The following is a 121,862-nucleotide window of genomic DNA, read 5'->3' as shown; positions in this document are numbered from 1 at the left end:
TGCTTTAGCATGGAAGTGGAAACCACAAACTGCATGTTCTCCATAAAACAACTTTTAAAAGCAAGGAAACATAGTATTTGCTGGATAAAATAAATAGCTGGAAGAGAACTATCACTGTGGTGTTTTCTCCCTCACAGAATGGTGGTTTAGTGCAACTCTGTCAATCAACTGTGCCTCCCAGTCCCACCATATAAGATACAGTACAGATGGATTAGGGTCACGAAAAATGTGGGAGTACAATGAGTGTAATTCCTGACCAACCTGTAATGCCAGACTGCAGCTCTGCAGCACTTCCCATACTCAACGTGTAAAAAAGGTTTGACAGGAGGAAGCATGGAGGTTCCAGGAAGAGCTGAGAAATTTGGATAAAAGAATCTGTTACCCCACAAAACATCTTCAGCTGTTGTGTGTGGCAGGATAAGGAGAAAGGCCACAAGAAATGCAGCTTTTATAGTGGGCAAGAATCTCCTGTTCTGTGAAATCCAGCTGTTTTGATTGTATATTGAGCTTTTAACTTTAAAACTTACCATGATGTCATTGGGAATCACTTCATTACTGATTGATTTCAGAGATTTAATCTGCTCTAAGTAACTCTGCTTAGAGTAAATAGTCACTAGTGGAGTCCCTCAGGGCTCAGAACTGGGGCCAGTCCTCTTCAATAGCTTTATCGATGATCTGGATGAGGGGATTGAGTGCACCCTCAGTAAGTTTGCAGACGACACCAAGTTAGGTGCGTGTGTCGATCTGCTCGTGGGTAGGAAGGCTCTGCAGGAGGATCTGGATAGGCTGGAGCGATGGGCTGAGGTCAGCTGTATGAAGTTCAACAAGGCCAAGTGCCGGGTCCTGCACCTGGGGTGTAACAACCCCAAGCAGCGCTACAGGCTGGGAGATGAGAGGTTGGAAAGCTGCCTGGCGGAGAAGGACCTGGGAGTACTGGTTGATAGGCAGCTGAATATAAGCCAGCAGTGTGCCCAGGTGGCCAAGAAGGCCAACAGCATCCTGGCTTGTATCAGAAACAGCATGGCCGGCAGGGCTAGGGAAGTGATTGTCCCCCTGTACTCGGCTCTGGTGAGGCCGCACCTCGAGTAGCATGTTCAGTTTTGGGCCCCTCACTACAAGGACATGGAGGTGCTCGAGAGAGTCCAGAGAAGGGCAACGAAGCTGGTGAGGGGTCTGGAGAACAAGTCTTACGAGGAGCGGCTGAGGGAGCTGGGGTTGTTCAGCCTGGAGAAGAGGAGGCTCAGGGGTGACCTTATCGCTCTCTACAGGTACCTTAAAGGAGGCTGTAGCGAGGTGGGGGTTGGTCTATTCTCCCACGTGCCTGGTGACACGACGAGGGGGAACGGGCTAAAGTTGCGCCAGGGGAGGTTTAGGTTGGATATCAGGAAGAACTTCTTTACTGAAAGGGTTGTTAGGCATTGGAATGGGCTGCCCAGGGAAGTGGTGGAGTCACCATCCCTGGAGGTCTTTAAGAGACGTTTAGATGTAGCCCTTAGTGATATGGTTTAGTGGAGGACTTGTTAGTGTTAGGTCAGAGGTTGGACTGGGTGATCTTGGAGGTCTCTTCCAACCTAGATGATTCTGTGATTCTGTAAATCTGCTCTGAAGCAGCTAACATTTAGTTCACTGGGAAAAAATAAAGCAGTTTACAGTAATAGTGAATATTTTTTTCATAACTATAAAAGGGAGAGGAAGATGGCAAAGGATCCTTGTTATTGTTGCCCTGATCATGAACATTGAGGGCAATCGGAACTTCTCTCACAGAGAAATGGATATGGGGTGAATTTAACATGATTGCCCCTGGAGCTACTATCATGCCGAGTTCCCACCTTGCGGTCAGTGCTAAAATAAAATATGCTCTCTACTCTATAGAAGTATAAGGTGAATGTGGCTTATGTAGACCTTGCATTCAATTTGTGTTTAATCTCAGTTGTCTGTTCATTTACAGTAATCTCTGTTTTAAAGTCAATGCTTACTGCAAATTGATTCAAACCACCATAGCGTGAGGAAAAACATTGACAGCTGAGCAAAGCTTGCTCTGCTTAGTAACTGTCACATCTTGGCTTCTTCCTTTTTTCAATGCCTCTGTTACATTTCTTTCATCTTGCAAGCATTGTTCTCCATGCTCAGATTGTTGATTTTTAACTTAGATACCCCTTCTAGCGCAGCAGATGCATAAAAAGTTGTAGGGTTAGGCTATTTTTTTAAGGGGTTAAAAGCTGTCCAGATACAGATTTCTGCTGTCTACTTACAAATCTGTATATTTGCTTGCTTTGTACCATGGGATATATTTCAAATTGCTGTGTAAGCCCTCATTTGAGGTAAATCAACATTGCTGTACTGAGCTGAGTATAACTGAGGCTTAAGTTAACTTAGAATTTGACTCTGTGGATTCATTGATGTAAGTTTTTATAGGCTCTTGGAACAATAATAAATTCCTGGAAGACAAGATGTTGCGTATGAATGCATCAGCTGAGGTTCCTGTCTCTAATTTCATAGACTTCGGGAATTACTTGGCTTTCTCTGTTAGGGCACTATTTCTCTTTTAGGATTTTGTTTGAGCTATGTTTCAATTGCTATTTTAACAAGACCAGATGTTAGAATTTGAAAATATTTTTTTTTTGCATAGTTAACATTGTTTTCCTTTATAAAGAATTTATTTAATAAAAACTTGATTTCCTAAATTACAAATTTCCCTTTTTTTACACATGTAAAAGAAAAGATGCCTTGATAAAGGCTGCAGTAAAACTACTTTGAATTATTGCAGTACAAGCCTTGAGAAATCTTTTCCTTCTGAGGTTTTATGAGGGTATGTCTGCAATGCCTTGATTGCTGCCTAGAGCAAGGAAGATTATGTAGGTTTATCAATAGATGAGAACCTGTCTAAAAGCTGGGAGAGATTTACTGTTTTGTTTACTCTCATGTTTGCTATCATCTCAGCCATTGTCAAACTGAAGATGGAGCGAAGTCAAGAGATCATCCTACTTGTATTCACTGTTTGCTACTTGCACTTCAGTCCGTGAAACAAATCTTGTGAAAACAACTAGAGCCATATAATAGCTAAACAGGTTAAGGGGATGGGAAAATCAACTTTCTTAGGAATTTCAAAAGTAGTGCACCAAATTCTGAAGTCCTTTTGTAGGAGAAATATCTACTGAGAACTTTGCCTGAAAAAGAGGTAGGTCAGTTAGGGCAAGCTTGACTTTTCGGAGTTCTCTAGGTACCAAAAGGTGGTAAGCCTAGCCCATCCTTAACCTGTTCCCTTTCCTTGTTTTGGGGAGAGTAATACTTCAGCCAAAGTTGGTGGAGGGTAGAGAACTCGGTGATATTATATTCTTAACTTTGGGGAAATCAGAAACTGGAAAAGATATCCAGATGTGCTGCACTGCAAAAAAGGCTACAGTAGGAGCTCCACTGTATTTTATCTAGCCACAGAGCTTCCTAAACTGATGCTCGTGTGAATGTTTTCTTCTCTAACACTGTCCAACATAGATACCAACAGGAATTATTTTGTTTGAAATGATGGGGGGAAGGAATGAGAGGGAAGAGTACATATTGTTGAAATAAGTTTCTCGGTATTGAAGTTTGCAGTCATGTGGTCCTAGGGAAAAGAATGAGAGCAGCTCACGTGTTGCCAGCACTGTTTACTCATTATTTCCTTTTGTACTCATGCTTGCAGGATACAGCTGGTCTTCCTTCTCTCTTTCAAGTTGCATTGCTCACACTGTGGTATATTGGCACTGGTGAGGCTGGAGAGTAACTCTGGAAGAACCAAGTAAAACTTAGGTGACTACAAACAATTCTGTAGCAAGAAGTGCATTCCTGTCTCCCAGTTGCAAAGAGGAAGGCTCTGGGAATAAGAAAGTCATCCACCCAAGGTTCTTGCACCACCCTTTGCAGATGCTATCACCCAAAGCAACGTGTCATTCAGACAAACAGGGGCAGCACAAGGAGCAAGGACACCGGTCTCAGTTCCATGGCAGAGCACAGAAAATACATTTTCAATTGTGAGAGAACAGATCTGCACATTGTCTTGTAGGTGATTTTTTTTTTCCAGCATAATGACTACCTGGTCTATACATGTAATTGTGATATAACAAATAGCATCAATATCCACACAATTAGCAGCCCACATGTTTTTGAGCTGCTTGCCAGCCCTCATTCCTTGTTTTGAAAAAAACTGTTTTCTTCTTGCCCTGCTTCATTTTAGAGCAGGAAAATGAGTATGTTCTTCCCCGACCGTATGAATTATCATTCCTGTACAAAATGGGGTATTTTTTTTTCCTTTGGTCCTCCCTTGCCATGTGCATTTCTACAGCAGATTATGCAGACGGTCCCTGGCAGCTCCTGCTGCAGATGCCCTGGGAAGCCCCAGGAGCCCCAGCTCACCCTGCAGTGGCAGCAGCACAGCCTCAGAGCTCCTCAGGACATTCTGGTTTCTTTGCCATTTGCAGTCGTCTCCTCAGTGCATCTGCTTCTTATGTGAGCCATGGCCTGCTTCAGAGCTCTCAAAACCAATTTCTCTGTTTCCGTCTCAGTAGGTACTGAAAAAAATGCATTTACTTTATTCTTCTGGAAAGACTCCTTTCAATTTGCACTGGAACAGGAATTCCAGTCATAGTTCAGTTCTGAAAGAGAGAGTGAGCTGACAACACATAGTGAGAATGGAGGTCACAGAGTTGTAAAATAATTGGGAAATACAACAAAGGAACCTCAAAAACCAAACAAAAGGGAGACACAAAAATTTGTTTTAAATCACAATAAAGCTATTGCTAGAAATGTTGCGGGAGATAAAAACACCCATCTGGTGTTATTCAATGAAATATTAATGTTAGCTTCTGAACATTTTGCAAGGTTTGACTACGGCTGTGCTCCAGTTCCCTATCAATGGAACACAAACACCAGCCGGCCTGCTGCCTTGTGAGGAACTGCAGTCCTCTGCGGGTTCTTTGGAAAACGCTGTGCAAATAATTTGCTCCCACAGTTGGATAAGTGTGAAGGTGCTTGTGCACACATTGTTTCAGAGCATGTAAGAGCACTTGTGTCAACCGGGAGAAAAGCTGGGAGTTGATCAAGGATATTTCTTCGTTACAGTCACCTTTGCTCTCTACAGGCAACTTCAGTCATAGGCTCTTCCCCGTGGATCCCTTAACTCCTCTTGGTTTGCCAATTTTGTCCTACACTGTCTATGTTTTCTTTAGACATGCATTCCTTAGTTCCTCCACCCCCTGTAGCCTTAAGGTTGCCTATAAGTAACAAAATCAGTATGGACTGCACTAATTTTAGGATCATATTTTTATTGACCTGAAAATGTACCAGTAGAACAATGAGTTGAGGTATAATTTATTAAATCAATGCGTATTATGCAATCACAGTCAGCTGTACCTAGCTGCCATTCCTACTAGGTGCTGTGCAACCGTCCTTTAAATAGTGCAATGTGCTGTACAGTTGTATTTCAAAGAACCCTGCCAAAATGCTTACACTCTGTAAGGTCTATGTGCAGTGATAAAAAGATGAAGGGCTTCATTTTTTGGAGGCTCAATGACAGGTATCCTCTATTTGCAACATTTTTTAGAAGAAATTCTAATATTTTTTACTTCAATACAATTGGCCATTTGACTTTATAGGTCCTCTTCCAACTGCTCAGAAAACAAAGATGTAAAAAAAGGAAGAAAATTAAGAAACAAAGAGATAATTTTAAGATTAATTAAATTAAGGAAACATAAAATAATTTCAGATTCAAGTTCTCACGTCTTTCTTAGACTTTTCTAGTTTAATGTAGTTTAATATGCTCTTAAAAGAACTGTATTATATAGGAACTATATAAATTAGGAATATATAGGAATAAATAGGAATTATAAAGAACTGTTTATATAGGACTTACATAAAAATTTGGGGCTTTTACACAACAGTTTAATAGCCATTCCTTTTGGTTAGTTTATGACGAAGTTCTGCTGCTGAATAGCTTGAACAATACAACAGCCAGATGGTCTTTGATAAAACATTAATGAGGCCAGATGGTTCATAATAAACTATTATGGAAAAAGAATTTTGAGACACGCAAAAAATGTTATCTATCCCTATGTCTTCATTTACAATTATCATAAAAGAAACAAAGTTCTGTGGCTGCCATCTAATCTACATTTTAAAGTTAGGAGCACTTAGTTTGTGCAGCTTCATGCAAACTGCCTTCCATGTTATTGTTGGAGGCATCACTAGATGATTCCTTAGGTAACCACAATCTGTTAGACATGATCCTAGCCTAACTTTTCTAACAATTTCCTAAAATTATGGGAAAATCATCAAATGATCACAAGGTTTTCACAGGATGATCTTTACAGAGTTACAGCCGCCCTAAAATACAGTCATAGCAGAGATAAGGAGCTTTTTCAGAGACACAGGTGAGTCCTATGCCAGAAGATATTTTCTAGGAAGGTAAAACCTGGAGCACCTTCCCTATGAGGAAAGGCTGAGAGACCTGGGTCTGTTCAGCCTGGAGAAAAGAAGACTGAGAGGGGATCTTATCAATGTTTATAAATACCTGAAGTGTGGGAGACAGAGGGATTTGGCCAACCTCTTCTCAGTGGTTTGTGGGGACAGGACAAGGGGCAATGGCCACAAAATGGAGCACAGAAGTTCCGCACCAACATGTGAAGGAACTTCTTCACGGTGAGGGTGCCAGAGCACTGGAACAGGCTGCCCAGGGAGCTTGTGGAGTCTCCTTCTCTGGAGATATTCAAGGCCCGTCTAGACGCTTACCTGGGCAACCTGCTCTAGGGAACCTGCTTCGGCAGGGGGGTTGGACCCGATGATCTCTCGAGGTCCCTTCCAACCCCTACAGTTCTGTGATTCTGTGAAATGTAGTACCATTTCCCTCTATGCTGACAACAATACTCCACATACCGAGAGCTGAGTTACACTGAACATGTCTGTCTGTCTCATTCTTCTGCATGTCCCAGTGTGGCACTCTCCAGTTGCTCTTTTCATGGCACTAAAAGTGCCACTATCAAACCCCTTTTTCCTCATGCTGTTCCATAAGAGCAGCAGAGATGCACCTGACAATGAAACAGATCACCTCTAAATTGTGGCCAAACTCATCTCCTGGGCAAAATCTTCAAATGTTTAAAGATGCTACCTTCCCACTGTCTTCCTGAAGAGCTTAATGGGCAGAAGCTCACATAAAGGGGTGGAGAAATGCAGCAGAAAGGCTTTCTGGCTACTTGGAGCTCTCACAGTCCCTTCTGGCTTACTGTGCCCTCCCATTTAGGGTCTCCACTAAGCACGATTCAGTAACTTACTGTTTGTTAAGCCTGTCACTGAGTGCTGGCGCTTTGGAAGGGGCTGATGACAGACGTACCAGCGGGACAGCAAGAAGGCTGATGTTTGCAGCAAGAAATGTCTCTCAGCACCAAATAGTATAGGTGAAAAATAAAGAACATCCCACCAAAACAGCAGATGAGTTGTAATGTAAAATACAAATGAGGCTGGTTAGTTGATTTGAAACAAACAAACAAACAAACCTGTTCAGATTTTTGTTCCTGCAAAAGGAAATGAACAGGAAAAAAATGAGTTCATTCTCTTCATGGTGATTTGGCTTATGATGGTGGACACCTTTAGAAAGATTTGCGTCACCAAGTATCCTTGTTTTTTTTTGTAAATGGAACCACAAATAATTTCACACTTCCTTTTCTACATTTTCTCCATAGAACCGAAGCCAACAGGTCATTTTGCAGCCAGTACGAGGGGTTAAATAAAGCCTGGCATGCAACAACAGAGAGCTCTGGACAACTTCCTGACATTTCAATAGAGAGGCTGAATTTTAGTATGCAATCTCTCGCTGCTGCAGCCTAAAACAACTCCGTGATGGCTACAAGGACCATTAGATGGACAATATACCATTAGTATGGCTCTTAATGCCAACCCTGTGAAAGCATTTTAAAAAGTTTTTAAGATGAAGAGACAAAAAACAACCATTTAAGAAATTCCCCTTTGCAGATAATTTTGGACATATACACTGTGCTAATGTCAATGACTGCAAAATATAAGAACCGATTATGCCATTACACCAAAAAAAAGTAAATCTAATAAATAGTGCTTATAGGGTGCAAAGACTTCTGTAACTGGTAGGAATAACCATTTTGCAATGCTGACATCTGGTGGTGCTCAATGATTTCTTTTCTTAATATCATGTCTGAGGAATTTCACGGAGGTATTTAAAGAGCATGCAACTATTCTGCTTTTTTTCCTTTCAGCCTACTATCTGTTGTGTCATATCGGTGACTACTTACAGGCGATGTGTATTCATTTTTTAAAATGTGGCTGTGAAGTTCTTGTGTAATTTGTCTGTCCCACTTCACTTACTTAAAAAAGATAGCCAAATCTTGTCCATTGCCAAAGGCAGTTTGTCACACAGGCAAAATTTTGTTTTTCTCCTTCTGCACGTTTTACAAGAGGATCTTCTAAAGCAGTAGCAATGCAGAAGGATCTTCTAATGCAGAAGTGATGCACTTCATGTTGTGGCTCTAGAGATTCAGTGTGTGGCTGACAGATCCCAGCGCAGACCACACTCAACAACTTGTATTTCTCTGATACTACATTCTCCCTGCTGACTTCCCAGTTAGTCATGAAATAACTGTGTGCTGCAAGTTTTGGCTGTGCAGTATACCTGAAGAGCATTTTCATGAAGACTGAATGCTCAAGGCATGTGTTCAATTCTAAATGTGTCCCATTTGCAGCCAGTTTTGATATCAGCCTTTGAAACCTTTAGGTTAATTGCTGCATGGCCCCAAAACTGTCTGTTAATGCCCAGACCAGGTTCTGTCTCTTCTAATTAATGTGAAGCATCTTAAAATTATCTTACGCTGGCTTGTGTCTATCTTGAAAAGATGGAAATTTCCTTGGTGCAGGTGCCCCTTAATTGGTGCACACCAAACCACCAGTAACATCCTTAAACTGACTGGCAAGTTTCACTATTTTCGTCTCCTCCCTCCCCAGAGAACATTTCCATGATAATATGTTTCAGTGCCACTTCCTGGCTTGATTTCTCAAAATCTGCTTTAGCAGACACTTGCATTGGAAATGAATGACACGTTGCCACTCCACGGGTAAGCACGTGATTGCTGATGAAATGTGCTGTTACTAGCCACTGGAGGAGATTATGACTGGAGCTAGTGATTCTGCAACTCGGTGGTGATCCTAGAAAGTGACTTGTAGGTGCTTTTTCTCACGATGAGGCTCTAAGCGTGGGTTTATTTTTTTTTTCTATTACCCCATAAAAAAAATAAATTATCACATATGCAGATACTTACTTAGTAACATTCAGGTTATTTGCTCTGTGAGCAGGTGCAGCCTAAGAAGATAAATCTATTTATCATTGATTCACTGAGGGTGTCACTTAGGAGAATCAGAAAGGGATGACAGACTAATATCTGCTAAAATTAACTGGAAGTTTTGGATGATGTATGTAGTTAACAGAATGGAAGACATGGATACTACTTGCCCAATATACATTAACTGTTACCTCTCGCTCAGGACTGTTCATTTAAGGGCATCCAGCGTTCAACTTTTCTTCTAAAGGCCAGGCTTTGCTCCATTAAGATCTGGTGCTTCAACATTTGTGACCATCCCCCACAGTCCCAAATGCTCTCTCTTTGACCTAGAAGTGAAGAATCTGGCTTGTGGCATGGTTCACTTGGAAAATATTTCCTTGATGCTCAGTAAATATCTTGAAGAATTACTCCTTATGTTTCCATGGACTCATCAATTTCTCCCTGGACCAGTCCTATCGTAAGCACTGAATTTCTATTATTCTGGTGTTGCCTTGCTTTCAAAGAGGTGAGCTACAGTCACTGAGCTCACTGTATTACACTACACTTCATAAACCCGTCTACCACACTCCATTGACTGCATTCCTCATTTTCCAGTGCTGTTCAAGGCTTGAACCAGACTGAGAACCAGAAAACTTGTCTTGGGAACTCCCATTTGGACTGGGGCTTTGACTGGACTCCAGCCATGCCAACAGCACTGACCCCAACGTTGCAAATCTGCAGCCGCACACACAGCAGGGGCATTGCCTCCAGCAGATTTCATACACAAGGTGTTGATCCTCTGACCGTCAGCAATCCCAGTCAGGTTTGAGAGGATGTCTCAGGAATTTTGTATGTAATTATGTCATAAAATGCCATCATCTGGCAGTTCTCAGGGAAAAGCTGCCTGTGCTATGCGACTGGAAGCAACGTAGCAAAATGAACCGTCCCCTCCCCTGGCTGAGCTGACAGGAAAATCCAAGCCCTCCGCCTCAGCCCCCCTCAGGGCCATGCCACCACACGGGGGTCCCTGCCGCACACACAACCACCCCCGGCACCAGGGCTCAGCGGGCAGCGCCCGCCATGACCGGCAGCCCAGACCCCAGTGCAGCTGCCCTTCAACTCCTGAGGAAGGTGAGGGGCACGGGCAGCCAGGAGGAAGGCGATGGAGCCAGGGACTCCGTGGAAGCCGCCCTGGGGCTTCGCTAGCGGACAGCAACAGCTCCCCTCACCCTGCCGGGCCCAGCATCCATCTGCTGGGCGGCGGCCGCTGAGCCACAAAATGGCGGCGGCGCTCGGTCCCGCCTCACCCCGCGTCCCGGGGCGCCGGCACCCGGGCGGGGCTTTGCGCCTCGCCTCGCCCCGCCGCGGTGCTGTCCGTCCTCGCCGGCCCTCGGCGCTGGCCAGGAGCCCCCCTGCTCCCGGTGCTGCCCCGGGCTCCCCTCGGGGCATCGCCCCCTGCGCCTCGCATCGCATCGGGGCGGGGCGAGGCGCATCCCCGGGGCGCGGCGGCGGGGATCAGCGGGGCAGCCGTGAGTACCGGGGCGGGCCCGGGGAGGCGGAGGGGCCGGCAGTGCCGGCAGTGCCCCTGCTGAGCCCCCTTTTCCCCGCTGAGGGGCTGAGGGAGTGGGGCCACAGTGGGGTCCACAGCCCGCATCCGAGCCCTGCTGCCCCGTGTGCGCGGGGCCGCCCCTGTCAGGTACCGCTGCGGCGGCCTCGGGGAAAAGCCAGGCTCTGGTTTCCCTTCCGTGCCTGCCCGTATGCCACCCGGCTGCTTTAAGGAAGCAAAAAAACCCAGAACCCAAACCGCAAACCCTAGAGGTTGAATCACTGCAAATCACGCGTGGTGCAGGAGCGTCGGAGGGGAAGCGCAGCACTTGGGTGCCTGCTGCCGCTGCCTCAGTGCCGGGCTTGGTGAGGGCGGCACATGGCTGCGTGCCCACACGAAGCGCCTCATCCCTCAGGGCCGGCATCACCGTCTGCCCCGACCCCAGGTGTGCAGCTGTGGGGTGCTGCGAGGTGAGCATCCCCAAAATGGGACCTGGTGGGATGGTGGCAGCTGGCCTCGGGGTGAGGGCACCATGGCCCTTGTGGCAGGGCACGTTAAACCCGGGGGGGTTCGTGTGGCACCAAGTCATCTGAGGCACGTGCTGGAAGATCCTCAAGGCTCAGAAGAGAGAGCTTGTGAGCTTTTGTGGCTTTTTGTTTAAATATAACTTATCTAGAAAGCAGGCAAAAATAACTTTAAGGTTTCGTAATAAAATACATGTACTGCTTGCCATCTCTTGCTGACTTCAGGAGCCTTTCAGGACAAGCTCTGACTTGGTTAGAATTCAGAGGGTGACACATGGTAAAGTTAAAGTCTGGCAGCTCTTCTGACTGCATGCCTACTGCTTGGTCCTCTTCGGTCTGCAAGAGTTGTCCTTAGCATGCCTTTACGACAAAATGTGACCTATTTGGTAGTCCAGTTGTCCCTCACTTCCCAAGTTGCCTGTGGACTGTGGTGTTCTGGGTAACCTTACATTGAATGGAAAAAAGGTGTTGGTTTGGGGGGTTTTATTGGTATGTTTTGTAAAGTGCATGTGTATACAGAATGTCAGAAATATTGGGCAGCTGTTCAGAACTTCTGTGCTGACAAAGGTAAAATCTGATTATTCATTAAATGTTTTTTTCAGATCTAATGATCTACTATATTGAGTTACGGAGCTGTGGTAAATGAAAGAAGCAGGGTAAGGTTTGTTTCTTTGAATAATCGGTAAAGTTGCTGTAAATATCTTTACATGATCTCATCCTGTTCATTGAATAATCTGCCCATAGCCCAGGTTCAGGCTAATTTAAAATTTTTTGGTAGGCGAGCAAGCTACTCCTCCATCCTTTTCTGCTTTCACACCTAGCTATCAATCTGCAAGAGTGAATTCACTCTGACAAGCTTTTCCTACCAGCTTTGATATCTTCCTTTTTAATTCTGCCAAACCAAGCATGGTTCTAACAAAGCTTTTCAGAGCAAGAAACAGCAAAAGGAGAGTTTTCTTAATGCTGTGTCTGTGACCACTCTGTGATCATTTGGTCAGGATGCCCTCGATCCTGGTAGTTGTATTAACTCTCAGTAGTGTGTCATTTTGTGAATGAGTGAAACAAGATACTCGGGTGCATTTTAGGGTGAATGTTAAAGGCACTATACCCAAACAAATATAATTTGGATAGAATATTGTTACTTTGCAGGTACTGCTGCACCAGCAAATACACTCATTGCAAAGACAGTCCCAATGCAGCAAAGTGTAGGAGACGTTGATATTGTCATCCTGATGCTAAAGACAGTACCAGCTATCCTACCTGGTGAGCCTCTGCAGTTTTCATAAGCACTCTGTGGTCTTTCTCAGATGTCCGTTTTGTCCACCAAAAGCCTGGTAACTGTGAGCGAAGTGAAACCACCATGAATAAGAAAGGAGTTTTATAGAATGGTGTCATTGGTTCTTCTCATGAGATTTAGTGAGTGTGTAACAGAAAGACAAATCACAAGAACTGTGGTGGTTTTTTTTTCCTTCTCCAATATCTCTTCTCATAAGCTCCTTAGGATTGGTGGGCTTTTTTCATTTAAGACAGTATGCCCACGTGAGTCCATTGTGTCGAAATGGGATCAGAATGAATGAGCAATCAATCACATAAAGCACAGAAATCCTTGAAGAAAGGGAACAGTGGCTAATGCGGGGCAAATTGCCGTGATGGTCCCCTCCATTACAAATCAGTCATCTGGTTAGTTGTGAAATATAAAGTCATATAAAAGAAGTCCCCAAACCCTCCACCCTCGCTGTTTTTCTTTTTTTTCTTTTTTTCTCTGCTGCAGTAGAGCTACATTGCTTAGTAAAACTACATTACACTGAGATTAAAACGGGGGAAATTTATGGAGAATAAATTTAAGAATGCAAAAATCAAACTCAGTTTAGAGCCTAGGAAAAGGTAAGGGAAAAAGAAAGTCCGTGGAAATACTCCCAGTATGTATAGCTGGGACTGTGCTGCGAGTTTGTTGTAGCCTCAGTTTATTATGAAAGCCTCAGAAGACTTAAGTAAAATGTTAGGAGACTGACATTGTTCAGATCCTTTCCCTCGAAATGTTGTTGGGAAATGCCCTTTACTTGTTTACGTGGAGAACTAAGAGTGGGCAATGGGGGTTTCATAGGAACCTCAACATGAATTGGTAAATACTGTATGAAATACTATCTGAAATGGGATTTCGGGAAAGCTAAGCTTCTATGTGCAGAGAAGGGTTTTCTTCTCTCCTCCAACTGATACTAAAACATGAAGCCTGTATTCCAGCCACTAGTATCTTTACTTGGTTTTCCATTTTCCCTCAATTGTGAGTGCTCTCTGCAATATCTTTTTGCTTGGTTGTTTGAAGTTTGTCTTAGCTAATTCTGGCCTGTGTTTGTAATGGACAAACCTAACTAATCTCTTTGAAGTAGGACAGGTGATTAATTAATGGAAAACATGTGGGTAACCTATTTTAAAGAAAAGAAATGGGCAGCTAGGACATCCTAGGCTCATAGTTGAACTTTACAGTGTCAGCTGGAGGATTCAAAGGAGTGCTGCCAACTAAAAAAGTAGAAATAGCAAGTAAAACAGCTGAAGAAAAATCTGATGAGACTAAAAAAACAGTTTTTTAGATTTGCATGTTTAGCACTCCTGAATGGTAATTTTTACCATTTCTTCTGTGACTTAAGCAAACTTTCTTGTTAATACAGCGAAATGCATTGCTTGGGATAAAGGAAACCTTACGCAAGAAGAGATGCCAGTATTTTTAAATTTACGACAAATTTAAGAGCTAGAATAAGGTAATGTAAGTACCTGTTTAGCAGATATGAATAACAGTTGCAAGCAACATATGTTTTATTTAGCTGTATTTACTCTAATGGGAAACAGAAAATTGGAAAACACTGGAGGTAAAAGGTTCAGAAGGGAAAAAAATGAAACGGGACTTTCCAGGGGCAGAGTTCAGAAAGAGAACTTAGTTACAAAGCTGCCAGTATAAAAAGCAATATTTGTTGCTTTTTATAGAGGATTTTTTACTATCCCTGTATGTGTTAACACACTTAAAACAATCAAGATAATCTGTATGAATAATATCCAATTACCTTCTATGGACTAAGACAATTTAATGTTAGGTAATAAACGAAGGAATCCGTGGAGAGGCAGGAATCCTGTGCCATTGCACCTGTGTTCTTGTGATCCTCGGAAGTCTCCTCAGGGTGCTCATTACTAGACACTTTTTCTTAGAACTTCAGGTAGGTTATGTAAGGTTTTTTTGTTTCTTTTCCTCCCTAGCAAATGAATTATCCATGGGTGTTCTTTGAAGGAATTTTTCAGCTTTAGATTTTAATACTTCCTTTCGCACATATCTTGCTTTCTTCATTATCTGCGTGGTCATGAATTTCATGATTATTGTAATGTTAAAGCCTTCCATATCCTGTTTGCAGCGCATTGTTCGTATTCGTTGCTGCTTATTTAAAATTTAAACTAAAATTGTTTCATCTGTTACTGTGAAAACTTTTTTACTTTGGGGAATGTTGCTTGGACTGTCAGGATTCCCAACTCAGAGTGGAAAAGATGAGGTGAAAACAGTAACTGTTCCTGTATTAATACTGTGAAGAACTTCTTAAAGTGAAAATGTAAATATTTGTACTTTCCCACTGTAGTTTTGAAAAACAGATTCATTCTTTCAGGCTCTAAATGATTCTCCAAGATGTTTGCAAAAGCAACAAAGAATTTTGTGAGAGAAACAGACAGTGGAGGTGACTTGATCCCTGTCTCTCACTTGAACGCCTCAGACAAGCTGCAGCTTCTCAGCTTGGTTACAAAGAAGAAGACATTCTGGTGCTGGCAGAAGCCCAAGTATCATTTCTTGACAGTCTCCTTGAGTGATGTGCTTACAGAAGACAAACCTATAAAACCAGGTAAAGCCATACTCGGGCAGCACTGTTATTGTGTGTATAAAAAGCATGCGAAGCCGAATCTTTTTGTTATTCTCAGTCATGTTACTAGAGGGCTCTTTTCAGAGGAATGCTCTGAAGTATTTTCCATCCTTAGGAATGAGATGGCTAGATCTTTTTCTCACTTGACTATTCATTTAGCTAAAAATAATACTAAGAAATGTTTAAAAAAAATGTCTAGATGGACTACTGCAACTGAGTGCTGAAGGCTGTCAAGCCATACAGCGCTGCCATGCTGTTTAATAGCAGTGCTGTCTGCAGCCTCAGGAGCTCCCCTAGAGTATTTTGGGGAGTTTTCAGTGTGTCTTAGTAGCGTGAAACTGTGCAGTGCTCCAGGTGAAAAAGCACCGAACAAACTGTTCTACTGGTGATAGCAGACCAGCGAATGCTTGCAGCTGTTATCACGGCATCCTTTCTTCTTGCACAGACAGTTAAAAAAATAGTTATCCTTGTCTTTATTTCTCCATCCAGCTGCACCAGTGCTAGACAGGTAATAGGAGTAATGATCTGGAACCCTCTATTTCTGGGCATGACATAATTGTGAATGTAGGTAAACAGATAGTTACTTATGCATAGATTTTAATTGGAGCTCAGAAAAGAAGCTGAGTCTGTTCTCTGGGTTATAGACGTATGAGATTCAGAGTTTGATTTAAGCCAATTAGATGTTTCCACTGGTTTTCAGTGAGCTTTGGGACAGGCTGATAATGAGATATGTCAAGATAATGGCAAAATATTCAACCTATTATAAGCAGATCTACTTCATAGTTCTCCCTTGTTGCTGAAGTAAATTTCTGCCATGCTTTTTAAGTCTTCCTTAGCATCTGAGCTCAGCATTTCGCTCACCAGATGTTTTCCTAAAATGGCAAAATATGGAAGATAGCTGAGCAAAGGCGATAAAAATACGGAGCAAGCAGAAGTTGCAGAGCTGTGACCTTCCCTATTTACCTGTTGAGTACTCTTCTTGCCTTCATTAACGTTAACTGTTTGTGTTTTCTGTTAGTTCTTGTTTTTCTGATGACTTCAGGACTGTTTCAGCGCTTGTCTTCATGGGTAGCAATTGGTTTTATTCTTTTCCTAGTGATTGTGGAGTCTGACTTTGCAAAATACATGGGGAAATTTGAAGATTTTGTTCAAGGAAGTATTGAAACTTCGTTTGGAAAGATCAGCCTGGGAGCTGGAGGGAGGGGCTATGTGGAAAGCCAGTCCTCCTTTGGAAACCTGAGGAAGCAGGAGATTGACTTGCAGCAGCTTATGAAAGACGTCAAGGACAGGTATGCTTCAGATGTGGGCATTGCAATGGCCAAGAAAGATTTGTTCTGGGATAAATGTGTGAACCAGATCTGCAAAATTGGTATGCATCTAGTGTCAAAAAAATAACATCAGTCAAGATTTAGAATCTTGTTTCTAAGAGTAGATAGAGTGCTACAGAAGAATATACTAGAATAATTTGTATTTAGAACAGTAAGCTTTCACTTGGTTTTCTGGAGTGTTCCCCGCTCTGTTCAAATAAATAATCTTCCTGTAGCAAATCAGATTTACTTCAATGTATTTTGGGATTATAATCCTGCATGCAACTAAATACTTAGAATTATTTTCTACACTCAGAAGACTATTTAAGTGTATATGTAACTGTAAATAAGTTGCTTGTTAAAATACATTTATCTGGTGTAAGGACCTGAAAGATGCCAGTGAATTGCTCGCGTGCTAGACTTGGAAACAGGCTGAGACGCTGACATCTGATGAAGAAGATATTCATATACACAGTCCCACGGGACTGTTAAGTGGGTGTGGCAGTGACATAGTCCAGTTTAACGTGTGTGTGTGCCTTAATGCAAGGAGCTAGTTCTTGGTTCATGGAATAGATGCTCAGAGCTTATTTAAAGCTTGTGACGCAAATGGCGTAATTGATAGAGAGTGAGTCTGGCTTTTGTTGGGTCACTGAAAGTGATGAGGATAGCAGATTTTTTATTATTTTTTTTTTCTTCAGCATAATTCTGAGGCTTACTGGAAATTGTGGCAGTTCCTTACAAATAAAACTCTAGTTACTACTTCATAAATATTCTGCGATTTATGAGAGAACTTGTGCATGGGTGCTAGCTTCCGTCTCCTTCATGGAGCATCGTGTGGAACTGAGGAATTCAGCATGCAAGAATGTTGTTGCCTAGAAGTTAGTGATTTGGGATGCAAAGTGTTATGGTACTAGGAGGATGTTTACTGGTCAGTCCTTTTGGGAGGAAGGTCAGTTAAGTGCTCTTGATTTCCTCTAATTACATACGTTGCTTGTGCTTGTTATAGAAATAATAAAGCAATAATTGGTCTAAACTAAATTGCAATTGAAAGTGTTCTTGTATTAGGCTGTTTAAGTTAAAGCTAGAGATAAACAACAGAAAGCACATGCAAAAATGTCAAAGCTGGTACGTCTTCTGTACCGTCGTGTGAGTGTTCAAGGTTCAGAAAGCTGGAAGTGCTGAGTGGCAGCAAATTGGTTTCTTGTCAGTTCTCAGGTGAACCTTAAAAAGGATAATCCTGCTGATCTTTAATTAGATTCCAGATGCTGCATTGGCCCTCCTTTTCAGAAAAGGGATGACAGCTGAAGGATGTAGGATGAGATCCCTCCTGATTTGCAAAAGCAGTGTCATTTTGCATACAGAACACACTTATTAACATAATATGCAACAGAAAAATGAATGGTCCCTTTAGGTTTATGAACTTCACGTATTTTATGATGCATTATTCTTGCTTTTTGTATTACTTTGTGCTTGCTAGTTCAGAGTACTGAAAAATACTGGTTTTAGGGCAGAGTCCTATGCTTTAAACTAGTGGTTTATCTAGTGGGTAGCATCCCTGCACATGGCAGGGGGGTGGAATTCCACGATTTTTAAGGTCCCTTCCAACCCGAGCCATTCTGTGGTTCCTGTTTTCAGTGGCTTGACCATTCCTGAAGTCTCACTGTGGTGCAGATGTTTCGTTATTTATTCTTTATAACAACTTAAGCATTTCTGAGTATGATGAGACAAACGTTCATCACTTTTCTACCAACTATGCCACGTGAGCAATACAAAGTCACAGTATGTTGAGAGACAGCATTGAGTAAAATCAATTGTGTGCCTGCGATTTAAAACCTCAGGAGGATGCTGAATAGAAAATAGAGAAGCTGTGTCACTTGCACTCTCACAAGTCTTTGGTATTCTTGAGGAAGTTGTTCTATAAAGTAATTGCCAGGTTATTCTGTGGGGAAAATGGTGAAGTGCCATCAGTAAGCTGACTATAGCAGATACTTTGTTCTGGTATGACAGTAAAAAGTAGGTCAGAGAGTTTACATTTGAAACAGATTAACAACGGAAGTATGTGTCTGTGCTTGGTGTGCAGTGCCTGGGCGAGGGCTGGTAGATTTTACTCTGGCCCTGTGTTAGAGGTCTTTATTTGAGAAGGGACAAAGCTGGGTAAAGGCTGATGCCATGCAACGAGCAGCATTTGTCTGGAAGACATCAGCCTACTGCTGCATGTTACAAATGAAGTGGAGAAGACAGAACGCGCAGAGGATTTCTGGAAAGCAGTTGAGCGATGGTTTGAAGGCAGGCATGTGGATGTTGGGGAGGAAGTTGTGTTTGGAGGTTTGAGAGCACGCCACCCATGTCTGGGCAGCCGGGAGGGGAGGAGCGTTGAGCTGGCGTTGCTCTGTGCAGGACAGAAAAGGTTCTTCACTCACATGGGTAGCTTGGACTAGGAGGGTTTGAGTGTGAGGGTTGAGGGCTCTGGTGTGAATAGTCCGGCCAGAGACCTGCCCCGCAGGGGAAGACACTCAGTCTCGGCTGTGGGTTTTAGAAGTGCGAGCCTTAAGCTGTGAGAGCCTGCTGTGTGGCCAGGTGTTCTCTGTATTTCTCTTGCCTTCCGCTGGTTTCTCCCTTTCTCCTTTTTTTTCTGCTTCTGATCTGCAGCAACCTGCCTTTGTGCCTGTTTATTCTCCACTCTTTTCCTCATGCAAGAAGAAGAATGTTGAATAAAAGTAGTGGAAGCGTTTGCGTTGTAGGATAGTGGAAGTGTTAAATCCAATCAGATGTAAAGAGTGAAACCACAACTCAGATTCTTTTCTGCTCGTGTTTGACCTGTGGAGCTTCCAGCATAGTAAATCATCGACCTCAGGAAGGTTATTTAAGAAGAACAAGTTATCAAACGGAAAACCATAATCCTTATCTTTGAAACGATCTATATTTATACAGTTTTATACTGTGTGCATTGATAACAGCAAACCAACATCTCATTTTACTTGATAGTGTTTTCTTTTGTGTACTTCAGCTTCTCAAGTGGGGAAAGAGTGCAGTAACATAGCACAGGTCACACAAGGCTGCTGAGCGCTCCTGTACAATAGGTGGTGAAAGATGGGAAGAGTGAGGGTTGCAGAGCAGAAATAATAGCTTTGAAAAAACACCTGTTTAAAAAAAAAAAATCGCTTCCATGTGACCCCACGACTGTGTTCTCAGGGATTTAACTCAACCATCTTGCTCATCTTGCTGTCCTTGATATTGAGAGTTATGGTAGCAAATGAGTTTGGCCCTTGCAAAAGCGCCCTCGTAGATTCAGCAGCCATTGCCCTGCAATATTTTAAGCTTTGCTTTGACTGTCAAACTTTAACCCTGTGGCATTTTGCCCTTGATGCCTCTTTTCAACGATAGTTTAGATAAGCCAGGTGAAGGGATGCAAGACACGGACTCCTGCTGGCTCTTGAACAGGAGACCTTTATTGCCATTTTTTACCACTACATATACTTTCCCCGTAGCCCCACGTGCTGTCCGCACGCCCAAATCTGTCATACAATTGGTTAGAGACCCTCAGACACGCGCCTCGAGCCAGCCAGCAATTGGCCACTGCCCAAAGCTCATCTTTAACACTGTAGCCAATTTACTTTATCTCGACCTTGCTCAAGTTTTTGGTTCTACAGCTGTTTTCCTCATTATCTCTAACTCAGGGACGTGTGAAACTGCACAAAGCTCCCTGCGAATTCCTTTCCCACAGCCAGGTATTTGTTTTACCTCATCTTGTCTCCTGTTTGAGTCACTGTCCTGTGCTTTCCTGTGAGAAGCGCAGAGCGTTTTCTTCCGTTGGCTGTCCTGTGACACCCGTGGTGTGCCCACACACACAACACCACGGCCTAAGGCACCTCAGGGCAGAAAGCTCAGTGCCAGAAGTCTGGAGGAGAGCATTTAAAGAAGAGGCTGCTCATAAGGGTGTGTGGTTTTAAACTCCCTAAACCCAGTGGGGAGAGGCATTTCTGCTGTTCTTCAGCCGAACTTCAGAGCCAGGAGCGCAAGGGGATCTGAGCCAGTCCCACCTCGGACAGAATGTAGAAGTAAATGGAAGAGAAAGTCTCTGAATTATTTTGGTTGTTCATTTGGATAGGATTAAATCAGGCTTTGATATCCCTCATGTTAACGTTCATTCAGAAACTGCAAACCTGCTTCATCTGTGGTTTTCTGCCTTTGATTGTCTTGTTTCTTTTGCTCTTACTCACAAGTTTGTCACCCTCTAAAGCAGGCAAAAAATACGTCATATGAAAGCAACTGACAAATTGCTTTTGTACTTCTTCATTATATTTCTTCACCTGTGGCTTCTTAGGTCGTATGTTAGAACTTTGAGTTGTCTGTGCCTTGATTTATATTTTCGGGATGCTTAGCCCACCTCTTCAGAATCATAAATAAATATTGTGAAGGATATGATAGGCTTGGTGGTCTTCTACGAGATGCGCTGATAATGAATAGCTCCAGTTTGGCAGACACTTGTAAGAGCAGCAGTGTTTGCGATAGCCTGACATTTCTTCAATTTTTCTTAATCCAAAGATTCATTGCGTTCCAAGCATGAAGCATGGCTTTGCACCACAAGAAAAGAAGAGTTCTATTAATAATCTCAGGAACGTTTGGGGGTGATTTTCTAGTGGCTGCTGCATTGCTTCAGAGGTGTTTTCTTTCCCTTGTTTAAACAATCAACTTTAAGGTTTCCAGACAGTTCATTCCAACTGATTGAACTTTCCTATAAGCATGTAACTCTCCAGAGATCAAAAATTGCCTCGGGATATTTTTAATTTAATAAAGAGCCAAGCTGACTTCAGACTTATACAGATCACATAAATCCAAAACTCAAGATTCTAATAAATCTAAACCCTTTTAATTAAAAGTGGAGATATCTTGATTTAAATAAAGTAGAATCAGAACATGTGTTTCCATTGTATTTTTGGGGAATTGCCATTTAGCCCCATGAAAAGCCATTTACAGTAAAATAGAGAAGAAAAGACTTCAGCCAGGGGTAGCAATCTTTTAATCTTCCAGATGTCTTGCAAGAGTTATCCGTTCTTAGAAAATACGGCATCCCATGTGAGGACCTCTCCAGTGGGTATTTTGCAAAAGTATAACATAATTGACACATTTTAATCAGTCAAATACAGTTAAGTTGCTGTAACTTATCAGAAGGGCTGTTAACACCCCAGAAGATAGGGTAGTAAATTTTGTTTTCTGTTCTTAGAAAAGAATTTTGTCTTATAGTTTCTGGGCCATAGTTTTCTTTCTTCTGCTCATTCTGAAAAATACTCTATTGGAGAACAACTCCAGCAGCACTTAAACAAATGCTGAGTTATGTTCTGGAGTAGGGATGATTTTGTCCCTCCCAAGGTTATTTTTTCTTTTGACTGGGACAGTCCTGGTCTTTAATTTTAAATCATGAGGTCGTACAGTTAATTAACACAGGAGTTCATAGTGGGTGGTTTTTTTTAAGGAACCTTTTTCAGTCCCCACATCCATGAAATTTTTTGTCTTCCACCTCTAAGTATGTGGTCAGTGCTGATCATCTCAACCAGTTTAGGGTTTAAGTGAAGACCAGAACAGGTCTATAGCAAACTGTGAGGGTTGGCTTCAAGCTGTCACTCTCAGCGTTCATCCCTCAAGGAAAAACTGGTGACTCAGAATTTGGAGCAAGAATTTTCTTTTGTGTTATGTTCTTACATGTATTTTTGTGTGTGTGGTGAGGATTTTGATTGATTTTTTTTTTTCTGAGTAAGAGTTGCAGGTTAAAAACTTCTTCAGACAATTAAGAATATGTTTTTCTGTGTCCTATCAGTTTTTTTAATGGTGTCTCTTCTTGTTTCAGAATGATAAATATGAACAGTAGTTTACTGCAACGAGTAATAGAAAGAAAACGTGAAGTACTGTGCATCTTGAGAGAGAAGATAGTAACAACTCAAAAGTGTACGATAGCTGAACATACCCAGACAGAAGGAAAAATCAGTGGTCTGCTGGGATGCAGTACAAAAACAGTAAAGGTAAAAGATACTAAAAGATCTGTAAGGAATAGAATATTTGTCTAGTTAAACCGGCAGATTATCTGTGAAGAAACTCTGATTTCTCTTGCCAAATAGACTTCAGAGTATTTTTTGTTTTTCCTTAACATGTTAAACTCTCAATTGTAAGAAATCACCACGTTACTTGGTTGCGAAACTTCAGAAATACAAACTGCCTTTCCCGTTGCCTCACTGGCAAAAAGTGTCATCTTTTAGTGTGAGCCTGGAATGGGATTCCAATCAACACTGCAGCATTATGATTCAGTTTCTCTAGATTCCTGCCTACAGCAGACCATAAACCAACAATTCAGTGAAAGTTGAAGAGCAGAAAGCATTTGCTGAAGCAAATTCAGTTGAAAAGCCAAGTAATCATTTATCAAAAATGTTTGCAGTGTCTAGTGAGTTTTAATGCTTCTTGAGAAGCTGCTTGTTTTCTGTCATGGGAGTAGAGATTAACTGCGTAGTGAGGACATCTGAAAAATTGCTAGTGAATTGAGAGGGAATTACCAAAGTCAAAACGCATGCTCGTCCTGCGTAATTTTTTTCAAAGCTTCAGATGAATCACTTTTGCGTCCAGGGAGTCTCCAGTGGCAGACACGTGGAGTTCAACTGTCTGCGCAAGTGCCATCGTCCTGGTACCAGTCCCCAGCTGGGCAAAAGGGGTATCGGGATAGAAGAGGGTAGGGACGGATACTGAAGTGGGTGCCACTTCCATAGCGACACAGGGTTTCTGATTCACATGGCAAGAGCTGCACCTGAAGGTCAACTTTGTACTTGAACAGGGTAGCTGAGAGTTTGGGAGCTGCTCTTGGCACTTCAGTGCTTTTACCTCCCTGCTCATTTTGTGCTTCTTTCAGATGTTAGATATTGGATGTGCTTTAGTTAGACATCATAGAGTATGTTCTTTCTCTGTGTTTTTTTCCCTTACTCAATTTTGTGTTTAAGCTACACAACAGCTGAATCAAATAAACAGTGAATAAATGTCTTCTAGGTTTCAGTGAGTGACAGTGGAAGTACGGTGAAGGATTCCAGTGTGATCCTTGAGATTCCTCCTGCAACCACTATTGCCTATGGCGTGATTGAACTCTTTATAAAGTGCAATGGCCAGTTTGGTAAGTATAAAGCTCGTTTTCTGTGACACACCATACAACTGTGAAAAGAACTGTTGTGCGGAAAAGTTCTGTTGTGCAGAATGTTCTTTCATTCCCCTCCATGAACGAAGGTGTTGATGTCGTATAGTCCCTACTGCCTTGATAGTTATTTGTGTTGTGAAACGTAGCTCTTCTGATTTAGTAATGCTTTTTCATCTGTTTGCGTAAGTTATAGGCTCATAGAATAATTTAGGTTTCAGGAGTCCACGGGAGGTCATCTGACCCCAGGCAGGGCCAATTTTCAAAGTCTGATCCAAGTTCAGTGTTAGATCAGCTTGTTTGTAATCCTTGTCTGGTCAAGTTAGGAATGTCTCCAGAGATGCAGATTCCATAGCCCCTCTGGGCAGCGTGTTCTTATGTTTGACCACTATCATGACGATTTTTTTTTCTCCTTAATATTTAATGCAATTTTTCCTTTCTTTAAGTTGTCTCTCTTGCCTGTTCATCCCGTCATCATACAGAATAGCCTGGCTCTGCCTGCTGCAGGTAGCAATAAGGTGTATTTTCTTGAGGCTGAACAAACCCAGTCTCTGAGCCTCTTCTCGTACGTGACGTTCTCTAGCCCGCAGCAGTCTTGGTGGCTCTTTGCCTTCTACTGGCCATTCTCCCAAATGCCAAAATGAAGAATCACTTTCATCAATCTCCTAGCTATGTTCTTGCTAGTACAGCTCAGTACGCAACGAACCTCAAGTGGAAGGGGCACGCAGGTGATCCTCTTGAATATGTTGTCCATTTTTTTCCTGCAATTTTGCTTCTAGCTAGCTGGCCCTCGACCTGTGCTGTTCTCTTCACTTTAGATATTAGCAGGAACAGTGAACTGGATCTAAATGTACAGTCAACCAGGAATGTTTAGACAGCAGGCATGCTGAGAAAAGAATAACTTACAGAGTGTAGGACTAGAATTTAAACTTTTTTTGTCTGGCTTACACTTTCTTATATAGATTTTTCCCTGAATGGTTGCAGAAATGTCCTTACTGTGTTTTCTGGTTGTGTTTTTGCTTATTTCAGGTCAAATACTTTCAGGTGTCATTTTTAAAACTACATTGAAATTGGTTTGGGGAGGAGAAAAGGTAGTAACTCTCCTCTGCAATATCACCTGTTTTTTTCTTTCTTGCCCGTCCTCAGATAAACTCCCTAACTTAAAGAAGGTTTCAGGGGATGTTATGCAAGAATGAAGAGAAATCAGATGGGCTGTGTAGGGCTGGAAGTCAGAAAAGAGTGGCATAGAAAGAAACAAGATACAATGGAAGTGCATTTGGGATTTAAACCCAGGATGTGCTTGATTTGGCTAAGAAATACAGAAAATAATCTCCATCGTTCTCCATCAATTGACTTCTGATATTAAGGAAGCATACAGGTTCAGGAAAATACATAAATACCACATAACCTGAAAAAAAAATCTAAAATGTGGAATTGCTCTGACATCTGGTGAACACAGAGATACACTAGAGGGCATTGACTTCATGGTCATAATAGAACTGTAATTCAGGGAAATCAGGCAGAAAAGCACGGCCTCCGCGTCTCTTGCGGCCTCTCCAGCCGCGGTCCCCGACGTGGCTAGTCAGAGGGAGGGCTCGGGGAGACACACCGCCGTCCAGGTCTTGGCCTGCAGGGCGTGCCCGAGTCTTCTGTCGGTATGCAACAGCAGCAGCGAGGGGTATGCCAGTGGGAGGTGTGCCCAGGTTGAAGAGCTGCTCAAACAGGTAGCGGAGCTTTGGGAGGAGGTGAGCAGGCTCAGGAGCATCAGGGAGTCAGAGAGGGAAACTGACTGGTGGAGGTGTGCTCTACCCTCTCTGAGACAGACTCAGGAGCGTGCTGCAGCACAGGTGCCTCCTGCTACGCAGAAGACAAAAGTCCCCTCATCCCACCAGGCAGTAAGAGGGGACCTAGGCCACGGGGGGGAACGGAGGCAGGTTCCTGTTCGGGGTGGTAGGCGAGCCCCGTCCCTGCCCACCTCACCTTCCCATCTACCCTTATGTAACAGGTACGAGGCTCTAGAACACCATAGTCAGAACAATGAAGTAGACGAAAGCCCTTCTCAGTTGGAGAGGGTGCCTAAGGCAAGGCAACCTACCCCCTGCATTGCTACATTGTCTGTCAAGAAAGACAGAAGGGTTATTGTAATGAGGGACTCCCTTTTGAAAGGGACAGAGGGCCCGATATGCCGACCGGACCCAACCCAGAGGGAAGTCTGTTGTCTCCCCGGGGCTCGGGTGAGAGACTTAGCTAAGAAAGTCAAGCGCTTGGTACAGCCCACCGACTGCTGCCCGCTACTGGTCTTTCAGGCTGGTAATGACGAGGTAGCACCGAGAAGTCCGAGAGCAATCAAAAGGGACTTCAGGGCTTTGGGGCAACTACTTAAAGGATCAGGGGCACAGGTTGTGTTTGCCTCTGTCCTTCCAATAGGGGGGATCGCTGCTGACAAGTGGGCTCACCACATTAACACGTGGCTTCGGGACTGGTGCAACCGACAGAACTTTGGGTTTTTCGATCATGGGAAGGTCTACGTGACGCCGGGCCTGCTGTCACCACATGGGATGTGCCTCTCTCAGAGAGCGGTAAGGATTTTGGTTCAGGAGTTGGCAGGGCTGATAGATAGGGCTTTAAAAGAGTTTAGTTAAAGTTTAGTTTTTAAACTTTTTAAGAAAAGTTCAGTTTTAGTTAAGAAAGGTTTTTTTAGAGATGTTAACAGAAAAAGGAGAACCGAAGAAAACATAGATCCGATACGTGACGGGGACGGTCTCCTCACAGACAATGACACAGGCAAAGCAGAGGCGTTTAGTGCCTTCTTCACGTCTGTCTTCAATGCTGATGATGGGCTTCGGGACCCTGGGCGCCCTGAGCGGGAGGACCGTGACGGTAGGAATGACAAACTCCCTACCGAACCTGAACGTGTGCGGGATTTGCTGCTCGACCTGGATCCATACAAGTCCATGGGTCCGGATGGGATCCATCGCAGGGTGCTTAAAGAGCTGGCTGATGTCATCGCGGGACCTCTCTCAATTATTTTTCAACGATCTTGGGAATCTGGAGAGGTCCCAGTAGACTGGAAGCTGGCAAATGTTGTGCCAATTTTCAAGAAGGGTAAGCAAGAAGACCCTAGCAATTACAGGCCTGTCAGTCTCACGTCAGTGCCTGGTAAAATTATGGAGAAGATGATTCTTGAAGTTATTGAGGCACACCTGGTGGGGGACAATGCAGTGATTGGTCCCAGCCAACATGGGTTCATGAGGGGTAGGTCCTGCCTAACAAATTTGATTTCCTTTTACGATAAGATCACCCATCTAGTTGACCAAGGGAAACCAGCTGATATGATCTTTTTGGACTTCGGCAAGGCTTTTGACATGGTTTCCCATAGGATCCTACCGGACAAAATGTCCAGCATCCAACTTAACAAAACCATCATACAATGGGTGAGCAATTGGCTGACGGGCAGGGCTCAAAGGGTTGTGGTAAATGGGGCCACATCTGGCTGGCGGATGGTCACTAGTGGGGTCCCTCAAGGCTCCATTTTAGGGCCAGTCCTCTTCAATGTCTTCATAAAGGATTTGGATGTAGGACTAGAAGGTGTCTTGAGCAAATTTGCTGACGACACGAAACTTGGAGGAGTTGTGGACTCTGATGAGGGTGGAAAGGCCTTGCAGAGAGATCTGGACAGATTGGAGAGCTGGGCGATCACCAACCACATGAAGTTTAACAAAGGCAAGTGCCGGGTCCTGCACCTGGGACAGGGCAACCCTGGCTATACGTACAGACTGGGCGACGAGAGGCTGGAGAGCAGCCCCGCAGAGAGGGATCTGGGGGTTGTGGTTGACAGCAAGTTGAATATGAGCCAGCAGCGTGCCCTGGCAGCCAGGAGGGCCAACCGTACCCTGGGATGCATCAAGCATGGCATCGCTAGTCGGTCGAGGGAGGTGATTGTCCCGCTCTACTCTGCGCTGGTGCGGCCTCACCTCGAGTACTGTGTGCAGTTCTGGGCACCACGGTACAAAAAGGACGTGAAACTGTTGGAGAGTGTCCAGAGGAGGGCGACAAAGATGGTGAAGGGCCTAGAGGGGAAGACATGAGGAGCGGCTGAGGTCACTGGGCCTGTTCAGCCTGGAGAAGAGGAGGCTGAGGGGGGACCTCATGGCAGTCTAGAACTTCCTCGTGAGGGGGAGTGGAGAGGCAGGTGACCTATTCTCCGTTATCACCAGCGATAGGACCCACGGGAACGGTGTTAGGCTGAGGCAGGGGAGGTTTAGGCTGGACATCAGGAAGAGGTTCTTCACCAAGACGGTGGTCGCACACTGGAACAGGCTCCCCAGTGAAGTAGTCACTGCACCAACCCTGTCTGAATTTAAAAAGCGATTGGACTGTGCGCTTAGTCACATGGTCTAAACCTTTGGGCAGACCTGTGCGGTGCCAAGAGTTGGACTAGAGGATCCTTATGGGTCCCTTCCAACTCGGGATATTCTATGATTCTATTTGACTGCGTAGGCGTGTAGCTGATAGCCTACTTACATGATTTCTAGATGGAAATTTCTCTGTCTTGCTAGCTGATAATAAACACGGGGGTGTTGTTAATGTTCTGTATTTTTCTGCTCTTTTTTCATTTGTTTCTTTTTCCTCTTCTTCTTTTCACATTTCATGCCACATCTTTTAAGCTTCAGAAACAACACGACTTGTTTCATGTGTAGTCTCAAACAATGCACGTCTTGCCTCTTTTTTTCAATTTGTACCATCTTCCTTTAACTCAGTGCCATTGACAAGGTTAAGTGGAGGAGATAACATCAAAGTTAAGGACTTTCCAGCGAGAGTAAGTATGGTGGAGCCAAGCTTTCAACTTCTTAATGTCTGAGTACTGGTAGATGTCTGTTTATGGAAGTAAAAACAGCCTTTGAAGTTAAAGCTGGCGACTAATGTAGTCCTTTCTCATAGGACTGAAAGTAGCCAATAGCAGGTGTAACATAACAGGATTCTCGTCACAGATAATTATGGAATAAGGTGCATGTACATTTTCTTGTTCCTTTTTCTTTGCTGCTGACAGTCAGAGCTCGAGTTACTCAGTAAGGAAGAATGGTATGTAAACCTTCTTAAAAATGTCCTGGCTAATGTGACTGCACATTCTTGGACATAAAAATAAGTTGGATCTTATTCCAATTTCTTTACCACAAGGTTTTCCTATAATCATTCTGTGAGTATGTGATTTCTACAGGCTAATTTTCCACTAGATGTAAAAGCTGTTCCCATTATAGGCTTTGTAGTTTTACCTCTCTTCCTTTCACTGCAAATCCCCTCCTTCCTTTATAAAACTGGATGTGTATAGTAGCACTGGACTGACCTGCTTTGTTCTGTTCATTGCTATATATGTGTGACATTCTTCCTCCTAAACACCTATAAATTAAACAGCCCTAATCTTTACAGCATCTCAGTGCAAAGGAGTATCTTTGTCTCTGACGGTTTCTGATTGTTTTTATTGATCATTTCTGTATTTCTTCAATTTTTGTTAACGTTTCTGAGTAACTGACAGGATCTAACTGTGCTAGTGGAGGTTTGTCGTTGATGAATGTGAGAGAATTCAATAGAAAAAACACCACAGTAGTTTGTATACCCTTTCATTCATTTCTTTTCCCTTCTAAGAGCCTGACAAAATTAATCTTACAAGAGTAATTAACAGTCCTGTTAATGCAGAACTTTTCAGAGTCCTACATTTTCCTCTGAGCTGAGTCCTATTACGAGCTTTAACAGCAGGGTCTGTGTACTTGTCTCATGATGCTGTGTATTGATTTCCCTTATAATCGTCATTCTGCCTTTGGAGGGCAGATAGTTTATTAGCACTGTCTTCCTCCTTTGGGATTCATGCGAAAGCCTTGTCATTATCCATGGAAGTTACACGAGCATGTTGGCATAGTGGTGCCTTTGCTGCTGTCCTGAGTTGTGTTGCTTTGGGAAGTTCTTTAATTTGGGTTAATCGCTTTCTGCTCCTCTGTAGCTTGCTCTTCTCTCTGAAGGGTTATGCAGGCATAAAGGTCTCTTTCTTTCTCTGTGGCAGAGATTTCTTTGTCTGCTCTCCCTTTGCAAAAGCTTTTTGCTGATGGAGTGCTCTCCATGCTTTCTCACCTGCTTCGAATGTCCTTAATTTGGTGAAACAGACTGTACCAACTGCAGGAAGGTTATATTTAGGTTTTGTGCCTGGTACCTGTGAGCACTGTGCTTGATTAGTTACATTTTTTCCCCTTTGCTGTCAGGTACTACTTTAAAATTGGCTTTCTCTAGTTAGCCTGCCAGTGTTGTTCTGCTTAGACCTGCTGCAGAGCACCAGGGATCCAGTTTCAAGCCTTGTGTTTGAGTTGCTAACAGATGATCCAAATAATGCATAGGACTTTGATTATATTGTGCCCCAAAGATGCAGAAAATCGGACACATGAGCGCAGTACTCGATGCTCCAAATTTCTCAGCATAACTCTTAAAAGGCTTTCAGTGCGCCATATAGAGGTCCGATAGCTTCATGAAGCTGGGGGAAGGGGGAACAATTCAATGGCCGGACATGAGCAGTTCTCTTGGGGTAAGGTAGACCAGGGCTTGTGGTTCCAACAGAATGTGTTGAAGATGAACCAGAAGGGGTAATCCAGCCACGGTGTGTTATTTTCGTTATTCCTATGATTCTGTAGAGCTGAGGAACAACTTATCACCTGGGAAGGTGGAAATTTTTGCTCTCAGCTGTTTTCCCAGTTGGGCCAGCTCACCTTTGTGGCTGCTCCCATCCCCAACAGTTTCCCATTGCCCTTGGTGGTGGTATCTTCAGGCAGCCTCTGGTTCTTAGGTACCCTTAGGCTGCACTTGCAGGAGGCCAGCAGCGCCTTCCAAGGATGCTGCAGGTAGCCAGGCCCGGTTCCCCAGCTGGCGGGCATTCTCTTCTGGCAGGCTTTTAGGAGACTTTTGCTGCCAGCTTTTTTCCCAGTCGGGCCAGGAGACGTTTGTGGCTGCTCTCGCCCCCAACACTTTCCCATTCCCATGACGACTTCTCATCCCCCAAATGACTTCTCACCCCCAGGTCTCACTCGGGGACCCACCACCCGCAGCCGCTCCCCATCAGGAGCGGACATCCCCAAACCAATTGGCGGCACAGGCAGCGGCAGAGGGCTGCGTTCAGCCCCCACCCCCCCCACCCCCCCCCGCTGACCGATGCAGGAAATAAGTGCAGGCAGAGGCTTTGCAGGGTGGAACAGTTTGTAATTTATTCCCGGGGTAATTAATTGTGGCTGCCACCCCCAGCCCGTCCCCAGGTGAGGCCCGGCCGCCTGCTCAGGCGGGGGGCCCGGCCTGCCGGCCCGTGCGGTCTCCGGCCCCCGGCTCCTCCTGCCTGACCCTATGCAGCCAGGACGTGTCCCCGACGTCGTCGTCCTGCTGGGACCGTGGCAGTCTGCGCCCGGTCTGCCCTGCGTGCCAGGAGAAGCTCCTGAGGAGCTCTCCTGCCATGGAGGGGCTGCGCTCCCTGCGCCGCGGCGAGACGCTGCGGGAGCGGTAGCTGGAGGGGCTCGTCTGGCGCTGCTGCTGCTGCTGCCGCTGCCCCAGCCGTGCGTTGCGCTGGAACCTCCCGCGTGGTCGTCGGGCCAGGCGCACGATGCCAATGATGTGCCCGCGGCACAGCGGGCAGGTGTCTCTGTCGGCAGCCCAGACGTGGACACACTCCAGGCAGAAGATGTGCCTGCAGGGGTCGATGCGAGCCGCGCTGGACATCCGCTCCAAACAGATGGGGCACGTCTCCTCCTCAGGGGCCTCCTCTGGCTGCCGCCGTGGCCGCCAGCTCATGATGCCTGTGGCCGCCGCAACGTGGAGCTGGTTTTCGTCTGGGGGAGGCTGCCCTGGTGCCAGGCACTTAGCAGCAGCCTGGGGTCTTCAGCACCCCCCGGGTCGCCGGCAGGACCTCGATGCCTTGCGTGTCGCTGTCTGGATCTCGACGCTTGGCGTGACACCAGCAGGACTACTGCAGATAGGAGCAGGAAGAAAACATTGTAGCAGCAAAGAGACATCAGCTTTCTAGGTTCAACCAATTGTCTAGAGTACTGCAGCGGTAACTGTTCTGTGTATGGATTGCAGACATTGCCGTTAGAATGGCAAATCTGCTTGTGGTAGGTTATACATGGCAAGACCGCGCTTAGGACAGATGAGGCAGATAGATGTCTATAGATTTGAGAACATTACCGAAGGACCTTGATGGCTCGGGTGCAACAGCAATGGCTTTGCGTGTGCCTCTCGGCACACCTCCGCCTCTCTCTTTCCTTCCAGCCTTAGGACCTCGAGCTTTCGATACCACCAGCTGGACTGGCCGCAGGCGCGCCGCTCAGGGCATTTATAGCCAGCCACCTTTTGTGAGGCAATAGGGTGACATCACCAGGGTCTCGGGGTGCCCCTCAAGCACTGACAGATGGTCAGTCTCACGTATTTGAACGTATGCTGAAGTGAGATGGCTTTCCATTCTGACAGAAGCCTTAAGGAGAGCCACTCCTTGGCCCATCTCGGGAGACGGTCTCTTCCAAGATGGCTTTTCTTAATTAGCCTGATACCGCTCTCCTTACTTGGCTTCTGTCAGCGTGGAGCAGCCATCTCACGTCAGCATTGTCTCACAACGGTCAGGTGACCTCTGTCAGTGCTGCCATGGGGCACCCCGAGACCCTTCTGATGTCACCCTATTGCCTCACAAAAGGTGGCTGGCTATAAATGCCCTGAGCGGCGCGCCTGCGGCCAGTCCAGCTGGTGGTATCGAAAGCTCGAGGTCCTAAGGCTGGAAGGAAAGAGAGAGGCGGAGGTGTGCCGAGAGGCACACGCAAAGCCATTGCTGTTGCACCCGAGCCATCGAGGTCCTTCGGTAATGTTCTCAAATCTATAGACATCTATCTGCCTCATCTGTCCTAAGCGCGGTCTTGCCATGTATAACCTACCACAAGCAGATTTGCCATTCTAACGGCAATGTCTGCAATCCATACACAGAACAGTTACCGCTGCAGTACTCTAGACAATTGGTTGAACCTAGAAAGCTGATGTCTCTTTGCTGCTACAATGTTTTCTTCCTGCTCCTATCTGCAGTAGTCCTGCTGGTGTCACGCCAAGCGTCGAGATCCAGACAGCGACACGCAAGGCATCGAGGTCCTGCCGGCGACCCGGGGGGTGCTGAAGACCCCAGGCTGCTGCTAAGTGCCTGGCACCAGGGCAGCCTCCCCCAGACGAAAACCAGCTCCACGTTGCGGCGGCCACAGGCATCATGAGCTGGCGGCCACGGCGGCAGCCAGAGGAGGCCCCCGAGGAGGAGACGTGCCCCATCTGTTTGGAGCGGATGTCCAGCGCGGCTCGCATCGACCCCTGCAGGCACATCTTCTGCCTGGAGTGTGTCCACGTCTGGGCTGCCGACAGAGACACCTGCCCGCTGTGCCGCGGGCACATCATTGGCATCGTGCGCCTGGCCCGACGACCACGTGGGAGGTTCCAGCGCAACGCACGGCTGGGGCAGCGGCAGCAGCAGCAGCAGCGCCAGACGAGCCCCTCCAGCTACCGCTCCCGCAGCGTCTCGCCGCGGCGCAGGGAGCGCAGCCCCTCCATGGCAGGAGAGCTCCTCAGGAGCTTCTCCTGGCACGCAGGGCAGGTGGGGCGCAGACTGCCAAGGTCCCAGCAGGACGACGACGTCGGGGACACGTCCTGGCTGCATAGGGTCAGGCAGGAGGAGCCGGGGGCCGGAGACCGCACGGGCCGGCAGGCCGGGCCCCCCGCCTGAGCAGGCGGCCGGGCCTCACCTGGGGACAGGCTGGGGGTGGCAGCCACAATTAATTACCCCGGGAATAAATTACAAACTGTTCCACCCTGCAAAGCCTCTGCCTGCACTTATTTCCTGCATCGGTCAGCGGGGGGGGGTGGGGGGGGTGGGGGCTGAACGCAGCCCTCTCCCGCTGCCTGCGCCGCCAATTGGTTTGGGGATGTCCGCTCCTGATGGGGAGCGGCTGCGGGTGGTGGGTCCCCAAGTGAGACCTGGGGGTGAGAAGTCATTTGGGGGATGAGAAGTCGTCATGGGAATGGGAAAGTGTTGGGGGCGAGAGCAGCCACAAAGGTTTAAATTACTCCGTTGTTGTATTGGCCTCGCATGATAAGAAGACTCAGCTCTATCCAGAAAATCCTGGCTGATGAAGGAACGCAGTGCCCAAAGTAGAACTTAATTTAGCTGAGTTTGTAAAAGATCAAAAGTGCTGAAGCAGTTAAACAATGACTGAGCATGTGCAAAACAGAAAGGAGAGAAGTAGAAGATGAAGAAGACTATGAGCCTTCATCAGAAAGCCCCCAAAGTGCGACCACCAGAGGTTACTGCGCCTGCGACAGTAGGAGGGACAATATGATAATGAGGTCTGAGAAACCATTAGCATAAGTCCTGTCCTTTCTTGTGAACTGCATGAACACGGGTATCACCGTACCATAAGCAAGTACTCCTTGTCTTCCTTAGGTGTACGTGTTGGGTGGAATTATCCCCCCCATACCCAGAGCTGTTAATAAAGAATACCTGCTTTCTAATTCTCCATAATGAGTCTTGGAAAGTTACATTGCTTTTTGCGTTCCACCATTGATAAGGACACAACAAGAAACCGAGGAGCAACTTATCCCCTGGGAAGGTGGAAATTGGCCAGAGACGGTGAGAACGTGCATGAGAAAGCTCGGGTTGTTTAGAGAAAATCAGGAAGTCATGCTGTGGAGGGGCTGCACTCCCTGTGCCTGGGCGAGGCGCTGTGGGGCTGGTAGCTGGCAGGCTCCTCTGCTGCTGCACAACAGCCCCAACAGTGCTAGGGGCTGGGAGATAAATGGCTGGAAAGCTGCCTGGCAGAGAAAGACCTGGGAGTATTGGCTGACAGTCGGCTGAATATGAGCCAGCAGTGTGCTCAGGTGGCCAAGAAGGCCAACAACATCCTGGCTTGTATCAGAAACAGCGTGGCCGGCAGGGCTAGGGAAGTGATTGTCCCCCTGTACTCAGCTCTGGTGAGGCCGCACCTCGAGTACTGTGTTCAGTTTTGGGCCCCTCGCTACAAGAAGGACATGGACGTGCTTGAGAGAGTCCAGAGAAGGGCAACGAAGCTGGTGAGGGGTCTGGAGAACAAGTCTTACGAGGGGCAGCTGAGGGAGCTGGGGTTGTTCAGCCTGGAGAAGAGGAGGCTCAGGGGCGACCTTATCGCTCTCTACAGGTACCTTAAAGGAGGCTGTAGAGAGGTGGGGGTTGGTCTGTTCTCCTACGTGCCTCGTGACACGACGAGGGGAACGGGCTAAAGTTGCACCAGGGGAGGTTTAGGTTGGATATCAGGAAGAACTTCTTTACTGAAAGGGTTGTTAAGCATTGGAAAGGGCTGCCCAGGGAAGTGGTTGAGTCACCATCCCTGGAGGTCTTTAAAAGACAATTAGATGTAGAGCTCAGTGATATGGTTTAGTGGAGGACTTGTTAGTGTTAGGTCAGAGGTTGGACTGGGTGATCTTGGAGGTCTCTTCTAACCTAGATGATTCTGTGATTCTGTGATTTTCTCCATGAAGTCCTTGCATGCCGTAGTGAACATGGCTGCGTGAAGTCCTTTAGAGACCCTGGAAAGCCCACTATTGTTCAGTCATCTGGAGAACTTGAGATGGACCTGTGGCTTGAGTCAGAGAGAGGTGTCTGTCAATGCCATGACCAGAAGAAGCTCTGTGAGGGACACTCAAGAGTTTTTATCAGTCTCAGAAAGTGCTTTCATGTGTCTACGTTATGAGTGGATTCTGTTGCTCCTGTGACAGTGCACCTCCTAAGTGGTAGAAAATACAACAAAACAAAACAACAAGCCCATGTCTGCATCTCCTGTCTGCAGCATTCAGGTTTCCAGTGTCTGGGGGAAGTTTTCAGTTTTCGTGTTACTTGCTGGCTCTGTTACTTAAATCCGCAGAAGCTGGTGTCACATTTTGTAGCTGGCAGCTGCAGCACAGACCTGTGTTGGTGCACACCGCATCAGACACGAAGGCTGCAGTAACAGCATACAGATAGCAACCACTGGCATTATCTCCATCTGGAAGAGGTGAGGTAGGAAGAAATCACATGTGAGAACTCTGGATAATATAAGCTAGCATCTCATTCAGTAATTGCTTGCACATTTCATGATTTTTTTAAATTGTATTTCTAATTACAGAATTCTGTCTGCTGGATGAACAACAAGGAGGTTTTGAAAGAGAAAGCACAGAAGGCTCAACTTATCCCCATTCAGCACCGTTCAGAGATGCTTTGTTTCTGTATCAGCCAGATGCTGTTGATAATGGGGTGTACTCTGGGGCTAGGAACCTCATTCCCAGGGATGCTTCTTTAAGTGTATTGAAACAAGGTATTACCAGAAATGCTTTATGTGATTACATTACAGAGAGTTAAGCAACAAGATAGAAGGAAATCATCTGGTATGGTAGTACCTAAGAAATTGTTAGCTCATTTTGATAGCCCTTATCAGGAACTCCTGGGAGAATGCACTGAAAGACTAGAAAGATTTACTTCTGCAATGGGTACATGCAGAGGACTGTTCCCTAGGAACACACTGAATCCCTTTGCCATTAATATGATCTTAAAATATAACAGAGCTGACATAAAAACCTAATATTCTGGGTAAGCTGTGTAAAATTAGTGATGATTTATGCTTTCATACAGAAAGGGTCACGGAATGTTCTCAGTAAAGCTCATTAGTTAAAGGTTATTTTAAGTCTCAAAAACTACAGAGGCATACCCCACTCCTCTTCCACTTACCCTCATTATTTTCTGAGAAGCTTGAGAGAGATGTTTGGTAGCAGCTAAGGCTGATGAAATTAAAATATGATTTAAGTGGAGGTTTGCAAATCGGTATAATGGGCCAGGCGCAACTTGCTTTTGATAGGGATGCAGGAGGGGCAGGAGTATCACAAGAGAAATGAAAAAGGGGAAAACAAATCAAGGCCTCGGAACGCACTTCCCTTTTCATCACTTCTGGGTAGAGTTCTTACAGCTGTTTCTGGCGATGAACGTTACTTTTGTTATCTCTAAATTTCACCCATTTTTCATGGCTGTTCAATAGACTAACTGTGACCAAGACAGATATCCGTTGTCCTGAAATAAGTTCTCTGATTATCTAGTGTAGACTTGTCTGAGAGGAATGACTATCTCTGTGTGTAGAATTAAAAAACAAAACAAAACTTATTTTTGGTGAAAGAACAGTATGCCACTCTTTCAGTTTTTGTTTTAGCTTGACATATCTTTGTGCCTTTTTTGCTTAAAAGACCTTTAATTAAAGGTTTGCTTTAATTAAAGGTTTCTATTAATTAACGTGCACTTGCTTAGAGAAAAAAGTAAAGGATTTTTTTTCTCCTAAAGCAATTTAAAGTAGGTTTACTGTTCTGTTATTTGGGTAGACAGTCATACCATTGCATGAGATACCCCCAAAAAAACTCTGCCTGTGGGTGAACGTTTTTTTCATAAAGTGATTTGTAGATAGAAAAGGTGTCTTTAAAAGAGAACATGTCACTGAAGTGACATAAAGGGAAGTTTCTTTGCTCCTCTTAAAACAAGGTTAGGAAAGTTTGAATGCCCGTATTTTTTGCAATGTGGAAGAGCACGTTCCAACCTTCCAGTTGGCATCACTGACTTGAAAACTTACTTTCTTTTACATAAATGGCAATTTGATTTCATAAAATTCTCTGTTGTAGTATCATAACCGAATTGTGGAAAAAGAAATGCAGTGGTCTCTCATTTGCTTCTATTGTCTGTGCTGTAATGAATTCAGTGTTTGAATCGAGAAAATATTTTTGTCACGAAGTATAATAGGTATTTTTAGGTTAGGGCTGAAGGGGTGTAATTCTTTGATCCATGTGATGAAATATGAGGACCCTGACAATTTATCGTCACAACAGGACCTTCTGATTGTGTGTGTACTCACACCATTGCCTTGGTGATTCATATTAACCCTCAGATTTAAAAAGTCGGGCTATGAGCAGAACGCTTAATTCTGCCTTATAAATGAACATCCTCTGGAGATGAACATCCAAGCAACACCCTTAGCATATGGTTAATTCGGTGAACATTAACATACCGACATCTACATAGTAAAAGTACTGAACGCTGAATATTGATCCTTAGTAGCAGTATTTTTTTATCTCAGTATTTTCAATGATGTTTCAGTGATTCATTAGGGAAATGCATTCGGATGCGTTCCAGCCTTTCATTATGACTTGCACTGATGGAAATCGGGATGTCAAGATGCAGTGATACAGCCGCTTATGAAATGCATAGCAAAAATGTTAACTGTTTTTATTGGCATTTGTGTAGCACTGCTTACTCGTACTTTTTACTGCTTTCTTGGGAAAGATCTATCATGGTTGAAGGCTCAGTTCCAGCCCTTTGCGAAGCTCCCAGAAGAAAAGCAAAGAGCTTTATATAAAAGCCTGTGTGAACTCCTGCTCCGTGAAGAAATGCTAACTGCCCTGGAGGATGTGGTAAGATAAAGAAACTTTTGCTTGCTTCCTAAAAGTAATTTCTGAATAGAACTAGCACTAGCTTTTGCTCAAACTTCTCTGTTTTCAAGAAGTTTTACTTTTTCTTTTGCTTCCAGTTAGATGATATCTGCAGAGGAGACAAGCCAGATCTGAAGGAGCTAAAACCTGCACAACAGCAAGACCTGGTTGACTTCTTGCAGCTCTTAGGGTGCAGTAATGAGGTATTGTTGCAGAACTGTCAGCTTCAGGATGAGAAATTGGTCTCAGCTGCTCACCTCCTCATCAGTGCTGCCTGCGGTATGTTGTGAATGAAGAGAAAAGCCTTTTATTATGATTTTTTCCCCTTTTAAATGCTCCCTCAGTGTAAAACATATTTATGGCTCTTTTTGATGAGCAGTTGGTGAGTTTACTGAATGTAATGTGTTCTGTTCCTTTTTCTGCGATTTGTATACTCTGCTAGCCATTCCTGGCTATGAATGAAAGTCAGCCCTTGATTTCTGACAGGTTTTGCTCGTAAATACACTTTCCCCCAAGATAGCTCTACTTCAGTTTCTGCTGAATGTGGCCATTTCCAGTTTGACAAGCTAATTTCTGTTCTTGATGCATGCCAGAGTTCTTCTTGCCTAAATGCTGAGAATTACAAATTGGGTGTTGTCTTCTCTGGAGCAGCATATATTGTCGAGGTCCAAACTATATTTAGCAAAAATGAATTTAATGTAGAGACACTGCAATTAGAGGGTTGTTTTGCTGCTACTGCAAAAGGAGATAAAACACAAATGTCAAACAAATGCCATCCTCACAATCTAGTTGGCCCCACAGTGTTAATTAAAAGTCACCTGCAAAATCCAAGATAGACTCTTTCCTGGCTTTTTCTCCTCTTTCTCATACATAAAGTTTCCTGACATTAAGATAACGAAGGGAAGGCAGGTGTGGTATTAGTGAGACGTGGCACCGTGCAGCAAATGTCCCTGTGCATCCACGTGTGAGCAGTACCCAGGTAGGGAAGCTTAACTCATTTGCAGACGCACAAAAGAAGTGGAAAACAGAGGCCCACCGATGTGATAATACTTGTCAGATGCTATTAACAGCAGGGCGCAGTTAATTGAGTGTGTTGCATTATCACCTGGCTTTAGACATGATGGCTACTGCTGACGTCCATGCAGAACTGTAGCTGGATGGAGAATCAAAAGCTGTTTCCTGCCTGTTGCTTCTATTAGAAATTACAGCCTTTGAGTTACAGAGTTTAAGGGCACCGCAGGGATCATTTTGTCCATCTCCCTGCCCCACGGCAGAGCCAGCTCTGTCATTCCTCTCAAATTGTGGTTTTGCTGAAGTCAGCAACTCATACAGACTTTGAGAGCGGCGGATCTTGTTTTATTCAAGGCCTAAATCATTCAGCCAGCCTGCAGGCTCGGGCTGAAACAGTGGGGAGGTGCCTGGGGAGGAGAAGAGAACGATGGGGAGGAGATCCCCTCTCCTACCAGCTGCCTTTCTGTCCAGGGCGGGGACAGTCAGCTTGGGGTTTGCTTGTACCCATTGCCCGTTCCACTTTATTCTGCAGTCTGGGAAGCAGGCAAAGGGCTGGATCAGCCCCTTCCAAATGCCCAGCAGAGCACTTGTCACAGCTTCCCTCGCTGTAGAATCACCTTGGTCTCCAGCGTCCATTTCCACAAAGTGCTGTACCTGCGGGTGGCCTCAGAAATGCAGCTCGCCTGCTGCTGCTCATCAGGAGAGCCCCACAGCAGAGCTCACTGCTAAGAAAGTCCCATCTCCAGCAGCCAGCCTTGTGCTGCATTCACTGGAAACAATCTTTCCCTGTTAATGTCTCCTTCACAGAGCTGTCTGATTACACTCTTGTCCTGCTGCGTGCCTGCTGTGATCTACAGGTTGTTCCGGCACTGTGTTGCTTGGTGAGTAATCAGAAAGTGGCGTGTGGGCACCAGCAGCAGTAACGACCGAGTTCTCTGCCTCCTTGTGTTTCTCACCCGATAAAGAAGGTGTCAGGCTCTGGGGCAGATCTCAGCTGTAGGCACTGCTTAGGCAAGGTCAGAGCCTGACGGTGGCAAACAATGTAGGGAATTGTTTGCAGGTGGGTACCTAGCTTCTGAAGTGCTTCTGCATTTAGGAGATTCCGTGAGCAAAAGAAAATTGTAATTTTAGCTTGAATTTTAATTTACTAACAGTATCCCTAACCCATTCTTAAATCTCAGTAACAACAATCACCTGCCCTTGGGAAACAGAAATTCCCTTTGATACCAGCAGCGCTTGGGCCTTGGCAGATTTGGAGTGGCAAATCTCTGAGGCCATTCATTAAAACAGCTGAAGGAATGGGGCAGGATTGGCATTTGCTCTGAATTCCTTAAGCCCAATGACAAAAATTACAGTAAAAAGCTTCAGACATGTAGGGACAAGGTGAATGCTGCCATTGGCTCAGAATGAGAGTGAGTTAAGTGTAATCTGCAGCAAGAGAAGTTGGACTGGGGAAAAAGCAGTGGGAGAGATGTTTCTCCTCCAAGGGTGCCGCAGAGCAGGTCTGAGGGCTGGGTGTGAAGGTGGTATCCGTGCCGCGTGTGAGAGAAGCAGCGCTCCCTCCTCCTCTTTCCAGCTGTCAGCGCAGTGGCCGTCATGACGGAGCATTCTGAAACACGGCTGTGGGGAGGTGAGCTTTGGTGCTGGACGAGTACCTTGTGCTTGTCAAAGGTAATGGTAGAGGGAATCTTGCCCTTCTACCGCTCCCTTGTAAGTTCTCCAGTGGTTTTGTAGGAAAGAACCGAGCTCTGTGATGCAAAGAACAGTGCTGCTTGAAAAGCCTTTCTAATGCCTCTGTTTCTGTCTCTTTGTCTCGTAAATACAGCCTAATATCGCTTCAGCTGACGGCACCTTGGCCCTGAGCAGTCCTTTGGTGGCTACTCTGACTGACAGAGGAAGATTTGATGTCGTGCAAAGGCTTTTTGCTTCATCAAGCATTAACTTGGAAATGACAGAGTCTTCTGTAAAAGTTGTCACTGCGAGAGAACCTCGCTTCTTCCCCCTCCTTCTTTATGTTGCACTGTACGGACTTCATAGTTTAGTTGGGACTGCATAGGAGCCTTGCTGAGCAGTCACTGTCCCAGCGTGTTCTTTCTTCTGTAGCTGTGCCATAGCCCTGAGGTGTGTGAGCTGGCAATAGAGCAGCTGAGTACCGGGGGGTCCGTGGGGCGAGGCAGGCGGCAGTGAGCCCTCTGCTGCCGTAAGAAGGTGAGCTGCAGCTCCGCAATTTCACTAAGGTAATGTCTGCAGTGGAAAATACATAAATAAGTAAATAAGGAATGCAGGGGAGGAAGAAAAAAAAGAAAAGCCTGGAACAGAAATTGAACATAGCTGTTCTGATAGTTGTCAGATCTGCAGAGCGGTAGAAACCTGATTGCTCGCATTAATATGTGTGGGAGAAAACTGCAAAGTACAAACTGCCTTTTGTAAGCAGGCAAGCAGGCTGTGGAAATCCAAGGTTCTGCAGTGCAGTGTATGTTTTGCTCATTTGAGACCTGAGGTGCAGAATGCCTTCAATCTGGAGGAGGTGAAGTGGAGGGCTCTGGAAGAGGTACTTAATTAGGTTTTCATTTCTTAAGTGTAGTTTGGCATCAAGCCATGTGAACTGCACGCTGCAGGAAATAATAAACTCTTTTTTCGAAAAACTAAGACCACCTTAGGGATTTATGCCTCTGTTTTCAACTAAGTTTTTACTCAGCGTAGCAAATTTCAGCTGTTCAAATTGCATTTTGAACTTTCTCTTTGAGATATTGTGATGCCTTCTGGTATGTGTGTACGAAATGTCCCTGCAGCACTCCACCAAAGCAATCGTTTCATCGATGTGACATTTTCAGTGCGGGTGTTTTGCTTATGCCTTTGACTAATGGCAAAGAGTTAGCAAAGCACTTTGTGCTTTGAGATGTTTTGTCTTTTTTTATCATACTTTTCTGTGATCGTGTGAATGGGACAGAAGCGCAGCGGAGATCACTGTAAATACGGGCTGGGGAAGATGTTGTTCCAGATAAATGGAATATCGGTGCTTTCAGGTAAGACTGAGATGGCTGACAGGGAAGCAAGCAGGTGTCTGTAGGGAGGGCTGGTCAGTGCACAGGCCCTGCAGTTTACATAAAGGGTAGGAATCATAGCTTCAGTTTTCTGCTCTGTTCCCACATGGTCTTGAGCAGATCGCCCAAGAGGTCTTCAAAAGCTCATGTCAGTTAAGCTTTCCCTGAGAAAATGGACTTTTCAAAAAAAGCACTGTGGTACCTTTCCGTACCTGAGAGCGCAAGATACTTTTGCAGACTGAAGTGTTGGCGTTTCTGTGTCTCGTGTGTAAAATGAAGCTCACAGTGTTGCCTGAATGTGGCACTGGTGGATATGGAAATGTCCTTTTGGGGGGGTGTAGGAGTGCTTGTAGGAGTTGTGCGTTTGTAAACGGGAAGGTTTTTCTGCCAGCCACTGCTCAAAAGTTGCCTCTGTAACTAATTTATCAAATTTGTATTAAATGTCATAGCAAAACAATAGAATGACTTAAAACTTAATGTATGCGATTTCTGCTTATCCTTTTTTGATTCCCATCATACCCTTGGCTTTGAAAGTTGGTGCACACAGGCACTAAGAGGACGTGTGAATCCGTGTAGTGCTACTATTCGCTTGTCCTGGTCTTCAGAGTCTTGGTGTAAGCCTTACATGTGCTGCGTTGTGTAACTGCTTTCAGGGTGGGTGGGCTGTCTTGTGTATGTAGGAGACCGGATTTGGTTAAAGAGGAAAAAGACCCCAAGGGGTTCTGCCCCTTCTGCCTCCACTTGCTAGTCATTGTTTGCTTGGGTCTGTTGGCTTCTCACTTCCTCTACCTGCCCTGCTTTTAGGATGGATCCTCTTCCCTGCAGAAGCCGGTGGTTGTGCATGGCAGCCACCAGTCTTGGCTCTGTCCTTTATGTGCTGCCTTTCCTCTGGGATCACAGAAGCACCTCTAGATGAACAGATAGCCTAGAATGCTTTTTGAAAAGCAGAGTAGCATAGGTGGGTAAAAATGAGCTGCTAAAGCAATTTATACGTTCATGTCTCTCTGTGTAACAATTCATTTCTTGCACGTTCCTGAAAGCAGGATTCTTATGCACATAAATATTCAAAATAGCCGGGACTGGGGTTGTAAAGACCCAAGGCAGCAGCAGAGGCAGCGTGTCTTTCTCCATGTACCTTTTGTCCTGCCTTTCCCTAAGTTAAACAAGAATAGCCTCTTCATGCACCCAGCCTAAGCTGCACTGATCCAAATGAGTTCAGAGTCTCCTCGCTGCATCCTTGATGAAGCTGATTCCTTGTGACAGGCTGGCCTCACGCAGGAACTGCTTCCTCGAGGTTAGGTGGGGTTTCCCTAGAAAACAGAGGTGGTAAAAGGGCACTAGGGTCCTCCAGAGCAGGCTGGCGCTTGCCTCATGAAAGGCTTCGTTTCACTCCCAGCCCACCCTCCCTGAAGCCTTGCTTCCCTTTGATACAATTTTGCCTTCTGCAAGAGGAAGGGGGAAGAAGCTTCACCTTTGTGATTCGGAATCAGATCAGCACGAGGGAAGCTGAGGTCAGTGGTTGCTTTTTAAAGCACACGCTGCCTCCAGCAGCCTGCAGGCTCAGCCTTGTTTCGGTAACCAGCACTCAACAGGCCTGAGTCGCTTGGGCTTTTGTGCGCTTGTTAATTACAGAGACGGAGGAGTCCTGTAATGCTGGAGTACTTAGACAGTAAGGAAGGAACCCAACTTCAGCAAGGGCGTTTGTAGGATAGCTGGAGAGGCCCAAGGGACTCCACATTGAATGGGGAAGGGGTGCTGGTGCGTTCAAAAGCCAAAAAAGAAGAAAAAGTTTTATTTCTAAACTGAAGGCCCTTCCTGGCACTGCGCGTGGAACACCTCACTGCTGCGGCTGAGGCTGCACAATGGTGCATCCAGGAGCAAAATCTGTAGTGCTAGAAGAGCCAGGCAAGGAGCGTTTGAGTACAGAGCTAGGTGCTTACACCCACCTCAGACAGGAGCAGACCCCAGGCTGGCACCTTGAAGCAGATCTGCCACGTGGGCTCCAGGGTCCGTTTGTTGTCTTTGTGGCAGCTGCAGTGGTGTGTTTGAAGTCTGTGCTGAGACATGCGATTTCAAGGGCTTTCAGACAGCCCCCTTCTGGGCAGGAAGTTTCACAATTTCAGAGCAAAAGACACAGTACAGAAAAATGAAAAAGCTTTTTAGTTTTCCTTCCTCGGCCTGCCGTATCAGGAGACAACCCTAAGCACAGTAAGTGCAAAGTCAAGATCTTTGTCGTGTTTTAAAGAACAAGAGAATTTCTTACAAGTGTACGGAATTTAGCCTTTCCCACCCCCAGTGCAAAGACCAACCTTTGCAGGTGAGCTGGTCAGTGGAGGATTTTGTACTAGCACCCTAACAGTAGTGTAGCAGGAAATACTTGATGTGGAACCGGTTTGCAGCAGTGAAGGATTAGGCTAAGATAAAAGGCAGATGTGCTCAGATTGCCTCCTGAGAGCATCTTCACTTAGCTAGAATTCACTGTATGACCAAAAAAAATCAGAGAATTGCAGTTTTTCAATATTAAATCTTTATTATATACAAAAATATTTCGTTGGGAATTAACAGAATTTCACAATTTTTACATTAATATTTTTATGCTTGGCTGTGTTTATTGTGAAAATATTAGCTGTGAAACAGACAATGGGGGTTTTAAAAAACAAGTTACAATTTAAAAATGTCCTACATATTAGCTGACTTTATTAACGTCAAGTCAGAATACTAACAAGTCCCATCCAGGCCTGCTCTATAGCATTGTATTCAAACAATTAGGTACTAAATCATCTTCAGCTTCACATTAGAAATAGTTAAATTTTCTTTTGTATGATGTTTTCAGCTAATAAAATGTATTCTAATAAAATGTATTTTTTACAGGAGAGCAGTTCTTGAAGTTTTACAAGTGTCAAATCCAGTTTAGTATTCTGTAGAAGGAAAAAAAAACAGCATGCAAAGCTTCCAATAGGAAAAGAAAAACCCTTGTGAGAACAAGCAAGGTAAAGAAATGCACAGTGACAGACTTTCAGTACACATTTAAAGCAATACACTTACTTAAACAAGACTTTATAGTTCTTAGCCCAGTTTGGGGTGAGAGGGAGGCAAACTTTCTTGTATTTTAAAACCTAAGGAGGAGGTTCCCCCTTCTATCAGAATACTCAAGTGTTACAAACAGGTAATGTATAATGCAGGACTCGGGGAGGGAAAGCTCAACATGCATTTTTAGAGGGGAAGAAATCCTTTTCAGCAGTTCTCTCCCTATATAATTGTGTACAAGACCTAAACCAACAAAAATCAGTCAAAAAAAAGAAAAAAAAGCCCAATTTTGACAGCTGACAATTTTGCTGCCACTCCCAGAACTGCGCAAAGCACTATCATTAGTTTTGCTCTATAGTATGTAATGTATAAGATACCAAATAACTGAGAATTTATTTGGGTTTTTGGAAGAGATTTTACTGTATTCTAGGTAAATGTTAGCTACTTACGAAGCGATGACTTGGATCAGCTGTGAAGACAGCCAGACTTGCATGGACAAGCATTAGTGTGCAGTTGATGACATCAAAAGGAAAAGCGTAAGTGGGAGAAAGTGTCTCCAAGACTACTTTAACCATTTTAGCCTTGCAGCTTGGTCATATTCCACATCCAACCACTGCACTAGCAGCAAAAGAAAATCTATACCTAACTAGCAGGAGAAAGGGTTAAAAATATTGAAAACAAAATTCACATTACTTTAAATGCAATGTATCCTATAAAATATAAATATTACTGAAACTCTCCTTAAAGGGAAAAAAAAGAAGTTTGGATGTGAAACTGCTTAACAGCCTTTACCAAGCTGGAATTTTTGTTTGTAAGTCTGTGCAGGTCAATTCCAGCTTCAGTGCCAGTAAATGAAGTAAGAAGTCAGCAGTTCAACAAGTGACAGTTTGTGGAATAGTATCCCACTGTGGTCCAAAATGAAGAGTTCAAGTAAGTTAGCAGACACTGTTTTGAATTTTTTGCAGTATATTAACCCTAAGACTAATTTATCTATCTACATAGCTCTACATGTCTGTGTGAGTGCACTTTGAATGTATTTGGAAGCCAAAGCTGCCTCTTAATACTCGTTACAAGTGTTTTTAATGTATTAGGATCATTTCTTTAGTGTTGGGACTGCAAGCACTAAGTTACACCATTCTTAAATACCGGTGTCTCTATTGAACACTGTTACCTCTATGAGACAAGTTGGGAATCCCAAACAATTCACATCAGTAAGGTTCTTTAAAATGTGAAGACTGAAGGGTGGGGTTGGGTGTTGTTTGGGGAAGGGGGGGCAGGACTTCATTTCACCCCCTTCAGTAATGACAGTCTGCCAGAGAAAGCAAATAAAAGTACCTTAACTAAAGAAATCCCGAGATTACTGACAGCTAGAGAGAGATTTAAGGCAAGAGGTCTAGCAGACTAGAAGTCCTCACATCAACTAACCACTACCTAAACACGGATAAATTGATCTCTAACACTGTTGCAGAAGTAGTATCATTAAGTTTGGCAATAACGACACAGTGCTTTAATGCATCAGAACTTGGCTGAGGCAAGAAGCCCCGCATGAAGTAAATAATCCTTATCCGTTTGCATGATAGATGTGACAGACTTCCACCTGTACCTGGTCTTAAAGCTGTACCTGCAGGCACAACGAGCGGCTGGGAAGCTATCGCAGTAGGCACTATAGATGCTTTGAGAAGTGGCATCTGCCTCAGCCTTCAATCAGAATGAAGACGATAGATGAAGACTGGATGGAAAACCAAGGAAAAGGTAAAGGAAGTTTGAATTTGTTCTTGTTCACAGTAGCAGTTTGTGTAAAAACAGCAATAACCCAGATCTCCCAATTTCTGGAGTTGTGCTCTACTTGGTCACTCTGTACTGGTCCTTACTTAAGCAGAGCAGAGAGGCAAACTTGGCTCCAAAGGGTCCCTAGCTAGGAATTTTTTGTGTTTAAAATAGAAAAAAAATTTCCTATTTATTATCTGAATCGCCCTTTAAAAACCAACAAACCAACCACAGACAACTTCCTTAACACTGAGCTGCAGGCAACTCATACAGCAAACCACTTAGGTGTGATTTTAGAAGATGCAATGAATTAGAACAGAGGATCAGCAAAATAAAATTGTTCCGCTTTGAGCCTGTAAAAGATGTGACAGCTTATGTAAACACAAATTCCAGACTGAAGAGATGATCTGCTGTCTTGCTCCAGAAAGCTTTTTTTTGTATGACCAAGTGCACAGAGCTGCACTGACCTGAGGACTGTGCACAAATGAAGAATACTGCACTGGGTGTAAATTTATTTCCCGTGCCTGGGTCAGTATGTGATTTTACCCTCATTGTATATCTGCAGATCATTTGTAAAGCCGTTGGTAAGTAAGTCCATGCAAGGTGACATATTGTCAAACTGAACTTAATTGCCTACAGCTTGCACATGATGTGGAACCTCAAGTAGGCCTGCCAGTGTAACTTAAGAGACAGCAAGGTAATCAATCACTTGGGTATACATACACCAGAGTATTTACATTAAAGTTGAAGTTGGTGTATACTTACAGGAATTTTTGGTGCGTTTAAGGAAATAACTTAGGGGTCTTGGCGTACTGACTGTACTTTTATGTATAACTTTTCATACACAGGGCAACTACAGTGTTTCTTTTATAAGTCTCTCTATATGTACAGAATTTTACAGCACCTCATGCACTGTTTAAAACATAGAAATTACAGATAAATATAGAATTTTTAGATTGAAATATCTGTATATTTAGAAAAATATACATTAGTAAACGCAATAAACCAGGTAGAGAAGTGTACCAGTTCTAAAGTCTCACATGCAGGTACATTTCTGGATTAAGTCATGGTAGATAGTAATGTGGTAGCAGACATGAGCATTTTTTGTTTTACCATCCACATACATACATATACACAGACAACTATTTGATAATTCACTTTTCTAAACTACTTAAATAATTATCTTGTGATACATACCACATATCTTAAACATTTAGCAGCATCTTCACCTTGCTCAGACACACCTATTGTTATTAACAGTCAATGTAAAAACTTTTCCTGTATCTGGAAAATGAATGTTTCGTACAGAATGAGATACATGAAATCCTCGTTATTTGAAATCCCCCAGGAATACTTCACACAGCTGTTATATGAAAAGTTTTCACTTGCTCAAACCTAGCCTTTCGAAGCATCTTTCCCCTAACTGCACAATGTGCAGGTGCCTATCTATCTTCTGATCTGCTTTAAAGAACAGGTAGAGTCTATCACCACTGTGTATATAACTGCAATGGCACCTTTGTTCTAAGACCCTCCAAGAATGTATTGTTTTGTTTTACTAAAAGTAACTGTTATTCTAGTAATCCTACCAGGTAGTGACAAATTAACAGAATATCTGATGAAAATCTGATTTTGCTTTAAAAAAAAATCCAAAATGTTATAAACCTGCCAATCTGGACTCTCAATTTGCATAATTTAACAAACAGATGCAAGGAATGTGTGTTTTGGTTTTTGTTTTTTTTTAACACTTGCATGTAACCATCCCATTAAAACCTGCAGTCACTTTGATAATGATCCTTGAATGCAACCTAAGCAACCCATCTCTTACTGCTTCAGAATTGTACTTCTCATTAGCATCAACATTAACAGCACAGGGTCAGCCGCTAGGCTCTGCTGTGCTAACTTAAATGTGGTAGATTTTAAAACGCTATGTGGAGCTTAAGCACAAGCTGAAGTTTCAGCCTTTAGCAAATGCATGGCTATTTGGAGATTGCTTGCTAGGTAGGCTCTTCTGACAGTGTGATCTCTGAGATGGAAAGAGAAGGAGCACGGTTTTCCTTACTAAACCTTGGTGCCCATGTTTCATGTGATTCATTTGGCTAAAAGTATGAAAAAAACAGATGAAAAAGTGATATTTGCAGTAGAAACAACAACAGTGTCGGAACTGAAGAATCTTCTCATTCCATTATTTGAGGAAGAGTGAGCTCAGCCCACTTTTGGCATCACAAATAGAGCATTTTCTAACTTACAACGAAAAGGCATCGTATCTGTCCAGTTAGCACATCTTATTTACAGCATATGTAGGTCTTCTATTACACAGTATACAAACACAGTTCAGTCAATTTCAGCTTGTAGTGCCAAGAGTAAGTCATCAAAATAGTCAAGCAATGGCTCTGCTATCTTTGCTGCTACATAAAACATTTGATCCATTTCTCAAAGCAGCCTCTGAGTGACAGGATCACAGAACATGTCTCCTGGGAAAGGCAAATAAAGGTCTTGTGCTGCTGCCACGCTTAAAAGCTCTGCCAAACTTAAAACCAGAGCAAACGCATCCTGAAAACTGTAACAATAAAGCAAAGTAGCGGTACAAATTTTCCTTAGAAAATTTCAGATTCCCTCTAAAAGACTGAAATCTCAGTGTTAACAGCCACACCGATGACCTGTGCTCACACACATTTTTTGACTCATATTTTCCAAATACACTGGGATCTCACATTGCTCCCCACCCTCCCCGCTCACCAAACAACCAACTTGATAGGCTTTTTAAATATCATCCATAGTATACAGGTGGGGTGTTTTTGATTTTCTGTTTTGTTCTAGATTTACACGTTTCCTATACCACATATCAACAGTTTCCCTTGTGCACAAAGAAGTATTTAAGAGCCCCAGAAACACCACTGATTTACAGTGTAGAAGCTTCTTTTCCTTCAGAAACAGTTCTGAGGACGCTGCCTTTTTAACAGCATTCTGTGTCACGCTTTGGTGTTGAAAAAGAATTCAGAAGCCAGGTGCCTGTCACCAGGTGGAAGAGCAATGACTTGTGTTTAGACACCTAACCTGATAATTGATGGTGTATGTTACTATATACAACAGCTAAGATGGTAATATAAAATGTGAGCACAAAAAGAGCTAGTCTTAGTGGCAAGCTATATTTTCATTTTGTTCTTGTCAAGCAGAAATTTACATTAGCGTAGGTTTTGATGAATGAACTTGCAGCTAATATGAATTGCACCAATGAGCCTACTAAGGGGAGAATTGTCACTAAACCTAAACGAAAATATTGTAAAACAAAAACAGTATAAACAACATTGCTTTTTAGCAGTAAGCTTCCAATTCACAAGCTATTGGATGAAAAAATCAATTAAAAACACAATGCAACAAAAAGCACAGAAATTCCATTATATCACGCTCAAAAATACAACAGTTTATCACACAAATATTCCAAAAGATAATAGAGAACTCAGCTAAATATCACAGGAAATCAAGCCACAGATCACTATATAAATATCAAACAATGTCCTAAGAAAAGAAAATACTGTGGTTTTTTTTCCTTTTTTTTTTTTAAGCAATGTGTTTTCACAAGTGTGAAAAAACAGTGCTAAACATTAAGCTTCACTCTACAAGGCTCCACGTTATCAGGTTCTCTCTAGGCTACTTCACCATCGTACTGAAATACCTTGCATACAAGCTTTCTAACGTAGGTACTTCAACCATAACAGGCTAACAGGTTAGCTCCCAAGAACTAACCAAGCTTGCAAGGTATTGCTTTATGTTATTTTAAGAGACACATATAAGGGAACCTACAGAACAGTACAGTTGTCTAAATCAAGAGACATCAGGAATTTGTGAAACATCAAGAATGCATCAACATTAAGCAGAAAGAAGCTGGAGCAATGGAGCTGGGTGTTGGTTGTTGCTTTTAGTAGTTAGAATTCTGCTCCCATTAAATTATTAATTTTTAAGGAAAAAAAAAAAACAAAAAGAAAAGAAATTAGTGTTCTTTCCTAATAAAAGCTACAGACTTTTGACCAGTTAAACACTGACATTAACAAGTTTTACAAAAATTGTTTCAAGTATCCTCTTTTTAATCACAGTGAAAATGTAAGACCAAGATGTAAATGTTAAAGTGAATGACTGAAAGTTTCTTAGATGAAAAAGGCAAAGGTACTAAATCAAAACATATAAAATGCTTAAACGCATTTCCTTCATGTGATATGAATAGAAAGGTTATCTGTAAAAAGTTAGAAAAATTAAAATAAATTACATATTTAAGTACACTTTCCCTTCAACATTTTTCTTTTTATAAAAAGTCAGAATAGTGTACTTTTGAATATACACAGAGTAAAAACGCACAGGTGCCGCAGGTTATCGTTGGTATCTACACAACATCTTGTCACATTAGTTTACTTGCTGCAGTTGATTTTATTTGTTACTTATGCTCATCTTCAGCAAGCTCAATATACCCAGCTAATTGGGACCCACTGTGGTTCCAGCCTCAGTTTCTCTATAGCAGTCTGTAGCTTCTCAAAGGCTTTGTCTAGGTTGTCATTTACAATGGTCAGATCAAAATAGTGGTTGTACGCTCGCTGGATCCGGGCACTTTCATCAACTGTTTTTTTCAAATCAGTGTCCTGTTGAAGGCATTTTAGAAATTACTTAGAGCACAAGACTTGGCAAATCCTTATAAATTAAGTACCACTTCATGACATAGTACAACTGACTGTTTAAAGCTCTATATTGTACATATTGAAAAAATAAGAAAAGGTCTCATTTATAGCAAATCCACACAAAACTCAAGTTAAAATGCAGTGACTGGGCTGAAAATGTTGTACAGTGTTAACAACGTTAATTATGGCAACCAAGTGTTGCAAATTTTGTGATTTTTAAGAAAGCCAATAAAAACACATGAACTGGGGCCTGTATACGCAACAGGCAGCTCATCATCTTGTGTGTGCAACTGACAATTCAATCAGAATAAAATTAATGCTTTAGGAATAATTATGTCAATCAGTTATGTTAATATATTTATGCCTCCTACCCCCCTAAAAAAAAGCACCAAAAAGCCCAAGAAATAATATTACCATTAAATGAAAGACAATGGAAGATGCATTTCTAGAAAGATCCTCTGGAATACCCTATTAGTTTTAGAGACTACATTTCAGCCTTCTTGCTCACACATCATTTCCTCATTCCTGAAGTGCTACATTACTTTATTTCTGACATGAGCTGCAAAGTGTGCAGGAAATTTCTATTCCTACACTATGAAGCTGCCATGAAGGGCTGCCAATCAGCATTTTTTCATGTTTCATTAGTCCTGCGTTCTTAGAAGACTCCTCTCCACTTTCACACAAAAACAATTTTCTGTAAGCAGTTATGAGATTTGTTACCCTGCTAATATTCATCTGAATGTTTTGAAGTCCCAATACAGTTGTAAATACAAAAGTCAAAATTAAAACTTTGCAAATAGCCTTTCCTTCACAGTAAACGAAGGAGGAAAGCAAACAAACATACCATCAGAAGCCTCAGAATTTTTTGCTGTGGCCTAGGAAGCTACAAATAATGTAGACAGGCCCTCTAGACAGCAGGACATATGCAATAATTTAAATGTACATTGCTTTTTCATTTGTTCAGGAAATACAAGAAGAAGAAATGAGAAGTTATGCTCTATATACATGTCCACAGATTTGATGTAGAATCTGTACAGATACATAAAAGGATGTCCCTTAGGGAATCATATATTAGGAAGTGCAGGAAATTATTCTTATACTTGTCTGGACAGTTTTAATCTTGCCTTCCTGTATATGCAAGGCAGAAGTTAGTGTTTGTTTGGGGGAGGGAGAAAACACAAAGCACCCCCAGAGGTACTGGAATCTCTAACAACCAGAGACCAAAACTGGGACTGGACAGTCTCTTCTGTGGTTAGCAGAAAGGAATCTCACAGGTTTGAAAAAAAAAATCAGTGTAAATTGATTCACTGCCCATTTTATTGCTCTGAATGCCCCAACAGCATCATACAAGATACCGCTACTATCTAAGCTATAGCACTACAGTTGTGAGTTGTCAGCATGCCGTGGCTTTTCTCGGATAGGAAAGATGTACTGCTGTGCACAGAGAATGATTTTGTTCACTGTTCAATCTGGCTTTTTTTTTTTTCCAATTTGGTCCTGCAGCTGGGAAAGTCCATGTCCATACAGAACACTTATAATTTGCTGTGTTGAAGGACACAGGTCTCACTTGCTTCTGCGTGTCTCAGAAAAGGAGACAGGATCTAATGAATAAAATGTGCCACGTCACTTTACATGACAAATCCAAGGAACTTCAGGGAAGGAAAAGCTATTCAACACTTCTTTTTCTGGCAGCTCCCAGCCATTTTCAGTGCAGCATGTGCTGCTGCAGCAGTGGAAATGAAGCCTAGTCGAATTCAAGTTGGGTTGTTTTTGTTGTTTTGCTTTGTTGTTTTGTTTTTTGCCTTTTAAGACAGTCTGCAGTATCTTTCCTGAAGCTTACAGAGTCCATTTTTAAAGCACACCTATACTGTAAGAAGAACCTGAACAAAACTTTTTGGGGGGAGAGATGGGGAAGTGAAGGAAAGACACTTATATAAAAGAATAACTCCTACCGTCAAGTATCTAAAATTTGCTGCAAATAATCAAAGGTAGCACTTCCCAAAGAATACATTACAAGTAATTCTTGTAATCAACACTTATCTGTAAGAGGTCTATTTTTAAGAAAGAAGCAATCTGCCTTTTACATAGTATTTGATTAACTTCTTAAGTAATCAGCAAAAATCTTGCCTAACTTTTCTTGAAGACTTTAATTTCAGGAAAAAGAAGTCCATCTAAAATGAAAGTTAAAAAAAGTCTAAACATCCTGCTCAAAACAAACTAAATATAAAACAATCTGCTTACAGTGAGAAGTTTGGTTGTAATTCCAGCATCTACCACAGCCTTATGCATAGCACGCAAAGTCTCCAGCTCCGGAGCAGCAATAAACACTACATAGGGCATGAATTCTGAAGTCCTCAGTATTTTCAGGGCCTAGAAGCAATGAAAAAGAAAAAAGTATGAGAACAAATCACAAGTCCCCATTACCTAAGGGGCACTGCAAAACTAGTCTGCTACAATGAGTAGAAATACATGATAGGTGAAGATTCTTACTTCTATTTCAGAAACTCCTGCATTGCCTTTTGAAATGCTCAACATTTTTTTCCTTGGCTAAAAAGATCTGCTGCTCTGCAAGGCTCCCATTTCCATGCAGAACCTAAGTTTTTTTCCCCAACCTTTCTAACTTATTCCAACTAAGTGCCATAAATGCAGAAATCCAGTTGGCAATGCAATATTTCAACCAGCTAAGAAGCCTTCAGATTTAAAGGCATACCTCTTCTCCATTGTACTCCTACTTTTTGAGTGTCACATAAATGATATACCTGTGGATTCACATCCAAGATGCAGGTCCTTCCTGTCTGAACAACTTCAAGGATAGAATCAATTTTAGTGCCATAAAGATTTCCTTCATATTCTCCATGCTCTAGGTATCTGCCAGCTTTAATATCCATCTCCATTTCAGCTCGTGACACAAATCTGTATGCTTGCCCATCCTTTTCATCATCCCTTGGCTTTCGTGAAGTAACTAAACAAAAAATATAAAATATAAGCTGAATTATCTTTTTGTACTTGGAATACATGCAAAAGACTGGACTGCTATTAAATCAGGGAAATTATAATATGGAATAATATCTAATTATAATTGTTCCATATACAGATTCATCAATTATTCTAGTTTACATTCCAGAACTGAGCACAGCCTTTCTCATTCTCTTTATTTATATTCTTTCCTGTATGTTGTTTATCCCCAATTCTTTATTTCCTTTGCATTACTCCTTCAGACCATATACAATACTCATTCATGCCATTTTTTTAATTATTCACTGAAAATAATTCTTTAGGTGACTTTGAAATCAAATGGAACTTTAACTCTCAAAAGCCAAATTTACTTCTGAAAAATCAACCGAGTACCTTTCAATATCCTCCTCCCCCCAAAAACACCATCACATCCTTCATTCACTCTTCAGAGCAGAATTACCTGAACTAGCTATAAAGAAAAGTTAGCTCAAATACGAGAAGAAGCCCAGCCACAGTAGCAAGAAACAGTGGTGGCCAGCTGATGCTACTTTCCAGGATAATCTATCCTTTAAAGTGAAGAAAATTCATTGCAGAGAAATGGAAGCCCACACTTAAATATAACATTAGCAGCTAGCTTGGATGTTGGCATGCAGTGTGCAGCACAGATATTATTTAAGTAAGAAAGTGAAAATTAAATTATAAAATAATGTATCAGATTATTACCTACTTTGCTGCCCTATCACTGTATTACCTGCCAACTATCTGCATTTAATTAGATTTCACTTTAGAATGCGGATCCCTTTGGCAATACTGTGATACAAGTAGGAAACATTCCCCCCTCTCCAGGGATTCCTATCAACTTCATTATTATAGAAAACTCAAGTCCCAAAAGCAACGATCTTCTGAAACTGTTAGTAATGAAAGTATTACTAGAACACCTAATCTTAGACAAGATGCTACAGATTGACTGGAAGTATAATGATTAATATAATACATTAAAAAAAAAAAAGATCAGTTTGAAATAAATTTTAGAGCATAAGCTATAACAGCTGACAGCCAGATGACCTGACAGTTCAGCTATGCACACTGCAGAAAAAAACACAGCAACATTTGCTGGATCAGAACTCAACACCAAGGCCACACATGCAGCTATCTCAGGCATTTTCCAACAAACGCATGTAAGAAAACATCTTTTGTGAATAACCAGAAGTTTTCCTAATCAAAGAAACTGAGGCCAATTAAAATTACTGATTAACCTACTTAAAATCTCAGTATAATGTAAAGAGATGCCATATACAACGAACTATGCGCTTCATAACGTGTATGATGAGATTGTCAGATGGCTGAGTTGGGAAAGTTAATACATATGACTTCATGACTTTAAAGGGCATTCAAAAGCTCTACGTACAAGCATTTTAACATCGTGTTACATTACTGATTTGTAGCTACAGCATTTTAGAGAAATCAGTGATTCTAAGGGCTTTTTAAATGGGAACAAAAAGTTTAAAAAATAACAAAGTTTCTTGCTTGTTTGGTAATAAAAATAATGGGATTCCCAAGGGAAGGTTTTCTTTAAAGAAATAACACTGCAAAATCAACCTTGTTATTAGTCACATATATCAGCTCTTAGTGCAACTGGCCAGTTTTAATGTTTAGAAATTCAGCAAATTAGGAAGGGAAACAAACAGAAGGGAACAGATTGTTTTTGAAATTCTGAAGGGGACATGGCAGAAGGAGAACAGTAATGTAGCTAGGGTTGTCTGGTCAGAGGTCAAACAGAAGAGGGACAGTTTAGAAAAAAAACAAGATCTTTTAAGTGAGCAAAAGCAACTATGTGACTGGAATGAAGGCAAGAAAACAACCGAATATTTCAGTTAAGTGAGAAGGTTCTTTTTCTGAAGTTGATAGAAAAAAAGATGATGGGCTTGGGTCTAGATAGAAAAAACTTCAGATTATCATACAGACATTAAAGATCACAAATGCTTCTGTTTTATTGGAAGCTTACTTGTTTCCTTTCCCTAAATTTCCAATACTAAAGTAACAATTTATAATGCCTAGGGTGCTTCTACAGATGGAAAACTAAACAGCAGACCTGAGAAACTCCACTGGCTGTCGATTACAGACTACTAGCAACTTCCAAAATCCCCTCAAGTGTGTGGGGTGGTGACTGACACTGCGTGAACCTAGCAGATGGGCAGATACTTAACGGCTGGCAGATGCACACACAAAAACTGGTTTTCTGCAGCCTCAGTAATGGTTAATTGGGAGTTGCAAATATTTTCACTGTAGTCATATGAAAGTCCAGTTGTATGATAAGATGAAGAATGTTTTGTCCTTTTGTTTCCCCACTCCCTGTAATTTTTATACACTGAGAAAATTACTTCTACCATGAATCAATGGCATAAGCTTTAGGTATTTTCCATATAATAAGAAACTTAACACATGACATTACAGTAGGAGTGCTGACAACTTACATGGCACCGTAGTTCCAAACCTAGTAGGATTCAGTACTATAAACCTGTTCTTCAAGCTTCTTCGCCCCACTCCTTGGGCGCCAATTAAGACCAGTGTTTTCCTCTGAAAAGGAGGCATTTTGGCTACTTCCTCATAGATCTGGATTTCATGACGATCAAATTCTACATTGAGAAGCATACAAAAAAGTTAGTAGTCAGAACTTTAATAAAAAAACAATAAGGAATTCTGCTATATCTGAACAGATCATTTGTGAATATAAATAGTAGTCAAAGGGCTTTAAGTCTGATATAAGCTTTCTTGCTTTAAATTGGTATGGAGATAGAACTTATTCATGGAAAACATAAGGTCAGGTTATTGCCTTTACTTCCAAGGAGAAATTTCTAATGGGACCAGAATGGGAAAATTGCGATTAACAATTCACGAGCTGCCAGGGAGTCTCAGAATGGTTGAGGTTGGAAGGGACCTCTGGAGGTCACCTCGTCCAATGCCCCTGCTCAAGCAGGACCACTTGTAGCCACCTACCACGTCCAGATGGCTTTTGAGTGGGGTCTGCCTTTCCAAGGAGGGAGATTTAACAACCATTCCGAGCATTCTCTCTTGACCTGGGCAGCCCAGAACTGGACACAGGTCGCCAGGTGCAGCCTCCCCTGTGCTGAGCAGTGGGGAAGGATCGCTTCCCCCAGCCTGCTGCCAACAAAGCTTTATTTTTTTTCTCTTTTCTAAAAGTTTTTCTCTGATTTCTACCTACTGAAACCTGTATTTAGCACCATTATACCTTCACTGGTTACAACTGCTTTTAAACCAAAAACCTACCTGACTTATTGAATGTATAATCGAATATTTTACTGCAAATCTTTCAGCTTTGGATACACCAGGCTATCTGCAAGTTTAGAAGCACAGAGAACTTCAATTCATATGCAATATTAAGAGATACCTGCATTTCTTGTAGTGAGGTACATCATCTTTTTCTTTTTTTTGCTGCTTATTGTTCCACAGAAAGGCCCTAGAAATACGAATTGAGACAAACTCATTTTTGTTAAATGTTTTTTTCTGAACATTTACATTTCTGATTTACATGAACTTGTGCACGTTTAGATTAACTATGCTTACAAGGACTACTTTCAAGAAATTACCTTTCTTTTTTAAGCCTACATATATTCTAGGGAAGGAGGTTACAGCTATTTTCATACACATTACACAGTGTAGTAAGAATGGAACAGAGGAAAAAAGTAGTTTTCCAGGGAAATTTTCTAAAAAACACTAGAAAAATACTTCAAAAACACTGAGTTTATTAACTTCCATTATATACTATAAAAACGTATCTGGAAAAAAGTGCTAATTCTTATGGCTTTCCCACCTCATTTAGCTTTTCATCAGCAGGTGGTAAAACTGATTTATGTATCTACAAAGACTAACACATATACTCTAGACTTTGTCCTTTAGTCAAAGCCCAAACCATACATACGTAATAAACAGCATTTAGCATTATTTTACGTATTCTCATACAGCAGTTTTCTGCTATCTGTGAATGTAAGAAAACCATAACAAATGGAGTCAGAGCAAAATGTATTCCTGAAATTCCTTAAATCTCACCTGAGTTGTCCCAGTCCCTCCTAACAAAAGCTTTTCTCTTCTCTTCCAGGAACTGGCTAGGAATAAGCCCCGCACTTCCTCCTTCTTTGACATGACTAGCCTGGAAAAGAATAAAATCAAAGGTAACTTGTGAGAAGCATTTTTCTCATGTCATGTTGATGACTGACTTTCACACTGCCAGTTTCTCAATGGTGAGTACTGATACATTTATTACTGCAACACACAAAGTCAAAGTCAGACCTGGATGTTAAAGATCTGTCTTATAGTAACAGTGGCTTGTCACTGAAGTATTAAAACTCAGGAAACAAATAAGATACAAGTTTTCCCATTCTATTAGTCTGCTTTTAGCCTGCTAGCCTGCATTAGCTAGCCATAAACTTTTGGAATAAAAATCCTACGTAGAATTCAATAGCTCTAGCTCTGAAGTGATAAAACTCAAGACTTTGTAGGACACAGTACACTTATTTTGTATTCTTGACCTACTCCGAACACGTTCCAGTGCAGCTTATTAACTGTCATTTTATATACTGGGAATGCCATGAACACACATCTACTCATGCCTTTTGCACTACTTAGCTACATATTTAAATCACTGTTCTTCAGTATTCTTGGTAACAGAAGTTTGGCTAAGATTCTCTGTAAACCCAGTTCAGGGCAGGCCCAATTCTCAGCAAGCTTAATGCACACAAACACACCACTATAGAATGTTACACTTTTCTTCTCCGTAACCAGTCAGCCTTGTCACTTGCTGTTTGCTTTTCAAGTTGTACCCTTCTACTTATTAGTGACTTAACGATTTTTCACAGTTAGTGAATTCCCAGTAACTTCTTGGGCACTCTAGCATTTCTAGAATGCCCAAGGAAAAACTAACTTATTCCCCAGCAGCATTATCTGCACAGTATTACCTGCAACACATTACATTGGCGTGATGCATTTAATTTTTGCCATTCATCGAGGGCGTTTATGAGCACTTTTAATTTATTTCTCCTGGATTCCCATAAGTGGCAAGCTGAAGAAATTTGAAAAATAGTATAGAAGACAGCATGTAAGCTAAATGTCAAACTACTCTAGAGTTTTAGTGTTGTACTTCTGAAACAAATTAACTTGGCAGTAATAATTTTTCTGCTCATCCTCACATTTTTTATTCTTTTTTTTTCCTGTTATTACCATCACTGACAAGCAACAGAATTCAGCAACAGTTGTTGATGTATATTCACAAATTTTTGTCGCTCTTAATGAGATGTATATGTATTGCACTCAAGTGACATTTGGCTTTCTATTGCTTGTTATCTAGCAAAGGGTTTGAAATTTAGGGGTGGAAAGGGAAATTAGTAATGCTAAAATCTTAAGCCTAGCTTGCCACTGCCACTTGCAAAGTTGAGTGTCTTGGCTGAGAAAAGTGTCTTAAAGGTTCACTTGTATTTTCAAGGGCACTGATCATGTTCAGCTGTGTGTACAGTGTGTTGAAAAAATAAAGACAACATAAGCATCCGATTAGGCTTCTACTGAAGGACTGAATGCAGAAATACAATCTTAACTGTTAATATTTGAAACAGCGACAAACACTTAGATTATAACATGTTATAGCTTACCGACAGTGACCACCACTGTGAAAATAAAAGGTACATTTTCTCCAAAATAAATATTCTTACCCCTCTTCAGATCCACAGGGTTAATTTCCCTCTCCTCCCTCAACTCTGAGCTCACAGGAACAGGTCCACTTCTTCCCCAGTCACTGCCAGGGAGGGCTTACCACAATTTACATAGTCAACCTAAGACTTTATGCTAGAAATTATCCACTTATAACTGATTTTGGAGTATCTTATGACACATGAACAAAGGCATATAAATAGTAGTAACAGCAAAAACACAGTGTTACGTACAATTTATATATGATTGTTAATATTTTGACTTAAGATACTAATAGCTTGAAATTGGGTTACACTAAATATTTGTTCTTGTATCTACTATTAAAAAGAAGTAATTCATTATTTAAAGAGTTTATATTTAAAGAGTTTGTTATTAAGGCAATTAGTGAAGCTCTTTTTTTTTTTTCTTTTAAACTTATTTATTTACCAACCTGCCACCAATTTGGATCTTCACGGTTTACGATCTGAAGAATTTCTCCTTTAGAAAATTTCAAACCTGCTTCTTTGCATGGGATGAGGTTGTCATTATATGGATTATAATCAAAATGACACTTCACAAAAACCTGAAATGTGGAAAAATTTACAATACTTACATGTTACAAAATACATTCTTACTAATTTACCTGTCAAAGCTAAATAGTGTCTTTATCTACAGCATAACATTTTTGACATGATCAGATTTTCATTTTACAAGTAAAATGCAAGCTATAGGAAAAAGCAAAAAAAAAACTGGCAAAGTACACCAGCTGAGAAAGGAGAAATAATCTGCAATACAAACCTTGGTTGAAAGTGCTTCATGACAAAAATAAAAAGCCAACTGCTCAATTTGGGCAGTGTATTCATGTTTGCACTTCAGTTTGTCCAACTTTAGCATTCTGACTTTAAGTTACTTAAAAATATATACATTACTCAAGGTGTGAGCACTGTCCTCAAGGTTTGTAGAATCCTAAGAATTAATTTTGCCATGAACTCAATGTTTGAAAAGAAACAAGATATGTGACTGCTTAAGACTCAAATTTGATGCAGGGGAAGGAACAGTGAGTTGCATCAGTGGATTGAAAGCATCTTTGACTTTTTTCTGTCAGCCAGGAGAGCAAAGGAAGCAGCACACCTGCCTCAAATACAGCACAGCAGATAGCGTTTGCGCAGTGTAAGCATAGTCTATTATAATCATGGGCATTAAGACCCACTGTCTGAAGGAGTCCCACAAGATGTTTCAAATGCACCAATTTAGAGCAACAAATTACTTCTGCCGTGGAGAAACTGACAGTCTACAGCAACAACAAAAGAATAAGTAATAGCCACCATCCAAGTTCCTTCCTAAAGTCACTGAATTCAAGCTCATCTGTTGAATTCAGTGTGTTTCTGAATTCCACGAAACATTACCTGGACATTGGTCATGTTATAAATACACACACTTCAGCGCAGTTTAGTGTGATTGTGCATAGGTTCTTGGAGGTCACTGGATGTCACAGAAACATGCTTGGAAGCATACAGACACTTAACAATCTTAGATACTAACAATTTTTTAAGCAGACTGATGTGGGGTGTCACCTCAATATGCTGAATAATCCCATTTCCAATGTGTACTTAAAGGCAAATACAGGTATTTAGCCCTTCTGCTAGCATTAAATGCACAAAATAAACAAAGTGTATCTAATACAAATTTTAAAATAAACTTATTCAGAAAATACCAAATAGAAGTTCTTTTGACAGAATTGTTAGAAACATGCTACTGACCTGTTGAGGAATAACAGTGTCTCTGTAGCTGGGGAGAATCTTCAGAGTGACACTGCCACTGATATTTTTCAGCAGTTCCTGCAGTTCTTTTGGATTGTTTCCAACTTCATGGCCATTCACCTCTTTAATAATGTCACCTACATGCAGAAGACCTTGTCGATCTATCATTCCGCCATGGAGAATTCGTGCTATTACCAGATCATTGTTCTCAACTCTAAACGTAACACCCTGAAAGAGGTACGTGACACCTAGTTTACCATTGTTTGAATTTCAATTTCATTTTACCTTCATCTCAAGCAAAATTACATAGCTCTGGGATACTCCTATCTCCCCCAGCGAAAACAGACAATAATAGTTACTATGATGTAAGAGTTTCTAATACACAAGTAAGTATCAAGTGACACAAAAGTGCTTTCAGACAAGGTTTTCATATGACTGAACAATGACTGTATTGTTCTTGATTGCACGCAGTCCTGACATTTTGTATCAAGACCAAACAGATGTTGTGTTAGTGAGTTATGCTAGCAAGTAATTCTACCTAACGACTGCCTGTTCACTAAGCCATAACTTCCTTGAGAGAACACACAAATACCTTCCTGTTTCAACCTCTTAATACCCATCCAATCACCCATTAAATTACACAACATAATAAGGGTAAGAATTAAAACTTAATGCAAGATATAAGGCACACGCAAATGCTTTCACTCACATTTTAAATTAAAGACATCTTCAGTCACTTACCAGTGGTTCTCCTGCTCTTTTGTGAATTCCAAGAATACGAATAGCATCTACTGGAACAATTTGGTTGTTCACTGAAGAATTATTGACTTCTGGGCTAGAAGGAGGGGAATCGTAACATTTTGAAGCCACAATATCATGTGCTTCCAAGAGTGACTGCAAGGGAAAAGAAAAAACCTTTTTTAAAAAACATGGAATAACCATTTGTAAAAGGGTTTCGTGCTGGAAAACCACTGAAACTACCCTTTGAGATCAAATCTTGAAACTATTATTTCATAAGGAATACAGCAAAAATCAATTTTCACGTTTGTATGAAATGTAAGTAACTCACATGGCCTGCTAACCCTACTAGCTTGGCAAATCTGCTCTCTTTTTGTAAATCTAAGTGCTTCTTCTTAAGAAAGCATAAGAGAAATGTAGTGAATTTGGGAGGAATATTCCAGTGAACTTCAGGGAAGAAGATGGAAAGAGGAGTACCTACAACAGTGTTTCACCTAATGAAACAGTATCCAAGCAAACGCTTTAAAGTAAACAAACAGCCCACTGCAAAAAGATGAAGATAACTCATCATTAGATACGTGTATGTAATGTAATAAAGTTTTCCTCCACAGTAATTTGGAAGTAACTCTAAATTAAAGATAATTACAGATATGTAAGGATTTCTAGCAATCTGCAGAATGAGTGCTTTCTGCTTGCATAAAACCAAGGCAGAATTCTAGCACCAAATGAATCCAAGTTGACAGAATTCACATTTGGAAAACAAGAGTTCAGACTTTATACTTACAGTTAATGGTGTTTTTATCAGTGCACATATGTAAGTACAGACCAAAAGGAGGAGATCCAAATAAATATAATCATCTTTGGCAGACAATGAAATTTAGACTTGATTTTCTGGTAAAAAAGGAACTTTAAGATTTAAAGAAAAGATCTGTAAGGCAATATGCACAGGTAGAACAAGATAAAACTTGTGAATTAGAGAGCAGAGACTTTCTGTCTTAAGGAGGAAAAGGGACAGCCTTCAGCCACCACATATCATAGCTCAAGATAAAGGGTCTGTGACACACAGTCTCTCTGACAGAGAGAGGAAGAAGAAAACAAGCAAGTAGGAGAGATGTCTATTAGGCCTATCTTACCTCAAATAACATAGACAGCTTTGTTTCAAACACTGACCTGAAGAGGTATGGTCATGTTCAATTACTGACTGGTGTCAAATAAATAGGTAAAGAGAAGTCACAGAGAACAGGACGTCACAGGGCCTATGGTGACATGCTCATGCCAAAAGAAAGCACGAAACAGTACTAAAAAATGGAGTAGGTGTACAGGCCTATGAGTTTAACAATTTTGCTGCACAGTCTGCTCCATCCTTCTGTAAGTTACCTCTAACCTAACAGTTGTGCAACCGTGTTAGCGTAGTGCTAAGCTCAACATGCAAACCTCCAAGTGTCATTTCTGAACAGTCATTTTAAACTGCCTACCACGTAATGACCCTACTGATATTTCAACTTGAGATTAGAAGGAGCTACTAATTCACGGATTCTGCCCCTGCCTTTAAGACTGTAAAGACAGCTGCTTATTGTGGCTGCTCTGATACTGTGGACATAAACCAAATCAAATGAAATAGGAAAAACAATAATTTATTTAAATCAAGCAGCTGTCAGATGGTAGCAATTTCTAATTCTTCATCATACAAGACACATGCAATCCAGAAAACACAGATCTTCATTTGCCAATGTTTTCAAGCATAATTTTTGGATCTTTCTACGTTTCTAAAATGAAGCCAACTAGTATCAACTATGTTTTTTGACACATTAACACAGACAAAACAAGTAGATGTACCTATATGACACTTTCAGTTTTCTCTTTTGGTCACACGCTAGTAAAAAATTGTTCCCGAAACTCCTGGCCACAAACTACTTATTTTCTTGTGTAGCCTCACACATGAGCATACTTATACAGCTTGCTGCCCTTAACAGTTATATAATTTATGGATTATAATCTGATTCACAGCCAAAAAAAGTAGTAAGCAAACAGTCTGTGCCATCCTTTTCAAAATAACATGCTCCATAACACTTTTCAGTTCTTAAAAGCCTCATCCCATCATTCGCATTCTGATTCTATTTATTCGCTCAGTTTCATGGATGAGCATGAATTCATTCAACTGCTACTTAACCATCTCTTGATCACAAAATCTTTTTCCTGCTATTTCCATGATGGCTGAGTCACAGGGGGACTATCAGGGACTGTAAACTGCTGCCCATAATTGTAAAATTATTTGAGACAAGCAATACCATTGATTTGGAAAACATAGAATCAGCCCTTAAAACAGCTACACAGTAGTAAACATGAAATTTTAAGAGAGCTAAGTTCTTCATGGTGGCTTGTTGTACGTCTTTACTGAAGTGGAGACAGGAGGCAAATTACATTTTGTGTAATTACAAGTCACATGGAATTTTTTCTTTCTTCCTTACAGATCCCTTCTTGCAGAATTTGGAATATGTCTCCCTGGAACAAATGAAGCAGAAAGGATAGCAATTCTGTAGTAATTAGTTATTTTTCTATTTCCTCTTTAAAGAAGGAGACATAGAGGCTCCCCAAGACTCAAAAAGAGAATTGTATCCACATTCTAGACTGCAAATTTTCTTAGAAGTTCTTCTAGAGTGGTCATTACTATGATATCAGTTAAATAAAAACACTTACTTGAAATTATGCAACTTTGCCCTTAATTGGTTTTAATGCCTGCCTCCAGATGGGGAACAGCAGCACAAAATTAGGGGCCAAAAAGTACACTCTAATTTTAGGCTTCCAAACTGAGTAACATCAGATCTATTTTTACAAAATCAGTAGCTAGCTGCTTTATGGCTGTATGCAGCAGCCCAAACTGCTCATTGTTTCTGCAAATGAGACTAAACGTCTCACAACAAGAACTTGTAAAATAAAAAAATACAAGATTAAGCTGATTCAGACTTCTTTTTAAGTGAACTCAGTAATTCTGACAGAGTGAACGATACTTTAGTTCTCAAAGGCAGCATTTAACTGTCTTAGCCATTAAGTAGACTTTTTTTTTCCTTTAGCTTCCTATCTGACTCTTTGCGTACCATCCAGGTTTTGCAACAAATGAAGTAGGGAGCCCTAGAAATAGCTTACTTCTCTCACATACCCATGACTCACCCACTGGTACAGAGAAAAGAGCAGGCAACTTTGCTCAGAGCATGTAATAAACACGACATGAATTTTTAAAATAGGTTCCAAAAGAGAATCAAAGAGCATAACAGTAAGTCTGATATTGATACTAAACTAATTAGAAGATCATGTAAACAAACAAACACACGGAGAATGACTGAAATATTTTTGCATTGTAACTACCAGTTCCTCCAAACTCATCCTCTCCCTGTCCAGTCCCAATTTCTACTAAGGGGATCTGCTTCAGATCAAAGACTGATTTGAAGGTTCATTCAACAGTAAGTCTCCAAATCATAGTCTTTGATCCCTTAGTCACGATGCCATTTTGGACAAATAAGAATGCAAGCTAGGCCAATATAATATTCTCCAGAGCAGGCAGAGGAACTACCAGCATTCACAACAGCTACTACATTAAAGGTTGAGGTGTTAAAGTGTTCCCTATTTCCAGCAGGCCACAATACAGCTTGACAGCATTTCCCATGTCTATCTGTGTTAAATGGAAATGCACCTATAACATAAAATTGAAAACTTTTTTTTTTTTTAAAAAAAAGCCATATTTTTTAACTTGTACACCCAAAAATGTTTCTATGACTCTATACCTGTCTGCCAAAAGCAGCACATTTATACTTTGACAAAAGGTTTGCTTATGTTCTTATAAAGGAAAGTCTAGAATCCACCAAGGATTTACAAACCCTAATCTTCAAGAGACAGTATGGAAACTGATAACAGAATGGCAGCTATGAAAAAACACCTCCTTCTGACAAGTATATGTCAAAATTTCATGTATGTTAAAGTACAGCAAGAGTGAAAGGGATACAGAGTTGTAATTTAAGCTCAGTGCAGATCACGTGGCATAAGAGTGTCGAGTTCATTCACTTTGCAAACTGTACATCTTACACAAGTATGAATGCAAAAAGCTGAACTCAACTGCAGAATGGACTGTATCAGGAACTGAGACCACCTGGAAAAGCTAAGGATGAAGCCTTCGAGTAATCTCTAGTGTGCATATAGAAACTCCATGTTTGTCCAAGACTACTGTAATGGAGACAATACCACAAATTAAGATGTACTTGAGGTGATACCCAAGACTAAAATAATGCTCATGTTTAACCCCATGACTAGTGCTTTACCATGCATTCAGAGTAAAATCCTATATTAAAATTGGCTACAGGTCAGTTTAATTATTAAACTTAGATCTGTATGTGTACAGTGATAGAGTGGGTAATATAAAGAGGTGGCACCTGAAAATGAGGCTCCTTCAGTATTCCAACCAATTCTGCAATATTCTCATCTTTATTTATTAAGGGACTGATGTCTTCAAGAATTTCATTCACCAGCTCCAGGTTGTTGTCACTGACAGCCTCAAGTTTAGAATCTTCTAGTCGCTCATGAGCCTGTACGATAAAATAAATACGTAAGACTATGATGTAAGTAAGTTTCAAGTAAACAGCACTTGCAATTTATAAACCTTTTAATTATTTTTGATGCACCTTTCAACAGGAAAGCAGCAACAGTTACATATAGTCTAATACATACATTTTGTTTTTATAAATGCTGAAGGATTTTGCATCCTTAACTACAAGACACAAAAAAGATTACAGGCAGCACCTGTCAGATATGCTTGCCTGTCCATACTTCCTATAACCTCCATGCTATCTACATACATCAAACAGTCCTCTCTGAACAGTAGCATGCCTCACATCTTTTCTGCTTCAGAACCTAGTACTTGTGTACTTTCTAGAAGGACAAAAAATAAATACAGGATCTGCTCAAAAAAATATAGTCTGCATTTGAGAAACATTTACCTGAAGCTCCTCCTACTCAGACACCTCTGAATGACAAATTCGACCGGAAAGACTGCATAACTAAGGGAATTCTGAACAAAGTCTGCAGCAAAGAGGAATAACAGTACGTTGGGCTGCACGGGTGAGCGTTGGCAGCAGTCTGAGGAAGGTGATCCTTCCCCTCTGCTCAGCACTGGTGAGGCTGCACCTGGAGTCCTGTGTCCAGTTCTGGGCCACCCAGGTTAAGAGAGACATGGGCATGCTGGAGAGAGTCCAGTGAAGGGCCACTAAAATCACAAACAGACTGGAGCATCTCTCCTGTGAAGAAAAGCTGAGACAGCTGGGAATGTTTAGCCTGGAGAAGGGAAGGGGTCTCACCCACGTGCAGAAATACCTGAAGGGAGAGTGCAAAGAAGACAGAGACAGGTTCTTTCCACTGGTGCTCACTGGTAGGACAAGAGGCAATAGGGACAAACTGACACACAGGAGGATTTGAACATCAGGGAATATTTTTTTAACGTGAGGTTGACTGAGCGCTGGCATGGGCTGCTCAGAATGGTGGTGGAGTCTCCTGCCTTGGAGATATTTGAAAGACGTCAGGACATGATCCTGGACAAGCAGCTGTAGGTGGTCCTGCTTGAGCAGGGGCATTGGACAAGGTGACCTCAAGAGGTCCCTTCCAACCTCAAGTGTTCTGTGATTCTGGGACTACTTTTTCATCTTTCTAGAGCTATTGCTGCAGATACAACCCTTTCCTAAACATTGCAGGCACTTAAATGCATTGGAAGGTAGGAGATTTGAGCTGCAAGAGAAATACCTCAAACTGAAATGCTTTGTTTATTTTAGGCAGCACTTTACCAAAAATTAGGGACTAAGAGGAGGCCAAAAATAGCTAAGACTCTCAACACATTCTGAATTAAGAGTTATTTACAACACTGTAGCAACAAGAAGTTAACGATTGCTGTGGCAGGTAAAACACAAAAAATAACGGATTAATGTAAGACTCCTCCATATATACTTCCCATATATTTATAATCTGTGCGTGCACATATCTACTTGCTTATCAGTGTTTCAAAACAGATGTTAACATAAAATTTCGCTAAATCCAATAAACTTTGTTCCCTGAAATCAACTGGGTATTGAATCTTACTTCGCATCTATAAAATGCCATTTCTGGAGAAACAATGATCACTGGAAAGGCTAACTTTACATGCAGAAAGGCATTTCAGACATTCCCCAACACCCTCAAACCAAATGACCATGATTACAACATTCATAGGGAGCTTGGCACCTACACACATCCTCCTTAGTAAAGGAATGCTATTTTGTACATAACATGTACAGTAAACAGTATGGTCTTTTAGAAGTTCCCTTGTTTTACAGCCAGTAGAAACCCAAATCTATTGACTTTTAAACACACTCCAACTTTTGCAAGATTAGAGAATTTGGGTTACCTCTTTTCCTACTTCTTTTCTTTAAAATGTTACCACTAACAAGATGCTTAATATAAATACAAATATCCTCACCCTTCACCCCAAAATCAAGGCTATGAATATATAGCAGAACAGAAAGTTCATTAGTCAACAACCTCTCATCCTGTACTATGCTGAGGAGTAGCAGAATATGGAATAGTATGAATATTTAAAACAAAAAGGAATAGCAAACTTAGATACTATATTTTATTTCAGTTCATAATTTCAGAGATGCTAAACCAAGTCTTTAAATTCATTAAATGTTCAGGTAATAAGGATTTTGCCTTTAACAATCTGAAATCCTAAATACTGGACACCATCTGTTTATAGATTAGTCACAAGATGTTTCCTTGGTCTAGGTTTGGCATACACCTGATATGACGTAGGCTCTGCTACAAAAAGCACTGCATTTAGTGTGACTGCAGAATAGATAAAGTTTTGAGGTTCAAGAGACAATCCAGGAGAATTTTAGTAAGATGGTTAAGTATCAAAACAGAGTAAAATTAGCTTATGTTTCAAATTCAACAACTGTCTTCAAAAAAAAGCATAACAATTCTAAAAGCTAGTTAGGACTGACCATAAAACATCAATAAATGACAGGAAAATGCATTTTACAATGATTTCAGTTACTTCCCCTTTCCCCTCAAAAGCCCCTTGAAACATATTTACTTAGGGACATGGTTTAGTGGCTAACATTGGTGGCAGGGACATGGCTGGACCAGAAGATCCTGGAGGTCTTTTCCAACCTTAATGATTCTATGAATTTATTCTATATGTAAATTGGAAAAAAGTTCATAGGTAAACACAAACTTCAACACAAAAAACCTACCACCCACTGAAGAATGGAAAGATACAGTAAATGAACCGTCTCCCAAAAAAAAGAACTGTAATATCCACCTTAATACCTTTATTCTTGACAGGAAGAGAGTGAGATTACTTTAATGCAACTTTAAAGGATTAGCCAAACTTGGCATTGCAAAATATTATAAGCATATACTATCCTTATTAATTGCCTTAATACTTTAAGGGCTGAAAAGAAAAAGGTTTTTTGTTTGTTTATTTTTGTCCTTTTTGACTACAATATAATGATTAGTCTTAATAGCAGACTAACTAAGTGGAAGTTTTAAACTAAAAAAAGGGTAGGTTTAGATTAGATATTCGGAAGAAATATGGTGGTGGGGCACTGGAACAAGCTGCCCAGAGAGGCTGTAGATGCCCCATCCCTGTAAGTGTTCAAGGCCAGGCTGAATGGGGCTTTGGGCAGCCTGGTCTTAGTGGGAGGTGTCCCTACCCATGGCAGGGGGGTTGGAATTAGGTCTTTAAGGTCCCTTCTAGTCTGTGATGCTATCATTCTAATCAAAGAAACTGAAAAGTCTTTGACATTTCTGTCCCTGTCTGAAATGAATGTGCACAACTAATCTGACCATCTCAGGGTCTGGCGAGAATTCACTATTCTGATAAAACTAGCTCTTCTAATAGAAAAACAAGGTTGATACATTTTCAGAGTCAAATGTGTATGTATGAACTACATACACTTCGTGAAATACGTTATCGTTTTCATTCTTGTCCTTATTTAGCTCTGCTGTTTAGGACTGGGGTTTAGGTTTCAATTCCGAAATAATTACAAAAGAAAAAAATGAGTGTGGTCATGCCATATGGACACAGTTAAACCTTTCAGCATTCTAGATAAAGCAAGTTTACAGCTAGGATCTTGTCTGTTTCCTTTACAAGCACTTTTTTTTTTTTAAACATCTGCTAGTCGTTAAATTCCCCATAATTGCAACTGGCGATTAATGTACAAATTCTTCATAAGAATAAATGCTTTGCAATGAAAATTTTCTTCATGATAAAATTTAAAGATGAAGTATGTAACAGATACTGAAGCTGGAAACAACCGTAAGCAAGAAAGTGTTTTAACTTACTCCAGTAAATTTAGTACACAAATTTTCCCCTCTGCAGTCATCTCACCAGCAGATAAGACACTTCCAGTATTTGTTAAGTTTATTGCTATGCAACTTCTTCCATTTGTAACCCATGGTTTTGAACAGTTAAAGAGAAATGAATTCTTATATGAATTCTTATGAGATGTTTTCTTTTCCAGATATTTTACTGAGCAAAATCCATGCACAACAATTCTTTAGCTTTACAGAGTATTTCATGGCTGCCTGGAGGGCATCCCTTCAGATGTCTGTTCACATTAAAGTGATAGCTATATTTAAGTTAACTTTTTTTCTCATGTAAGGAACTTATTTTTATGAAAAATAACAAAGAATGTAAGGGCTGTATAATATTGACTGCATCTCCTTATGATAAGCTACATTTTAATTTCAGAATCCAAAGAATTTTTGTAAACATTATCTTACATAATTAGTAGTACTACCATCTAAGAATAAAATATTTGCATAATTCAAGACCACAGCTAAGAATAGTCCACATCATCTGAGCGCTGCTAACCAAAGGTCCCAGTATTACTCTGAGATCTAGGAAAGGGCCTGGAGAGAATATTCACTGGGTTGAACAGAAAGCCATTTTGAGCCAAAGAAAACAAGACCTGTTTATGCCATGGGGGAAAGAAGGTTATTGCTCTCACTTTTAATCTTTAGCAAAAATGCTAGAAGTGGGAAGGCATATGGGTTTTGCACACAACGGTAGTCACAAGACTATATTAAAACCAACTACTTCTAATTCCAAGCATTTTGACGTTTTCTTCATAAATAATTTTAACACATTATTTCTGGAGTTTCTGAATTTTTCTTTCTCCTCTAGATCTTCCATGTCAAGATTTTACTTTCCCAATAAATCACTGTGCGCAGAAATTAGATTATATCAAATATGCTACATCTGTTTTCAAGAACTCTTTCAAGTCCTTCAACAAGACATACCATACATAAAAGCCACTGCTGATACCTCAAATCCATACTCAGTGTTCACACAATAGTAACAATTGTAATATTTCCAGATTCTGCTCAGAGCAGTGAGTTGAAATACCTTAGCAAGTGATCTTACAATAGGGTTTTCCATAATTCCTTTGAGAAAAATCAGGTCTATTTCTTCAGCGCCTGTTGATGTCGGCAGATCAGTAAGGTTATCCAGTACCTGCTGCATGGCTGCTGGTAAGAGGGAAAAAGAAAAAAAAAGTAAGTACTGACCAAAATAGCCTTGGATAAACAGCAAAAACTCTGGAAAACACCACAGTATTAAAATTAGAATTTTTACGCAGCCAACTACATACTGAGAGCAGTGGAAAGAATGGAAAACTATTGTCTTATTATAATTAGAAAGAGGGAGGTAAGGTATCTATCCAAATCCTTATCACAGTCAACTTAAATCCAGGACCAGCACATTCCTTTTAACATTCACTACTATTGAAACACCGAGAAAAAAAATCAACAAGTATAAACTACATATATGATATGCATAATATTGCAAATACAATAAAAGCAACTCATTCATGACTGTTTTTGTCTAATTTCACTTTCAGATAAAGTTTTCAGTCCTTATACACACCAAACACCTACAAGTTTTAGAATGCTTGTATAGGCAGATGCCACTGTTTTTGAAATGAACACATAATTTCTATTTTTTTTTAACCAAAATGTGCTGCCAAGGCAGCTCCTGGGGACACTTGTGTCCGTCCTTTGTCTTTTCCAACCTAAATGATTCTAGATTCTGTCCCCAACAGTCACAACCTCCAGTTCTGACTTCCTGCACTGCAGCACTAAGTGTAAGTGGTGCAGATGCTACCACCAACCTGGTGCCACCAGCTGCTGCATCAGGAAATGTATCTTAGAACCTGAAATCCATTGTTGCTGCTCAGTGGACGATTTCCTTCCTATCTACAAAATCACAGAAAGAACTAGAGCAGCTTGGGTTGAGAGTGAGCAACGGTGCCCATGAAAAAGCCAGCAAACCCTACCATCCCAGCTGTCTTGTCCCACAGTGTCATTTATGAGGTGAATGATGAGAATTTATTGTATAACTGTGTCCTTCAACCATTTATTTAAGATAAAGTCGAATAAAACAGATTTTTTATGTTAGGCAGCAGGTGCAATGTGTTCACGTACTGCAGAATTCTTGTGCATTTGGGCGCGTATGCAGTAGCCCTTAGCAGGAACTTCCCAGGCTAGCTCCAAGCTTGCGGAGATGACAATGTGTAAGCTTCGGCTAAGCACAAAAGGAGGCACCACTGGAGAAAGTTACCATGTCCTTCACAAGGTAAACAGTCATTTTTTCCATCTTTTCCAACATATGATTAAACATTCTCATCTTGTTAGTATTATCTTAGTAGTGAATAACCTATACTGTTCTTGTTTTTAACAGTATTCCTTCAAACTCCCGCAGAGTTATGTTGCATGCTCAGACAGACACACACAGGCCCACTAAACAATTTCCGCGAAGATCCCCAAGAAGCTAAAAGTATTAGAAAAACCACTGTGTACTGCAGTGCTCTGCATGCTGCACAGCAGTATACATCAAGACAATCAGAAAGCCTATATGCCCCTTCTCCCACACAAGAATTTACCCTTAACTCTCCTCGTGGCTTTATAATGAAAGCTATTATGAAACACAGCAAAGTAAGAGAACAAACAGCATTTCTCAACACCTACTTTCTAATTTGAATGCTTCCTAGAAAATTCCATTTCAAGGAAATATTTTCTGGCTGTTCTTTCTCCCAAGTGGAACTGACTTTTCAGCAATCAAATAATCTTATATACCACATTTTAACTACAGCACTGAATGTCAAAAGACTTCATTTTTTAATAATTTTAACCATACTTCTCACTTCCAAAAAGCGAGTCCTCTGTGAAACCATGAGTAGGAAGGAAAATGACACTTACATAATGCTTTCAGACTTTGAAGCAATATTGTTTCTACTTTTTTAATAGACAAAGCGCTGTTAGCGATCACACGTTGCATAAAGTCACCAAACCAAATAGCTGAATAAAATATAATACCGCTAAGTATCCTTTTTGTTTTTTGTTTTAAACCAGCTGTAAGGTAAAGCAAAAATTTTGTGTGAGAGAAAAACTCTAAGAAGCTTCAAAAGAGATTATGCAGCTGTTACCTGGTACAGTAACAGAACAATGTTTATATGGTTAACTCTTCACTGCTTCATATTCACCTGGAGAAAAAAAAAAAAAAACCTGACGACGATCAAATGTTGTTTTGCCAAAAGTCATCAAGAGCATCTTCTAAAAGGAATTATGTTATTTTTTATTAAAAAAAAAAGGCAATAACACATGGAGATGCAGACAAGCTTTTTGTGGTGCACTAGACTAAGCACTTTAATCTCACTTTTGAATTTACTATGCAAGTCATGGACCAGCTTCAAACGTAGTTCCCAGTCAATGTGAAATGCTAATATTTGTTCACGTGTAAAAACAGCTTTGAAAGTTTAAGCAATATATTTACCTACATATGCCTTTGATCTTCATACATGTATTTTCAAGCAATTTGATTTCCCCACAGACAGTTTAACTGGGGGAAGGAGAGGAAAGGGAAATACACTTTGATAAATGTGTTATAGATTCTCCTTTTACATATCTACTCAACAGCCCCTTGTTTATTCATTTCTAGGAAAAAGTCCTCCTAAACTACCACCAGCAGGAGATACATTGTCTCCAGGTTTAATTATAAAGCTCTTTCAGAGCAATGTAAATATACACAGAATTTCAAGTAGGAGTATTAACTGACAAGAGTTCTTTCAGAAAAGTATCTTCTCTTTGGAGCAGCAGGGATGAAAGCTGAAGATGTAAATACTCACAAAGGGAAGTTTCACTTAAAAGATCAGGTCCCACTCAGAAAGAAATGGAACTCAGGAGTTTAGAGATCATCATACCCGAGTGTCCTCTCAAACACTGCCTTTTGAGCCTCCCATCTCTTCTCATCTGGTAAATCTGCCCTTGAAATGTTGATACAGGTTTCTTGCTGGAGGAGGCAGAGGGAAAAAGACGAGCAGAACTTAAATGTATGTCAGGCATGTGAGAAATAAGAACTACGGTGAACAAACACATAGCCTGGTAAACCACCAAATTGCATAAGCCCGGTTCTTAGGAGTGCTTTGGTGCCCAGTAAAAAGGAATCGTCTGCTTTTCCTTCAGGGGAAATATCCACTGGGTGTCTCGCCTCCCTCATCCCATCTTTTAGAAGAAAACTGGTGAGAACATCCTAACTTTGAGAGCTCTACAATTTGCCACATTCTCCCTCCAAAGATGAGCTTTTATATGTATCTGTATCTACATACAGATAGATAGATATAGATATATTCCAAGACCAATCTGGGTAAAACTTCAAATTCTCATCACAACAAAGGATTTGCTTTTGTGAGGACAACAGGTAGTAAGTATGGTTAACTAAACCAACTAGGAATACAGACATTACAAGAAACACACCTTGACAACAGCCTCCAGACAGAACAGTAGGAACTGAGCAGCAGAAACAGGCTTTCAGCTGAGACAGGGTGTTGAAATAAAGGGACTCTTAGGGAAAAGTGACAACAGAACCGAGTTTGAGATAGGACTCCTAAGAGGAAATGAGATTACACTCTCCACTCCAGGCCCCTGGCTTGGTAACAGGGAACACACCCACACATACAACTGATTTCCACAGTCAATTTTCACAGAACATCTTCATAACCATAGAAGGATGAAAGCCTCGAGCGAGACTCAGCAGGAAAGTACTACTCTGCTGTGTGCACACTGAACGATTTAATCCTGCTACAGATACGACTCCACACTCAGAGCAGCCAGGTCGTCGTTTGAACCCCGCGTCAGAAAGGGAAAGGCAGATGCAGGGGGAAGGCATGCTAATTGATCTTTGTAGCAATCACTGGGCATCCTGAGGCATAACAATACAAACATCCCACTTACGAATGTGAAATTTACTAACGAGAATTAGCTCCTCCTAAATTTGCATATAGCTCTTCAGATAGCCAAAGAATGATGCTTCAAAGGTTTAATCTACATACTGTACCTTGCAATAGTAAATTCAGATCAAATAGAGGTAAAATATGGTATGACAGACTCTTCCCTTCCGGTGTTTGTAGCAAAGGCAGGTTTTCAACAAGCTCTCAACTATGATCCTTCCATCACATTTGATTTTTTTTTTCAGCACCTAATTCTTGTCTAGATTAATTCTATGTAGAGGGAAGAGGAAGCATACATTTAAATAAATTTTCCAGATTTGCAGACAGAAGACAAATGTCTCACTCACTGGGGAAAATGAAAGCTTTCTAGAGTGAATATTTTGCACAGATTTTTTTAGCTTAATTTCATTTTATTATTCTCCAAGCTTACAAACAAACAGGGAACTAAAAGCAAATTACATATAATATACTGAAATAAACTTACGCATATTTATTTTCAAAACCTACTGATTCTTACAGGGAGGTATGGTGAAATCAAGGACCATTGGTGAGCCTGGTGCTTCACACAAAATCTAGAAAGTTCGATTAAAGTCTTGTCTCATACACAAACTTTGGGACCAAGTTCTTCTGTGACTGAAAGCCTTTTCAAGATAGAAATATCCAAAAGAAAAGTTTCACGAGACACCCAATATGCACAGACAGAAGAAAAATTGATTCGGCTAGCCTTTGGTTAAAGGCTCACACAGCCTTTAACCAGTGACAGCTGATTCCATTTCTTCCATTGGTACTCATGGTTTTAAAAAATGGATTTATGCTTTAACACACTGCAGGCATTAAAAAAAAAAAAAAAGTTATTTCAAATTGGCCACTTCTCACCCCAGTTACAAATCCAAACATTTTTTGCAGCCTACGCTTGAGAAAAGGAATACCTATGAACAAATTAACATTTGGATCTAGTACAAACAAGTTCATTCACTACCAGAATGCTAAGAATACATGAAACGTTGACAAAGCTCTCCATTTCCAGTTAAAGTTTCAGAAGCCAGGATAAAGTAAAAAGCTCTGGGAAAGCACTGTGTAGTGAGCACATACAGCATTGTGGTTGCATTGCCACAGCCAGCTGAGTTCACTGAGCAGGGACCACATTTACAAGTGCCTCCAGACAAGCTATAAAAATGCTGTATGGCTGCAGATTAGTCCCTCCGCCACGCACAGATTAGTTGCGTAATCCCATGCAAAGTATGCCTGCGTTGTTTACTGGAGTAAGGTACAGTGATCCTGGAGCTCCCAAGCACCCATGAACCGTGCACCTACATCACCAGGAGGCTTCGTCCAGGGTTTCTGACAGATAACTGCCAAGCAGGGAGCACTGGGCTGGTGCAGCTACAGTCCTATCGATAACCAGCTTTAGTATTTCTGGGCTGCACTCCACCTTTTCTAAACAGGATCCCATCCTCATTCAGTAACTAGAGTGGGCCCACCCCAGAAGCACAGTCAGGTCACTTCATGAAGGAAGCTGCTGGCTGCAGTGTGCGTACCTCATTGACTGCCGAAACAGAGAAACGAAGAGCATACATGGCTGTGAATTAGGGAAAGAAAGAACAGTCTAAACTGGTAAGACTCAATGCTCCTCAGGAAATTCAAATTCTGCTCACTGAATTTTTGCATCTTGAAAAGAAATGACAAATTATTAAAATGATTTTTTTTACTTCATTTTCTCCACATCTTCTGACAAGCTGAGATCAAGCTATTTTAGTATAACTATAAATAGACGCTCAAGCAGTCCATACCCTTATCAAACCCAGCCCAAGCACATCTTACTTGCTCATTTTTTGTCATGACTCTGACGGTCACAAACGTTACCAGGGAAAAGCAAACATCTCCCCATCCTAAATACTACAGCCCTACTTCTTTCAGGTTATTCAGTTTATCTGCAAAATCAAGAAGTGCACATTTTTTGATGAACAGATGGACCTCACAGCTGCATCTTTTGGATAGAAAAGAACTATTAAAAAAAATATTTCAGTAAAGATAAAAAGGGAACAAAGTATCACACTTCCAAAAAGAGCTGAATTAAAATATTATTTTTTATTTGCAGAGAAATAACATGACCAACAATAAGATCTTGCCAACAGATACACAGAAATCCAGTATTTCTGTGGAAAAACCAGTATTACTGAGGAAACTGTATTAGAAACTGTAAAGAAACAATCTCAGTCGTAAAGTACAAAGGCAAATGGCTTAACCTGAAGCTCACTAAGGTTGATGTTTAGATGACAAGCCCATACATGTGTTTAAAATAAACAAACCTTGGTAATATTTGTTAGAGAAAAACTGATGCAAGCTTCAGGCACAGATGATGAGGGACTGGGGAGGCACATACGCATACACACATACATATAAGCTGAATAACTCTTTTCTGACAGATAAAAGCATCTCATACAACGGTTTGTATTGTACAAGTCTAACCCCACAGCTGAAAGTCCTCTGCAGCAAATAGACACTAGGAAATCAGAAACCCACATGGTGATTCCTTCATTATAGGTGAGCCACCTAATGAATTTGCTTCTTCATTATGGCATGTGTGCAACACTAGAAGAGGCAGGAGGGCTTAGGATGCATTCTGAAAGATTCAGGAGATCCAATTATTTAAAAAGAGAATTCACTTTTCCATTTTTCTGCTTAAGTAGCTTTCAAGCTCCACTACAAGAAGTAGTATTTTCTAGTGAATCACAGCATACACAACTGCTTGAGAATAATCAGTTAAAACAAATGATAACTAAAAAGTAAATTCACCAATTAACCACTACCCTCGAAGACCAAATGCCTAACCAGTTCTTTTCCCACCTGGCTGTCCATCCAGACTGAAACATCTGTATGTACACAAGAGGATTTTGTGATGACTGTGTTGAAAGCCTCGCTAAAATCAAGATAAATGTTTGCCCCTTGTCCACAAATCCAGTCATTTTAAGTTGTAGGTTGCTATAGAGCAATTAACTAGATCATAATGTCCAGCCTTTATTTTCCAGTGCAAATTTACTATCTGGCAGCAGAAACTGTGATAAAAGTAACAAGCATAGCTGCGTGCTACTACCATCAAGCAAAATACAACACATTCTGATCAATTCAGAAACCATACATCATCTGTTGCACATATTACACACAGTAGCACAAATTCTTCTTGGAGGCAAATCACGTGGGTTGTACCCCAGAGGTCAATTTACCATCTTCATTAAGTACTGGGATGTTGGGGCAGAGTGCACCCTCTGCAAGTTCACAGATGACACAAAACTGGGATGAGTGGTTGACATACCAAAGGCTTGTGCTGACATTCAGACCAACCTCAGCAGGCTGGAGAAATGGGCTGATGGGAACCTCATGAAGTTCAACAAGGAGGAACGGAAGACCCTGCACCTGAAGAAGGAGCAAACCCAGGCACTGGTACACACCAGAGCTGCCCATCTGGAAATCAGCTCTGCCAAGAAGGACCTGTAGATCCAGGTGGGACAGCACATCGAAGATGAGCCAGCAAAATCCCATTGCAGCAAAGAGGGTTAGCAGTATTCTGGGCTGCATTAGTACGGGTGTTGCCAGCAGGCTGAGGGAGGTGATCCTTCCCCTTGGCTCAGCATGGGTGATGCCACACCTGGAGTGCTGTGTCCAGTTCTCGGCTGCCCAGTACAAGAGGGGCATAGGCACACTGGAGAGAGTCCAGTGAAGGGACATGAAGATGATGAAGGAACTGAAGCATCTCTCCTATGACGAGAGACAGAGCTGGGACTCTTCAGCCTAGAGGACAGAGGACTCAGGGAATCTTATCAAAGTACATGTCAGTATATATACACATACACACACATGCACAATTCATAGGAATGAGTAAGACTGAGCAAGTAGTGCCCGCTGACAAGGCGGGAGGCAATGGGTACAAAACCAACAACCACCACCATCAGCAGCAGAAAATTCCATCTGAACACAAGAAAACAAGTTTTTACTGTGAGGGTGGTCAAATACTGGAAGAGGTGGCCCACGAAAGCTTTGGAGTTGCCGTTCTTGAAGATACTGACAACTCAGTCCTGGACAGCTGCTGGAGCAGGGAGTTAGACCAGGCCCTTCCAGCTTCAACAGTTCCCTAATTTTGTAATTACTTGCTGATATCCTTCACCCAGATGGAAAGCTATGCTCTTTCATACCACATAAATATTACCTTTAAATAAATAGTGGCAACGCTTATTGTTAACTATACTGAAAAAACGAAATCTCTGCTCTTTCTGTGATACACAAGGCCCCAGTTTAAACCCACGAACACCCTCAGCTCATTTACAGATGCCTGCGTTTCTCGAGGGCATCTCAGGTGACACTGAAAAAGCTACGCTGTCACTGGTGGGTTTAAGCTAAATATAAGAATTTTCACAACATTAAACAAAAAAGCAGACCTGTGCCACCACATGGCTAATTTATGAAATACTAAATTGCTAATATGCTATTTTACAGCTTCTAAATACTGTAAATAAATTTACTTCTGCAATTTCTGAGAAGATTATACGTTGCTATGAATATATAAAGCTTTTGCTCTAGCTGAATATTCATGACTATTTGTGTTAATCTTCCTATAGGGTAGTACTAAGAAAGGAGGCAAGTTTTGAAATTGCTTCCATTTCCCCTCTAAATTTTATATTATATTATACAGCTACAAGAAGGCATAGCTTAAAGGAAACCACTAAAAAAAAGTAATCCAGAAATCTAAATGTGTTTGAGGCAGTGGAGGACAGTGGAAGGCAAAGGGCTATTCCATACCTCTGAAAGCCTCTACCTACAGTCCAGACAAGTAGGACAACATATATAAAAGCTTCCATTGCAGGAAAAAAAATTACGCGTTCCAGTATGCCAGAAGCTAAAAACTCTGCCTAGTGCCTCAAATTATAGTTGCATTTGAAATAAAATGTAGAAGGATTTTAATGCAAAAGCTTCAGTCACCATACAGCACAAACTACAGTGGGTAAAAGCAAGTCAACTGAAAGCTTTAACAATAGGCCGAAATAAATTATTTCATTTTTTAAAGTGTTCTTACTTGGCAGCTGTAGATTTTAGGAAAGTATGTATTGATGTCACACAAGACTAGCGTGATTTAAATGAAAACTAGCATATGTCCAAGAACAAAGGTCGGTTTTGGTGATCAAAGAACGTATTCCCTTCATGCTTTAACTACTTTAGTACCTCAGACACTAAGGGATATTTTTTTTTTTTTAAATGAAGGCAAAAAGCATTCAGTGGATATGCAATCTAAGATACAACTTTGTACCCAAAGTTCCAGCACAAATTCAACAAATTTCAGACAGGCATCCTGCACTCCACTCTTAGCTGATACAACAGGCTGAACTTATTCCACCACACCAATCTTCCCTGGTATTTTGCAAGAAGCAGCTGGATGAAGAAATGTGCATTCTCTGCAGTCACATCCACTGGCAGCTAATGCCAGTATTTATAGTTTAAAATGCCAGCATACCAGATGCAGCAAAATAGCACATCTTTTGCAGTATGTTTTTCTTTTGTATTTTAACTTTCCAGCTCTAACACACACCCTTTCTGAATCAAAGCTTTCTGTCTCCGTATTTATGGCACAGAACTGACTGACAAAATACTAACACCACAAGTAAAAACTAGTCATATGCCCAGGAGCAGGTTACACATAACAAAAAATAAACGATTCAGTTTATTGTACCATTTTTCTCCATGGAATAGTTACAGTGAAGACATGCAGAACCATCTATTGCGTTGACATCCTAGCTTTATCCCAATTCCGACTGGGAATTGGGAATCAGTGAAGATATCTTCCTAAATCAGATTCCTTCTTCACACAAATATTAAATTTAGGCCTGAAGAAAAATAGTGAACAGTCTTCCAAAGGGAAAGGAAAATTCCACTCTGGGTGTGTTACATGCTTTTACCTTGGCACTGGTCTCCAGTCAACACAGTAATAGTGGGTAAAGGCAAGCTGTGAAACTGTGAGCTGCAAGTTCTGCCCGACTTCTAAGAGCAGACAGTCTGGCAGCAACAGAACAGGCAGCTCAAGTTTTGTTGTCAACATGCATAGCAAGCACTTGCACTTTCCTCTAGGCACACTACATAGGCATATTTCCAAAGGAGGAAGCTAAAACTCACACAGACTGTAAGGTGCTCTCTTGACGATGTGAATGTCGAGGCTCAGAACAGTATTTGTGTCATGTGCTAGTTTGTAACGCACTTTGGGTCTGTCTGCAAACAAGACGAGGTATCTTCTAGAATATAAAATTAGGTACTCTATGCACAGCAAAGTAACAGCCTTGTGTGCACCTGTACGAGCAGCAGCACTCTTCCAGTCCCAGCACCTCCAGAGGATCCCACGAGGAACCCAGTCACTGGAGATCCCACTGGCTTCCCTGGAGGCTGCATCTCAGGGGTCCTTGGGTGCTTCTGCCTGAAGGCACCTGAGTACTCCCATCACTCAACAGGGACATAAACTTGGTCATTTCCTTAATCTCAGTCATATGAAATATAGCTTAAACTGTTCTGCTTCCTATTCTTAACCCAAGTTTGTTTATAGCTAGGAAATAATGCTTCAGCTTTCATACCTCTAAAGTAAATAAGGAATTTTCTCCTCTTATGTGTAATAAGGAAAGAAGCAAGCCTTGCGTAATTCCTCTGTACCCATTCCAGTCTGCACCTTCTTCCAGCACAGACAGTCCAAATTGTGCAAAGTACACCAGACGGGAGTCTCAGGATTGCCTTGCACAACACCATTAATATTTCCTTCCCTGATGATACAGATCGATGATGTGATCTATGGTTTTACTCACAGTTACCTTATACTGTCAGCTCAATCCACTGGTCTGACACACAATAATACAAAAGATCCCTTCGAAGCTCTGTCTCCTCCAAACCTTAATTTGTAGCTGAACTGCCCTTTTCCTTAAGTGCAAAACACTAAGTGTGTATTTGTTGCACTGCTATTACTCAAGGCTTCGAATTGGTTTCTTCACACTTTTTTTTGGATCTTCTCTTGCTTCAGTGCCAGCTCTTAGACAAGGAACTCCACCAGAAACCATCTTTCATCCAGATACTTCTGCTGCTTTTAACGCTGCCAGCTGCTACAGGTTGAAGCTGAAGCAGGAGACTCTAAGGCATGCTAACAATCAAGAATTTTATGACAAAAGGTTTTGATATTCAGTGATGTAAAACTGTATTAACACATTCTCAGACTTATTTCATAGCAACGGCAGAATGTTTTAAATGTAAAAACACAGCACTTCCAAAAACTGTCCCACCACAATGCAGCCACTCCAAAATCTACCCCTATGCCCTTTTAACATATCACACCCATATATTGACACTTCATGCATGCCCTGCTGCAGCTTTATGTTATTGTGAAGTATTAGTTGAATTATCACTTCTGAAACACATTGTATGTTCTATTGCAGATGCTGGAAAAGCATTTGGAAATTGCTCAAATTCATAAAAAAATACAGTCAAGAACAAGCACAAAATAAAGCCCCTTAGAAAAGAGTCGGACCATCTCAGTACATTATTTGATCATAAAATGAAGTGACTCGAATTTAAAACAGAAAATATATTTGGTTATTATATGATTCCTACTCCCTTTTCCTAGAAGGAATAAAGACCCATCATGCAAGACTGTGTATGGAGGAGTTCACAGTTAATTCAGAGGGCTGTGAGGATGATCAGAAGGCTGGAGCACCTCTGCTATAAAAACAGGTTGAGGGAGTTAGGAGTGTTCAGCCTGGAGAAGAGAAGGCTCCGGGGAGACCTTATAGCAGCCTTCCAGTACCTGAAGGGAGCCCACAGGAAAGCTGGGGACGGACTCTTTGTCAGGGGGTGTAGGGATAAGACAAGGAGCAATAGCTTTAAACTAAAAGAGGGTAGGTTTAGATTAGATATGAGGAAGAAATTCTTCACTCAGAGGGTGGTGAAGCACTGGCACAGGCTGCCCAGAGAAGCTGTGGATGCCCCATCCCTGGAGGTGTTCAAGGCCAGGCTGGATGGGGCTTTGAGCAGCCTGGTCTGGTGGGAGGTGTCCCTGCCCATGGCAGGGGGTTGGAATTAGGTGGTCTTTAAGGTCCCTTCCAACCCAAACCGTTCTGTGATTCTGTGTGTCTACTTAATTTCACTTCAAGTTTCTGCCTGTAAAGCAACCTGTGAGTAAAAAGTTTAAAGACAGGAGTGAAACTGTAAAAACCATACCATTTAAATAGTTTCTGGACTAGGATCTCAGGTTTCAGTTTTAGAGCATCACCTTGTACACTTTCCAGAAGTTTCATCTGCAGTTGATTCCTAGCTTCTAACACTTCCACTAAAATAACCCCTCTATGCAAGCATTTGCCATCCCTGCTCAAACAAACTTGTTAAGAAGCTGTAAAAGCAAGTGGCTAAATTAACAGTTTCATAGTTCAGGATGACTTGCAACAGAAAAATAAATGTTTTATTTACTACCCTTGTTATATGGCGACAGTTCTTGTTTACTCTAGATAAAGCCTTACCTACAAACACAAACAAACAGAAGTTGCCAGAACACACTTCTGGAAGGTTCTAAAAATGTTAGTGATGTTTCAAATAGAAAATGGCTTTTCCAAATTTGCTTGCAGAACAACATTGCTAACATTTTTTAAATGGTGAAAAACACCACATAAAACTTTTTGTACCTTAATACAGAAATGGCAAAACATGATGGCATGTTAAATGCTTACTTGACCTGCATTACTGCCTGAAACACACCTGTCATTTGAAACACACACTTCCTCAGTAAGCCTGTCCTGAACTTTTCTTTTAATTAAATGCAGTCATGACTTGCATGATTACCTATTCATTATTCTCAACAGTTATCTTCCTTCAGTCCCATGAAGCGTATGTTCAAGAACCCTGCAGAAGGAATAAAAAGATCACCTTGACACTCAGGGAACTGAATAATTCCATGGATTAAGTCATACTGCATTTAGTCTTGTGTTTCATCTCCCAGACTACTTCCCCACAGTACACTGCCAGAATTTATTTAGGATCACAAATGCTTAATTAAAGTGAGAAATTCAATTTCAATTTCGGAATATCTGTGTGTCACAATGGGGGAAAAGGTTATTTTGAGTGGTCTTGGGACAGCTTATGTTAAGAACCACATTTTAAAGAAAGTTACTACTTTGAATGTTCACCACCTTCACTTTTAAGTCATTTTGTAACTTACTGCTGTGAACACTGAAAGACAATTTTCTGCATGTTATGGGGTGGATGCAGACACAGCAGATGCAAAAGGTACCTTCAAAACAGTGTTATGCACTTGTACCTGTGATGCATACTGATAAGTCTGACATTTTCCACTCTATTTCCTCAGAATACCAAGTTTGGTTTCATCAAGTTTTGCACATGAACTTCTGAATTTTCAGTCATGTACTTGGTCATCCTAACCGATGCAAAAAAGAGAAAACTTTTAAGTGGAGGCTTACAGTGAATAACTTGTGATTGAATAGTTAGCAGTTTTCTAATTACACAATGCCTTTCCATGCAACTCTTCCTTTGGAAAGTGGGATACTAGATGACAGAAGCTTGAGGACATAACTGACACATCAGAGTAGTAAAAGGGTTGCAGTAAATGACAGGGAAATAAAGTATATTTCATGCTCAGAAACATAATAATCAGCTTTCTACATGAACAAAAATCTTGCTTCCAACAACTATTGATGGCTTCACTCCCAATGCCCAAAGAAGGTACTTAAATTAAGTATGAAGTACAGCTTACTACCAGGAGATTGAGAAGTTAAAAACATGTTATATGCTCAGATGTAATCTGCTGCTATCATATCAAGCCCACACCAGTCGACATGAAAATATGCAGAGCCTAGTAAGTCCTGCAGTGGAAGGCAGTCACCTCACTTCAGTTTATTCCTCTTCGATAGCAGTAACCATTCAAGTACTTTATTCCAGTCACCCACATTACAGAAATCACTCCCTCAATTACTGTAGCACAAGCCAAGTTCTGCACATTAGTTCATTTACTTTCCTTTTTCAAAAGAAGTTTTGGCAAATGAAAAGATAGCTGAACTTTCCTTCTTGGACAGTTCGCACCACTGCAAAACTTAATCAAAGAATACAGTCTATTTAAGTTATTTTCCTAGCCTGGTAAATAACTAATACCTGAAAGTAGAAATGTTTAAAACTACAACTTTTACTTACATATCACGATCTCTTTTATAACATGTATTTTGTAAAAATGAGGCCAAGATCAAAGTTGTTTTTCTGAGTTTATCTGAAACATGAGAAAGCCTACAGAGGGGAAAAATAATAAAAAAAGGAACTTTAGGATCATTTATTTCTAGACTCCAAGCTGCAGTTGTCGTTCCTTATAAGCAGTTCATACATATCCTCCTTGCATGCTAACTGTCTTCCATCCCATTCACAGCGAAAGAGTAAAAGCCACAGACTCTCTTGGCTTTGACCCAAGTCCTTTGTTCACTTCTTCCCATTTCTAATGGGTCTCAGAGAAGGGGGGTAGAAAGCGAGACGAGAGGAAGATGTTAGTACGAGCAGTACCTCGCTGAGGGATGAACCCCATTCATTTTTTTGACACTGGAATCTCTCAGATTTGCCCAAGTTTCTAGGCCCAGTGACTTGGGTATCAGCAGTCAAAATTACTTCAAATATAACTCCACCAACAGAATAGAAGTGGAGAGGACTCTCAAAATAGCCTATTAAAGTCCTCCCAAGTAAAATCAGAAACAGCAGGTTAGGAACTGCGATTCTTCTGCATCCCCAACCTTGGAATCCCACTGCAACAGATAAATAATTTCATGTTTTGGCTTTTCCACGAGAAGGTTTTATGAAGTCAGGGTCTTGACCTGGAAAAGAGTAATTGCTTTGCCAATGTCTTCAGCACGGCAGTTAAGAGGACTGTCTCATCACACTAAATGACTTCTCGGAGCAGACAGTCCCATCCACAGTAGTTGCTGCTTATTATACTCCCCATTAAATTCCTCTTTACCAGAAGTGTATTGGGCCTGAGAGATATATAAAAAGAGAGCGATGTACCCTCCTATGGATAAATTGGTTCTTTGGACAGAACTGGCTTTAAGACTGTGGAATAATTTAACATGAAGTTATCCTCAAGTTCCCGAGTGAACTTAAAAGGGCAATGATATCTTTTTCCATAATGCTAAGATACCCAACATTTTCTGGGTGTTACAAGGTCAAAAAAACATTCATAACTTTCACAGCTACTGGCAACAAAGAAAACAAATACTACCTCGGCCAACAGGTCACACGGCACATACAAGGTAGTAAGAATTAAATAGATGAGGTAGTCATTGGCTCGTGCAAACTCAGCATTGAAGCTAAACACCCACGTTCTTTCCCATCATTTTGAAAGGTCTGAAATAAAACCTAGCCTAAGAGATAATCCATTTTCAGAAAATGCAATTTCCTGTTTGGTTGTTTTTGTTGGTTGTTGGTTTTTTTGGACATTTCCCCCCTAGCCCCAAGTAATCAGTTATATTTCTTTGATTTTCCACTACATAGGTCCTGGACACATACCCAGAATCCAAATGGTTCTGCTTTGACTTTTAGGATGCCCTGTCTTGTTAGCATGGCCCCCAGCAGACCTGCACACATATTGCTGCCCATGCAGTGCAAGAACAAGGCTCACTTTCAGAACAGAAACTGGTTGGCTGCCCCTCCTCAAAAAGCAGCCTCAGCTTGCACTTCTCTTAACTACCAGATTGGGATAGCTCAGCTACAAGCATATTACATAGCAGCTACGTGCACATGCAAAGCTGTGAGTAAGCATTCTGGACCTTAGCTTGCTTTTTGGCCCAGCTGGGAGGGGAAAAATAACTTGAGGAAACAGATGTAAAATAAACTACGTGCAGATGGACTGCCAGAACACCTGTCCCTGGACAGATCCAATGGCAAAGTAACAAAGGCACAAGCCCAGCCATCCATTAATGCCAAGCAACCACTCGCTGGACTTACTGGTCCACACAGCAGCAGTCTGCACAGAGGGATCCATTAGAAGGGCTGGATCATCACATTGAAACTCCTTTTGGAAGATTCAGTTTAGAGGAATATCTAGCAGTAATTTTTATTTAGTGTTTAGCACAGCACGCTGCTTGGGATTTTTTTTCCATTAATATAATATAATTTTCATAAAGCAAGCTTACTGATGGCATCAAGGATTTCTCCACAGAAACTGGCCATTGCAGCAAAAAGTAGCGACACTTGATTCCACAAGGAGGAATCTGTGTTCAATGACTAAAGCAGCTGAAACATGAAAGAAGCTTTCTCAACTGCAGAAATGCTGGCAGAGTGTCTGTATTTCTAAATGTGCTGTCAGGATTTAAACACTGCATCACTTCTCAGCATAAGTTTTCAGGCCCAGAGAAGCCAACTTTCACACAGAAGAAATCAACATTTTCCTTTTAACAGCAGAGAGACTGGTCTGAAAAGAGCTCCCGTCAGCAGTTGTCCAAAAATAAGCCAAGTCTCTGTATTTAAAACTTAATTTCTCAAATTCATTAGTAGCTTCCTGTCCAGCACAATGGACATCAAGGGCTATGAAGGAAAAAGATACAATCAAGCATGCATCACATCAGCTCGACATAGGAATAAATCATGGCTGAAAGGGCTGAGAATTAAAAAGTAACTGTAACTCACAAATGCAATTACTTAAATTTCACATATGCTCAGAATTGTGATTTTTTGTGTGCGCGCTAAATAGAATCATAGAATCACACATAAAGGTTGGAAAAGACCTCCAAGATCATCTGGTCCAACCATTCATTGCATACTGAACAAGTTCAAGCAGAGTACACCAAGGTGCGTTGTAGTTCCCTGCATCATGTGCCTGTTACACATTTCTTTGCTGTGACAGTACCTGTAAACCCACACTGGGGCCCCATATAACTGCTCTTGACCTACGTTACACACATATACTAGACTAAAGAAGAGGAAGAAGTGTAGAAAGCAAATGGACATGCAGACATCCAAAGATAAGATTGGGCACTTCAAATTTTCAGATTTTCACTATCAGCAATAAATGGAGTTTGATACCCATGGATTTTACACCTCATTAAACACATGAGGTGTCAGTCTTCTCTGAACCTACAGATAGTGAGTTCAAATAAAATTAAGCATTATTGAATCCACCAACTTCCTCAGGACAAACAACATCTTGAATTACCCACGGTTGAATCTAGAATACTAACAGCAAAGTTAATGCAGCACAGTGTCCTGTGATCTTTGAGGAAGGGAAACAGATTCCAGGGAAGACCCATACTACAGTAAAAGCACCCAAACCAAATTTTAGAGATACATTACTTCTGACACCTAGTACAAAGATACCTCTAACAAAAGGGCTGGCTAATTTTCATCTTTTGAAGGTTTTGTTGGATAATACTTTTGGGAGGGGTGGGAAACATATCAATTCAGGATCATCTTCGTGTCATTTCTGCACACAGCCTAGCACTGAAGGAGTGCTTTCACTGTGCTGGAAGGGGCAGTGCTCAAATGGGACTGCCGCCTGCTCCACCTGTCTTCATGTATACAGCCTGGCGCTCCTGTCTGAAAGATGACATTATGCTGGCTGCTCAGGTTCCCAAGAGCTGAGCAGGTTCAACCTGCCACTCGTTGTACTGTCATTTCACACTACTGCCTCAAAAAAAGTTCTTTCTTTTTGTAGACTAAAAGTAGACAATATTACAGGGAAGTGGGATTCACATAGGAGGCATATGTTCTTGCTGAAGTATTACTGGAAAGATTGTATGTTCAGCTGCAAGCAGGTCAGTAGTTCCAATGACTTCAAAGTTAAGGTATCCACTAAAGTTGTTTTGGGGAATGACTGCAGAGAAAAAGAGCAAAAAGGAAAGAAGTGACATACTTGAATGAAAGATTCATTTTGACGTTTATAATCAGATCCCCTGAAAAGTAGCTGACAAGAGGAATTTGCATATATTTAAATACAAAGTGTGAAATGTCACATAGTATAACTCTTGATTAACCCTCTTTGTGAACAAAGGTCATTCTTACTCATAACATGCCCAATAAAATGTTTTCAACTATCCTTCCATTCACTGCCTATTTCTGTTCACCCAAGAAAACACTCCTCCTGTTTTCTCAGTATACCCAAATGCTTAAAAAAAGAGCGGAAACTAAAATCAAACTGGCTTCTTAGCTGCATTAAGAGGATGAGTAGTTTGATTAAAAACAATCTGTGCTATAGATATTTAGAGATCTGCCCAACATGTTTAAATTCTGCTTTAAAAGATGGCCAGCGTCTAGAGTCCTGACGACTCTTCACTTCTGTTGCCTCTCTTCATCCGGTTAACTCACTCGGAAGCTGCCAATGAACTCTAAAAACCATGCAATACAAGCTTTAGCAGGACTCTAATTTTGATCAGAGATAACCAAGTATAGTAACTCTATATAATACAACCTGAATTTTATTATGCATTCAACATCTTCAAATGCATGAGAGTGGTTTTGGGCACCATTTGAAGAGACAGTATTCAATCTACAGCTAGCAAGAATTTTTACTACTTCCTCCTCCCCATCTCCATACAAGAAGTACATACACGCTACACTTCATCTTAATTTTCTTCCCAGAGATTTGCTACTTCACCAGGATAAAAAGACACCTCTAGTCAGCCCTTACTTTCAAGGTAACAGAAGATCAAACTATAGCTATTTTTGAGAATGGAAGTTAGATATAACATTGTCACTTCTCTCAGCAAGAAGTACCAATAGTTTGGGGAAGACTTGCCCTCCTGGTGCAACTTGGGATAAAAAAAAGTTGGCCTATTTTTTTCTGAGCTCAGCTGTTGCATTATTTCTGACAAAAAAAAAAAAAAGAAAAAGACTTGTTTTTCCCAACACAATCAAAATCCCAAGAACAAAAAGAACCTCAAGAAGCCTAATCAAGTTCTTGGTAATGTAACTGCTCTTACTTTTATACTATACACTCACCAACTTATGTCAAGGCTGAGAACTTGTATATTCCACTTATCCCATACCAGGGGTTTGCCAGTGACTATATTTCTTGTTCAAAGTTAATAAGAAAGCCACCTTGGAAAAATATTTTTAATCATTTATTGGGACACTGCTTCTTTATTGCCCCTTGAACTGACTGGTAAAGGTATTAAACACAAGAACCTTGGCTTTTCCCAACAAGCGTGAAAAGATGAAACACTGAAGAGCAAAGAGGAAAAAGCCCTTTACATCTCCCTGGGTCACTGTCATCACATTTCCCACAGGTAGCACAAACTATTTCTATAGCACTACGCCTCTGTTCTGTGCAGCAACCGCTTGGGTTCTGTGATCTTGTATCAAGCTGACCTCACTGACCAAAACACATTTCCTACTCACCTTCAACACAAGATAGTCTAAAGTCCTGACTCCATCCTTCTCACCTGCATCAGAGGACTAAACCATGAACCTACCAATAATGTATTTCCTGGTATCTTAGGAGGCATTGTGTATTACCATAAACATGGAAGTGTTTTCCAAATAATACTGATTATAGCGAACTTGAAGAATAACTGAAGTGAGTGAAAGATGAGCCAGTTGCTACAGTTTGCTGCCCAGTTCTGAGTCTAGATATAGGACAATGTAAAGAGGGAAGAATGTTTTTAATTTAAAATTTAGCACTGTTTCCTTATAATCTACATGTTCAAACAGATTGGTTGAAAATCTGTTTCCAAGCACAGTACTGTCAGTCTGACTTGAAGGAGTATTTCTATTGCTAATCTAGCAGTCTCCCCTTCAGCTTCAGATGTCCACCCACTATCAACATGTGGCTCACAGGTTTCTATGACCCACCAACCCCATATCCAAACTATTAAAGTGTTCATTTAACCCCAACGCATTGCATCATTTGTGTCTACTAGAACACCACGCTGACGGCACAGGAGAGCCTTTAAAGCCACACCAAGATATTAGACAGGGCTAGGTCACCTTACACAGGATGCCTGTGTGGAAGATGGGATCAGAAGAAAGATGTCCCACAGCTACAGACAAATTTCTGGAGAGCAGGTAAGTATGCAAACAGGCACATAGTCTCCAGCACTTGGAGGCTCAACTTCTTCCTGCTGTTCCATCCGGACACACCGTTAGGCAGAATGCAGCAATGGGCAAAAAAAAAAAAATAAGCAAATAAATCAGTGAAGCATCCTGGTTAGTCTGACACGCTTCCTAAGCTACATATATGGGTAATCATTAATCTGCTGCAAACTCACCTCCAGCTCTATTATCAAAACAGAAGCCAGCACTGGCTCAATCCTCATAGCAGGCTACAAAGATACACATATCACATCTCACTTATCAAGCACTCCAGAGAAAATCCATATCAATTATTTAAACAAACTAAAGAGTAATCCAGTCCAAGGATAAAAGTTTCTCATGTTTAGTCAAACAGATCTCCAGTGCACAAAGGCAGTTTACATATGCATACCAGTCCATGAAGTTGAGACTACTTTTGAAATGGAAGCGTCGTGTAAAAGTACAGGATATGAATCCCACAAACCTCATCTAGTTCAGAAAGGCTTCAATTTAAACATTATCTGGACTCTAGACGATTACTTGGGGAAAATATCATATATGTTTACTTTGTTTTTTCACTTTTCTAGACAGCTAATGGGTGCCAGGCTTTTTGTTTATACACAAACATTCTGGTTTTATATATACATACATGCATACAGACATTCTTAATATATATATACAAATGCTATACCGTATAAAAAAATCCTTCCATATATGCATATAGAGTTTTGTATGTACATTGACACACACAAACAAAAATAAAAAATACATGCTTTTAAAGAGAATTTAACAGACTGCCTGCCTGCTCCAACCTGTTTATCAGAACAGCCCCCCTCAGTTCAGAGAGGTAACATCTCCACATCGAGCAGCATCACATTAAGCAGGAGAAAGGTCTCAATGCAGGGTCTGTCTTGAGTGCAATGATAAGGAGCCTTTTTCTCACAGGCAGCCATACCTACTGCTGCTTACCCGTGGGTGGTATTTTAAATCATCCTCTTGCATTTATACTTGCTACTCAGTAACTTATAGAATCGTACAGAAAGAATGAATGGCGAAATGTGATGTCTTCTTTGTCCACTAGGTGGACTTTCTCTCTGGAAACTTTCAGTCTCGTGCCTTTAGCATTGTCAGTCTTTCTGCTTTCTTAGTTTTCAGTCCCCTCCATGAAACAATCAGATCTGAAAGCTGTTCATGTGCAGGTCCAGAGCAATTACGTAAGATGTTATTTGAGTTGTGAACCATATGCTTCTTTATCTGGAAGCTGAATTTCAGGCTATCCGGACACCACGTGTTCTGGTCCCAGCTCCTTCTTATCAAGAGACATGGACATCCAGAATAAACATGCTATGGCTTCTCTTCTATCTTCTTGAAAATCTACTCAGAAATAATGTTAGTATTAGCTCCTGGTAGATTCTGAATGCTTTCAGAGGTTGCACTGCATATTGGAAATAGGATATGGAGTTAGATGGACCTTTTGATCTGATCCAGTGAAAGTTCTTATCATTTGAAAACCTTACTTTATTAAGGAGTACCCAAATACTTACAGGATTGTAATGGAATCAAGTGTTACACAGCTTGGCTGCAGGACTTCATTGACAATGCACGCATAACCAGTTTTATCCATTAATGTTGTATTTAACAAAATTTTTTACGTTAGCATTTAATGCTCCTATGCTGTGAGACCAGATGCCAACTACAGAATTAAGATGAACTGCCTCTCCATCTATTCAACGCAGACAGGAAGTCACGTCCTTAGACCTGAGAACACCAAAGATTTCCTTCTCCCTATTTCAAAGCAACGCTGTATTCTCAAACAAGGAGGTTCGCTTACATATTCATCTTCGTAGATTTCTCTGATCTAGCGGTTAAGTGCATAGCTACTTCTGAAACCAATTAAAATCCAGTAGAAAAAGGCTGTTTATATAAAAGCATTGGACTTTGGAATCAGTGTCCCATCACGGTTCACAATCATCTATCCAGAGAATTGCCCTTCTTGCTGAAGTTCATGAAGAAAAATGGGAAAAACATTTTCTTGACTGTAGTATCTCCTAAGACCTACTCTGCTTATTAAGTAAATGTTTCCAGTATTTGCAAATTAAGAAACACTACTACTGAGTCTAAGTTGATATAACATAAGCTCCAGGAGCAGTCAAAATATCTAATGGGAGAAAAAGTTACAGGTTAAAAAAAAAAAAACACGCAAATGTAACCTTTAAAATGCAAGTATCCTTAGCTATACCAGTCTAGTAATAAGAAAGAGTGGAAAGCATCAAAAGTGATCTGAATTTTGAAGTAATTACAGAAAAATAAAACTCAGTGTATTAACTCACCCTGAAGGGGAAAAAAAAAAAAAAAAAAAGAGTAATCTAATTCAAACTAGTCTATGGCTGTCCAGAGAGATTACCTTCTGGAAGTACAGTAATTACATTTGTAAAGTAAAATCACTTATGCCTGGGGTGTGGAGGCCCAAGGGATTTTTTTTTTTTAAATTTGAAATGTCTGAAAGTTTCATAATGATTTGAAGACTGAGAGAATAATTTTGTATACGAGAGTAAACATTCTGAGTAATGGCCTCTTTTGGTGGTGGTAATCAGATATGTGTAACTGGCAAGACTGCAGAACACCAGATGTCAAGTAGGAATGGACATACAGTCCCACTTACCCATAGAGTCACCACGCATTCTAAGCTAAGGAGCAGTGTTTGGGGAACTTCTCGCAAAAGCACTTCTTGCCAAATTTGTAATTAGACTAATCCTTACAATTCCAAAGAAAAACTCCTACTGGTTTCACTGAAAGTTTCTCTACAGGGTTTTGTCAGTACCTTGCAAATGAGATTACTTTAAAACAAATAAAAGCAGTATATTCTTATGAGCTCTAGCTTGCTTAATAGTCCGCATAAAGCGTTTTAATCCAATGACATATCCAGTTATAGCAAGACCAAACAACACCATTCCAACAGTCCCACGGTGACACAAAACTGTCTCGAAACAGTTTTGGTGCTTTTACGGAGGAACAAGATGTATGGTCAACCAAGGCCTAACTTTATGTCTTGTCTACAAAAAAAGAACTTTGCTAGATACCAGAAGCTCAATTTTTGAATAGTTAGAAAGAAGCCGTGTGAAACAATACCAGAAGCTTTGAATTGGGTACGAAGCATTTACTTCCCTTGGAAGTTTCACGTGACTTAAGACAAAACATCTTAAGACCTTCCACTTTGTGAGTCCAGCTGCTGAATGATCAGCCCTTTGCTTTTCCATTCCCCATTCATTAGTGCCTTCTGAAGACCTCAGGTTCAACAGTTTTACAGTGCTGCTTACAGCTTTCCTGAGCTGCAATAGCATGGGGTCTGACTGAGGACTGCAGACTGAACTTGATAAGAGCTACACACTTGCTCTGCTGCTGTTTAGTTAGGCTGTGCTGCTTCCAGAGCTATTTGCCAAGATTTGGCAGTTAAATGTGCTCCCTTCAATTCAGAGCTGATAAATTCCCTTCAACAGTAAGCTCGCATGCTTCCAGGAAACAGCAAAACAAAAAAGGTTCCAGCAAACGGACCGCAGTGACTTCCCGAGCAACTGACTGTGCAGATGGGAGACTCTTTTTTTGATCCATTTATGAGGCCGGGACTTCGCGCAGTACAAATTTTGGCTACGGCAGGCTTTTTCAATGCGTGCAGCTCACTCGCAGAGCCGGGAGCTCCGCACAGCCGCTAGAGGGAGCGGGCTCGCCGCGTTTCCACCCGCAAACCGGAGCGGCTCTGCTCCCTGCTCTTGTACTTCATGCTGAGAACTTTAAATAAGCCAACCACCACCTTTCCGGACCTCTCAGCACCCCAAATCTCTCGTCTTCTCACCGGCGCATGCACGTCCAGTTGCTCATCTATTCCAGTAGCTAAGGCTGCTAAAGATGCCTTGATCCCTAAGACCTGTAACTTGGGAGGACCTTTTTCCTATGTAATTAGGTGCAAACATTAAGAGGCAATACAGCAGCCAGTTCAGTGCTCTCCAACCCCTTTCCTAATACTTCTTCTAGTGCATTCATTGCCTGTCCTCAAAACTGCCCAGCCATTCCTCCCTCTTTGCATGGGCAACAAGGAGTGGATGCGATCACTGCAGGCAGCAGCAGGGTGAGGGTGCTCATCCATCAGTCAGAGCAGCTCAAGTACAATCATTATCTCTGTCTGAGCAGAACAGATATTACAGAAGTGCTGAGTGAAACACACTAACGCTGGCTACCAGTTTATCTTGCTTCCCAAAAGATAGCGCCTCCAATTTAGTCCATCTTACCACCGTTGAGCCAAGACACCTATGAGATGACCACAGAGCTAACGTCAGAAAAAATTAGATGGACAACTTCTCACACAACAGCTTCATGCCAAGGTTGAACCTCTGCAGCAAATGGGCCACCCTGGGGAAAGCTAGGAAAGAATGAAAGAAAAATTACAGAGTTGGCCCCAATATCGCCAGCATCAGCACTGACCAAATCAAGCACTGCTCACCCCAGGCTGCTCTGGCTTACCAAATCTAGCGTAAGCAGCAAAACTGTACCAGTAGATCGGCAAAGAGCACTAAGTATCTGCATGATTTGCAGTCAGATGACTGCCTTCCAGTCATTCACTCTATAAACATTAAGTTTCAATTAACAGTTTCTCCTGGCCAGCCTGTTCTTTACCAATGAATGCATAAATTGAACTTTCAATTGTTAATTACACATCTCACTCCTGCACTTCTACTGACACCAAGAAATGCAAGTGTAGATGTAAGAAGCAGTGACTACAGTTAACTTAACAGCAGCCAAGTAATTTCTGTCCAGCAACGCTATACTTTGCTACAGCACAGCAGTTTGCAATGCTGTAAGCCAGAATTGCTCAGAAAGGTGAAAGAAACTTTTCACCCATTTCATTCACTCGACTGCAGCTTGTCTTCCCAGTTTTAGAACTTCTGCTGTATAAGCACTTGCATCTTGCCAAAAAGACTTCTGTAAACTTCAGCAGTGGATCAGGAAAGGCATGGGGAGGAATTTTAATAAGAAGATATGCAAAGGCTGACTTACCAATTGGCCCACTGACTTGTGAAAAAAAAAATAAAGCAATGTCACACAAAAAGCTGTTGAGATGTCTTAAATACAGCATATACAAAACCTCTCACATCATAGTTGCATGCGTATCTCCGAACATAACACTGGTAACAAACATGGAATCATTAAAAAAATAAATAAAACGGAAGGAAGAAAGTAACAGCACAGTTAGAATGGCTGACGCATTTTTCTTTCATTCCCCTAGAAATTTATTTGAGTGCTCCCCCATACTGTGTTATTAGCACTAAGAAAAACCTTTACCCTATCTGTTTACCTCAGTCTATTTACCCTCAATCTACTTTCCTCTATCCTGTTTAGGTATTTAAAGAGGTATCACTTTAACTTTTCATTAATGCACATTTGACCAGTGGGTGGAGATAAAGCTTTAATTAGAAAGCTAAAAGCAAACTATTTCAGTAGCTACTCTTACTATAGAAGCAATACTTGAATGCCAACGCTATCTCAGCAAAGAAACTTAAATGAACTGATCTGAAAAGGAAAAGAAAAGCAATTTTTCTTACCTCCTAATTTTCATTATTTTAACAGTATTTTGACAAAACGTTTGGAATCAAAAAGTGAAGGCTGAAGTTGTTTGAAATCAACAGTTGTGTCTCCACCTACTGGAAAAGTGAATTTAGCTGAAATACTGATCCTTTAATTTGGATATGCAAAAGCCATGAGAGTAACGTATTAGTGCAATACGCAAAGAACTGGTTCCTTTTTTTCCCCCCAAGAGTTTGTGAAAATTACCGACTTTTCCCGCAGTCAGCATGGATTTTTGAGGTTCCTATTCTCAAATGGTTGCTTGTCAGCATGCAAAACTACCCAATACATTTAAAATAGCAGATCCAAGTAATTTCTTAACATTTGTTGCCAATAAATCTGAAAGGCCATCCAATTTCACTATCTTACTAATTTCCACCGTGCTTTCATGAGACCTAGACACTAACACTGGAATGAGTTCTTTAGATAACCAACAGGGGTAAACCCACCAAACAGTTGCTAATACCAAGTATTCTCAATATGTAACACCTGTTTGTTTTGTTGGATTTTGTTTATAAACCAAAGAGATCTTGGAAATAATTAAACATGAAGTAAAGGTAGAGAAAATTCCACTTACAAATTGTTATTATTTAATACAAGTTGTAAATTTACTCACTATCATTTTTAAAGACATGCAAAAGAGGAATGTAAATGATTTGATAAGGACAAGCACCTCTCCCAACCTCTCTTTTTTTGCCTCCATTATTCTTGTAAGAATGACATCAGACATAATTAAATAATTCAGGCTTGCTTTATTCTGAAAAAAGGCAATTTTTAAGCCACAGAATAGCATATTCACATCACTATGCCTCGTTAATCCCTCTGCAAAGGGCAACAGTTTGCTCTAGTATAACCTGAGAGTAACTGCAGATGGTTAGTAATAATGACCAGGAAATCAAAGACAATCTTAAACGTGATCTAAACTTCTCCCCCTACAACTGAACCTGAACCATCATTCTGACATTCTGTTGAACTCAGACTGTAAAGACTTTATTCACAACTGTAGTAAGCTAGCCAAAAACACCTACTGATCCAGCTATTTGACACTGCCTTCTCCTAGCTAGTGTGCACACAACTGAAATCTTAGATCAGCTGTGAGCTCTGAAACAATCATTGTCTACTACTCGTCCTGTGACATAAAAGTCACGCTGACACCTTCATGCCCATGAAAACGAACCATTACATTCCTCTCAGCGTTTGTGGCCTGCACATCTGTACTTCTGCCTCTCACCTGCAAGCCTGAACGAAAATTACTTTTTGCCCTGTACCCTTTGTGAGATTCTTCTGTTGCAGAGGACGCTAAAACCACTTTCCCCTGACACACTCACTCTTAATCCTGTGATCGTATTCTACGTGCTCCCATACAAATGACCCCAATACCGTCCGTGCTGCTCCAGTTATAGGATATTTCTAAGAAGTCCGTTTTTTTTAACCACATGTACAAGGCCAAACCCATTCCAGTTTGCCATAGCACTGAGTTTATAGACTATATACTGTGTGCTGCCTCCCACTACAGTAACCTGTTTTGCCTCTTAAGAAAGGCTTCACCCCACACCTTACCTCCTCTATTGGCTCTCCTTTCCACAAAGGATAAACACAACCATCTCATTCAAGGCCAACTCAAAAAGAAAAAAAAAAGAATGAATGGCAAAAAGCAAGTTCAGGTGTATGTAGTGTTGAGAACCCATCCGTCCATCCTATCGTACGCCTTCTGCAGCAAATGCTCTCTCCTCATCTAGTAGCACGATCAGTCAATTCCCTCAAACCAGGATGAGTCAATTTTTATCCATCTTTACCTTAAACACAGAACACAAGAGACAATACCATTTAAACCTGCGTGGATTTGTTACCCTTTTAAATCTTAGGACAGCTTAACTTACTCCACATCTAAATGGAGACTGCAACACCTAAAGCACTACTACAGGCATTACCACGACCCCAGCTGCATACCTGCCTCTTAAGTAGAAAGAAATCCCCCCTTTTACTACAACATAAAGAAAGCTTCACTGGTCTACAGATCAGTGTCTTGCACAGCGTACCAGAGGGCACTCACAAGAGCCTGCAACGGTCACATCAAGTCAGAACTCGGACTCACTCAGAGCTGCAGCACAAAGCAAGGTTTTAAAGGACACAAAACTTTTTCTAAAACTGCACTAAAACTGTAAGTAATTTCTACAAATAAACACATTTAGAAAAACAGTGTGATTCAGGGACTGAGTCACTGTATGAGTAGACTCATACTGAAGGTTCTTTTGCCTGTCATTATGGTACTACAAAGTTTTCCCCATATCACCGACCCTTCTTTCTACACAGAGAAATACCCAGCACAAGGACCCAATCTCAAGCTGGAGCTTGATTCTGATCGAAAAAGTTGAGTTTCTGAGGACAATGCTCAATCACACCCTTAAAAGCTCAAAATAAAGCCTGCCAAATTATTTGGTAGGTTATTTGCTTTTCCCGCTTTTACTGTGGTTAAACATCAACTAAAATTGCCAGAAGTATTAAGTTAGATCGTCTAGATTTCTGCTCCTTTTTATCTCCCCGAGGTGTATGCTTTAAATAAGAACCATCCTAAAATTGTGCGGTTTTTTTGTTTTGTTTTGGAGATTCATCCTCTCTGTCAGACCTCTTTCATAACGGCTAGGCACACTTTCACTACTTTCTTCATTATTTCTATTTTACCTAAAAAATCCATACGTGATTACACCATGATTTAAGCGCACAGCTTCCATTATTTGTTTAAAGAGAAAAAAGCAATGAGAGGTAGTTCAAGAAAGGTCCAATTGCACATATGTTGCAACAGCTTTTCAATCATTTTGGAGACTTCTGGCATGCACAGTTAGCCCACTAATATAGCAGCAGAACAGACACCATTCCACATAGCTGCGATGGTATATCTGTCAATAATTTCCATATTAAGTAGCTCTTGACAAGACAGGCTGAAGCAGCAGTGATCCATAGGATCTCAAGCGCATGCAAGCACACAGAATTTAGAGAAGCTGAACATACGCACTTTTGGGGCGGATGCTGAAGGTTCCATAAAAAATAATAATGAGGACAGTAGGAAAGTGTCTCATATAAACAAGACAAGGAAATAAAAACCTAGCAATGGTAGCAGCTTTAGGATGACACCATGCCTCGGTACTGCAGATTTTCCAAAGCAATATGGATCCCAGGTAATCTATATAGTGCAATCCTTCAAGAACAAAATAAGGAGAGCAAGATCATCAATTCCAAACATTTCAAGGGAGGAAAGAGGAAATTAAAGATTTTTTCAGAAGAGTCATTTAAAAATCACATTGCAATTAGCTCGAACCAGACTCCAATTGTCAGCACTTTGTTTAAATGTGAATTTACTGCATTTTCAAGAAGAATTTTGTGACAAGCGTTGCACGGACCAGTCACATCACAAAGAGTTAAAAGCCAACCACCTCAGCAGAAATAAAAGGAAACATTATGATGCTGCTGTCAACTCAACCAGCTTAACAGACACTAGCTGTTCAGAAGCAGTATGCTAAGATTTGTTCAAAGCCTCCTTTAGTCCGACAGCTATTTATAGCTGCCTAGCCTCTCTACAATTTCTCACAGTCCCTCCTCCTCCCAAAGCCAAGTCGGGGAAGTTTAATGGATGTAATCCCGGGCCTTGTGCCGCAAGATGGTCAGGAGCTCTGCAACTCTCCTCCAGTGATCCCCTGTGCAGTAAGACCAGGAATAATAATAAGAGAATGGGCTAACCTATGCGGGTGCCAAATACGCGAGATAAACCTTATCTCTACTCCTTCGGAACGAACTCATTTTTCCTCTGCCAGCACAGTGACAGTAATGAACCGCATAAGCCTCAGAGCCGATGCGAAAGGTACCTTCCTCCTCGCCACAGAGAAGAGCCTAAGCCAACCGCCTTGAAAGCCAACGGAGAGGCTATCCAAGTCAGCTCTGACCCCTGGGCAGCAGCAATGTCATCCGCGTGCCTCCCCGCTTACATTTTAGTGTTACAGCTGTACCCCCCTCAAAGAGACGAGGAGGCCGTTGGTTCTTTTTTTTTTTGGCTTTTCCCCGTGCAGTTCGTGGTTACCATTCGATATCCACCACCCAGCCGTGCATGTGCGCGTCTTCTTCGTAAAGCATCGCTCCAGATAGGCTCCCTTTCTCCAGTATCTCCCCCGACAGCTTGAAAGCGTTTTCCTGCCGGCAGAGCACAACGCCACGGGCTGGACCCGGTGCCTGCCCTACCTCCTGCATCCAGCCGCCCGCAGTACTTGCACCCAGCCGGGGGGACGGCAGCGCCGAGGGAAAAACTCCTTGCCCACCCGCTTACAACCACGTTTTCTCCCCTTTCCCCGCTCGGAGGCAGACGGAAGGGGAGGGATGACTTCCTCGGGAGGAAAATAACCGGGGAAAGGCCGGGGCAGAGATCAAGAGGGGAGGAATCATCCCCGAGGAGCGGGGATAATCCCCGAGGGGCACGGCGGGGCGGGGGGGGGATAATCCCACAAGGAAGGGGGGGAGGTAATCTCGGGGGGGAGATAATCCGGGGGGGGAGATAATCCTAAAGGGGGGGGGGGGGGGAGATAATCCTGGAAGGGGGAAGGGGAGGGAGATCCGATAATCCCCAGGGGGAGAGAAAATACGGGCAGGGGGTGGGGAAGGGGGCGGGCTGGGGGACAAACCGGGGCGGCGGGTAAGGAGCGGGTCTCCCGAGGAGGAGGAGGAGGAGGAGGAGGAGGAAGAGGGGGGGTCAATCCTCGCCCCGAGGGCAGCGATCCCTCTCCCCCGGCCCCGTTGCTGCCATGTTCGCTGCCCTGCAGGCCCGCCCGCCGCCGGTACCTGCGGGAGGGAGGGGAGGGCGGGCGGCTCTGCCCGCCTCACGCCTCACACACACACACGGGGCTCCGCTCGGGCCGCCCGGCCGCGGGACCCCGCCTCGCACCACCATTTCCCCGCCGGCACCGAGCCCTCCCCCCCCCCCCCCCCCCTCACACACCGCACGCCCCCCGGTGCCGCAACTCACCGGCTCCCGCTCCCCGTCCCCTCCTCAGCGGGCGCCGCTACAGCCCCATGGGCGGGCTCGGCCGCGCGAGGTGCCGGTTGGCGGGGGCACAGCGCGAGCCCGAGGTGCTGCCGCCGCCGCTTCCCCCGCCGGCTCCGTCCCCGTCCCCGTCCCCGTCCCCGCCGCTCTGCGCCCGCCTCGGCGCGCGCCGCCGGCCTGCCAGCAGCACGCGCTCGCGCTCCTCCTCCCCCGCCCCCTTCGCCTCCGCGGCGCGCGCGACCCGGCCTCCGCGGCGGCGGCGGCAACGGCGGCGGCGCGCGGGCACCTCCCACACCCTCATCGCCCCCCCCCCCCCCCGCCCCGCTTCCCGCCCAGCCCAGCCCGAGCGAACGGCCGGGCGCGTGAGGGGGGGCGCGCGCCGCCGCCGCTCCCGCCCGCCCAACCGCCGCCAACCGCCCCGCTGTGTGGGGAGGGCGTGACTGTGTGTGTGTGTGTGTGAGGGGCCGTGGCACCGGCACGCTGTGTGACTGGAAAAGCGTGCTTGTGTGTGATGCTGGGTGTGTGAGTGTGCGTGAGACACCGTGTCTGGCGCTCTGAGGGTGAGAGAGAGCGTGTAAGAGTTGGGGGGGGAGCGTATGGGGGAGAACAGGCGTGTAGGTGTGACGGGGTGAGTGTGTGACGGGGTGTGTGCCGTGCGGGTGTGCGAGGGCACATGTGAAGGAGTGCGTGTATGTGTGTGTATCAGGGAGGGACTCTGTGAGTGTGTGTGGGGGCACGTGGCAGGGTCACAGGAGAGCAAGTGCACGTGTGTGCAAGATGGCACACGTGTGTGCAAGATGGGCACGCTCGCTCCCCAAAGCAGGGAAGAAATTCCGCCGACACCAACCGTCTCCACAAGCACCGAGATGGGAACAACACAGAAAAACTGATTTTCCTGCGCTTCCGATCACTACTGGCTTTTAGCGTTTGGTTTGCGTTGAGCAGTGGTTATAGACTAGCTGTCACTTTTTGCTTCTGGTCGATTTTGTGAAGACTTTCACCTTTGGATATTCTTGGATTTAATGAAATTTGAGTTGCAAATGCCAAGGCACTGCTGCATGCACAATTCTCGTGGAAGCTGGAGCGTGCATCTCAGGCGTGCATCAGATAGAGTTTGCCCCAGAAAAGAAGGCGTTCATGTACAAAGCAAGACTTCATTCCTCAGCCTGATTTCATTCTCTTTTTCCTTCTCTCACCAACGTTCCAAAAATTTTTCAATCCAAGTGTACAGTTCAGCTGTAATCTGCTTAATTGTGCTGTTTTAAGAAGACGTGATAGCCTGCTGTAACATATGGTAACCCTTAATAATAGCTGTCTGCAGTTCACGCTGGCTTTTGCTTGGCAAGTCGTTGGGGAGAAGGAAAAGCTAGAACTACGTGGGGGTTGAGTGCATTTGAACAGAAACTCCACTAGGTATCGATTCACATTTTAGCGGGTTCAGGTTGTGCCTTCCTACTACATAACGAATAAGCTGACTTTAAGGCAACCAAAGAAGTCCAAAAAAGCAGCATATATATGATGGGCATAATTAAAGAAATGGTGGAACAGCAGCCAGCAAGTGACCAATAACAGATTGAATAAGATCTTGTCCTTATGTAAAAATCCAGCATTTAGAATTCCCTTATGAATTATTTTTATTTACTCTTCAAAGTACAGGAGCTACCAAAGGCTCTACCCTGAAAAGTTACTGTGCTGAGAGCTTAACAAAAATGTGCAATTATGTATCTCAGGGTCCAAAGAGCTTACAGCCCTCTTTCAGTCTCTCAGTAAAATGTCTAAATTGAACATATTTTTGATAATTTTCTTCACAAGCAGTTATCTTTCCCCTATTAAACTGAAAGAGAATTTAACATGTCATGAGGGATTCTCAGCTAAGTAAAGACCTACCATTCTGCTGGTGCTCAAACCCCTGCAGCTACAGTGGAAAAACTGACAGGAGTAGAAAATCCTCATGCCCCAAAAAATAACTCTACAACTTTCTCTCTTCTTTGCCCCTTATTTATTTATTTATTTGTTTGTTTGTTAGTTTTGGTGATGTTCCATTGGAAAACCTGTTGAACCAGAGCCACAAAATGCATAGCTGTCACCTCGTTCTGCATTTTACAGCTCAACATCTTCTTCTCGTACAGTCCCTGCATTTGAGGAGACTGAACATTTTTTCTAGTTAGGAGAAAGGGTTGTAGCATTTCATGCTGGTGTCTTTATCCTGACTTTATCCTTCATGGCCAATGAAAGAAAATCACTTTTCTGCAAAACTCAGAGGTTCCTTATTACAGTTCAACACAAAGCCTGAATCCAAACCTGTGAAATGTGATAGCCCATTTTTGGCTGTAGCAGAAATATCTAAACGCAAAGCACTTTGACTGCTCTGGAGCTTTTTGAATGTCTTCCATTCTGGCCTCCACAGCTGCTATTTGGCTATTAAAGCCCCTTTGGGAATGTGCCCCAAATGCTTGCACACCGCTTCTTGCCCAATATTTAATCCATTTGACCCATTAGGGTCAAGAACGAAACAGAGATGTATTGTTTTAGAAGAGAATTTAGAAATTGACTTTTACCTTCTAGTACGAATGATCATATCTTTTGGCTTTTTATAGCTTACATTCACATGCCACTCATAACAGAAATCCCCCATTCAAGGACGGCTGATAGGATCCTGATGGCGTGGTTCAATCTGATAGTTCTGCATCATTCCCGAAGTGCAAAATGACTAAGTCTCTCTTACCCGTTTAACAGGCAATTACTGCACTTCAGCCAAGCCTCACCTTGTTCCCATTTTAGGGCACAGAAGAAGGGGACCTGGCCAGGGCTGACTTACGCCCCAGCAATTTCTGGCTAGTGGTCATGGGCAGCCAGGCATAAATTAGAATAGTGCCAAAGCTGAGTTGCTTTATGCCAGGGATTATTTCAGTCTCTGTCTAGCCACAGGATTCAGGGACCATAAAGGAGGTAGGTCAGCCCCAGCCCTCGTACTTCGGGGTTGATCAGTTAGTATTTAATTGAACTGGAATTTATGACTCTACAGAGCTTTGTACTCTGCCTTTGAGTCTCTGATGGCATGGATCTCACTCAGTTAAGTGGTTTCTCTGAAGCCCGATGCTCCTCTCAGTAAAACTGCAGAGATCAGGTTTGCTAATATTGTGATAGTTCCCTGCTGGTGCTACCAGTTGCATGGTAGAGGTGCATCTCCAGAGCCTTTTGGTTTTGTTAGGGCTCTTGCCTGGATGTTGAAGGGGTAGAGGAGCAGTCACTCCAGTGTACAAAATGGGGGAATGGGAATGACATGGTTTTCAGTCCCGTCACAGTTCTGGGTGTACAAATGGAAAACAACATACAAACAAAAATACCTATTCACCACCACCACCACATTTGCTGATTACTGAAGGAATGATCTGATGTCAAGTACAGCAACTTTTGCTTTGTCTTACGGTCTGCACAATTCTTTGTCTGATTTCTGAGCATCTCTGTTACTGTTCTGATGACTATTTTAATGACAAAAGGAACAGATGTACCCACAGAAGAGCTTCTTTGATTTAGTTTCCCATGTCACATTTAATTGTTGTGGAGAATTGTTGTTGAGTACTTTGAGCAAAAGACCTGGAGACAGTACATTTTATAAATGTAGGTTTAAGCTGATTGCTGGCATACTCTGCAAGTCCAACGTTCTGTGCGCTTCAGTTTACCTATGTCTAACAGGGATAATCAGTTATGATCTGTCTTCAGACATCTGTTTTTATCGCCATTATCACCAATCTCATGATGATAATTTGTTTATGCATCCACTGGAGTACTATCCAAGATCATCATTATCAAAGCAGTGAGACTTTTTGAAGTTCTTTGTGCCAAAGAAATGAGCTAGGGTTTTGGAGGTGTTTTGTTGTTGTAGTTTGGCTGTATGTGTGGTTTTTTGTTTTGTTTTGTGGGTGTTTGGTTTTTTTGGGGTGTGGGGGGAGTATATCGTATAATTTCATATCTGTGCAGAAAACATTGCTCAAGACTAAACATTGTTCAAGATTTAATCTTTGAAAAGATTCAGCAAACATCACAAAATCTGTAAACTACATTTCATGAGTAATTGCATGATTTTCCAAGCTATCCCAGGGGAACTCATTAAAAGATCACGTGGATGATTACAAATACTGAAGGTAAAATAGAAACAGTTTTCTTTTAGGGAGTTGATCAAAACCACAACAATTAGGAGAATGTTGATGTACATGGAAAGGCAGTTTGAAAGAATAAAGGGAGACTATACCTTCAGAGTTAAATGTCTGTACATCTAATTCCTATGCTATTTCCACCATTGAGGTCTGTTTGCATGTGGAATTCAGCTGCACAGGAGGAGATAATCAAGACAAATAGTATGGCTTTATTTTTAAAAGGGGTGGATAATTTCATGGCGGCTTACAATGTTAGTAACTGGGCAAGCTAAGATAATAAGGCTAATCAAATCTCACGCTCCACAGCACTAGTTCCCTGCGGGGTCAGGAAAAATTTTTCCACTATATACAACACTATACAATTAGCAAGGTTATTATTGGGGAGCAGAGGTACAGCCTTCTAAAGCAACAAGCTCTTACCATTATCAGAGAACAGAGGCTGCACTTGGCCAGATAGGGAAAATAACATTATTTTCTTGTGCCACTCTTGCTCCTCTTTCCTGTCAGGTCCACAGTTTTAGAATTACAATACTCAGGTTTCCTAAAAAAATAAAAACATCCCCTGAACACGATTACCTAAGTGCATTACTGCCTGAAATCTGTCAAAAGCTTTCCCACCTGTGACTGGTAGCCCAGTTCAAAACCAACAGGTACTGACTGGACACAGCAATGATATCGATTAAGGTGTTGCAGGTTAAAAGTGTACGTTAACTTCTGGTTAGGTCAGTACAGTTACAGATTTTGCTTCTCAGTAGAGGCTTGGGCAGAAAAACATAGTCCCAAACAACAATCAGCTCTTAGCTAGAAGCTGCAATGACATGTGTTTTGAGTATTTGGTTTTAGAAGTTCTGTTCATTTTCTTTAATTGCCTGAACATATTGTTGTAGGTGTTCTGTCTGTATACTTGAATTTTATTTTCCTTCAGTGTGTGCATCAGAGAAACGATATTAGCTGCAATTGAAAATATTTTGCTATTTTTTTTGCAAAATATATGTTCTGCATGTGGATGTGATACTCTTTACAAGTTGTTGTTGTTTTTTTAATTATTCCTTACAAGGCAGAGGAAGCACAATAATAGAACACCATCTTTTGAAAACCCACACTGCAAAAAGAACTCTTTCTATGAGATATGCCTCAGACACGAGTAGGCATTTCCTTAACCCCTACCTCAAAGATATTTATTTAAATGTAGTAATTGTTCTAATTGTACTTAAATGACCTTTTCCCCTCTGCACAATCTACACGCTTTCTCAACTCTCAGCCCACATATTACTGAGGAGAAAATATAAAAATAAATAATAATTTTTAAAAAAAAAACCTCACCTCCGTCTTGAGATTTGGGTTAAATGACAAGAAAATCTAAAAAATTGAGAGTAGCTTACATAAAAATAACTTCAAGCTTTCTTTGCAGGTGCAAAAGTGCTATTTTTTTCTTAAATAAAGTATATTTGGGTCCTTTCCTTCCCTTGAGTTGTAGAAGTATCAACTAAAAGAGAAATAAATAAATATAAATAAAACAAAACAATAAAAAATAAATAAAATTTGTCTTTACTTCGGAACAGATTCAGTAAAAAATCTACTGTCCACAGACTAAAATTCTGAATACAGAACTGGGCACGAAAGGTCCATGGGACTGAAGAATGGAAATATGGGTCTGTTGCTGAATAGGGCAGGTGACGTAGCTGCAACAGACACAGCTAAGTTCGAGGTACTCTGTGCGTTTTTTCCCTCATTCTTCACCAACAGGGTCTCCCAGGCCTCTGTGCAAGGAGGAGAAGTACAGGAAGCAGATGAAGATGGTGACAGGAATTACTGTGAGAACTCAGCTCGTACAGTTCCATGGGGCCAAATAGGCCACATCTGGGAGGGCTGAGAAGGCTGGCAGATGTCCCTACAAGGCTGCTCTCTACTCTCTTTGAAAAGTTATAGAGACCAGAGGAGGCCCCTGACGAAGGAAAAGGGCAGATATTGCACCCGACTTCAGAAAAGGCCCGCAGGATGATTTGGGCATGTCAAGAACTAAGCAAGACATAAAAGCTTAAAGGACTTCAGCAAGGTTTTTGGCTCTGTCTCCGACAATATCCCTTTACCCAGGTTTACGCATTTCAGTCTGGATGAGTGGACAACCAGATGGATTGGATGGTCAGACACAAAGGGCAATGATTAATGCGTTGTACTGTAACAGGAGGCCAGCAGCAAGAGTAACAAAATGGAGCACTACAGGGCTGTGCTGTGGGACTCATCCTGTTTAACATCCTTAGTAATGGCCCAGGGCAAGTGACAGAGAGCTGGCTGCTCAACACCTTTGCAGATGAGACCAGCTTGGGGGTGCAGCTGACACAATGGAGGGCAGGGCTGCCGTCCACAGAGACCTGGATGTGCCGGGGGAATGGGCCGAGAGGAATGTGACAGAAGTCATCATGGACAAAGGCCGAGCCCCACACCTGAGGCGGGCTGACCCCTAACTGGTACCGCTCCAGGCTGGGATGCTCCTGTCTGGGGCAGTGCCTCCCGTTTTGGGACCCCAGTACAGGAAAGACTTTGGGTAAGCTGGAGCGAGTGCAGTAGGGGGCCACCAAGATGGTGGGGGGCTGGAGCAGTTGGCCACTGAGGAGAGGCTGAGGGGAGCAGGCTTTTTCTGCTGAGAGAGGGTGGTCGTGAGGAGACATAGCAGCAGCATGGCAGTGCAGGCGAGGGGGCTATCAGGAAGAGGGAGCAGGGCTCTGCAGCGGCCCACGACTGGAGGGTGAGAGACGAGGGACCTAAATGGCAACCAGTGAAATTCAGGCTGTCAATAAGGAAAGCCTTTGTCATTGTTACAAAGCAGTGGAAGCAGTCGCCAAGAGAAGTTGTGCAGTCTCCATCCTGGGAGGTTTTCCAGACTCAGCTGGATTAAGCCCTGAGCAACCTGGTGCACTCTCACAGCTGTCCCTTTGAGCATGACTGGAGACCTTGTGGGGTCCCTTCACACCTGAGTAACTCAATGATCCAATGACTCGATAAGCCCAACATGGAGAAAATTAGCTGTGTCTACAGAAGGAGAAGACCGTTCTGGCACACATGGTTTATCCAGTGAAGTGATAAATATTACATTATACTGAGAGCATGGATGAGAATCCAGGCTAGAAGTGCTCATATGTGCTGTAATAAGTTGGCTGTAGTTTCATACTCCCCCTTGTTTGCTCTCCTTTTGGCCTCAACAACCTTATGCTCTTGGCTGCACAGCTTCAGGAGGAAGGTTTGCGTATTTTGAAGTTCCTCATGGACACCATCAATTTTCTTATTTTTTTCTGTTTCCATAGCCTCCTTCCCACAGAAGGAGGTCCACAGAGTGAAAGAGCAGCCATGGCAAAATTCTGGAAATAATGCTTACTAGATCTCTTGACAAAGTCTGTGGTACTTACATCTGAAAATAACTTCTTTTAAAAATGAAGAAATTCCCCTAGCTCGCAATCCTGTCTTCAATCCAGGCACACAAAGATGAAATTCCAGAAAAAGAAAATGCAGGCATTCTCATTGTCCCCAAGGTTTTCTTTACATTGTTAAAGTGATGTCATTAACATCCACTTCAAAAATCTTTTACACTACATGATGGCTCTAAAGAGTCCTTAATTTAAACAAAAATCAAATGCCAAGAAATCTTTCTCACATTCAATAAAATCAGAGTATCAAAGCACAGAATTTTAATTAAAAACCTCAAATAAACTCAAGGGAATCAAATCATTTGCGAACCTAAGCATATCAGAAAAGCCGTGGCTTTGTGGCCTACATGAGTAGACGTGACTTCATTCCCAGTAGTGTTCTCCACTTTATAAAAAGTATTGCCAGAGAGACCGTGTACCCTCATACTTCAAGGCAGAATTAATAGTTAGCTCTGGTCAGGAAGAACTATCCCTTACAGCAGAAAAAACAGAGGTATCAACAGCTTCAGACTGTGAGGCCCTCTACCCTAAGCTCCTTTCTCAAAGTATTTGCCTGCATATCTTTTCAAGATGAAGTACCTTGCTGTTCATGTCTCCAGCTCAATGGGATACCAGCAAAAAATTGTGTCTCCAGAGAAAATCTAGTAGAAGATAATCAGTGTCAGTAGCAAGTATAACTGTCTGTCTCCTGCTATCTGCCGTGGCAAATTCATTGAAAGAAACCCACAAGTCAGTCTGGCAAGGATGACAGTAGCATCAGAGGAGGCTTTTCTGCCTGATGAGGATATAAAGAAGAAATAGTGAAGACAAAACATATGATCATTGTAAAAAGTATAGAGATTGGAAAGGGGAACAAAGGGAGTAATAATTACTGATTAGGTATTACTTTTTAGAAAGGACTTATTTTACTTACAACAACATTTAGGGATCAAATTATTGTTTTAGACAAGTATAATGTCATGGGAAGAGTAATTAAGGAATTATTCTACCAACATTGATCTTACATAACTCTCTGGTTCCTCTTATTTTTAATATTCATATGTTTTTAAGACTGTAATATATAATGTTAAGATTTGAGTCCATTTGTCCTAAAAGTATTTGAAAGAAATCCAATTATGGCCAGTACTGCAGAACAAGCTTTAAAAAAAAAATTCAAAAATTGATTGTAGGCACATGTAATACAACATTTCCATTTAAAGTCTAATTACTTACACTGCATGGCTTAAACAAACCCCCAAACTGTACTTTCTGTTCCTGCAGTTAATTTCTTTCACAAAATTACATATCATTGGAGAAAAGTTGGCTCACAGGACTAATGGTATCCTTTTGTTCTGAGTTTTATGTCCAGATAAAACACCACTTTTGCTGTGAAGTGCATTTTGGAACATCAGAGAACTGGGCCTCCTGCACCCATTTGTGCGATTTATTCTGGGGCAAAGGGATGGTTACCAAGCAGATGTAAAGAGCTGTATAGTTCATCTGTGGGAGCTATAGGTGAAGGTCTCAGTTCCTGTGCTTCAGACAAATTTCTGGTAGGGAAGGTAACTGAGGACAAAGCTGACTAAACACGGAACATCACCTGCCAAAGGGGAGGTACAAACCAGTCACTTTATGCTTCTCGCAGTACAAAGGCTGTTTCTGGGATGAATTTCTGGTTGTTGGTTAAACTCTGTCATGCAAGATACTATTGTTTTACATTACCTAGGAAATGTGATGGAATTGCCACCACCATCATCCTTCAAGAACTGTCAGAGTATCACAGGCATAGCCCACCCTGCTTTGGGACAGGGATATGGACTATCTGACTTGTGAAATCCTTTGCATTCCTAATTTTCTGTCCTTTATAGAGAATAATTTATGAACCAAACAGAAATTATATTTATTCTATGCTTTACATTGCATTGGATTCATAACATATCATCTAGGACCTTTTACAAAAAGTAATTATATATTTTTAAAAAGTTGTAACTTACAAAAAATCTATCCTTTTTAATGATATTTATAAACCAAATACCTTTTTTCTTATCATTTTTCAATCTCGTTTATTTACATTTAAGCTCCACAAGGCAAGGATTATCTTCATTCTGAGTCTGAACAGTGCCTATTCTGTTAAAACTCCACTTCTTGTTGGTCCCTAGGCACTCCTATAAATAAAACTACTAAAAACAGTAAATTATGTCTCTTAGTTTTTAGCAGCACTACATAATGGTCCTTTGTTTGTTTGTTTGTTTGTTTTGATTTTAGCAGACTTTCTTTTTGGTGTTTTAATGCATTTTTATGCCTTTCAAAAGCTATGTACCCACCACAGTGCTTCCCTTCAACACTTCAAAATTTTACTAAAAATCAAATGGTGTAAAGCTAAGGACTTTTTTAATGAAAAAGGTAGAAAAAGCAAAAGTTGGAAGAAATCTGAAATCCACAGCATAGTTAATGCTGTCAGACAAAGGTGAAAATATTTTCACCTTTTTTAACGGTCTGCCAGTGACTTTTAATATTGCTTCCTTCCTACCCAGATTTTCATTTCCTATTAAAGAAATATCCAAGAAATTAAATACTCCTTCAATCAGAATTCGAAGTTGAGAGCAGTAGTCTCCCAGACTACTCAAAGCATAGCCAGATAAGGGTTGTCTGTTATCTGTAGGGTGCATTACCTACAGCCTTGTAGTGCGTTGGACTTCAGCGTAAGAGAGACCAAATTATTTTATAAACTCACACACATGTTATACAGAGATACTATTTAGTCTACCAGTCAAATACTGGAATCTGGAGGGGGGAAGGGAGAAGGAAAGAGGACATGCCATTGATACTTAACAGTGTACAGCTGTTTCAGAAAAAAAAAAAAAAAAAGAAACAAGAAGTGAAGATCGTATTCAGCTGCAGGTTGGATTTATGAAGGTGGGGCACAAGATCTGGCCAGGTCATGAGGCCATGTGATTTCTTCTAATCACAACCAGGGATCAGGTTTCAGATTTTATATGTTATCTAAATTCCTATCCGTGTCTGAAGAATGCAGAACACATCTCAAAGGAAGGGGAAAAGTGACTTATTGCAAGGCCAGGTGCAACCATGCTTTAGATGCACAGGCGTACATGGCCGTATGCTGTACGCAATGTCAAAAGCATGCCATATCCACTGGTACTATTGCAGAGGCTACAGTTGTGCTGCTTCTGGTTACCTACACTGACTTAGCAGCTGTTTGATCAGGTACAACCGCTCTCGTCTCAGTACAGAACTGAACACAGTCCACTAAGTACTGGGTGCAGGCTCCTGGACTGGTCTGGACTTTGAGGTCACTTACTGCTTCTGGGGAAAATGCACCCACTCTCATATCAACAGTACCGTTGCTCACAAGAACTGATGTTTCCAGGTGTGCCCCATGTCTCTGCTGGTAAGGCCAGCAGTTGGGGTTCTGTGACAGCTAATAGACTCCTTTCTCAAGCTGGAAATGAATTGGGATCCTCCAAATGCAAAGCCTCCAATGTCAAAATCAGGCCTCAAATGCCAAACATTGAATTCCAGCATCAGCAACTTAAATAGCTTGAAATTTGTGCTTATGAGTTAGGACCCAAGGTTCCCATTCTTTCCCCAGTGGTGAAGGCTGACCTCTGCCACTTCCAGCAAACACAGCCCTTCACAGGGAGGAAAACCTGTGTTGTTCATAACAGCACTCTCAGGGGTAAGGCATACCTTAGCAAGAAAGGGATGCTGAATCATCATGGGGATTTGGCATAAAGTGGTCCTTCCAGGGTTAGAGAATTGTATCTGTGTTGCACTAGAAGCCAGTGATTGCACTGGCAGTCCCTACTGTGGATCCATCCTGTTGCTGGGTTGTGCAGCTGTCTGCTCTCTTCCACTCACAGAAACAGAAGGGAACATATGGTTTGGTATATCTGTCTTCTATGTCATGACCTTCTTTCCCCTGTGTAAGGGAAGAGGAGTGTTAAAAAATCTTACCTTTTTAGAGGTGTATATATCACCGATTACAAATTCATGACCTAAACACTCGAGTTTGATTTTTATTCAAAAGAAATCTTAGCCCAACAGATGTGATTTGTGATTATCACTTACATTTCCAGTGTGCTGGAGTAAAATGACATGTTTAAAAAATCATTACCGAGTGCACTAGGAGCTCTTTTCTTCCTTGTTACAATCTATTTTTCCCTAAATAAGAATATGAATTCATTGAAATATATTTCATTAAAATGGATGCTTATTGATAAATACTAGAAAACTACATTATTATAGGAATAACACACAATAAGGCATGTATTAATTGACCATTCATACAGTTCTTGGGTAGATGAAGTTACTCAACCCTGAGCTTCTGGAAGCACATGAGGTGCATTTTAATAGACCATTAAAACATGGCATGTTGTGTCTTATTGCTGAAGCAATATATTATGGGGTGAAACAGGCTGCATTTCACTGAGAACATATTGACTGCTCGTAGCCTGAAAAATGAATGAGAACACTGTGTTCCATACATGTTGGGAGAACCAGAAAATTGTTGCTTTTCTCCTCAATGATACAGAACTTGATGGAAAGATTTGAGTCATACTGGGTAGGAATCTGTTGCCTAAACTAAGGCATTTTTGACACAGCAGGCAGCCTGCATGGTGTCCAGCTGTCTTTCCAGAAGGTGCCAGTCTCTTGTAGGTCTCTCTTCACGCTCGCTGTCATTTCTATGAAGATGTCTTACATACTTTATGCCATAAGAAGAACTTTAAACGCCTGCTTCTCGGCACTTGAATGACTACCCTTGCAATATCTGGCTCCCATAGTCAACCTGCTAGATCAGTATGTAAGTGCTTCAGCCACGAGCTATGGATGGGCAGCCATATGGATAGACAGATGAATACGTAAGCTCTCTGCAGCATGATTTTCCAGACTTTCCACAGAGCTTTGTTGTTGAGGCATTCTGGTTCTTCCAAGGCGATGGGAAGCAGACAACAGAGCTGGTGTCAACACAACTGTCTCAGCTGTCACTGTGCATTTCTGGTGAGAGCTTTTACTACTCAAAGGTTAGCTACTGCTAGGCCTTCTCCACGAGCTCTTAGCCCTTCCTCAGAAGGGGATGAGCCAAGGAAAACCAAACAAACACCTCATGAAGCTCTCAAGCATCCGCGTCCTGTCTGTGGATATCTGACAAAGACAATTAAAATTGTCATGGCTGGTTGCATATTTCTTCTCCCTGCACAATTCTGACAGCATGACCAGAGCTCACAGTTCGTTACCACCACTACTACAGACAGTATAAAAGAGGGGAAAAAAGCTCTTAGACCAGAACAGAATAATTTCAAAATTCTCTAAATTTACTTCCTGTTCTAGGGGTCTCGGTATATTTTTTCTTCCATACCTTTTTGTGTATAAACTTTTACAGTAGAGAGTAGTCTTTACATTTGTGCCTAGTATTTTATCTTATCTTAATAAAAAGATAATAAGAATAAATAATCCTAAACTGGTATGCTATGACATCTTACAAATAGTGCGATGGTTTTACGTTTTCCAGTGTATTAAGAAAAGACTACATTAGTGCTTCAAAAACGGAGTTAGGTAAATAAGCTATGACAGTATAAAGAAAGATTGGGGGGAATGGAATCAAGTTAGGAAAAAAGCTTCTCTGTTTATTCAGAACAGAGTTTGATGTGTTAGCTATTAAACATTAACATATTATCTTGATGGATTTTGTACCTAAACACTTTAAGATCACGGACAAAAAAGATTTTAAAATAGTCTTTTTTTGTAATATGTGTTTCAGTTATTAACAATGTATGGACAAAATAGATTGCATTTTTCATCCTTTTAATATTCTTGTCTTTGTTCTCACAATGCAAATCACAAATTCTCTTTTGAAGCTGAAAACGAATTGCAGTTGTCATTAAATGTGGGTGTTTACTGATGTTACTAATTGAGAAAATAGTGCACTTCTCAACGAGAGAATGCTTCATTTATACTCTAGACAGCTGAAAGCTACCCTAGAAGGAGAGAAGAGCACTTAGAGGCTTTTGAGACAAGAAGAACATGGAACATGAAGAACATTCTCTCTGACACACTTTTTTTTTTTTATTAATATATCCTCAAATAGTCTTTAGTGAGTTGAGAATTTCTTTTATCAGATGTCAGCAATAACTTTGGCAGGCAAAATAGGGATCTAGTCCTTCCGTGTTTTTAATAGCTCCTGCACTGAAAAAATTTAAACCAGATGATGTCCAAGGTAGAGTACGAAACAAACAGCACCCAAAAACTTCTCGGTCTCCAGTCCCCCCTCCAGTCCCACCAGCGGCTGAGTCATACCAGCTTCCAATGATTTCAGTAGGAGCTTCAAATTCCATTTGTCTCTCAGGATCAGGAACTTTATTTCCTGTGGATATATTTTACTCATGCATTCCTTTAAAATAAATAAATAAATAAATCCTATTTTGAAAAGTATTTTAATCCAGATTTTTTATTTGAACTGCTTTATATACATGGAAATCAGAAGCAGTGCTTTTAAGTTGTGATGGGAAACTGAAGGCAGGATTGGCCTGTAATTATCTTGTTCATTCCAAAATAATCTGAATTTTAAAAACATACAATTGAGTCTTCTCTTTCAGGAATCAAAATATAGGCTATTAAGACAGATGTTCCATTAAAGCAGTATGTGTGTAGATTTTGGCATGTAATAGAGAATGAACAAAGTACACAATGAACAATTTCTATACTTAATTTTGAAATTAGCATGTTGGAGGTTTTCAAAATGTTTCTATTGTTTCAATAGGAAAATAGAGGATCCTTTGTGGTCAAAACATTATCTTTTATTTTTCTAGGGTGGTATCTTAAACTAACATATTGAAGTAGTAACAGTATTTATCATTTGTACATTTCAGTAGCACAAAATGAAGTGTTGCTATGACTTGCACATGTACCAATATGTCTTTTTGTTCCTAATACGTGGGTTTTTTATGTCTCTTACTCCTTTTCAAAAGACAAATATAAAGGCAGAAAGTGGTCCATTTACAAACAACCAAATGAGTAAAAAACCAGCACCGAACAATAAGATGCGTAGCCCAAATCTGCTCTGCTTCATATCCTGCGGAAACACTTTCCAGCATCACAGTGCCTTATAAATATGTCTGCGACAGCTCACCAGCAAAGTGTATTCCCAATTTGGATAGACCATTGCAGTTCTGTAAGATGTTGGTTCGTTGGGAGCTTGTCCAGCTGGCAAGTTAATTAATGTCAATCGCCCTGAAGAATTCTAAATATCCTCATACACCACACTCTTCTTTTGCTTCTTTCAGCCCTATTATGCGCAGTGGTTTTGACCTGGGCATGATCGCTAGGTTACCTCGAACTGTGTCTAGCTTAAGATGATCATTTAAACAGTCAGCCCTTGCTTGCCATGGCTGCTCATTACTGAGGGGTATCTCAGCACAATCCTTTGTGGCTCAGCAGGGGCTTGCAGGCAGATGGTGACTGCTTCGGTGCTTGAAATCGCTTGAAAAATCATGTAACAAAATTGTTTAAATGAGGATCCCACCCTTGCCACATCAAATGTCTGCCAGGATTCTTCAACTGTGGTTCTCGAACTGGGGGTCTGATGAACTTTGTCAGGAAAAAGCTCTACTGGGCTTAAAAAGTACTGGAAAAAATGTGATTGTACCAAATCAGCTGTTCTTCTCAGACGAGATGGCAGCAGCTCCATGCCTGTAGGGCTGGAAAGGGAGAAGCAGCTGTAATCACGTTTATACAGCAGCATGGCAAATGCCCTTTATTTGCATTTAACAGCTCAAAGGTCTCTGGTCCATATAAGTGCCAGTAGGCGATGTGTACAGCAGCTCCAGCTCTGTGCCCCCAAGGGACTGGGTACCAGCTGGCAGCTCGAGAGCTGCACTCCAAGCCCAGCCAAGCCTGGGTTTAAACTCAGTGAATTTCAGCCAAAAGCACCCATACAAGTCTTCCCGCGACCTGTAGGAAAACTCAGGCCACCTCTCTTGTTTTGATGGGAAATACTGAAAGCCACTCGTGTCCCTATATAAAGCAGCTAAAGACACCAGGGCAAAGGATACAAGCGTGTGTCGTGAAAGCCCATGGCCAGAGTGCTCCTCACCAGCTAGCTCCTGGTGCTGCCCGCTCTGCAAATCCCCTCAGAGCAAGCCCTCTGCCCCCATGCTGTGCTCAGGACCTCAGGCACTTACTGCATCAACCCCCATCCGGCTCTCTGGGCCAAATTCAGGATAGACAGGCATTTCAAAGCCACAGTTTAATTGCCCATGTTATTTATTGGCTCCCACCCCTTTTCATTGACTGTGTGTCAGAGCCTCATTTAACAGCAGTGGAGTGATGGGAAACAGAGAGCACCCAAGAGCTTAAAGCATTTGCATTGTTTCCCTAAAATATCCTCAATCAAGCTCGCTTTTTTTTTTTTTTCCTACAGAATGGGAGAACATACATTAAAATCAGGAATACACATTCTGACACACAAAGTCAAGGAGAGTTTTGCCATCAGCTGCAGTGGAGCATGATTAAACTGCAGCTGACCAGCTGCTAACAAGGGGAAAATATGCTCATATGTTAATACATTTCCACGATGTCCAGATGCGTACATCTACAAGCATGGAAAAGGGCAGGCTTGCTAATGTGAATTACTGTGTGTCTTTCCCAAATTAACAGAAGTGCTACCCTTGCTGCTACTCCTTAATATGGAGCAGATCCTGTCACCTGCCAGGGGACATCTATTCTCTGTGTTCCACTGGATATTTGAAGTATTTATGTAGTGTAAGAAGTCAAGAAGAGTTTTGCCAGTAAAACAAACAAACAAACAAACAAACAACGACAACAACAAAACCATAATAAACAGAAATATGCAAGTCTAAAGATGCATGTTCTAGGGGAAAGCCTAGATTTCCTACGAATAGAGCTTCACAGAGCAGCTGAAGTCAGATTATTGTAAATATGAATGAATAAAGAATTCTCTCACTAAACTAGAGACTACGCTGGTCGTGCAATGGGTCTTAGGATGCTCAACCCTCCCACTGGAGCAAAACCAGATTTTTTCATGTCCCCAAATTAAGATTCTTTTACTTGCATGTAAACTGTTCTATCACTTTTATGGTGCCTTACAGGAAGGTGAGTCATTAGGGGAAACTTGAACATGGAGAAGGCTTGGCAGTCCAGGCTGGGAAAAACAGGAATATTAAAAGTAATGAATATGGGTGAAGAGATGGGAGGAGAAAGCAGAAGAGATGAATAGAGCATTGATATTGCCTGTGACTGACAGCCTCACAAAAACTAATTGGGGCTGAGGAAGCTGATGAATTTCATATGAGAAAATGGAGTTTGAATATTAATAGGCGTTGTCCCATTATTGTCCAATTTTAAATCCATTAAATTTGAAGGGCCTTAAAGTTTGGAAAAATAAATTCTCTCCCTCCAGTGACAAGATGAATAATGCAAGGATTAGGAGATACTACTTTTTGCAAGGTGCCAGACCCATGTGTGCACAACTGAAGTCCCACTTAAATCTTTTGTTTCTTGAAGGATTCCATGGAACTAAGATGGTGAACTGGGCCCTGTTTCTGCACAAGCTTGGTGATGTCACTCAGTATTTGCCTTCAGACAGGGAAAAAGTGTTGCACAGTCTATTTTCCATTTGCTTTGCTGCTATGGTGTTTTAAGAATAATGATTCGCCATTGCTTGGGTCTGTGATTCATTTGATTGTTTTCCCTCATTTCAAGATGAATCTTAGTTTTTAATCCATTTGCTGTCATCTCTCATTTCACTGAAGCACACAGAGTGCTCATATTGCCATGCAAATAGGTGCTATATAAATAAAACATATTATTATGATCATTAAAGTAAAAGAAGCCGGAGCCATCCATTACACAGCAGCATGGTTTTGGCCAGCCTCGGTGCTTGCACTCACAGCCCGTCTTTCCGCCTCTGCTGGCAGCGCTCTGGGGCAGCGGTGTTCCCGAGCACGCCGACGGAGCACCAGGGCAAAGGGGTAAGTGGAAGTAATGCGGCGGATTTATCACCAGCGCTCCCAGAGAATTACAACTCGCTCACCTCCGGCAGGAAACAGTAATAAGAACACACCTGTGAGTTTGGAGCTCATCATACCTTAGGGAAATGAAGACAGAAGGTCAGCACTGGGGTGGGAAGCCTCGCAGGAGTGCCTGCAGCCAGTGTCTGACATCTGTATTCCCGTGCGTCTCTCCGGCACTTACCTGCTGGATGCTCCCCCGATGCAGTCGCCTCCCAGAGGAGAGCACACGAGTGCAGAGGCACGGCAAAGCATCTGTTTTGGGCTTATCTTTCCTTTGGTCAGACAGCACGTGGTGGAACATGTATGGGGAAATGGTTTGAGGGTGGGTATCGCCTGAGAGGTCTATAGGGCCTCTAATCTTAGTGACAATTCTGCCTTAATGCAGTGAGGGGTTTTGTTTGGGAGTTTGGGTTATACACTAAGCTCCTGGAGAGAGAAATGTGACAGACAGCCACCTCTTGCTTTGCTCACAGCTGAGAAAAGATGAGGATGCCTGACATGTTCCCTCCAGAATGGCATCTGCTCAAGGATAAGGAACCTCCAGGAACGCATTTTGGAGTGCTGTCTGCATGTGTGTGCTGGGATGGAGTGCGGGAGGAAGAGATCCTATTCACATTCTATTAATTAAGTTGTTTGCTATAAAACAGAATATATATTGTGCTAAATTAGGCACCTACTGCATGTGTTCTTACTGCAAGCCAAGACTAGCCACATTTTACAATGTTCCCGAGGGAAAAAAAAAATAAAAAAAAAAAAAAAAATAATAATCAACCTGTTGAAGCTGAATGCTCTCTCACTTCTTGGAGGTTTTCTTACCATTCGTCCCAGACACCAGCAGAGTTATAGCGTAATCAGCTTCTCCTGCACTTCTGCTGAGCATCCTGAGGGCACCTGGAGGCAGGGTCACACCAGGGAGTTTGCACAAACTTTACAGGGGTGGCTCAGAGAGGGAAGAAAAACCCAGCTGGGTGTGGGGCAGAGAGAAGAGGCCAGAGTGAGTAGGTCCTCCAGACAGGGAAATGTTATTTTAAGGGCCAGGACAGGATATGCAGAGCATTTCAAAGCCTGGCATATATTGTACTGGGCCGGTGAGCATGGAAGGGGGGGTAGCTGCTTATGGAGACTTCATAGGTTATAATGGCAGGAGAACAGTTGGTTCTGAAGGAGGAATTAGGCACAGCAGGAGCACAAGATAGTTCAGCCATCTGAAAAGAAGCAATGTTTGAGAGCAAAGAGGCCTAGGGGCTGCAACGTATGTGTGTGATGTTCTTTAACATGAACCTTTACAATCACATATGTGTCAACCACAGCGTCCCCTGGCCTTGTA

The 121,862-nt window shown here is 41.8% G+C and overlaps 3 protein-coding genes and 2 long non-coding RNA genes across 28 annotated transcripts; 3 read left to right on the top strand and 2 right to left on the bottom strand.

The window, feature by feature from the left end:
* Positions 1-2,823: 2,823 nt before the first annotated feature.
* Positions 2,824-10,752, bottom strand: LOC106030217 (uncharacterized). The gene is made up of 4 exons (XR_007165663.2): positions 10,616-10,752; positions 9,521-9,655; positions 4,390-4,544; positions 2,824-3,762 (listed from the first exon to the last, which is right to left on the bottom strand). It is a non-coding gene; the product is annotated as an uncharacterized lncRNA (long non-coding RNA).
* A 1-nt stretch (position 10,753) lies between these two features.
* GSDME (gasdermin E) lies at positions 10,754-42,792 on the top strand. Of its 13 annotated transcripts, none has more exons than XM_048070271.2 (14): positions 10,772-10,837; positions 11,981-12,034; positions 12,528-12,641; positions 14,045-14,134; positions 14,465-14,584; positions 15,023-15,253; positions 16,368-16,560; positions 22,424-22,595; positions 23,605-23,725; positions 35,926-36,114; positions 38,115-38,242; positions 38,359-38,539; positions 40,079-40,152; positions 41,097-42,792. In XM_048070271.2, exons 6-14 carry the CDS (start codon positions 15,043-15,045, stop codon positions 41,325-41,327), a joined length of 1,500 nt encoding a protein of 499 aa, XP_047926228.2. In that variant the 5' UTR covers positions 10,772-10,837; positions 11,981-12,034; positions 12,528-12,641; positions 14,045-14,134; positions 14,465-14,584; positions 15,023-15,042; the 3' UTR covers positions 41,328-42,792. The 13 variants fall into 13 exon arrangements, 12 of the variants coding, with proteins under 12 accessions (XP_047926224.2, XP_047926228.2, XP_013027326.3 ...); XM_048070268.2 differs by lacking the exon at positions 10,772-10,837 and adding an exon at positions 11,271-11,324; XM_048070270.2 differs by lacking the exons at positions 10,772-10,837; positions 12,528-12,641 and adding an exon at positions 11,270-11,324.
* On the top strand, positions 32,464-33,598 carry LOC136789905 (uncharacterized). Its single transcript, XM_066991241.1, has 2 exons — positions 32,464-32,615; positions 32,834-33,598. The coding sequence occupies exon 2, from the start codon at positions 33,009-33,011 to the stop codon at positions 33,513-33,515; it is 507 nt and encodes a 168-aa protein (XP_066847342.1). The 5' UTR covers positions 32,464-32,615; positions 32,834-33,008; the 3' UTR covers positions 33,516-33,598.
* A 2,203-nt stretch (positions 42,793-44,995) lies between the features above and the next one.
* On the bottom strand, positions 44,996-103,098 carry PALS2 (protein associated with LIN7 2, MAGUK p55 family member). Of its 12 annotated transcripts, XM_066991840.1 has the most exons (16): positions 102,911-103,098; positions 86,437-86,526; positions 85,550-85,666; positions 85,075-85,134; positions 83,064-83,386; positions 72,348-72,469; positions 67,345-67,497; positions 62,927-63,079; positions 62,186-62,413; positions 60,877-61,008; positions 58,797-58,896; positions 58,138-58,206; positions 57,203-57,364; positions 54,533-54,735; positions 54,015-54,143; positions 44,996-51,737 (listed from the first exon to the last, which is right to left on the bottom strand). In XM_066991840.1, exons 6-16 carry the CDS (start codon positions 72,462-72,464, stop codon positions 51,561-51,563), a joined length of 1,623 nt encoding a protein of 540 aa, XP_066847941.1. In that variant the 5' UTR covers positions 72,465-72,469; positions 83,064-83,386; positions 85,075-85,134; positions 85,550-85,666; positions 86,437-86,526; positions 102,911-103,098; the 3' UTR covers positions 44,996-51,560. The 12 variants fall into 12 exon arrangements, with proteins under 12 accessions (XP_066847941.1, XP_066847939.1, XP_066847938.1 ...); XM_066991838.1 differs by lacking the exon at positions 85,550-85,666; XM_066991837.1 differs by lacking the exon at positions 83,064-83,386 and having other exon boundaries at positions 102,911-103,097.
* Positions 46,955-67,267, top strand: LOC125183519 (uncharacterized). The gene is made up of 4 exons (XR_007165664.2): positions 46,955-47,094; positions 58,846-58,918; positions 62,258-62,422; positions 65,394-67,267. It is a non-coding gene; the product is annotated as an uncharacterized lncRNA (long non-coding RNA).
* Positions 103,099-121,862: the final 18,764 nt, after the last annotated feature.

This window comes from Anser cygnoides, chromosome 2 (assembly GCF_040182565.1).
Source record: "Anser cygnoides isolate HZ-2024a breed goose chromosome 2, Taihu_goose_T2T_genome, whole genome shotgun sequence".
Classification (NCBI taxonomy): domain Eukaryota; kingdom Metazoa; phylum Chordata; class Aves; order Anseriformes; family Anatidae; genus Anser; species Anser cygnoides.
Note: the sequence above shows the minus strand (reverse complement) of the source record. Positions and strands in the feature narration are given on the sequence as shown.

What these genes read in the sequence shown, in the direction of transcription:
- GSDME (XM_048070267.2), top strand. Translation starts at nt 15,043, where the DNA reads ATGTTTGCAAAAGCAACAAAGAATTTTGTGAGAGAAACAGACAGTGGA. An exon ending in TAACTGCCCTGGAGGATGTG is followed by an intron (nt 38,243 to 38,358) that starts GTAAGATAAAGA and finishes TTTTGCTTCCAG; the next exon opens with TTAGATGATATCTGCAGAGG. An exon ending in CCTCATCAGTGCTGCCTGCG is followed by an intron (nt 38,540 to 40,078) that starts GTATGTTGTGAA and finishes TCTCCTTCACAG; the next exon opens with AGCTGTCTGATTACACTCTT.
- LOC136789905 (XM_066991241.1), top strand. Translation starts at nt 33,009, where the DNA reads ATGAGCTGGCGGCCACGGCGGCAGCCAGAGGAGGCCCCCGAGGAGGAG.
- PALS2 (XM_066991844.1), bottom strand. Translation starts at nt 72,464, where the DNA reads ATGCAGCAGGTACTGGATAACCTTACTGATCTGCCGACATCAACAGGC. An exon ending in AAAGAGCAGGAGAACCACTG is followed by an intron (nt 62,414 to 62,926) that starts GTAAGTGACTGA and finishes TACCTCTTTCAG; the next exon opens with GGTGTTACGTTTAGAGTTGA. An exon ending in GAGGGACTGGGACAACTCAG is followed by an intron (nt 58,207 to 58,796) that starts GTGAGATTTAAG and finishes TCGTATTTCTAG; the next exon opens with GGCCTTTCTGTGGAACAATA.